General features: G+C 40.0%; 4 protein-coding genes and 1 long non-coding RNA gene across 8 annotated transcripts; 2 read left to right on the top strand and 3 right to left on the bottom strand.

The window, feature by feature from the left end:
- Positions 1-3940: 3940 nt before the first annotated feature.
- Positions 3941-48267, top strand: dok6 (docking protein 6). Its single transcript, XM_018673999.2, has 8 exons — positions 3941-4263; positions 26795-26902; positions 30041-30155; positions 33743-33862; positions 37313-37502; positions 37904-38042; positions 39155-39260; positions 45406-48267. The coding sequence occupies exons 1-8, from the start codon at positions 4198-4200 to the stop codon at positions 45558-45560; spliced, it is 999 nt and encodes a 332-aa protein (XP_018529515.1). The 5' UTR covers positions 3941-4197; the 3' UTR covers positions 45561-48267.
- LOC108881829 (uncharacterized) lies at positions 8560-36300 on the bottom strand. The gene is made up of 3 exons (XR_001960684.1): positions 35682-36300; positions 35463-35592; positions 8560-8956 (listed from the first exon to the last, which is right to left on the bottom strand). It is a non-coding gene; the product is annotated as an uncharacterized LOC108881829 (long non-coding RNA).
- Positions 48268-48723: 456 nt separating the features above from the next.
- Positions 48724-54161, bottom strand: cd226 (CD226 molecule). Of its 4 annotated transcripts, XR_001960687.2 has the most exons (7): positions 53861-54053; positions 52764-53087; positions 52115-52495; positions 51557-51659; positions 51405-51445; positions 50744-50798; positions 48978-49014 (listed from the first exon to the last, which is right to left on the bottom strand). XR_001960687.2 is itself a non-coding variant. In XM_018674000.2 (6 exons), the coding sequence occupies exons 1-6, from the start codon at positions 53922-53924 to the stop codon at positions 48988-48990; spliced, it is 954 nt and encodes a 317-aa protein (XP_018529516.1). In that variant the 5' UTR covers positions 53925-54033; the 3' UTR covers positions 48724-48987. The 4 variants fall into 4 exon arrangements, 3 of the variants coding, with proteins under 3 accessions (XP_018529516.1, XP_018529519.1, XP_018529518.1); XM_018674000.2 differs by lacking the exon at positions 51405-51445 and having other exon boundaries at positions 48724-49014; positions 53861-54033; XM_018674003.2 differs by lacking the exons at positions 48978-49014; positions 51405-51445 and adding an exon at positions 49021-50053 and having other exon boundaries at positions 53861-54161.
- An 860-nt stretch (positions 54162-55021) lies between these two features.
- rttn (rotatin) lies at positions 55022-85349 on the bottom strand. Its single transcript, XM_018674004.2, is given in 50 exon segments — positions 55022-55193; positions 55296-55365; positions 55683-55786; positions 57065-57335; positions 57692-57885; positions 59974-60100; positions 60615-60692; positions 60916-61013; positions 61490-61595; positions 61796-61992; positions 62789-62926; positions 63179-63329; positions 63674-63764; positions 64161-64362; positions 64704-64791; positions 64877-64974; positions 65117-65315; positions 66035-66112; positions 66527-66685; positions 67280-67390; positions 67495-67623; positions 68656-68875; positions 69501-69667; positions 70793-70949; positions 71777-72019; positions 72830-73021; positions 73148-73213; positions 73302-73398; positions 73980-74097; positions 74714-74799; positions 75292-75391; positions 75484-75655; positions 76251-76390; positions 76936-77052; positions 77342-77467; positions 77779-77905; positions 78020-78132; positions 78221-78433; positions 78520-78687; positions 79602-79717; positions 79932-80122; positions 80668-80839; positions 81213-81363; positions 83462-83576; positions 83815-83905; positions 83984-84082; positions 84254-84398; positions 84400-84444; positions 84652-84839; positions 85173-85349. Coding segments are annotated over 50 exon segments (6735 nt in total). The 5' UTR covers positions 85204-85349; the 3' UTR covers positions 55022-55113.
- A 5940-nt stretch (positions 85350-91289) lies between these two features.
- On the top strand, positions 91290-98698 carry LOC108881832 (suppressor of cytokine signaling 6). Its single transcript, XM_018674005.2, has 3 exons — positions 91290-91691; positions 92152-92221; positions 93427-98698. Exon 3 carries the CDS (start codon positions 93553-93555, stop codon positions 95161-95163), a length of 1611 nt encoding a protein of 536 aa, XP_018529521.1. The 5' UTR covers positions 91290-91691; positions 92152-92221; positions 93427-93552; the 3' UTR covers positions 95164-98698.
- The last annotated feature ends 26554 nt before the right edge of the window (positions 98699-125252 follow it).

Below are 125252 nucleotides of genomic sequence, written 5' to 3'. Positions count from 1 at the left end.
TCTCATCACTCCTCATCACACAGAGCAAGGCACCTATTTTGCTCCCCTATCCTCACATGTGTGATGAACACTGGATTCATCCCCCCACCCCACCCCAGGGTTGTTTTCTGTAAGAAATGCCACAGCAGCAGAACAGCTAAGTCTCCCGAGATCCAGCAATGGGTTCGGCCTCGCTGTGACACGAGATGGACCCCAATTTGGGACACAAAGACTGGGTCAAAACAGCAGGAGGTACAGCCTTTTCCCTGAGAGTGATCCATTCCTTTTTCTATTCATTGTGTCTGTGCCCTTGCCTCTGTCTCTCCTCTCCCTATTTTTTTTTTGTGTGTCTTCCCCTCTGCTTCACCCTCATCTGTCTGCATTTCTTTCCTGTTTTCCTCCCGTCTTCCCCCTCACTCACTTTCCTTACCATTCATCCTCTTCCATTAGCATAATGATCATTAGTGCACTTACATAGTTTACCTCTAAAGTTCATTTTCTGACTCATGCGCTCATTTACAATTATAAATCTTCTCCAAATGCAAATGTGCGTGTTATCTTAATTTCGATGGCTAGAATTTAAAATGGACAATCATGAAAGGTGTATCTGCTAGATTGCCTTGCAAATTAATTTGCACAAGCAGACACGCTGCTGAAAATCAAATCTTATCCACAGTTCTTCTGATACATTTTTTTGGTTAATTTGGTAATGCAAGGATCCCTTGTAATAGGCTTACACGCCCATCTGTGATTCAAGTAAGGGACCCTCTCAAATCGCCCACTCTCATGACTCACCTTCTACAGAAGGACAGAGAGGCCCTCCAACCACTTCTAACTGTTATGGAGTAAATCACAAACATGTCATGGCCTGATCCTCTGGGACTACACACAACCTTAGCTGTCCTGCCTCCTTATATGGCCAAGGACCCACTGAGCCCAAATCAGTATACATCTCTTATTCTGAGAAATGGGCTTTTTTTGTCTTTTTTCCCCCTCTCTGTCCGCGCTCGCTTTTTCTCTCCAGGCATTGACATTTAATCAAACTCAACTCCCATTGTGCCTATTAACATATCAGGCTGATACGGGTTGCTGTAAAAAGCTTGAGTACAGGAACCCGAAGCAGAGCATTACCATAACTCTGCCTGTGCGATCTCCATTTTCTCTCCTCTGCCCACATGTAAAAATGCTTACCTGGCAAACAACTAAGCACCCCCCCCTCCTTCATTCACCCCGCTTATCTTTTTAGAATGTGTTAATTATTTAGCTGTTTCTGCTTATGAATGTTTGCCAAATAGCACTGAGACAAGCTAAGCATCTAATGCAAAGGCAATTTTAATATTTCACCAGACCATCAAAACGATTTAAAGTTTGCTTTTGCCTTGACTAAATAAACAGTTCAGGGGAGTTTTTAGGAATACTTAGTTTTTTAATGGATTGCATGGTTACTCTGTGAGCAGCTCAGTCTTCCCATTATTAATCATCATAGACATGAAGGGACTTTAATATGTGATGAAAATGGTGATGATTATGAGGTCAATACCTGATAAATTGCCAGATTGGACACGAGTTGTTTTTTTACAGCTCAGCAGAAACTGGCTGCTTTGCTAGTGACCTTGACGATAGTCTCGCTGCTCTTGAGTGACTCTCAACACATCTGACCCTGCTGGCAGCCGTTCATGTATGTCAGGGCCATATGCTGGTTTGTGTGGCATCCTAGCATGCTGAGCATGCAGCCTCTCTACCTGAGACCAACCAAAGCCAGACCTGGTTGTTGGTCTTGTATCACAGCAGGCAATTACTTCACCCGAAACTAGGACAGTTCTTGGTAATGACAGTCACCAGAGCACAATATTTAGCGCAATGAAAAGACATTGTTGCTGTCAGCATTGTTTTCTTAGAGAGAGGATGACAAGACAGTGGGAATGGAATGAGGCCGTGTTGTACAAAGAGGATTATGAAGACAAAACAACTTTGACAAGTCTGAAATTTGAGGACACTTCCAGGGAGATATGAAGACTATCAAAGTCAAGCTGTTTGTTGGAGAGGTGGCAGCTTGCAGCTCTGTGCGCCCTTGTGAATGTGATGAACAAGACAGAAAATACAGACGCAGAGTTCTACCTCTGGACTCAAAAAGCTGACACTTGACTGAATAGCTCTCCTCAAAGTTGCAGCCATCTACCACACCTAACAAAGTCCCCCTCCTCAGCACAGGATATTTTCTTGCAGTGCAACACAACAAATAAATAAATTAGTATGAGCAATAAGATAATTGAGCAGAGCTACAAAAGACAGGCTGCGCTGGAACATTTGTGTCCTCATTTATAAAAGGAAATCTATTTTCTGATCCTGCAACATTAATCTACGGTGCTTTCATATTGTTATGCTAAAAATTGGAAAATAAAGGAATCTGCAAGGAGGTATTCTGGAGGTAAAAGACTCTGATCTTCATTTAATCATGATTGTTTATATAACTCTATTACATAAGCCATCTCTTTTCTCCACATTTTAATCAACAGAAGTAATGACAGCCCCTCATATCAATACACCTGAGCCATCTGTTGTCTAATACCAAGGATTTCACTCTGTGTGATTGCACAACCCAAGCTACGCCTCTCACTACATCCCAATCAGGATTACAGCTTTGGCAGGGATCAGAATTTTGTTTCTGTTCTTTTATTTCTAGTGCTTTTTATTTGCCAATCTGCAGCATTGTATCTACAATATACAAGCTGCAGGCGGTTGTTGTGAGCGTTGTACAATCTAGCTCACTTACAATTTATTTGATCCCTCAATGGGGCACTGGACTACCTGGTTTTATTATTCAACAAATCAAACAGCATCAATTCAGGGCCACCTAATAATGACAAAACATGGTGCTCACACACTGGCAATCTCAAATTGTATTTCCTTATTAGCGGGCTGTCTGGTGAAAAATATGGAAATTATATTCATACTCAGACAGGTAATAACCAAAAAGGCAAGGTACAAAGTGTGTTGCAAATTAGTCTAAACACCAGGCTCTGTTGTATATTTGCATATTTTCTTTGAACATATTGTTGGCGGGATAAAGGGGAGGACAGAATTTGAAGGGGTACTTCAGATTTCAAAAGTTACATCAAAATTCACTAAACAAGTAGTCTTATTAAACACGTGAAGTGTTATAAATGATTAATGCAAGCACCTTGATCTGGACCTTGAGCACTTGCTCATACATGATTTTATTAATCAAAAAGATAAATGATGTGCTCAAACTCAGTATATGTGACCTATCAACCCTGCACTACTGAGCTAGAGGTAGTGAGGTAGTACAGAGGATTCATAAAGTCAGCAAACCTAACTGGCTGTTGCTTTAAATAATCAATAAATAATAATCTAATAATTTCAATAATCAATAACTGATCACAAAAAAAAAAAGTGGTGTCCTAGAGCAGCATCCATCTAAAGTTGGCGAACTTTGGAAATACAAACATTAGCTAACATGATCCACTGCACGCTAGTGGTCATACCAGACCAAGTAAGGCTGTAAAAACAACGTGAGCTAGAATGCCTTTGCTTATGAAATGAACTTTACATTGCAACAGGAACAATGTGTTATTTCTTCCTTCAAAGTATATTTTTAGTAGGCTGTTATTTCATTCCAGAGATGTGACTATGATAGTATGGCTGAGCTCATTTTTCATATAAATAACTGACCAAGTGCAAATCAACTAATTCAGCAGGCAACCCTGATTAGCCAGTTTTTTAGTTGAACCTCTGGGGAAATGACTCATTGTCCTTATCACCCCAGCTACAGAGGTCTACTGAATTTTAGAATAATAACAACGGTGGAAAAAAAATCCAAGTAAGAGTATTTTAAGTGGTAGCCACCTCCCTTGATTTAAAGATAACCCCTCCCGCCCTCCTCGGCAGATATCCCCCCACCCCCCTCGCTGTTTCGGGGATGGTGTGGTCCAGGAAGCGCGCCTCTCCTCTACTCTCCTCTCCGGCTCAAGTGAATCAGCTGACGAATGGTATCTCCCTCCTCTCTCCCCGGATGGATCGCGCCGCCGGAGCCGGGCAGCCTGAGCGCTGACACAGGAGCAGGTTGCCCACCGCTCGCTCTCCTCCCGCTGGATGTCGGACCGACCGAGCCTCAAGTAAAAGATTTCACCGGCCAAAAATAGAGGTTACTTTACTCATTTTTCACCTCGGGCAGGAAGCTACCCGCTTCCCCTCACCATGGCTTCCAACTTCAACGACATAGTCAAACAGGGATACGTGAGGATACGGAGTAAGAAACTGGGGGTGAGTACTGTTGCACTTGCTGTCTTGCGCGGTGGAGGAGAAATAAGAGGAGGGGAATGAGGTGGTGGAGGATGAGGAAGAAGCGGAGTTCCAGTTGTTTTGCGGTCTTTCAGCATCAGGGGCGGTTGGATTAAGAAAGAGGCTTTAATTGCTCCATAGGCAGCCGTCCTGCTGGGAGCTCTTCAAGAGGAAAAACAGATTAGAGCAGCACGAGCAGCGGCCAAGTTTCACTCAGTGCTTTGTGCTAAAATACTTCTGCTCATACTGAGATGCTGGTAAAGTCTAGGTGATTGACAGCTCAGTTGTCATGTGCACGTCGCTATAAATCATATCCCCCGTTTGTTTCGAGTTTCTGGCTTTGTAACTTTATTTTCTTGGAAAAAGTTAGGCTGCAAAATTGACTTTTCCAACCAGAGCTGTGGTTATGTAAGAGTAAGAATAAGAATAAACTACTCATAAAGAGATAAAATACTACAGGGAAAAAGGCTGACACATTCTGTAAAAGTATTATGACAGACATTAACCACACCATAACATATTAAAGTCTAATAAGGTCTCTTACAAATGAGCGCCACGGGCAAGACATCCCTTTATTATAGCGTCAGGAGCAAATTAACACTATGTCATATGACTTCTTGGATAACATAATAGGAATACTGGGAATGCCGTTCATCACTACACAAATGATCATCAGCCTGTTATCAGTCATCACAGCCCTACTGTACTTTAACTCTCTTTCAGCCTCAATGAATTACTCCTAGTAATGAAAAGTCTCATTGAACTCCAGCTGATTTCGGTGTGATCGCAGCTCCTCAGTGCCATGATAATGGATTTCTATTGAGATGCAGCGAGAAGAGAGGAAAAAAGAGGCTCAACTGCTTATGTTGAAATGAATGATATATATTCAATTATGAGTGCCTTATTGTCTGACTCATAAAGCCATCTGCTTTTGTTCATACTTCCAGCTCATTACGCTTACAGAGGGTGCACACTCCCTCTCCTCTGATGAAGTGTGATGATGGAGGCTAATGATGTCTGCCTCCTCACATCATCACCTGGCTTCATCAACACTGTTCTACTACTGTTTGCTGCTATTGTGGCTATCTTTGATTACTCTTTGAGAGTAATCTTTGTTGAGTAAGAGAAACCTTTACTGCCCCTAAACGACTTGCACAACATAATCCTGATAACAAATGAAAGCACAAGACATTTGTTGTTGTTAACATGCAAATTAACTCGCTCCTATACAGTTGGCTCAGTTTATTTACTTTTCAAATATGCTATTAGCTAGATGCATTCAGACCAAGAGGCAGCGTGTGTGTTTGTGTGTGTGGAGAGCCTATGACTTTGCAAAGCTAGTGAGGATGCATGCTGTGTTGGCTGTGCTCGAGGTATGGATGCCATATCTCTGCCAGTCCCACATCTCATCCTGCTGTTTGTCGAGAAAAACAGTTTGTGTCCTGATCGCCCACTCCCTCAGCACTCCAACGCTCGCTGCTGTTTCATCATAGAAAAGCCATGCTGCGATGGCCTCAGAGGACCCCAGTGGGGGTAGACAGAAAATATTTATCTGTCCATGCTAGGGTTAGTTATTCCAGGCCAGTTCTCATTCTGAATCAGAGAGAAAAACAACAGACTGAAACAAGAGTAGGTATCTGTGTGCCTCAATCAACAGGCATGGATACATCTCTTTGATTATTCCTCGTTTGACTCATTTTTCTGTGGGGAAAAATAGCTCGTTGGTGCTAAATGGCATAATTTCAAGTATTTCTATGTTGTGTTTTTGAGAGAGATGAAAATCCAAATGTGTGACAGATAACATGCGTGGGCTGACAGGAAAGATACACATCTGGGTAGAGGGGAATTATAATCACAGTTGGCTAAAATCCAAAAAGTGTTGTTTTGCAGCCCATTTGCAACACGAACCCAAACATCCTATTTACTTTATTTTTGTCTATTTATTTATTTATTTTTTTTCCATTCGTTGATGACTCAACAGCTCAATAATGTTCATGGCTCTGAAGAGAGACACGAGGCATCATTATCCTGATATGCCGTACAGAGCGGAGGGATAACTGGATACATGCAGACACAGACGCAGATTTAGTAACATGGAAACAGAGATGCACTTCCCTCTTAGCTTCCTCATAAAAACACAGCCAAAAGTGCAACACAGACCTGCATCCAATGATCCATCCTGTCACTAGGGCCGGGTATCATTTGACATGTTTCGCTACGCTGCAATCTGATACTTCAGTTTTGTTACTAATACCAGATGAATACTTCTTTCGATACTATACTTTGAAGAATATAATGTAAATTCCAATTTTTAATTTGATGTAACAATTAAAATAGGGCTGCAACTAAGGATTATTATTTACTACTTATTTTCTTTGTTAATTGATTGTTTGGTATACAAAATATCAAAAACAGTTCAAATGCCCATCAGACATTCTCAGAGCCCAAAGTTACATCTTTAAATTGTTTTATTCCAACAAATAGTATTCAGTTTACCATGATAAAAAACAAAGAAATGGCAATTCTTCTCAATTTCGATGCTGAAACCAGCAAATTATCAGTATTTTTGCATTAAATTTGTTGCTGGTATATTTTATGTAAATTAGCTAAATATTAGTCAACTAATTGTTATGAGCTTTAAAACCAAAATCTAAAATGTATAACTTCTAAACACAAGTAGCTGTTGAAGATCGTTGCCTAAATAAACAATTTGAGACAAGGAGCTGCAAATAACAATTATTTCAATGACCAATTCAAGATTCAATTTAATAATCATTATGCAACACAAGATTGCATAACCAGTCCCTTTACGCTACTCCCAAAAAACCCAAAAGTTATATGAGTATGACTGAATAAATCATCAAGTCATAAAAATAAAGCTACTTTGTAGTGGAGTGTGGAGGAAGAATTCAGTAGTCTCACAGCCTGAGGAAAGAATTATTCTACTATCTGTTAGTAAGGCAGATTATTTTCACGATAAATCATCCTTGTTTAAATAAATGAAAAAAAAATCACTTTTTTTTTTTTTGCCCAAGTTGTTTGGTCTATCAAATCACCTGTTTATTCTCTTTACTATAAAGATAAAGAAAAGCAGCAAATCCTCGCAGTGGAGAAGCTGGAATCAGATAATGTTTGACATTTTTACTTGAAAATGATGAATCGATAAGCAAAGTAGTTGCAGTAATTTCCTTGACTAATTGTTTCATCTTTAGATGCCAGCTTTCAGTTTTTTTTTTGACAGCTTTTGATGATCAGAGCCACAGATGTGTACTGCCTGTCTGTACCAATAAAGTATTAAGGTTCAGCCCAGCCTGTCAGAGAAGCTGGATGTACCTCCTCAGATGGAGTTTTAGGCCAGAAAGGTCCTGGGATTTTTCCTCCTCATGTGATGGTTATTTCATACTTTTTAAAAAGTGTTTAAAGGTCTCTTAAATATCACATATCAAGACTTTGCATCACAGTTGACCTTCTAATGCTCCCGCCTCAGTCTCCATTGTAATGCTGTGTCATTTAAAATGTAATATACATTATTTTTTATTAGAAAGTAGTACAGTCGAATGGTTCTCTTTATGCGTTATGTATTAAATGTGGCCACACCAGCACCAGCAGCTTTGGCTGAACTCATCAGCATCCGTCAATACGATTGGCTCATTTCCAAACCCCATCATGTGTGAAGGTTGAGGCCATGAGGTCAGTTCTGTGTTCTGCAGAGTGATCAAAATTACCAACTGGGGCACTTTCTCTCCTTCCTCTTTCTCTTTTTTGATCTTTTTTTCTTTCTCCTGGGACATTTGTTTTCTTTTTCCACTGACATGAATAGCAACGATTTCCTACATTAGCCAACTTCTTTGTCTCTTTGCTGGCTGAGGAGACAACGGTGCAGTGTTCTTGAATGCACAAGTAGTCTCCCTCTCCTTTCCTTTCTCACATTCCCCTCCTCTTCCTCACCTTACCACCCATTCTCTCACCTCCTGTACCCCGGCGTCTCACCTGTACTCCCCACACTTCACAGCGTCTCTCTCTCTCATCTCCTCTCCCCTTACTTTATCTCTCTTCGTCTTTTCTTCCCCTTTATCTGGCTATCTCCCTCACCTCGTCCCCCCTTTCTCTCTCACCTTTCTCTCCTTCACTGGTTCGCAGACAGTTGAGAGACTGAGCACAAAAGCATCCTATTCATCACCCCACACTGCACCCTCCATAACCCCAACAGGCTATTCCCCCTGACACTGTGCAAAGGCCTGCACACATACACACACATACACACACATAAATTGGCTTGGTTCAGCATTGAAGAATTGGCACACACATGCAGCCGACAAACAAGTAAACAATCTGCTGCCAGAGAACAGTGTGTGGATTCTCAATTAATTTTAATCCTGTGGCTTTGTACCATACAGTATTTTTTTTACAACATGGGGACAAGCTAAATGCTCACAAGAGCCAAAAACAAGTGAAGTGTCTCGGTTAAGAGAAGAACATAAAATCTGGCAGGGTCTGAGAAACAGCAGCAGTGATATTGCCATCATCCACGTGGCTCTTTCTTTTTCCCCTTTCAGTGACAAAGGGCTGATGCTATCAGTGGGATGGACGCCTCTTGAAAAGCTGAATAACATGACCTTTGAGTAATTTGTGTGTCAGTCTCAGTCCAGGTGCATGTTTCCCAGGTTCAGGATCACTGTGGTAAATAGAAAAGGTCAGCTGTTTAATATTTTCCCCCCGTCCGTCCAACTTTTCCTCAAGCCTTAACAAAAATGGTCATTTTAAGTTTGCTGCAGGTGAGTCTGTCTGCCATTCAGTCCGTCCATTCACAAACATGTTTTGACACTTCAAAGGAGCTGCAGATCCGATGCTGGCTCAGAGGCAGATATGCGAATTTTTAAGAGAGAGCATTTAACATGTAGACGTCACACAGATAGGTTCTTGTTAAAATGTTATTTCACACTATGTTAACACCACATTTTAACCAAAATAACTAGTATATACATAAACCTCATCATTGACTTATTTTAAAAACAAACAAATGTACTGTAGAACCAGCAGATTACAGTTTCACTCAATTTCCAAATTTTAAAGTTGATGTAATTAATATTTGTACATTAACAATGGACCACATGACTACGTGTAATGTGAAGGATGTTGTCTATAATAAGGAACCCAGAGAAAATTATCGGTTCTCCTCAGCTCTACAGAGTTTCATAGCAACTTTCAGCTCATTGTTTGGGTTTTCTGGCTTGGTTCAGTCTGTTCACTGTTTCCAGACACAGGGGTTCAGTAATTGGGCAAAAAAGCAGACGGACAAAAATCTGATCACATATTTTTTCTTAACTTGTACTCACTGACATTGTTTTGGTGTCCAATAGTAAACCAAATCCCCAGATTCCTGTTGCAGCCCACCGTTATTATGAAAAGTATTCTCATTGTGATGGACTTTACAGTTGCCTGATCTCCTTTAAATTACAGCCAACAAACTAACCAACAAACAAAGATATGCATGTATATATATTTTACATAATGCGCTGCTAATGTAATTTACAATAGCAAGAATAAAATTGAAAGGCACAAAGTTGTACTCTACTGCCGTCTAAGTGTAGTTATGAGAGCGCCTTGGTCAAACCAGAACATTAAATGTCAAAGCTGAAAACACATTAAAAATGCATTACATCTGGCCCAGAATGAGGAGGACTGAAAATACAATCAGCCAAAAGTGTGGATGTAAACAAATAATACAGACTGAGAGTTTAAGTTATTCATCATTCTAACACAAGGATATAATTTGCAAAAAGATGGGTTACGGTCCTGTTTATCGATTCACTGGAGTGATTTGGGGTCTTAAAATTACTTTTTTATGAGTGAGCCATTTCACAATCTTGGGTGCACATACAGTTTGTTTTGGGGCAAATAACGGTCTGTAATTTAAGGACTGTGTCTGGCAAGTACTGCAGTGCAGGACTTATTAGAATCTTACCACATTCAGTCTTGTAGGAAGGTTTTAGAGAAGTTTAATGTGTGACTTTTGTTAGTGTCCCACACAACGATACAGCAGAAACTGATAGCAAGGAATACTGGTAGTTTTTGTTGTGACTGTTTGAACGTGTCAAATTACATGGTGTAATACTCCTAGCAGCTATACTGGCTCATGGTTAGAAACTAATTATGAATGTTTACTCATGAGATAAATGGAAAATCCATGTATCTACCCATCTTTGCTCTACTGGGAAAGAAATGAAGTATGTAAATACTACAGCCAAAGAATAATCCACTTAGAGCTTAAATGATTTGTTTTTAGTCGACTGACAGAAAATCTATGCTGATGTTTCAGGTCTTTTTTCAGCAGCAAACATGCCAAAAACATTACTGTTTCTCTCTGTTTTATATTACTGTAAAATGAATATGTTTGGGTTATGGACTGTTGGTCAGACAAAACAAGCAATTTGGAGACAGCACCTTGATCTTGTGATGAGCATTTTTTCACTATTTGACATTTCACAGACTAACCAATAAACTGATGAATTGAGAAAATAATTGGCAGATTAATCAATAAAGAAAACAAGAACTGCAGCTCTAATTTCATTGCAATTTCAGTTTTCTTCACTTTTTAAATTGTTGCATATACCACAACACAAAATATTTAAAATAAATTCTGTCATAATTTAAAGGCTTGTCCACTTGCAATCAGTTTGAAGCAACAGAATAAACTATTTTACCACCACTCCACCACTGATCAAAAGCCAATTCCCAATTCCCTTTTCAGTGAAGATGACTCAACTTGGACTCCTACATTTAAGAACCTTATAGGGAAAAACATACTGTATCATTAAGTGACAGGGTAAAAATAATGAGGTTTCTTACATGCTGTTTCCAAAAATGTCATTGAAAAGTTAAAAACATTTTGAAATGTTAAGTTTTGGAGATCTTTAAGACCTGATGCTAAGCTGGCAGGGGAAAAACTGCATCACAGCAGACACTGATAAAGACATGAACAGTGCAAATAAAGCAGTTTTTGTTCTTCTGGCCATTAGATATGAAGACAAAATAACTCTTAAATTACTTTTCTAGACCCACTGTTGCTTTCCTCACATTCCTATCTACAATATCTCCCTCCATTATCAGTTATTATTTCTCTTTTGTCTCTCAGCTCATTTTGATGTACAAGTGGGTATTTGTATCCAGTGACCAGTGGCCTTTATGTGGACAGCATGTATTGTATTAGTGTGTGGGTTATGTTCCCCCTTGTTGGCGACACAAGCACCCACCGAAGCAGGGGCGAAGAAGTGGAGAACAATGTGTCTATTGTCCAAGATGGCACAGCCATTTAAGATAGGATCTTGCCACTTTCATGCACTCACTATTAACAATGACAGGCCATCTAGAATGGTGGATGTCAGGAGATTTTTCACCCCAGGAACTGTACTTGTCAGTGGAGCGTAGAAAAGACACAGCTGTGTTAGACTTGTGGTAGTTATTGGGACTTTCCAAACAACATGGATAAATGTGACTCGGGTTGTGCAAAGAAACCAGATTACATCAATTAGCAAATCATTAGATTCTTACATCCAGTGGCCACAATTAGCTGTGTTCTCCACTCCATCTTTCTGATTGCCAAACAGAAATTGAAACTGTAGCAGATAGAGGATTTTTAATATGCTTCGTTTTGTTTATGATTTTATTTCTGCCTTGTGGGTGCAAGTAGCCCTCTCTCAGCTCTTCTCTCTTGTGATAGATGTTTTTGGACGTGGTGCATTAATTCACAGATATGCACAGCTATACAATGTGTGGTCATTTCCTTTGGTTTCCATCAGCTTCCTCCATCAGACAAAGACCTGAAGACAAATTACCAGCTCTTATTGGCCCTGATGAATTGCATTCTCTAGCAGGATATGGGAACAACAGCCCAATAGTCGTTATTCATTGTGAAAAATGTGCCTCTATTATATAGTCGCTTTCATAAATAAATCTCTGCCCGGACCTCACTTGAACATTTCACATCATTGATTCCCGTTGTTCCTAATTATCAAAAAAGCTTTTTGTCATGAACAGGGACAAATGTTGTTATTAGCAGTTAGTAATGTCTAAAACCTAATTGATTAAATAATGCACCATAAAAGAACTGGTGGCTAATAATACCCCATTGTATCAACACTCTCTTTTCTTGTCCTCACTCAACGTCATGCTCTCAAAAAAAGGGACATAAACTTAAGTTTCAGTCCCTGCCGCTTTTTCTCTTTTTCTCTCTTTGCTGTCTCAGTCTTGCTTTATGTCCCTCAGTTAGAAATCCATTCACAAACATGTTTTACAGCAAGCCGGCACTGTCCATAACAGCTTTGTGTTCCCAATGTTTTCTGATGAGCTGCTTTGTAAAGTGCAAAGTTCTCTAATCCCATTGGGGGGGAGAAGTCACAGCTCAGTAGAAGAGGTCTCTCTTCATGGCTATTTAATCTTTCCAATCCCAGCAGACCCTGCACCCTGACAACACACAAGACACTTGACTGAGCAGCATGCATTTAAGCAAACATAGAGAGAACAGCCATATTGTCTAAGCACATTTAGATATATCTTCCAGTTTTCGTTTTCCAGTCACTTTATGCTTTTTAGCCATGCTAACAGTGATGGATGGTAATGTTTCTGTTGTTGGTTAGTCCTCCAATTTGGTCCAGACTCTGGGCCTACAATTCTACACAGACATCCATGGACCAGGGGTTGGAACCTACAGACTTTGGTGATCCTCTGGCTTTTCCTCGAGTGCCACAATGATGTTAACATTTGTGGCTCTATCTCAATCATTTGATGGGTTGCCATGAAATTTGGTACAGAGATTCATATCCTCCTCAGGATGAACTGATCCCCCTGGCTTTTGATATAGGACCATTGTCAGATCAAATTTTACGACAAAAAAACTTTATGACAAAATACCCACAAAACTAAAGACATTCCCATTGGTCTCAATTATACTTGATGTTTAGTGCTAATTAGCAAGTGTTATCATGTTAACATGCTAAACTAAGACTGTAAACATGGTAAACATTGTACCAGCTCATCATCAGCAATGTTAACTCATCATGCTACTGTGAGCATGTTATGACCATGATAGCATGCTGCAGTTAGCATTTAGCTCAAAGCAGCCAAGTACTGATAAGCACAGCCTTACAGAGCTGCTTGCGTGACTGCATCCTCGTTATATATAACAAATCATTTAAACAAACAAATGCAATATTAAAAGGTGCAATCAAGCAAAAAGCACATCACTGCCAAACACTGAAAAGCCTCCCGTCTTGTTTTGTAGGTTCATGTCTGTATAATTAATCTGGTAGTTACTCAGTGAGCCGCATCAAGATTAAATATTAAACTCAGAGATTGTACCCACTTTTTTAATTCATAGATAAAGTGTCTATTATAGCTCAAATTGCTTTAAAAAAAAAAAAAAAAGACCTTACATTATCTCTCCCTTTCAGGTCAGCGACTATTTGGAAATTCAAAACTATTTCAGTACAATCTGTGATGAGGTGTCATTGAGACATTTTCCTTCACTTGCTTCCGACAATGAATTGAGGACAGGCTGTTGACTCAGAAGATTTACTCAAGCTGTTAAATACAAAGTTCAATTTTGGCAATGTGCTAACAGTCATTGGATGTTCTTGCTAAATCACTCAGAATGCTGTCACTTTTGTCAAGAAGTTGGTTAGCCATGGGAATCTTTGCTTTTTTTCTAGTTTATTCAAGACATTTTCAATAAAGTTAGTTGATAAATTATATTTTGGAGCTGACTCTATTATGTGGCTGAAAAATAGACCTATAATATTGAAATAATGTTCATTCACAGTTAATTCCCTTATAATGTTAGCTGTGTAATTTTTGAAAGGTGAATGCATTTTGCTCTCTACTTAAGTTTATCTGATCCACATATTTCACCTACCATGCAGGACTTAGGCTTCACAGTTCTCTGTGGTACTGTATTGCTACATTGTGCAGATAAACTGGAGACTCACCTATAAAACACCAGGCCTAGAGGAATCTATCATAGCTCCATTAACACTTCTGCTTCATCCTCCTCTCCTCGCCTTCCTCCCCTCATTAATCAACAGACCAGCCCTCGGGGCTCTACTCTGCAGCTAAGCTCTCTTTCAGTTTGTGTGTCTGCGTGTGTGTTTGTGCATACAGTATGTGGGCACTGTGTTTACGTGAATTTGCATATGTGTACATGTGTGGGTATTTTCATTGTGTAAGGGATTTTCTTTCTGTATCAATCCTAAAATGTAGAGAAAAAAGTAACATTACAGATTCCCTCAGATGTTGTCAGTATGTATAGTCTTATGGTAACAGTCAGTTGTCCCTCTCAAACTGCTTCGAAAGTAAATTTAGTCATCATGTGATGTAGAAAAATTGCATCAGATCAGGCTTTCAGAGATGAGTTGTCAGAGCTGACAAGCACAGTTTTACATATTGTATCAAAAGTGGACCAAATGAAGTTATTCTAAGAAAGGAAAAAAGTTCCACCTACCTTTTTATATTTGAATCACAATCTATAATGAGTTCTTCCCCTGCTGTTACCTTTCATCAGCCTGCTTGCCAAGCACATTCAGTACAGTGTGCAGCCAAAGATAGCCTCAGCTGTGTGTCTATGTGTGTTAAGGGGCTTGTCTTTGTGCCTGTGTTCTTAATTTACTCAGTGCGGTGCATAGGTAAACATTATTAGTCCTGCTAAAGAAAAAATAATTAAAACATTATACCTGATCTGCTTGAAATGCAAGCAAATAGCCTTGTTGAATAATGTAAATTTGCCCAAGCTGCCGACTAAACAAGACTTGTTTTATGTGCCACTAATTGTTAAGCGCTGTATTATTAATGTGCTGTTAAAAAAACCTTGACCTTGAGGTTTGTGTAAGTGGGAAAAAAAATGCAGGCGGTTCACGTCACCCGCCTGTGTGGGAGCGATGTTTGTTTCTGTTTGTTTGGAGATGAGTTTGTACTCTCCACTCTCCTTCCCTTCCTCCTCCTTTCTCAGGGGAGTTCTTTTAATAGTAAGGAGGTGACAGTTTACCTCTCGCCGAGCACCGGGGTGACAGTTTGGTACCTGCCCAGCCCGGCATGAAACACTACAGCTACTACAACTACAGACTTGCTCACGTTGCACGCAAAAGCTGCCTGCGTTTTAAATTTTCTCTCCATTCTAATGAGCTGAACTGACCTCGAGTGTAGGCCAAGGCAATTTGATTCCCTTTCTATTAAACAGCTTTTAATATTTCCCCAAGAATTATTGTTCAGGGAATGAATTTTGGATAAGGTCTGCCAAGGGAAATGGAGCACACAATAGTAGCCTTGGCAGTGGCACTTTGAGCGGATCATTTAAAGGTCATAATGGGGAAAATAATGGCCCTTAAGAGTCATAAAACAATTGAAAACATCAGGTTACTCAAAGTTTTGGAGTGAAATATATATTAGAAGAAAGAGGAGTTAATAAGGCAAACTTTTGACCCATCATGAATCATAGTTGGAGCCTAATACGCCAGCAGATTAGGATTTAACTAATTTAACAAAAGGAAGTTTGAAGTGAGAGCAGACATTGGGGTCAATATTAACTGGTGTTACCCAACTCCCTCCCTACTCTCACACACACACCTCCCTCCCTCTCATTCCCCTCTTATGTTCCCAGTTGTTCGCTCTCATTTCAGAGAAATGTCTGTTGGACGAAGTGATAATTGCATTCCTCAATGATTTCATGCTGAGACACACAGTGACACTGAATCACAGCCCACTTAATCCGAGGGAGTGTGTTCTTTGGGAGGAAATGAGACAAAAACAATATGACAAACTCCATCGGACCCTGTTCTTTGACATAAAAGCGCACTTCCACATTTCCCCTCTTCCTTGCACACATGCGTGTTCATTCCCCCAGTGTCCTCTTTGATTTGCAGACCAAATGTGGCTGAGTCAAGTTAGTTCCAGCGAGCACAAATCTCTTGCTTTCTGGTTGCGAGCGAAAAGTCGTTGCAGACACAGAGCCTACTGCTTTCCCAGCTAACTGTATCAGAGAAGCAGCCCGAACATCAGTGAGCGAGTACCTCTTTAGAATTAATCCTCTGGGTGGAGGGTGGGGGGGGCGAGCGGGGATGACTGCACCAGTGCATGAGGATTACTGCTTTTAGGGCTTCTGATGAAATTCAAATAACAAACACTTGCACAAAGTGTCCTGGAAAACATTCAGCGTTTCGTAATATCCTGCTAAACATGCAAATATTTGCTGGAACACCGCACACTGCTCTGTGCCTCATTCAATTTCACAGTCTTTATTGATATGATAATCAAGTGGTCAGCTAATGGTAATAAGGCTAGTCAATTGGTTGGAGTTGCATCATGGTTGTGGGCAAGAGCTCCTTTCATCCTCATACTTTATATTCTCTTCCCACACAGGCGAGTCGGTCACTTCTGAGGAACTGTATTTGGTTTCTATGTAACAGCCCCTCACCTGTTGGCCTAGATGCTAATTTTGCTCATCTGGAAGCCTCTGGCGACACACACACCAACATACTTAAGTGAAAAATAAGGCTTTTCCTACATTATAGCTAAATCTAAATAGAGTTTTGTGCTTTTGTGCATTCAGACCATATTCTTCTTCATTTGTGGATTTAGTTCAGTCTAACATTCAGCCTGGCTGGAGGATACACAGTGGTGGACAACTCATTCCAGTCTCATAAAGAAAATAACACTGCTCCGTATTGCTGTTCTCTGTCTATGGTAGTCTCAGTGCGCTTGTCGGCGAGGGTATTCTGCCATAGTCAAATCCTTCTTTGTCTGCGTGTTATTGTCTGTGAACGCTCCAGCCTTGTACATGGATTAAATGGAAATTGCTCTGTGTGTTAGTGTGTGTGCGTGTGTGCAGGATTGCTGACTAAAGCTGTAATACATAAAGAGGTTTGGATGAGGGATGGTTTAAATAGCGGGCAATTGTCATAATGATGACTTAAAGCAAAATTGTCCCACCATAAAAATGTTTTACACATGCATGCGAGTCTGCTGCAGTCTTGTATACTGTAGCCAACAGTGCCTGCCAACCTTACTGTCACTGGAATCAATACTGGCTAAAATATAAAGTGGAATAACTTCACCACACTGGAGTAAGCAACATTATAAAACTGTATTGGTAGATTATGGGATTATGATTGTGGTGTAATCCTTTGTCCTCTCCTTTCCTGTAAAAACTCAATGTATCCTCTCCTAGCCCTTGTCAGTTTGGCTCTGTTCATGCCCAATACTCCGAAAGAGTGGATGTATCTAAGCCGACATGAGCAATATGCCACCCTGTTTACACCATAACTTACTCCTCTGCGCTCCCTCACACCTGGGAGAGAAACTTCAATATTGACCTACATCTCCTTCAGAATAATTTTGGCTGCTATTTTTGTGCTGCGCTTTAAAAAATGCTCTCCTACAGTAGCCCGAGTAGTGATGGCCGGATCCGCACAGTGTGTGACATTTTAACTAATGTCTTCCGGCTCAAGGCTGCGCTGCCCAGCATGGGTCAAACATCTCCCTTGTCTCCCAGACAGTAATAAGAAACAACCACAGAAATACTTTCCCTGTGCTCGCTGATGTTATTTGCATGAGAATTGAAAGGAGTTTTGCGAGGTTGTGTGAGAAAGCTCAGTTTGCAGCTTTGCAAGGTTTGGAAAACAGTAGTTTACTTGGTGTGATTTCTGAAATTTGTGGTAAGAAGAAGAAGGATTTCTCTAAAATATACAGCAAAGGAAGTCATTGGAATCTGTTTTCAATGCTCTGACCACAAGTCCTATTTAAAAGCGTAATTTATCATGAATCCTAATGGAGGGCTGCAGCCAGACGCCTCCATGGCTCTGGCCTATTCAGACACTCCCTCATGATCTTACTCAAACTTTCTCTTAAGCGAACTTTCTTTTCTCCTGCTCTCTACTAGCTCTCTCAATCTCTCCATCACCCTCTCTTATTTCTGTCCCTTACATGGTCATTTTAATACCACCTGCCCTTGCAGTCTTTGCCATATTGGATAGATGGACCCTTTTGCTTTTGGTGAGGAATCAGCTGGAACCTGTTGTCCATATTTCATGCCACATTGTGACCAGGATCTAGTTTTCAGCGCTGAATACTCTGTGTGTAATGCCACCCAGCCACAGCCGAGGCCTTAACAAATGAAATAAGGGTTACTAATACTATGATATTACATTTCGGGACCAGTTTGGCTCATGAATGTTTGATGAGAATGTCCAATCATGCATAGACACAAGAAAGAGATGAGAAATGGGAGAAGAGAAATTTAGAAGAGAGAGGAAGGCAGGAGGAGAGACAGAGACAAATCAGGCTTGGGGAGAAACTGAGGAAGGGGAGTGTGTGTGCGTTTGGGATGGATGGGGGGACTGGGGTGATTACTTGCTGCTGAGGTAGCACTGCATTACACATGAGGATTTGGAATGGCCCAGATAAAGTAATCTATGATTAACTGGGGCGCGGCTGGCTCACCACCCTGCCAACAGCTGTAGTCAGGGGCGAATTACAAAATTATGGGATGTCCAAACATTTTAGATGCAGCAGGAAATATATTTCAGTATTGGGGGGGGGGGGGGGTTATGTATGAAGTCAAAGGTGACAGCCGGCGGCAAGGGAGGAGAGTGACAGAGGGAGCAGGGGGTGCAATTAAGACAAACTTTTGTAGCCATCACATTTGGCAGAGAATTGTCGAAATGGCGGAACAGTCCTGGGAGGATTTGGGGAGGGGAGGCGGAGGCTGGGGTCGTGGTTGGCGGAGTGATCGCTGCAATGATTGCTGTAACAACTGTCCGACGGGATAACAAATCAAATTATAAAGATGGACACCGCAGCACAGACCCTGCCACTGTCTGAAATTGATTGCCAGCACCAGGAGCTGATATTGCCGGGCCTGGTCTGTCATAGTCCATCAGGCGTCATTATCACCAGGGGAACACTAAACCTTATGCAGAGCTGAATGAGGAGGAAGACTTGATGAGCACCACTGCTAGGAGTACGTAGTCAGAAACATATCCAGATATACATGCTCTGTCTATTTTTTTCAATATTTCCAAGGTTAAAAAGAGTTTTGCATGTTAGCATGCTAACATTTGCTAATTAGCACTAAACAGAAAGCATTGATTTAAACTGATCTCTGTTTTAAAAACAGACTCAAGGTTAAATATTTATTAATTCAGTGTTATGAATATGTTGTTAGTATTCCAACCTGCTATAAGAAACAAAGTAACCGAAAAGACAGAAGATGAATATCATCATCATCATTTATGATGTTTATGTACCTTATAGATTTTTAAGAGATGCTCCACATAATCTTGATCAAAATGGGAAAATCTGAGTTTTTGGATTAATAAATAAAACAACAGCAGATTCACTTAAAATATATTTTCATAATGATATAAAATCACTTGTTGTCTTTTGACTATAATTTGGGGGCATTTCTGAGTCAGACGAGTGCTGTTTTTGTTTTGTAGAATCTGAATCAATTGTTCTCTTGTTTTGGTTCTGTTATGTTTTTCCTGCCTTTTGGTGAGAGGTTCAAAAGATGTGTTCAAAAATCAAGCAAAGCTTCCAGCTATACTTATATTATTCATTTCATTATTTTGTTAAGGTAGAGGTTTTATGTTTAAAGCCGATTCCTTGAATGTTAATAATTTAGAATGTTTCCCAAATACTAATTTACTTTGGAAGATTATAGCAAATATAAATAATTACACACACAAAAAAATTCAGTTCATTGACGCTGAAACTTGGTAAGAAGTATCTATTTGTTATTAATACATTTGTCCGTACTTTCCATTCTTGTATTACACAAAATATTATTGTTTTGTAAATGAGAATGAGGATTTAGTATTTATTTTTTCTGTTTTGGTGTTTGGCTTGGTAGTAAATATGTAGCATTTATGTCTGAGTTAATGTTTATGATTGATAGTTACTGAGGTATTCCAGTTGGACTTTGATCAAAATCCTATTAAAAAGGCTCAATATTCTACATGCTAAGCACCAGCTAAATCTGGTCTGTTACCATCATGCCTGAGTGTTGCGGGACTACCTTGATTGAAGTGCTCTCATGTCTTCTATTGCCAAGTAAGTGCAGCAGCAATCATCTTTAAACCAGAGTTTGTAGGACACATGACTCATTGAGAGGTTACAAACCCTTCCCACATTTGTCCCTTTTTAATGAAATATCTGTGGAATAATAAATGCATTTGCACCTCTGAAGTATTGCGATTGTGTTTCAGTATTCACTAGTGCTCCTGAGAATCTACCAGATGGCTATTTTTATTCTGCTGTGTGATTAGTCATTTACCTGAAGCAGGCTGTCATTGGAAATCATTTTCATGTCTTTAGACAGTTCCTCAGTTCATCCAAATGACGAAAGATTTTGCCTGTGGGGGGAATAGGGCCCATATTTTATTGAGAGGCAAGACAGTTCCTCAATAATGCCCTAAGTTTGATAATGCTCTGTGAAGTGAATGGACTTTGTGTTTGAGGCCACTTACAGAAAATGACTGAGACTTCAGACATGGCTCATTACTGGGGTCTATGAGGTGTCTGACTTCCTAAATTCTCTACCAGACCTCTCAGTCATGGTTTTGCGCATTCTTTTATATGATATATTCAAACAATACTACCTGTCCGGAACAGAAGTTGAACTTTAAGGCATTTCTTGTTAAGACTAAATGTCACCACACCATAAAGCAAGGTTATTGTATATGTAGACAGATGTGTTCTCAGCTTCTTTTTGAATATTTTATAAGAGCACCATCTAACAGAATGCTTCCAACTGTCTATCTGTGATCATACTTTGGCTCTAATCCCTCTTCTGGTCCCCTCGTACAATTGACTCAGTGTGGTTGTTGTAGTAGAGCTGGTGTTGATGAACTAGCTGCACCTTGCCAAGTGCCTCCTGAAGTGTTTTCCTCACCACAGACAGACCTCCCCTTAAAGTGAAGGGATTGCCCTTGAAATGTTCTCTCCAGTTCATTGGTTTTGCTAATGCCCATTTTTCACACTGCCTTGCTACATGTGGTGATGTTCTCATTGTTTTAGTTTTTTTTGGATAGCACAGAATCATAGAGATACACTTCAGAACTGAAATAAAAGTATCTCAATATCTCCCTATTACAATTTTTTCAAAATGTTGACTCCTCTCATATTGTTGTATTGTAGGTAGAATACAAAGTGGATTTCTTACATTTTTGGAAACAATTTACACAAAGAACAATATAATGACAAAATTAAAACAAAATTTTTCGGTATTTTTTTCCAATTCAGATTTACTTATTTTCTCAGGTCAGACAAATTGAATGAGTAAAATCAATTTTCAGTGGAATTCAAATTTTGCCTTGTCATGGACCACTCCATAGCCATTTCAGTTGAGCACTCACTCACTTGATCAAGTCCTCATCCTAAACAGTTTGTATAATTTGACACCATTCATTCTTTCCTGTATCCCTACAAGATTAAAGATTCAACTGATATCATCACTGTTTAGCATGGAAGAGAGCTTACATTGATTAGGAGCTTAGTCTTGCCTTTTATAGTTTTGCAGTATGAAGAGTTTGGGCTTTGTTTTATCTGACCTCAGAATATGTTGCTTTAGGAATCCTTCACACGCCTTTTTTTGCTAATTCTTGGCATGTTGTTATGTGCTTATCCTCAGAAATGGCTTTCTTCGGTCTGCTGATTGTTATCCTACCCCCATATCACCCACTGCAGCAAAAAAGATATGTTATTTAGAAAATTCAAAGAGGTCATTATTATCTGGTAGCTCAGTTTGGTGGGACAATAGCACTATGAAAAGCCTTAAGTTGTTCTATTTTTTAAAGTTCTTGTACTATTGTGAACTTGCAACAGTTCTATCTCAATGATATCTGATCAGTTGAATGAGTTTATACCTAATCATTGAGATCACACAAAGACAATATAAAACTTTTGAATATACCTTGACTCAGATCACTGCTAAGAGTGGTGACTGGTATGTATTTGACTACTTCCTGGGTAAATTCGAGGTTTTTACATGAGCTAATTTGTTAAATTTGTCAATGAAACAGTTAATGTGTAGCTGGCAATATACTAGCTGGCTGACATATAGCAAAAAATTGAAGTAAGGTGAACTTTAGATTGTGTTGCTGCATTAATCCACAGACACTTGCATACAGGCAATTTTTAACTAAAAAGAAAGGGCAAATGATTGTTATTTGTTTTCCTCACATTCATTTCTGTTTTTAGTCTGTTTACTAATTAATGAAGAGGACAGACACACTCGCACACACATGCACACAAACCATGCACAGTGGTGGGTAACTTGTGTTGAAAAAATAATTTTCTTTAATAAATCATTCTAAGATTGTGTTAATGAAGTGTTAAATTTTAATGACCCAATCTCATTTGGATTCCAGTGGCCCTGTGGGTTTGTCCCACCTCCCAGAATTTAAACGAATACACAATAAAATGGCTGCTTTAAATCTTCATGTAAGGTTGCTCATTTTTTATGATCCTTGCAACCTGCTGAATTTTTGCTCTTCACGGAAAGTACCATTTTGACTAGTGGATCACATGAATAATTTTGTCTTTAAGAGACTTAAATATTTGAAGCTATATTTAACCTATCGCTGTAGAGAAGTGCTGAGATGGTGGTGATTGTATGGGAGTGTTTTTACGCAGGTAACTGGCAAGTGAGGGGTATGAGTGTGCAGATGAGAAACCCCTCTCAAACAGACCTATAATGACATGCCTGTCCCTCATTAATCAGACGTTGAAACTGGACCTGCCAATCAGGCCTATGTGAAAGGTTCAATCTTTATTGGTCATATGTAGCCTTAAAGAGGGCTCCTGCTGAGAAACTGCTTCAATCAGGTAGAAAAGGCACGTGGTGATAAGGTCTCCTGATTACTTTATTACTTACTGCAATTGAATGGACCCATTCAGAATTTAGTGCATTTTCAGACTATTCTGAGCAAGGTACCAATAAACTCATTCCAGATTTGATTTTTTTAATGCCACCAGATGGAGGAACTTTGGGGGGGGGGTTTACAGGGTTGAAATGTAGACTTAATCCCTGGTGGAGTCATTAGAAGACATGGCATCTCTTTCCATATGCTGATGACCCACTGTTTTATGTGGCTGTGTCTCCTGATGACACAGGACCAATTGATGTATTTTAAGGATGTATTTTAGTCCCTGGATGTCACAAAACTTTTACAACTTAACCAGATTTAGAGGATAAAACTGAACAATTAGTTACAGGCTCCAGGGATTAAAGAGGAACTGGCCATGAAATTTAATTGTTTCAGATTTACCCCTTGCCAACAGACAAGAGACTTTAGTATTATCTTTGAAACTAAACTTCAAGACTCATGTGGGGAATGTCACCAACTCTGCTTTTTCATTATTTAAGAAATACTCTGACAGAGAGACCATTATCTCTTGAATATTGTAGCACTCTCTTGTCTGGTCTGCCCAACAAACTAAATGCAAATTAATAATTAGCTCATGCATGAAGACAATTTTTATTTTGTCAACCCCCTAGGTCTACACCTCTTCCGTTATTACCCCAATCATTTCATTGGTACCAATGAACATCTTAGCTGTAAAATATTAAAACCATCCTGGCTTCCCTGGCTTTACCACCGTACCACCATCACTATTTTTGTCTAGTCTGCAGTTCCCCAGAGGATTCTCCAAATGTCAGCTATTTGCAGGGTTATACCCCTAAAAGTCAATGTAAGTGTCTCAGTCAACGCCAAAGTCTTGTTTGCTTGCAGTGTCTTACCTCATTGAAACAAAGTTGGATTAATTGATTGTGAGTAATGGTTGGAGAGGACATGACTTCTGAAAACAAGAGACAAACAAGATTATAACTTGATGGAATTTAATCAAGGATTCATGGCTCAAAGGAACTAACATACAAAATGCAACCAATCACATGACATTGTTGATGAGTTGCAGGGGCAATCAGAAGTACAGGCACTGTGGAAAAGGGTTGACTGAGCAGCCTCTTTGCACTGCAGCAATCAAAGCCGAAGGCATTGTTGCTTTTTGGTCACAAGCCTGCCATTTTGCCTATGTAAACATGCCAAATTCAATTTTATTTGTAGTTTTCTTTATGTATGGGATATTATTTTTGTCAGTCTCTGTGTAATGACAGCTTTGCCATGCCTAGTTGGTATAATTGACCACATGGATACCACAGAGTAAGTGGAGGTGGAACTGCTTTTAAACAGGAGTAACCAGAAAAAAGCTCAAAGCAAAAACTAGGATAATTTTATTTTCACTGGAGCTGTCCTCTTTATTCATTCTTGGTTGTCAGAGCAGTGTATTCTACATTGGTCTGCCATTAAATGAGTCACACCAAACCAGCAGAGTCTCATTCATGTCTGTGTAATTACAATCAGTGTAAGAGTGTCTCTGAATAAGACCCACCAGCAGTCCAAGAATAGGATTGCCTTGACAAAACATTGACAACTATGGAACAGGCAAAATTAAGCCCTCTCCATTCATACCCCCTAGTTCTTATTATGCACAAGCTATCTCACTGAGCTTGCTTTTGTGCTGGTATAATTACTTAATCTGAGCACTCCTAGGGTGAATTACTTTGTGTGCAGCAAGCAGGCAGCATTGCTTTGACTCAAGCTCCCAAAGGGGAATTGAGGCTGGCTTTAATTTTACTGTTTTAAAGACACGAATGTGGTAATGGCCATTGTCAAAAGGGATTCATATCTATTCCTATGTTTCTGACAAAGCTGCAGTTTTGTTTCATTTTCAGACATTATTATGCAAATAAATACACTGTTCAATTTGGACTAAGACTTTATCGCCCCTTTGTCTCCTCACTTCTTTAAAGCAGTTTATGGACGATGTAGAGGATGATCCACAGTGCATTAGAGAGTGTGTAGTGCACTATTCTGTGTTGTTTGCTGTTTATAATGTGCCTGGGCAACACTTAACTAGAATGGAGGCCCATCAAGGCAGACCGATAAGGACCTAGGGATCCACTCTAGTCAATTACTGCAAAGTGCCAAGTTCAACTCAGTGGGCCTTTTATGAAGTACACCAGCTGAGTAAACAAATTAATCGTACATCCATGCTTCCCCAACACAACCATGCAGCCCAGGGCAATCATACATCAGACAGAGTGATAGCGGCTGTCTCCACCAGAAATAGAGGGGTCCTACTATTAAAGACAGGCAACCACATAGGACTCATAAGCTACTGGCCATCACACTTATTCTGCCTATCAACTGCACTGCTCTATCTGTATTGGGATTTTACACTTTGACAGCAGCTGTTTAAAGAGGGAGGATGAGTTTTGGAATTCTGGCTTTTCCAAAGGTCTCCCAGGTATTATAAATGATTGGTAAAATGGAGCAAATAGCTGACAGCTTGTCCAACTAAACATGTCACTAAGGCAAACATGGAATAAGGATTTTGAAATTAAAGGCTTGAGTTTTTTTCTTGTGCGTGGGTGTGTGTGTGTTCATTTAAGTGTGGGTTTGTGTTTGTCCATGTGTTCCTACATGTGTTCCTTTTCATGATCTGACCTTGAAGTAGTCCAATATACAACACCCTGCATTTGTGTCATCTTCAGTTTGTGGATGGGCCTGACTGTGGTCCAGTAATCAATACAATGTACAGTAATTTGCTGCGCCAGAGCAAGAGAAAGAGGGAGAGAGAAAGACACTGTGCACATCTGTGTCTCTGCACATTGTATGGCGAGAGAAACTGAAAGCATGTGTGCTCCAAAGCCTTTAATAAATAGAAGCACGTTCGTCCAGGTTGAAACTACGTTATAAAGTTGTTAAGCTTGCACAACAGAGTGCAGTTTGCTCTAAGCTCTAAGGAACACAAACCATTTGGTAAATTTGAACATGCTGTTTAATGCCTGCCATTTCAGGCCATATTTCCTTTATTGGTAACAAATAAATAAACTAGTCAATACACTAAGCAACTGGGAAATTAATAAATAAATCACAGAGTCAATAAGAATTTGGGGTTTTAATTAATAATTTAAATTAGAAATATATTTCAGTAAATCAAAAGATTTTTATTTTTACTAACCTACATTCCCTCCCAGCATGATATTTTCACAAATTAAATATCTATTTCCTGTATGTAGTTTTTATTTATTAGCTTGCCTTTTGCGTATGCTGTGAGGCGGTTTTGGTGGGCATGACTTTAAGATTTAGGACTTAAAATCACTTATATAGAGTCTAATTCCCAGCCAATAACAGGAAGAAAAGCAAAAGACTACATGTTTAAAATTTATGCAACTGTCAAACAGCTGATTTCACTGCCTTGGTGTAGCAGGAGCAGATTTTTCTGTCTTCATTAATTTGATTTCATCTTGAGCTATCCTGGTCTTGGTTATTTTGTGGTAGACCTCTCTGGACAGTGAGTTTGTGTTTCGCTGTAGTCTATATCTCCAGTTACCATAGTGTATTTTCTTGCTTCAGGGGAATTGTGTTTCTGTAACGGGGCTGCCATCTTTCTCTGTTGTCAGATCTTCCGGAGGTGTTGGCTTGTGTTCAAGAAAGCCTCCAGTAAAGGACCCCGTCGGTTAGAGAAATACCCAGACGAGAAGGCAGCCTACTTCAGGAGCTTCCACAAGGTAAGCACACATAACTTAAAACAGTTATTGACTATGAAATTTTCTGTTGTTATTGGTGAGGCCTAAGGATCAGTCAATATTTTGGTCATTTAAGATCATGCAATATGTAGTGACCAGATTGCTGTGAAATTAGAATCAATATTCATAATCTCTGCAGTGTGATTCCTAATGATTCAGTAATGCCCTGACCTTTTCTCTAAGACCATCAGACAGCCATGCATCTTGACAATACCAAAGTCCTTGATAATGTATCTTAAATGTATATATTAAATCTGTGTGTGTGTGTGAATTTATTTAAAATAAGTGAAAAAATGTTCTTGTAATTCTTTGATATGAATTGATCTTAAAGAAAGTGATTTGATTTCTATCAAAATGCAGAACTTATTATGAGTTACTAAATGGGGATGCTTCTTACATTGTATTCAAAGAAAGAACATTAAACCTATGGAATAAACACTATTGCTGAGAACGAAGCTGCATTACACACGCCCACCAAGAACCTTGTTTTCATCTTCATTTAAAAAAGTTATGTCCGATGGCCACAGATGATGGAGTTAAGGACCCATTAAGATACATTTTGAAACTTTATCTAGTCCTCTGGGGCCTTTTTCCTCCCTTTTTGAAAGTAATAATCCAGAGTAATATCTCTCTCCTTGCCTCTTAAAGCCTTTGACATACTCCAATTATGGCTCATTATCATGGTGAGGGAAGATGATGTTAAAGGAGTAGCACCATGAACAGTGTTTTATAGTAATGAGAGGAGATAATGGCAGATGATAGGGGACTTTGACACCAGGTTTTTTGTGTGGATGTAGTTTTGAGAGCTGATTTAGTACTCTGTAGCAGATTTTCTACTATCATTGGGGTTATGAATTTTGCAATTTTTTGTAGCTTCCTCAGTGAGCACAAGCTTATACCTGAGACGTGAGATAGGTAGATGTTTTGATCCACTTTGTTAGCATCCCTCGCTGCTACAGTATCAGCCATGTATTGTGAATGAAGAATCTCCCAACCTACTACATCATGCTGTCACACAGGGCATCCTGTGTGGCTGTAACCCCCCTCTCCCAGAGGCACCTAGCGCCAGAGTGAGCGATGAGTGCACACATGCACCACTGCATCTGGTAATGCATCGCCACAGAGATCAAGAAAGGTCCCGTCTGAGGGCTTCATTCAACGCTGCAGTGCTTTGGGAGGAAATAGGCTGCACTAGTGGCTGATTTACAGAATCAACACAAAGGGGATTGGCTTTTTCTTCCCACTTGTTCCTGTCTCTCTCTAACTCCCCCACCCCCCCGCTCTCTCCCACTTTTTCTTTCTTTCCCTGTGCAGCTTTCTCTGTCTGAGGAGCGCTGGTCCACACAGTGAAACAATCTCTGAATATTTTTAGCAATATTTTTAGCCCTCTGAAAAGTTGTTTTTCAGTGTGCCACATTTCTCAAGCTTTCCTGAGCCCCTGACAGAAACAGTTAAAGCAGAAAGATGGAGTTGTATTTAAGTGTCTAAATGCAGACATGCATATATAAGTGGAACTAACTGGTAAAGCAAATAGGAGTGATTGTTTTAGCCATACTAGTGCCATCAGTCTGTCTATAGTATTGGATTTATTGGCTTGGAATTTGTAGACATTCATAGTCCCCAGAAGATGAGCCTACTGACTTTGCAATCCCCTCACTTTTACTCTAGCACACCATAAGGTTGGCATTTTTGGCTTTTAGTGGCATGTCCCTGCAACTATTGGATGGATTTCCACTAAAGTAATTACGGTTTAACTATATGACGTGAACGTGGCATAAGTAGCTTCACAAAGCCGCTAGCCTGGCTGTCGACTGTTGGTCATCTCTTAGAGATTTAACTTAGACCCTTGAATAAAGAAGGCAAAAAAGATGGAGAGGAAAGAAGAGGAGAGGAGATTCACTCTGCTCAGACTATAGCGCCTTAGGCTGGGAATGCACCCAAATCTCTCCCTTAGCTTCATGCACACACACACACACACACACACACACACACAAAGGGAGGCTAAAACATGCACAGTTACACACTAAACACAAACAGTGAAAGAGATGAGAAGCTGGTGGAATTCACGGCTCAGAAATTCCCACTGTTGATGCTTACTTTGTGTCAGTTATTTGTATGAATAGCCTGCCTGAGGACAAATAAATACTGTATCTTCACGGGAGAAAAAAAAAATCACCTCATCTCATATAAAATATTTAAATACTATCTTTGAGGGGAATAAGAAATAACAAATGAAAAATATCTTTCAATATCCATGGCCTCCTCTCCCCCTTCTCGTCTTTTTCTATTTCTTTGCTTTTTTGTTGAAAATACGTCACTGAATTTCTGTGTATAACTTGAATGCTGAGCAGAGGATATCTGACTATAGAGGGGAAATTTACTATACATGATACTATAAAGCAAAGAAATCTGTAGTCCACATATGTTGTGTGTGTTATTAGGGCTGGTCTTTTAACCTTAAACAGTCAAGCTTTACTATACGGGCAGTGAGCCCAGCTAATTCATTCCCAACAGTCTGGCAAAGGGCCCACAGTTAGCACACAATGGACTACAATAATGTAATGGGCCTTATCTCCCAGGCAGAGCGAACACAGAGAAGACTGTTGAACAAAATGGCCTGTAAATGCGGGTGATATTCAATTAAATGTAATCTTCTCTTTTTTTCATTCACGATCAATCTCCTGGTAAAGTGATTTAGATGCTTTTGATCGCACTCCTCTCTATTGACTGCAAAGGCAGTTTCAAGGAGATGCACTTGAACAGTGGATGCACAGAGTATGTATAGTATGAGGTCACATTTATTGATAAAGTGCTTTAAAATAAATAACAATACATTACATACTACACACTACATTGCACCAGGCATCTAGCTGCAACAAGCTGACACTGTGTCTGATTTCTTACTTTCTGAAAAGAGCTCTTTGTAATCAGCAGAATAACTACTATAATTTATTTATCCCTGAAGATCTCCCACATTTGCTGTTCTTTATATGCTAAGCCTCCAACTACTATTGCACTTTCAGCAAAGCAGTGCAAGATGGCAATTCAGCCTTGTTGCTGCTGCTGCTGGCTGTGTTCATTCATGCAAAGTGCTGCTGCCACTCTCCCCTTCCTCCTTAGATCACTGAGCTCCATAACATCAAGAACATTACTCGGATGCCGCGGGAGACAAAAAAGCACGCTGTGGCGATTATCTTCTGTGATGACACATCCAAGACGTTTGCCTGTGAATCAGGTAAGTTACTCAAAAATTAAAATCAGTCTTTTTCAGCTAGGTAGGAAAGCATTCATAATTAGGGTTTTTTTTTCTTCTTTTTTGTTAAGACATGTGTGTATGCTGGAAGGTGTTGGATTAGGACTGCAGGGGTGGTTTGTGAAAAGTCTGGCAAGAAGTGGACAAAGCATCAGAAGTGAAAGGCAGAAAGAGAAAGAAAGAGGTGAAAGAAGCAGTGGTGAATTGGACTTTGGCCAAGTGATGCTCATTTGCCGCTATATTAAGAAGTGGGAGGATCTGTTCCGAAATATTGATTTTCATACTGCAGGTATGAAAAATGATATTGGGCAACATTTGCAGTGTGTTTCAACCCAATTATGGACTGTAACAATAGAGATTGCTTCTAATACGTGGACAGGAAGCCAGATGATCTGCACATGGTTGGTTGGGATGCAACAGCCCATTCTTAAGGTGCAAATGTTGGAAGTGAAGAGGCTAGATAAGGTGGATGCACCTTAATGTGTTACCACTAGACACATCAGAATGAACATCTCAGTTTGGGTGCTCGGGTCAGGTCGATGAGAGTTGAAACTTGGTTGTGATTGGACAGTGAGCTCTCATGTACACCCCGAATGACAGGCACACAGGGAGTCAGTTAAGAGACTGACAGGACACTGTGAAAACTAATGGGTTTTTTGATGGTTCGCCGGCCCACCAATGCGGCAGCCCACGAGGATTTGTCCTGCTATGCCTGATGGCCAGTCTGACTGTGCCTCAAACCACCATATGGACGTCTTTATCATCCTGTGTTCACTGACCTCCCATAGTCCTTCACTTCCTGCACCCCTCTTACATTTACATCCCCCACTCCCTAGTACATCTTGAGGGGATTCATACTCATATGACCAACTGTACATGAAAAAATACACAATACTCATGAATTTATATTTAAATGTTCTTGTTTGAATCAATCTTTCTGGGTGATTTAAGTTAATCTTTTAGGGAGCTCTGTGAGTGTAGTAAAAAAGTAAAAAGGTACGCCAGAGCTAATACTGCCAGGTCCAGCTGGGTCAGGTTACACAAGAGCTTACCTACATCGGATACTAATTTGGCATATAGCCTTCCCACTGCAGTGCAATGTCAATGGGAGTTTGGATCTGAAACTGAACCTGGCAATCAACTGCAGGCTTGTTTGAAGACCTTTACACAAATATCCCAGAAAAATCAGAAGTGATGACTGTTTTCTAAAAGAAAAAAAGGTTATTAGGCCTCTCCTGATATTTTTAAAAATAACTTTTTGATGCCTCTACCCAAGCAGTGCCATGTTGTTTAGTAAGCTGTCGATGAAACAAAGAACTCAACAAAGACGATAACGGATGCTACATTTTTTTGACAGTTGTGTGCTTTGGATGCACCTGTCACATATGAAGCTTAAAGAGATATGAGAGTGTGACCTCTCTGTAGATCTGATTGAGAAGAGATATGAATAGTACCAAATGCGTCAACTCCTTAAATTCCACAGCTGAATCAAGTCTGAGAAATTAGAAATGCATTTATTGTATTTTTTTGTAAAACCACAGCCTGCTGCAGAAAGCAGGCAACACAAAATATCCTGACTGTAACATAATTAATAAGATTATCACATATTCTCTCACTCCAACCTCATTGTTTTTTTTTCTCACACGCTCTTTGCTAACTCAAAATGCTTCTCCATCCTCTTCCATCACACACCCACGCCTCCACACAGAGAGACATCCTCCTATCATATTTCTTCATGCATGGCACATAGAGCAGCAAGGCTGCCTCGGTGCTGATGAAGTGTTTGTTTAGCCGATTTTCCACTCAGTGGCCTTAAAAGTGTGGGAGTTTAGAAGCCCTCAAAGGCCATAGTAACTGAATGAGAAGAGCTGAATCTGGGGAGTCATGAACATGGAGCTAAAGTGCAGAGCTGCTGTAGCTGCCTATGAGTGAGTGTGTGTGCTTCTGTATTTCTGCTTTCTGTTGTGTGTGAATGAAGTGCTTCAGGCAGCAGCAGACCTTTCCCTCACCCTGCAAAGTTGTGTAGATCTGTCCCATTGGACACTGGAGTTGATCTGACAAACAGCCCGTCTCACTATGCCAGTGATTACACAAGCTAGTTTGAAGTGAATGAAGTGACAATACCTCTCCATACACATATTACACAAACATATGATTTTTGATCAACAGACAAAGAAACACGGTGGCGTTTCCACACTTCCATGTGTCACTGTACACATCACTGGCTATAGATACATATCCCAGAATTCCTCAAGGGCTGGAGTTAAGGAGCTTCACAAAGATAAACAACTCTAGCATTTGCCTCATTTCATAGCTCAGTAACTCTCACCAAAACCTCACACAAGACAATTGGAAATCTTCTCCATTGTAAACACAATTTTTTTCCTGACTTAACAGGAAGGAAAATTGGTATTCACAAACAACAGACTGCAACGCAGACTTCCTGATTTGGTTCATTCTACATTCATATTTACCCTCCAATTAAAAAAAATCAGTCTTTCAGCAAATGCACTCCCTTCTTTAAAAGCCAGCTGTGTCATGTGGTAGATGTAACTTTCCACAAAAAGCTCAGTTATTGAACCCAGACTGTTTCTTTAAAAGAATCAGTAATCATAATTGTCACTGTTTAGTCCAAAATTTCACAAAATTACTGTTCCTATGAACACTAACAGAATAGCTTTTGAGAAATATGCTTTATTTGCTTTCTTAGCCAAGGGCTTGAGGGTTGATACCATTTTTATGTCTATATGCTAAATATTTAGCTACTGCCAACAGCCTTTTAGTTTAGCCAACCCCCTGTAAAACACCACAATGTGCTTTGGTTTTAGTATTTATTAAACATGTCAATTCGTGGGCTGGTGGTGGTAGACGTACAATATATGATGCCACTGGAAACAACCAGGCTTACCATTGCTAGTCTTTGTGCTAAGCTAAGCTAATTGGCTGGTGGTGGAATCTTCATGCAACTTGAGAGTGGTTACTATTTACTCAACGATTAACAATTTTAAAATAAGCAACAAGCATACAGTTTCCTTTAACCATCTAGTTCTGTTGACTTATTCTTTACTTTGTTTCATTTTCTTGCCTGTTAACAAGCTAAAGCTAAAACCTTCCTTCAATTTGGAAAATAGCCTATTGATAGAATAGATGATCACTAGGTTCAATTGTGACTGTGGCCATATTGTTCTAGCAGAGCTACTTACTAGTACAGCCGTATTGGCAAAGAAAGGAGGAGAAACCTTGCATTCATCTGTCACTGGTTGCTGCTGAACCCACTGCCTGTTTTAATCTGCAGCAAATCAATCAGATTGATTTTTTTCCCCTCCTGGTTACTGTTAGCTGTATGCACGTCCTATAGATTGTAGTATTTTATTTTGAAATTCCTCGAGTGATTTATGTGTATGTGTGCATGTGTATGCATATGTGCAAACACAGTACAGGCAGCACAGCTGTGATAGTACGTTCTGGACAGGATGTTTTATGATGTCTGCAGTGCTGGATATTGAGGAGGTGTGTGTGTTTGATGGTGGACATGCCTTAACGCTGTGCCGCTGTGTGGCTGTGTGCAGAGCTGGATGCGGAGGAATGGTGTAAGCTGCTGTGCATGGAGTGCCTGGGCAGCCGTCTCAACGACATCAGCCTGGGAGAGCCAGACCTGTTAGCAGCGGGGGTGCAGCGGGAGCAGAACGGTGAGTGCCCAATTAGTCCCTGCTAACACAGACAGCCATTCAGGGTCAATCTCTCTCACTCAGCCCGTCGCCAAGCAGTTAGTGGTCGCAGTCCGGGCCCGTACGTGTTAATGCAGCTGAGCCCTCAGAGAGTTAGGGGAGCAGAACAGTCACTGTCCAATTAGGCCTGGCTAATAGGGGCCATTTTTTGTCAATATCTGATCCGAAGTCCCATGTAACAGTCTTTGGTAACATTACCACATGTTTGTTCAACTTCAGAAGTACATTTGGATGTGCATGTGTTGAAGGAAACCTGTGTGTGTGCGAGTTAGAGCACAGGTCACAGGCTGTGGTTGGGGCTCTGTTCCAGGCCTAATGAGAAGTGCTGTGCATCACTGGCTTCCCTCATAATGAAGCTTGTCACAGAGATGGATGAGATTATGGCTCCTAAAGCCATGTGAAATAAATGTGCTTCCCCACATATTCCACTCACAGGAAATGGAAATGGAAAAGAGAGGAGACAACTGGGCGCAGCTATCACAGTGGAGCTCATTCTCTGTGTAATTTGTAAACTCACGGAGGAAATTGAAAAGGCAACAGGCAAAGAAGAGCAGTTTAAAGTTGTAAAAGGGCGAGTAATTGAAAAGAATCTGCCGTCATTTCAACCCATTTCATTTCACTGCGGCAGTAAAGTGAAATTCTACTCTTCAACATAACTTGGCCTCATTTATTTAAGATATCAATACATAAGTTTTTGACTGTGCTGCGGTGAACCAACTGAACTGTAACAACACAATTCCTCTGCCTCCTCTTGTGGCTGAAGCCCTGCTGTTTGGTGCTCATAGAAAAGTTTCAGCGGTGTGTCATGGAGACAAACTGAGCCAGCAGCTCTCTGCTGCCTGTATGGATGAATGAAACAAGAGGCCTAGGCCTGCAACCATGTTTCAATTAGTAGCCCTCCCCAAACAGCAGGGGCTGATAATTAGATCAGAGTTCATTTTCACTGTCCCTAAAAATACGCCACACTATGACACTGCCATTTTCTATCCACTGCAGACACATGGCTTATTTTGAATCATTAAGCATAATTAGTGGGAACTAATTTAGATTATGGAGAAGTCTCTCCCTCTCTCTCTCTGTCTGCCACAGAGAGTCAGTTTAAACTGAACAGGCAGATTTGGGTCCTTGATCCCAGTCCAGCTCACTGAGCATCTAGGTAGACTTAAGGTGAAGTACTATTTAAATATCCTTATTAAGAGTTGTTCTACTACTATTGTCACATCAGACTAAAAACACAAAGTAAATGCAGCCCACCCACCCAGTTACAAACTTGACTAAACTGTTATTGCAAGCTTTACCTCCCATACATCACACTCAACCAAATTATAGCCCTTATTTTTTGTACCATAAATGATCATTCTAACACATGAAATAAATGACTGTTTAACATGAATAAATGTTCAAACACTAAGATTCAGCACAATAATAGGAAAATACTAATTTAACAACCAATAATATTTATTATTTATTTATTTTTGTTATTCAGTTTATGGTACCATACACGTTGGTGCACTTTTGGAGCCAATTTAAAATCCTCAAGGGAAATATTGCTTGTACTCACTGTTCCTTGGAGACGGCAGAGAGCGGATGGTGAAGTGATGAAGAAAACCCGTCCTGAGGCTTGGTCCATGTGCAAAAAGCAGGTTTCTCCTGAGCACCTGTACAGCAGCAGCATGTGTGTCCGAAGCACCCTATGAATACAATTCACAAACTCTTGATAAACGTCCTGTTTTAACCATTAAACGTCCACATTACCACAGTTTCCAGGACCCATACTCACTCAGAAGCTTGGTGGAAAAAACGTGCTTCCCACAGTCTGTTTTCCACAGGTCAAGTGAGGGCGACAGCTAGTTAGCTAGGTGTTTGTGCTGATTTAGCAACATTACTGACTTAAAACCGCTATAAACAGAGCTCACTCTATCGTTTTAGCAAGGTATACACAAATATAGTAACTGGATAGAGTTTATTGGACTTACAAACAGCTAAGTGTCACTGTTTCTCGTTCTGAGATTAGTCCCGCCCTTCTAAGAATCTGATAGGGTAGAATGTTCGTCCCAACTTTGCACTAATTGGCTGCTAATGACAAATTGACACCTGGCTACTCAATACACAAACAGAAAATGGGCCTGAGAAGTTCAAGGTCGACTCAAAACGGAGGAAATTTCCATATCGTACAAAACTATACATTTCTAATGCCAGTTATTACTTCACACCAGCAATAACTGATCCAGCTCATATTTCAAGACATACAGTAGATGGACTTAACTATAATGAATATCTAAAGAAGAAAGCGTGTGAGTAATTAGTAGGGTACTACAAAAAGTAAGTCATGGGTAAATACATATACAAATAGTATATGTATTAGTCTGCTCTAGGATGGGCGATTACATGCAAAATACTTAACTCTATCTAAAATGGTGAGGCAAACCTCAGTGTTTTGTTTCTGCATGCACAATGCTGCATGCTGAATGATTGCTGAGATCCATATAGCAGAGAGTGAAGAGTAATCCATCACCTGATAAGAACTGATCCTCTATCTTAATCAGGCTCATGTGCAACCCCATTTAAGACTTAAACAAAGCCACATCCCAGACTGTTCAGTTTATGTGGCTTTTATTACAGTTTTCTTTCTTTTGCACAGAAGAGTGACTTGAATCTTTAAGGGTATGTTGAGAAACCTTAAGGAAAAATAATCTGTGTTTTCATTTGCTAACGATAGATATTTCCAAATTCTTACAAATTTGAGTATCTGAAATTCTGTCTATTTAAACTTAAAATACTAATTTAGCATTCAGGGAAACACATTTCACTTTCTTGCTGAGAGTTCAAAAGACTGGTAAACAGATATTTTAATCTGTTTACCAGTACCTCTAACAGTATACTCTACCAAATGTGATATACTGTGTTATATGAGCGTTTTTCTTTCACAATTGGACAGAGCCAGTCTGGATGTTTCCTCCATTTGTGCTAAGCTAAGTTACCAAGCTACTGGCTGTGGCTACATATTTAGCAAACAGATATGAGAGTGGTATTGATTGTCCCATCTAATTATAGCCAAAAAGAGAACATGCATATTTCCCCAAATATCAAACCATTCCTTTAAAGTAATTTTATGCAAATACAAGTGCAAATTCATGTATTGCTTGTGGTATTTTGCAATGCAAACTGTTTCTTTTCCCTGGCTCAGCCTTAATTTCACTTAAACTATTTGTACTGCGATAGAGAGATATTTGGAAACACTGGCAAATAAAAACTGTCTGCTTGGCCGGTTACCATTAGAAGTAAGTTTTTTTTATATTTATAATTTAAGAGAACCAACCCTTTAACACTGGATGTAAGTCTATGCAGTATTCTTCACTATTGAACCATTGTGATCCCACCTTTTAATAAGTGCAGTGTGAATCTTTCCAGAACGTTTCAATGTGTACCTGATGCCCACCCCTAACCTGGACATCTACGGGGAGTGCACCATGCAGATCACCCATGAAAACATCTACCTGTGGGACATTCACAACGCTCGCCTCAAACTCGTCATGTGGCCTCTCAGCTCCCTGCGCAGATACGGTCGAGACTCCACCTGGTTTACTTTTGAGTCCGGAAGGTGTGTGCGCATGCAGATATGTGCTTGTGTTACCTTGTGTCTATGTCTGTATGACTGAAATGTTGTCGGTGGGAGGGCAAAAAACTTTGTTTTGAAAATGTCATAAAAACTTTAACAAAGCAAGTTTGGATATCCAGAACATCCCAGGATATCAACATTTGCTGCAGAGGCCTTCAGGCGATGATGTGACAGGTGCCTCTGTGAATGTGTGTCTTTGTTTGTATACTGTATCTACTCACTCCTGCGTGTGTGCATGTGCGTTCAACTTCAGTGGGCTATTATATCAATGTGTCTCTGTAAGTGCACATTCAACCATGCATATTTGTAAATCAGCAATCCAAGAGTGAGCGCGATCAAAGTGTGTGTACTTCTCTGTCTCTGTGTGTGTGTTCCTGGCGCAGGATGTGTGACACAGGAGAGGGTTTGTTCACGTTCCAGACGCGGGAGGGGGAGATGATCTACCAGCGGGTCCACTCGGCCACGCTGGCCATTGCCCAGCAGCATGAGAGGATGATGGAGGAGATGGAGAAGAGCTCCCAGGTACATTTTTATATTTACGGTTGCTTATCAGATACCCACAATGCAGCTCACGATGACGCCAACAGTATTTTTTGTACTGCCATCATTACTTGCAGCTAACAATGAGTGCAAGTGTCAAAATGTCAGCGCTCTAGGAATAATTACTTAACACTATTGTGTGTCACTTTCATACAGTTGCTAAAATATCCTGTTGTACCTTATGCTAGAAGAAACACTGAGAAACAAAAACAGCATCTGTGCACTCGTACATATCATTTTAATTTGAAAAAATGCCGTGTTTCTTGTATTTCAATGACTTCTTCACTGTCTATTTGAGTTAAACAGATCAAACAAGCATCTCATTAAGGCTGCTCACCAAATTATTTTTAGGAACCAATGAACACAAAAGCAATAAATCATGATGTTCACACACACACATGAAAGAATACACAATCCTCTCTAGGTATTGCAGCCTGGTTTCTCCCCCAAAAGTGCCACCTTGGCCCAGGAAGCCCTCCGACACCCCGTGGTCTTGGCGTCCGCTCCCTCCTTCCATCACAACACCCGTCCGTCCCTTCCTTCCTCCTTCCTTCCTTCCTTCCTCCCCCCCCTGCTCCCTGCTATCATCTTTATTCTTTATTTATGTAGGCCTGCCTAGTGTTTGATGAGCCTTGACCATATGGCCTTGCTCTTGGACCCCACCATTTGGGAACATTTCCAAATGCAGCAGTTACCCTCAGCTCTATAAATCACACGGATAGCAACACAAAACTCACCACTTGGGGGTTGCAGAATGGGCAAAATAGCATGTTTACTATTCAGAAAATATTGGCATTTTTCATTTATTTTAAGTCATCTTCTGGCTCTAAGATGAAGCATTTCGATTCACACTGCAAATAAAAATCTAAAACATATCATCCAGTGGCAAAACATCATCATGATTCCAAATGAATCCTCATCTCACCTGCCAAGCAGCCACTGAGAGCGGAAACATGCCATTCAACCTGCAGTATACCGTACCATACAGGCTCTTTGTTTACTGACATACACTGAGCAATTTCCCCTGTTGCGAGTGAGTGACTGAGAGTGACAGAAAGTGAGAGACACTGCAAGCTTTTCTCTTTCTGTTTCAGATCCACTCCAGAGAGACGCTAACCAAGTCCATCTCCCTGCCACGCAGCGCCTACTGGCAGCACATCACGCGTCAGAACAGCGTGGGAGATCTCTACAGTTACCAAGGTACGGGCATGAAGTTACTAATTATCATACACGCAGTGTTGCTATTTCCTTACCTGCCTGTGTCAGTGGTACTGTGTGGAGCGCACTGGATGAGCTGGAGGAAAGACAGGTGGAGAAACAGGAAGACACACAGAGAGAAAATATCGTATGTTGCACTTGAGGAGTTTCACAAGCACACTGTCACTTTACATAAGTATGTCACCTCATTTCTTTACCTATACAGTGTCTTTGGTTGTAATGGGTGATAGGAAATATAACATTTACATACATTCATTTTCATCTAACTGTCACCAATTACTCAAGCAAGTAATAAAAAAAGAACTTGGAACGGGTTTTGTTTAGTCAATCACTTATTTTTCATATATTTTGGATCTTGGCATATGTTCGTTGTTTATTTTTATCAACTAATTATGTTGTTTCGATTGGTTGTTGCAGCCTGTAGGTCTAGTATTGTTGTGAATGTGGTGCTTGACAAAGATCCATAACTGTTGTGTTGCTAATTAAGTGTCAACAATGTGCTGGACTTTAACTTTTTTTTTTTTTTTAAATTTATGTTTGGCCTGAAAAAGGGTCAAAATTATTAAGTACTAGAACTGATAACATTCACAAGTCAGATTGGAACCTTTCCTCTATAAATCAACTCTTATCCATGTAAAAGTCATAGAAACGTCCCAGCAGTTTTTTTTTCTGTTTTAACATTTGTTCTTTAATAAACAATAAAAACAGAGAGGCACAAACAGAGAGACCCATAATCTAAATCAGATTATGAGAGACAAAAATGATCTGTGTGTTCTGGAAAGTAAATGTATGTGTAAGTGAAGGAGAGAGAGAGAGATAAATGCCACCCCAAGTACATTAATATTGTAGTAGGTTCTTTATAGGCTCAGCACTGTATGTCCTTTTGTGGACTTAATGTACACGTACACGTAAGAAAGAGTGCGTGTGTTTGTGTGTGTGTGCTAATGTGTAGATGTAGACCAGAGGCAGAAAGGTGATTAGAGAGCTGATGAGATTATGCTCTGTCCATGGTATTAGTTGATTAGTAGACTTATCTAAGGATTATAGGCCTTTTGGCTTTCACTGATAGAGCAAAACAGAAAGCCAGGCAAAGATGAAAGTCGCTCTGACGTCGTAATTTTCTTTTGAAAAGCGAAGGCTGGATTTTTTTCATTATCATTTAATTGTGGCCTGATAAGCTTAAAAGCAAAATGCGAGTCTTCCATTCCAAACATCAACATGTATTTAACTCATATACACTAAACAGAGAAGCTTCCACCTCAGGGTCATTATTTATAGGCCCAGTCTCTGTAAACTCTCCTTTTTAAACTCTTCCTCTCCAAACTCTGGTGAGCAGAGGGAGCTTCTCTCTCATCCATCACCCTGGCATCTTCACTGGTCCTCCCACACTTTTCTCTGTGTGCCTGTCCGATTCGGAACAACCCTCCACCTTCTCAGTGCTCATACACATTCAGAGCTACCATTATGTCCCCTCCTTTCCCATGAATAAATTGAATGCATCAGTGTGTTTGAGGACACAGCGAAAGGTCTCGTCAGACAAGAGGGACGACAAGGTGATTCTAGGGAGTGACAGGAGTTTAACGCCTGTTGTGACACGGGATGTTTGGACTGCGAAAGACATGTCAGGAAAACCTCACAGGCGTCAGGTGCTGGTGCTGCTTTTAAGCCACGCAAGCCATTCTTGGAGTCATATGCAATAATTGCATTGATTTTTCATTGGCTGAAGGTCTCCACCTCCCTGAAGCTCTTTTACATCTTACGTGCTGCACATAAGACAGGCTCTTAACACAATGGTTCCCAGACTTCATTCTTTCATGCGGCCCTGTCAGATGAATTTAAGTAGGCTACCCCTTAATTTTAACAATTGATTCAACTATTAATTTTTAAAAAGTGGATATGTGACAATATTGTTTTCATACAGCTGTCAGTTTGGTCAAGTTTACATCTGCACTGCCACCACTCAGAGTGGCAAAAGCCAGACATTTTAACCCGTGATTCCATACTTTTAGATATCTATTTCAAGTGACTTTTAGCAGTTTATTTTACCTGCTTATTACATTTAGTTAACTTTTTCAACTATTTATCCATTATCTAAATTAACTATGTATCAATTACACTTGACTATTTCTTTTATCCATTAATTTTAGCTAACTATCTATCATTCATCCCTTACTACTACTTATTTTTAGCTATTTCAACCATTTATCCATTACCTTTAAATAGATTTTCTGTTTAAATCCTATCCGTTTACTTAACTGAACCTTGTATTCACTACTTCAATTCCATTTGTCCATTAGCTAACTGTTCAGACTACTATGCATGATTGCTAACTGGGTTTTAAGCATATATATTGTAGTTTTCAGGTGAACAGCTGACTCAATGTAGATATATTTTGATATATCTTGATTTAATTCCTATTTTGTTGAAGTAGTTGAGGTAGCTACTCTGTAGTATTTCTCAGTTGTACCTGGAAACTGTAGAAATAACCTCTCGGATACAAGTACACAATTGGGAATCACTGTCTTAGTATAATAACACTAGAAAAAACAAAACAAAATACACCTTGTCTTTAGGTACATGTACATGTTACACACATGCACAGAGGTTATAGCTGTTTAGAAAATCATTTCTCAGTAGTAATGATACTATTAGTACATGGAAAAGTGATTTTGTGCAAATAGAGGTAAGAAATCAGGAATTTGGACCATGATGCCTGGCTGCGTTGCTTGGCTATATCACTGCGTGCATGATGAATATCCAATCAGCACAGTCAATTTGCTGAGTCATGCTCGGGTTGCTTTCAAATACCCTGCGGGTGCAAGGGAATAATTAAGGAACACAGTTTCCTGTCCCGTTGAGGTTTATTCACCTATTTGTTTATTTCTTTGCCTCAGTTAATGGGGGACCTGGCAAGTGAAGTAATGTAACTCCTTTATTTTTTATATATTTCACATCTGCTTTTTATTTAGCTGGAAACGTCTCAGAAGATCCCAGAAGCCTTGTTTGCCATAATTGAAACTAGTAATTGTCAAATGTGTTTTGTTTAAAAGAAACAGAGGGATGTGGTGTAGGGAAAAAAAAAAAAACACTCAGCCTTGATCATCTTGCTATACGAAAAAAAAAAATCAGCCCCCAAAGAATTCACCTTTTTAATAATAGATGTTTTAATCTCCAGAAACTATACACTTAGACAATACTTTCTACTACCTTCCACCTCTACTCTCCTAATGTTATTCACTCTTTTGCATTTCAGTGAAACTGCTGTGTTCTCTGAGTTTGCTGATGCATAGAAATAAGTGCACTTTAAAGTTTTCGCCTTGAAAAAGCAAGGCGCCACGCCTGTCAGAAATGGTTCAATTACCAGCTCTAATATTGGAATGGAAAAGGGACAAGAATGCTTGTATTTTTTCTTGGACCCATTTTTATGTAATTTTTTTTGCCATTTTACACACACACACTTTCTCTCTCTCTCTCTTTCTCTCTCTCTCTCTGCATTTCATTGTGCTCCACAGTTTAGTGCTGTAGCATTAGCAATTCTAATGGAATGGAGCGCTGTTCTTAGTTTGATCGGTTGGGAGTGATACGAGGAGATTTTACAGAGAGGGAGCAAGTATCAAAGGCACAGGGACAAGATGATAGGAGAACAGGATGATAACACTATTTTATCTGCAACAGGCGACATGGAATATAGTATTGATGCAAAAACTGAATCCCATGAAAAATTCATTACAGACAGGTAAAACTGAGTTCAACTGGTTTGGTCTCTGTCTTTTTGGATGCATGGAAAGTTTTTTTTTTAATCTCAGTCATCAGCATGCATTATTTGAATCCAAATTTAAATGGACTGACCCAATCTTCAGGATGCATCAGATTGATCTTGTATTCTTTCCAGTGCATTGTTGCTCCTGTGAGTGGCTTTCTACACACACACACATAAAACCCCCACAAAGCTACATGTCAGCAGTCTTGCATAATCCAGAGTTTGTGGTACAAGCACCCTCCCTTTCTCTGGTTACAGCTGTTACTAGGATGCCATCTGAGTTATCGCACTGTGAGGAAGGAGGGTGCAGACAGGTGTGTGTGTGTCAACATGCATGCATGAATAGCTGCATGTGTGTCCGGGTCCACCATTCTGTCAGTGTGTGTGTATGTGTGTGTGTGTGTGTGTGTGTGTGTGCCCAGCCCAGCAGCTGCCACCCCAGGCCAGATAGGATGACATGACCTTCCCCGGTAATGAAAAGGCACTGACAAATCACTGTCTGCTTCTCATAGGGATAGGAGAGGAGGAGGGATGCTGACACCATGTCTTCTCTCTCTGTGTTTTTATTATTATTATTTTGTGTGTGTGTGTGCGTGTGTGCAAGTATGTCTACATTTGTGTCTCCTGTCCAAAAGTGTGGCTCTCGTCAGGGGTCTGGCACCGCACAACAAACACCGCTGTTTATGACCAAGGAGATGATGAGATCTGCTTTCACCCTCTCTGTCTGCACTGGGCTCCCTGCCTCTTTTTTTTTCTCAGCCCAAATTGGCCTTGGTTGAGGAGAGGGATTGTCTTGGCAAAGATGTGAAAAGGATATGCCTGGTTGCGCACCAGTCGTTTCAGCAATCTATTAAGTACAGCGGGGAGGGGAGAGAAATGTCCCCCTTTTTTTAACCTGCAGTGTTTTTTTTCCTAGAACATGGACTGAACTGCATTTAAAACCTAAAGCTGGAGTCTTATCTCATTTTTCTTTATTTCAGGGAGTGGTGGAAAGGAAAGACTAGCAGACAGAGGGGTGTTCGTATGTGTGTGTGTATGTGTGTGTGTGTATGACTCACCTGTTATGGCTGGTACTGTTTTGGTCTCATCCTCACACCCACACTGGCCCCTCTGTGCTTCCTCCTGCAAGCTGTTCACACAGGAAAATGCTCTTTCTGTGTTTTCCTGCTCAGTGTCTCTCCTTACTTGTGCATCACTTCTCTTCACTCTTTTTTTTTTTTTTTTTTTAACAGACTCTCTGTGTGGCTCTGACACACACTCACACATAAGCCACTTGACATTGATTGCCAGGCTGACTGGGTCATGTTTTATATTCCACGTCGTGGTGAGTTGGCAGTGCGTCTCATGGTCTGAGCCTGATTCCCTTTGGTGGCATCATGACTGGCGCTGTGAGCTACACACACAAGAGAGGCAGCGTGTGTGTGTGTTCACTATATTATGAATGATTTGCACAACTTAAAATCATATTTGCTAATAAGCATTTCAGCACCAACAGCAGAAGAGAAAATGATCTCTTTGTCAATTTAGTCAGTATGGCCCTGGAAGAAAACAAAGTCAAATTTTAATTTGTTAATCGAATTTCAATTAACCTCTGTGCATGAATTGATTTGAAATGTATGAAATGCACTGATGTGTAGCAACCACTCCTAGTGAGCTGCATATAGTAGGTACTATATATGCCATAGGTTAGAGTTGATTACAGTGTTGTGTTAGGTTTTGCGCCTCCCTAAATATTGATCACTGGCCACTTCCTCCTTGTTGGGTGCATGATCAGCAGCCTGCCAGCCACTTTATCCTCAACCTACCTCAGCGTGCACATCTCCAAACAGCATTCTAATATATTATTAATGGTCTCATAGTTGCACAGAACAGCCCTCCACCCACAAGTATCCATTACTCCCTCTCAGCACAGTTAACCAGTATGCACTGCAGAACAAATTGGTCCAATTAATTTAAATTAAGGTGGAGAGGGAGAGAGAGCAGAGAATGAGAAGACAGCACACAGTCCAAGAGGATGAGACATGAAATGAAGCTGTGTATTTGAGGTGAAAGGTTGATTTTCCCTCACATCCGTTACCACTATACAACTTATAATTGTTATAATTGTATCATCTGAGAACCACCTGCATCAAAGGGCTTTAAAAGATAACTTACCTAAGTGAAGAATGGTAGGATGATCTCTAATCTTCATTTCTTTATAAAGATATCATTAATGACAGTAGCTAAGCAACAGTTATGAGTTTGCTGTGGAAGAAAACAGGACATTTTGTTTAGATGAAAGTCCATTTAGATGAAACAGATGAACTTATTTCATTCCTTTAAAAAAATATATCCTCCACTGACTCTTTCTCCACTTTTTTTCCACAGGAACTGGCCTGACAATGACTTTTATCCCCCGAGCACAGACATTTCCCAGCTTTCTGTCTGACGAGCCAGAACAAGAGGAGAGCCAGCACCAGGAAGAGGCACCATCGCCCTCTAGTGGCTGTGAATCCAGTTGCAGCCTGAGACCCCTTCAATGACAGAGAATTGCTCGACCAAAACTGGACACTTTACCCACTACTGTAGAGAGGATGTAGAAATATGTATAGTGACATGTGTAATATATCATTTCCTGGTGATACTTTAACAATAGTGTCAACTGTAGAGCGAGTGGTACATGAAGACTTGTCCTGAAAAGGATGATGTTGTTCTTTTTGTATGTTGTGTGACAGCAGCAGTAGCTTCAAAGATTGCACCAAAAATCCTTTAAGTGTAGCTTTAAAGTGTTTTATGTTGTCATTTTGTTGTTAAAGCCAGCATGATCCTCCTTTTTTTTAATCACTGCACTACACCTTACAGGAAGATAAAGACACACCAAGGTCTGCTGTAAAACACTGTTAAAAAAAAAAAAAGAGAGACTTTTGTTCTGAAATTGACAATATCACATCAGGCTCATTCCCACAATGTGCAGCCTCAGCGAGCATTCCAAGAAAAAAAAAAAATCCACAATTTTTGACACATAATCCTCCCACTCTTACTGTATTCCACTTTCTCTCAAGAATGTGAAATTGATCAATGCCTTACACAAAAACCGCTTGACTTTGATGGCAGTGATGAATCAGCTAAAGCCCTTAATCAGTTACAACCAGCGAAAGGAAAAAGTCATTCAGAAATGTGCTTCAAGGATATAGGAGTGGACTGCCATGTCAGAAATGATAGAATGCAACCTTCTCACAGCCGTCTCCACTTTAAACGGCCAACCTTACATTACTCTGGCAGTGCAATTTGATATTAATAGCTTCCCGGCTCTTCTCCAGCCTCATATATACAGTATCTGATAACTGGCTCATTAGCAAAAGGAGAGAAGTTGGTGACCTATGAGGCGAGTTGTGCAAGGTAATAAAACTTCATGGAAATTTTTGGCCTTCGGGTATGTCATGTTCACACATGATTAAAACCTAGAAAAAATAGTAACATGAATATATTTCACTGAGAAAATCTGTGCTCAATAAAATACACAAAAAGGCAAAACTCATTAAAGAATTATTTTGACATTTTGGAAAATGCAGCTTATTTACTTTCTTGCCGAGAGTTAGGTGAGAAGACTGATACAACTGTCATGTCAATATGCGAAGTATGAAGCTACAACCAGAATACTGTTAGCTTATCTTAGCATAAAGACTGCAAACAGCTAGCCTGGCTCTGTCCAAAGTACCTGTGAAAGTGCAACTGGTCGTTTTTACAGTTACATTTTTGAACAAATGAGATAATGTGTTCATTGGTGAGCTTTAGAGGTGCTGGTGGATTTTGTCACTGACAGAGCAAAACTAACTGTTTTCCACTGTTTCCACTTTAGTATACAGAATAGAGAGTGATATTAATCCTCTCATTGTTAAGAAAACAAAAAGTGTATTTTCCAAAATGTCAAATTATTCCCTTAATAACAAATAAAATGGCTCATCACAAGCTCATGATTAAAAACACCACAATTTCTGACTCTGAATCTGAAAACAACCTTGTTTTTCTCTTTTCCATCCATTAGCAACAGTATTAGCTAGAGCAAACTTATATTAGAGGTCATTGTCACTACAATAGCCAATATCAACAAGAAAACTATCAAATATTTTCATTAAGCCCATAGCATGTGAGTGAAATGTATCACTGACGGTATGTGACAGCTGTGATGATAATGTTCTCTTCAAGTAAGAAGTGCCTTCCGACACAGACCACAGTGTTAAACCTAACTAAAGTTGCGTCTTTGGGCTTTGAGCTTACCGCTGTGGACAGAATAGTTAGCTCTGTACCTTCAAAACAATTGTGTAGTGTTGTATCACACCTGAGACACAAAACCTAACCAGAGATCTTTTGTAAAGTTGAGAATAACACTTGTTGCCACTGTAAAGCTGACTGATTCATCTTCAAATATTTGTGGTAAAGCTGTCTGTGCTTTTATTTCTGGCAAGAGTGTGAATCTTTCAAATTACAGCAACAACGCTGAAATAAAAAAATGGTTTCCCATGACTCACTCTGAGGCACCAAAAGCGATCCCTCACCATCAAACTTAATCCCTTTTTTGTTGACTTTTTTGTGGATTTTGTTTTCTCTTGGGTTTGTATCTAGAAATACAGTAGATATTAGATTCCTGGAGAAGTGAATATAAATGTACATGCACTTATTTTGTGTTAAAGTTGAATTTTGTCACTTTATTTTGCATATTGTATTTAAGAGAACTTAACGATCATATTAATTTGAGCCTAAAACAAAGTGCCGGTCTTAAAAAAAAGTTGTCAGTCTGCATCACAGAGCCTGTGATGTGAGCACGTAGAGAGACAGTTGACATATCCTGCCACATTTCTGCTCTAGCTGTCTTGAGCCTTACAATAGCTCAAGTGTGGTCAATAAATGAATTTAGAAAAAACATCCGCTACATCTGGAGCATTAGAGCGGTGCTGGCTGAAGTGACTGGAGAAAGTTAGTCGACAGGATCGTTATCATTTGCGATTTTTGTTGTTTATTGTAGCTGCTCACTCGTTTGTAGGTATGATGTGTCATCATATTTTCTGTTCCTGTTACTATACTATACATGTGTTAATATACATGTGTCCACCACATGTTGTATTCTGTTACTGTCAGATTATATGTTAAAAGCACTTTGAATACATTGAGTGTAGGACTACAGTTTTCACTAAATGTACATATGTAATGTTTTTGATGATAAAAAGGTAATAAATTGAATGTTCTATCATGTATCAGCATTTTTCTTTATGTCTTCAGGCATATTGAATAAAAGGTAAGTGAAGAGGAATTTGACTAATGATGAGATTGATAGCACTCGCATGTTCATACAATTAATATGAAGCTACTACTAGGAGTCCATTGGCTTAATTTAGCATAGAAAGTCCCTCCATAAAACAACAAGTTGTTATTTTCACATCTCAGTTTTGTGTGAATTATACAAACAAAATCGAATGTGTTAACTAGAGAGCCTCAGAGGTGCTGGTAGACTGATTTCCTCTACATTCCAACTCATATCAATGAATGTAAATTGAAGAATTTACAGTAACTCTAGTTTCTCAGACAATGGCTTTCATCTTACAGTAAATGGTTTGGTTTCTTAGAAGTAGTTTTCAATCTGTAGTTTCTGTTTCTTTTGATTTAGTTTCCTTTTTTCACACTCCCACAGCACAGGAAAAAAGCGATATATTGGCTATGACACTATGTTTTATTTATACCACAGGGAGTCATTAACAGTCACATCAGTTTCTGTAAAGTTGGTCACATACACAGTATCACAAGCATCACAGTCAAATGTACACTTGCAGCTTCTACTGTTTTTGTCAGGAACAGCAAGATGAAAGAATGAAGGCAATGACTTGTGATTCCAAAACTATATTGTCCCTTTATGTTCCACATTTCTATCTTTGTCCACATTTGTCTTGTTTCCTAGCGGAAAAGCCCGCATATCCATTACTGCCTCTGCCACTGCCTCCATTTCTATGGAGATAAATGAATCGCATTACACATAAACAACACACAGTTTAATAGTACTACCATACAATACTGATTTACAAGAGCATATAGGCAGGCTTAAAATCATAAAAATAAAAATAATAAATACAGCTTGTAAACCTTGTGACAGATAATCATAAAAAATATTTGTTTTTTTTATTACATTTTATAAAACAGAGTAAAAAAACAGAATCCAAACATTCATCAATAAACAGAAGATAGACAAAGTATAAGGAGCTGTAAACTGAAGCACAGGATTAGCTAATTAGAGTTTAGCTTTCAGAGTAAGAGTGTGCTGTAACTAGAACGCAGCCATCCTAGACGAAGAGCCCTTTGGGGAAAGCAACAGTCTCAAGTGATGGTACAGTGCTGAGTGACTGCTTTTCTTTTTCCGTTAGATGATTAGACACCATTGTCAAGCTTTGAATGGAAACCAGGAGGGATGAAAGTAAAAGGAGAGCAATTACACAGGCTTTTGTCAATCGTTTTACTCAGGGGTTAGGGAAGTGAAAAGAATGATTATGCAGGCTTTTTGTCTGCTCTTTCTGTTGGATGGTTACTGTCAGATATTGTTTTGCCCAAAACAAATATTTTCTCATCAGTAATTATGCAGTACATACCACGTTTAATTAAAGGCTGGACCCGACCAAACTTGTCAGCTTCCTGAGACTTACATGAGCACCAGCTTGTTAATGCATTTCAAACTACAGTTTGAATATTACTCAGTGTCAGTGCGATCCCTGCATCTTATTAAAAAACTCAAATAAATTGTACACAGTGCTTGTTTTTGTTCATATTTATGATTTGTGTGTAAAAACCTTAGGGCACACTCATAAAATAATAAAATTTATGCATTCACATTTAGCGGTTCATCATATTTAGGCATATGCTCATAATCATGTGGCTAAAATCTGGTTTTGTGCGATCGCACAGTGTGTAGGTTGGCATACACTGGGCAAGTTTTTATCTGCCTGGACTTCTTTGTAATCTTCGGGCACATGGGGATGTTCTCGTAGAAGTTTGGCTGTGAATATGTGGTAAATCGTGTTAGTATTTGAGGTGTTAGACAAGGACATGTGGCAGGTGATAATGTAAAGACTGATGGTCCAGTCTGTAGTATGCTCTAATAGCATAAAATGACATTGTAACACAGCTGTTATTAAATCATTAAATATGTAGGGCATTTCATTCCATATTATTATACTAAATACAATTATACATTAAATAATTTAATACAGCTTTATTTTCATTAATAATTATAATCAATAAAGAAATAGGCTATAAGGAAATAAGAACAGAACTGAATTATTTGGATGTTTACATCATTCATATCATTGCTACATGTATGTATAATATTACTTTATCAGGTCAGAATGTTACAAATATTAGTTATGTCACACCTTATGTCACATTACCCAACAATTTATAAGAGGAAATTGTATATTCAACCAATTCTTGCTACACATTTTCTACATTTTTATGCTGTACTACATTATCCAAAAGCCATTGCATTGTCAGTTACTTTAAAGCAGCACTGGTTAAGTTTGCAAGTGTAAATTACAATGTATCAGGTTACATGATGATGGGATGTGCTGTATCAAGTAGGTGTAATGGTATTGTAATGTAGTGCATGTCTGATGAGAAGGTTGGGGAGAGTCTTAAAGGAGTCAAGTGTAAAGACGAGAGTGGATATAATGAATAACGTAACACTTACCTGTCGCTGGGATGGGTGCAGTTTGACTCTGTATTCCTCTCTCCTGTTCTTCTTCCTGTGGTGATTATTAGACAAAAGTAAACAATTAGAATGTGAGCTGCTACAAAATACCAAAAATGTGGAATTTTCCATCAGTGGACTATAAGCAAAAGCCTTAATGGAGCAATCTCAGGTGTAAATTCATATTGTGCTACTGATATTCTCTTGAAGACTTTTCTTCTGAAAGTGCTAATTATCAAATACTAGGGTCAAATTTTTAGCTACTATTGGATGGACTGCCATGAAATGTTTGACTAACATTCCTGGTCCTTAGAGGATGAATCCTTCTGATGTTAGTGATTTTCTATAATGCAAATGTCTGGATGTAATGTGGTAAAGACACTGGGCCTCATGTAAGAACATGTGATTCCAAACCTGTGTTTGAATTAAATTATCCAGTATGTTTGACCAAATACCTGTAAAACTAACCACATTCCCATAAACCTCAGCTGCACTTCATCGCTTGCTCTAATTAGCAAATATTAGCATGCTAACTCGCTAAGATGGTGAACATGGTCAGCATTGCACCTGCTTGAAATCAGCATTGCACATGTTAGCATGCTGACGTTAGCATTTCGACCAAAGCAGAGCTGCTGCAGTGGCTGTAGCCTCTTCTACTCACTCAGTTATATCCTATAATGCCACTCAGCCCTGTGTTTAAAGCTGCAAAGATCCAGGCACTTGATGTCAGTGAACAGACAGACCAGTATTTCACAGTCAAGATTAGTTTTGGAGTTTTGTTTGCAAAAGACAGATGACAGTGTGAGATCTTACCTGTGCCTTAATGCTAATATGAGGATGACTATGAATAGAACAAGCCCTGCACTTCCAGCCCCGATGTAAATATACATCATGTACATGGATAGGCTGAATCCACCTGGTTATAGAATGAGAAAAAATGATGAAAAGAGGAGCAAGATGGCTTGAAAACAGTGGTTTTCCTCCCTAAGATCTTTCTTGGGGGGCGGGGGGGGTTGCCTCTGTCAGCAACAGTAGAGATACAGACACACAATATCACCCTGAAGCATAAATGTAGCATACACACACACACACACACACACACACACACACACACACACACTTCTTCCAATCAACGATACTCAGAGACGGGCCAGAGGATGTTGTGGTTTCAGCAGGTGTGAATGCTTGCAAAGCCCATACTGCTGAATATGCGAGACGAGATTAACATCACACGCATTGTTTTATTGTGTTCATTATCTGTCATCAATCACTGTTCTCACAGTTTATCCATAAATCATTTAAGAATGAGAATCAATCATGTAGCTGTTATGTACGTGTATGTTAACTACAGCATGGTGTTTGTCTTTGTACCTGGAGTGGGCACTGTGAGCAGCACAGTGGTGGTCTGCATCCCCGCATCTGTACTGAAGGTACAGCGGTAGAACCCGCTGTCATCCAGCACGACGCCCGTCAGGTGCAGACTGACTTCCAGGCTGTCGGCGCAGCTAACCCTTCCCCTGTCACTGTAGTCCTCGCCCACAAGGCCCCCCTCCACCTTCTTGCACACACCTATGATGCCCCAAGGCTGGCCGTGCGGCATCTTCTCCAAAATGACCTGGTAGACTGTCCCGTTGTGCTCGTGGTTGCAGCTGATGGTCACATTGTTGTCCTGCTCTGCCACCAGCTCTATGTCTGACACGGTCACCTCAGGGGTTGGGTGCTCTGTGATGTTTTCATCTTCGGGGGGCTCGTCTGTAAACAGGGGAAAGTGGAAGACACTCAGGAAACAGTACATCACAGAAGAAAGAAAGAAATCTAAACACGTAATGGAAATGGAAAAATGGTAATCTATTAAGTTTCGTTTCTAACAGCAGAGGTTCAGTGATCTGAGAGAGCTCAAAATTTCTACTTCTTTTCTGAAAATAAAGCCTAATTCCAGATTAACACTTATTTACTTGATAAAGTCAAGCTTTTTTCTTACCAAAAAACAACCAGAGCAATAGTGTGTCAGCTGCCTTACCTAAATCCTCCACCTGAATGTTCCTGGTCCAGGGTCCTTGAGGGAAAGTCTGAACAGAGCAGTGGTAAAGCCCGATATCCTGATGGGTGACATTTCTCATGGAAATACTTCCATCCATAGGCGTGGTCCTCAGGAACTCTATCCTCTCCCTGTAATGGTGAGCGAAGGCCACTCCATACTCTGGATGGAAAACAGCCACTGGATACTTATCTGGCACTTTGGTCCAGGACACCATGCTGAGGTTGCCGTCCCAGGGGCACAAACATTCGAGAACCATTCCTTCCTCCAGTCGAACTGTAACAGCCTCTTTCTGCTGGACAGCAACTGGACAGAGAGTGGATCTGTTAACATGTTTGAATCTTGACCAAAATCTAGGAATCATCACTACAATAAAGTTATACTCATACTCAGATCAAATACAACAATCACCAATTGTTTGTTGGTTTACAATTATGTTTTAGCATTTTCATTTATTTGTTCAGAAACTCTCAACTTGTAAATAATTATGGTTACACCTGTGCAATGTGGCATAAAAATACGTTTTTCCCACAAAAATCCTTTTACTTGAAGATTACCACAGCCATTCATTCACAGCTTTGAGGCCATCCCTCGGGTAATGGTAATTAGGCTAATTCGAGCCAGTACACACAAACACGACTGACAATAGTCGGTGATCAAGCTTCCAAGTTTTCAAAGCCTATTTTCCGAGCTGAATGACGGCTGATTTCAAGTCCAGTGACACTCTTGGGAGCGTTCTGGCAGGTTTGGAATATTAATGTCTCAGAGTATTGCAAAACTTACAATAAGAAGCATTCCTACCATCTTCCCATCTAATTTAACTAAAAAGGAATTGTGGAATAAAGGGTATTTTTAATTACTGCTTATGAATTAAACATGATTTAAAAAAATGAAACATCATCATAGCTAAATTAGACTCACAGTTTCCAATCTATCTTGAAAGACAAGAGTGAACATCACTTTCAACAATGTCAATAAAGGTTTTGTCATTTTAAGGTTATATAATATTTTAAGAGAATAATTTACTAAAAACATGTAATCATAAATAATATATATATATATATATCTTAACTCCATACCTTTAAGAAAAGGGAGAAAGATGAGTACCACAAAGTACCAGTGATCCTTTTGTACAGCTTCCATCTTGCCCCACCAAGGGAGAATGAAAGCTGCATTGATGAGACGAGTGGAGAGGCACCCAAGCTGCACTTCCTGCTAGCTCTCTGGCTGCAGAGAAACACTTGAGCTACTGGGGCACACTTCATGGTAGCCCACTGTTAGCTCATTCCACACAGAGGGGCACTTTATCACTAGGGCTGGGAATGGGAGGCAAGCTTATGGCATAATGCTGCATGGTGGGTTCCATTCTGAAGTTTCTAAATTCTGCTAACGTTGCCCTCAGCTGCCTGAAATTCTGCAAACTATAAGTGCTTTTCATTTTGTGCACAGCTATTTTTAGAACTTTTAACTTTTTTTTAGAACTACATATTTTGGCATTTTAAAATAGAAATTCACAATTAAAGGATATAAATCTTGAATTTAGTTTGTGAGAGATACTGGTCCCCTGACTTATCCTCTAGTGTCACCATGAGGTTTTGACATTTGTGGTACAGGGAGAAATAGCTATTGGATTGATTAAATTAAATTGTGAAATATTCAAGTCACTTTATGACTTTGATGATCCCGACTTTTCCTTTTGTGCTATCATGACGTCAATACGAGTTGTTTTTACTGAAATCTCTCAATTATAGACTTCAATTTTAAATTTCATCTAGTGCCATCATCTGGTTATAATTTCTGTTTATCAATTATACGAAAAACTTTCAGTCTGACTTTCACATCATCCTCAGCTGTAACTTATGTTTGGTGCTAATTATTAGCAAACTTGCTCAAGTAAAATAAGTAAAATAAAACAGTGAACATGGTAAACAATAAACCTGTTAAACATCAACATTTGGACATTTTCATTGAACATGTTAGTATGTGGATGTTAGCAATTATGTTAAAGCGCTGCTGTACTTAAGCCCAGTCTGGCGTATTCACATTAGCATGAGAAAACAACTTTTTCATGTGCCTCCTCATTATTGCGTATGTACTGTGTTGCGATGCCTTTGTGCTGATATCCACCATGCACTGAGTGGGGCTGCCCCTAAAGTGCAAATTTGTTGACCTTTCACCCACAATGGCTGTGACCCACAATAACTGTGTTGAAAGCCACAACAACAACAAACAAGACTAACTAAAATTTACCACTTGGCACTTTAATATCAAAATTAATTACTATTTTATAAGTATAAAACATGATACAAAACCAAAATACACATAAATGCAATCAGTTATTTAGCAGCTGGGAAAGGTTTTCAAGGCACTTCAACAGATAGGTACTCGTAGGCTCCTGCTTGTTCTCTGCATCTGCAAAAAAACAAAAAAGTAAACAATGGGACATTAAAGTATAATGTTCAGATTCATGCCGGGACAGATGCTGAAATTCCCATAAAGTAAATTAATAGATACCCTTCTTAGAGATGGTATGCGCCTTCTCAATTCTCAGTCGAACAGAGGGACACTTCAAAGTGGTCTTTGCCTTTGAGGGAAAATTATGTTAGATTATATTAGAGGGAAAAATTTGATTTTAATTTTATAATCAAGAGATAAATAAGTTTAGCCATCTGTATGTACAAGTACAATGGAGATTTCAGGCAGATTTATTTATGCCTAATAGGCATAGAACCAGCTAGCATGAAGACACCCTGGGATTTCATTTGACATATATCACCAATAAACTCCAATACAAGCCAATAAATGCACAGTCACCAAAATAAACTTTTAGTGCTTGGGTGCATGAGTATGTGTGTGTGTGTGTGTGTGTGTGTGTGTGTGTGTGTGTGTGTGTGTGTGTACCCTTTGATTGTTATGGAGCAAGGCCCAAAGTGCAGAAGCTCCCATACAGCGAGTTTCCATCTCTTTACTTTCCAGACAGCTCAACAGCACCTTCATGGCTTTGTCTGGAGGAGAGATATGCAGATAATCAGAGGCACTCATCAATTGCGAGAGAGCCATCAACTGGCAGAAAAAAAGGGATGTGATATACTCTTTAATTCAGAATGATGAAAGCAGTACCCTTTGAAAGGGCTGCAGTTATGAAAACACAGATTATATTTTAGTATATAAAAAACTGTTAACCTGAGTAACACCACATGCTGAACACAAAAAGATTTTTTGTTTTAGCACATTGTCATTATCTGGGTCGCACTTTCAAACCTCACAGCCACACTGGTTTAACTTTTTTTCACACATTCACATAGAAATGTAACAGTTGCAATGTGGCATTCTCAAACATTTATTGTAAGATGATTGATTCAACATGTACAGGAAATATGATCTTTCCACAGGAAACAAAAATAATGTTGCTACAGAGTCCGCCCACCTGGGCCCACAACTCCCACCTGCAGCTTGCATTGCATGGGGGTACACAATCTGTCTTTTAGCTGTCTCTTCGACTTCCTCTCCTTTCTACATCCACACATCTTACAATCATTCATCTTCAGACACTGAACACCTGCTGCATTCTTCTGCTTACCTAAATTTAAATCTGACTTCTGAAACAGGGTTGATACTAAACTCACGACATGGTACTCTTTTTCTGTCATGATTATTTTTAATGGCTAGTTGCTGATGATTAATTGTTTGCTGTTCTAAATCCATTTTAGAGACATCTCCTGCACAAGAAATAAAAAAAAAAAAATGTGTTGTGAGTGATTTTTTAAACACTGGAGGGAACAAAGACACCAAAACAAACTGTCAGGAACACAGCTTTGATATACATACTGTGCTTCTGGGTAATCAATAAAAGTGCCTAAAATCAGTTTAGAGATTTAACTGTTAATCTGATGTTAGAGCAAGAGTTTGACGCTTTGGTAAATACACTTGTTTGCTTTCTTGCAGAGTTACAGTAGATGAGAAGATCGATGGCTCTTACATCTGTGCTTTAAAAAGAGAGCCGGAGACAGGACATGGTTAGCTTAGCATAAACAGTGAAAGCAGGGGAAAACAGGTAGCCTGCTTAGAGTACAAAGAGAGTGTTATTGATCTTCTCATCTAGCTTGTGGCAAGAAATCAAATGTGTTTCCCAAAACTATTTGTTTAATATCAAATATTACAATTTTGTTTTTCTGTGTTCAATCTGAGTGATTGCAAAACACCTCATATATGAAATGGTGTTTTTATCTAATGATGAAAAAACACTGTTATACATCAAAAATAGGTCTGCTTTCTTTTCATACCATTGGCAATGACGTGTGGTTTGTTGGCAGGGCAGAAGCAGAGGTTGTGAAGGGTGAGCAGCGCGGGGCGCCGGTGCGGTGCTAGATCTGCCAGCAGTTCCAAGGCTCCGCTCACCCTAAGTATACTCTGCTGGGTGTCTTCCGCGAACGAGAGACTGACCAGCAGCCTCAGCCACAGGCCCAGCAGGCTCACACCACCACCTGCAGATGTGGCTTTAACACCACCTGCTTTGGGCACCGGCACTGACAGGAAGCCTTGCAAGAAATTATTCTGAGAATGACAGAAAAGGAAGACAAAACTTTCAGTGTCACGCGAACATATTATTAAGAACTATTCCTCAGATTTGAAAATGATTCCCCAGCTTGCAAAGTATAATTGTGAACATAACTGTGAGGGCAACATTTTTGGCAGGCTAAGTATGAGGGAAGTTTACTTCATATGTAACAGGTCATTATATAGCTCACTTTAGCTAAATAAAGAATTAGCTCATCTGAACAAGTGTATATTAAGGGATAAAAACAAATACTAGGTACGAGGTAAAACAAAGTACTGTTTTACTAATTACATCTTTTTATTTGACTTAGAAATTAGACACTTGTCTTGCCCACTGTGTATGAAGCTTAAACCTTTTGCAGGAGGCCTCGGCAGTCACGGGACATGGCGAGGTTGACCAAGAGAGAGAAGGCTAGCTTCTGTATGGGGCTGTTGTCTGGAGCAATCCCTGAGGCCAGCTTCATGACAGCGTGCATCAGAGAGCTACTGGAGGTACCTTTTGATCCTGGTGGAATACCAGGGCCAGTGCCACAAAGAGAACTGCATGCTGAGGGAGAAGAAACAACACTACGTTTTTGATCATGAATGCATTTCAGAAATATTGTGGATATGTACATATAAATACTTAAATTCCTTCTGGTGTGCACTGTACTGTGGTCCTACCTACTCTAAGCAGCTATGCTAGCCACTTCTAGCATCAGGAAAAGTCAGAAACAAACACTGTGAAACACTTTCCTTCTTTTGTTGGAGCTGGTTCCTTCTTTCTGTTTATCTTAATGCTAGCTAGCTGTGCAGCCTGCACCAGTGGCCACAAAAATAAAGACCTGCATGGTTGTCTGCCCACTACATCAAAACACCTCTGCACGGCTGCATGCACAGCTTGTTTTGATGTAAAAGCTGTCTCACCAAATGACAAAAATGACGAAGAGGAGTGCAACTCTTAGTCTTCTCAAAACAGGTTTGAGGTTAGAGGCAACGGGTTTCACAGGTTGAATCAGATAACTTTAAAACACCTCTGAAAGTTTCTCATCTTTTAACTGGCTTTTAATCTTCATTCACCTTGAGAGCATTCAGACTGATGATGACAACTCTCTGATTCTAAGAGGGAGGGCAATTATTTAGCCCTAGGCTGTGGCTACAATTTATTCTACTACAAGGCCAATCAGAAATGTAAACACAAATAGAAAACACACAAATAAGTGATGCAAACAAAATACCTCTCGTTTGGCACCATATTTACACCAGTATAACTGACATGACTAATTGCCGCAGCAGCAGATTACATGCAAAATACAGAAAAAAGACACTGATTGATGTTGCTTATTGGAGAACATGACAGTTAGCTGGTTATGCAAATCCTAAAATGGTAACATACAGCAACAGGCGTATGCTGATGTTAGCCTGAGGTTATCTCAATACCTGTCAAGAAAGCTGGTGTATCATGAAATTGACAAGGGAGGTCTGCTTTATAATGGATCTACTTCACTGATGTGAGTCAAAGGCGTTCCCACTGCTGCCTCAAATCTGATTCATTTTTGCAACCATGCAACATATAGATCTAATCATTGCATTGAAAGTGTAGAAAAAAGACTTGTTTTTCTCTTCTTTTTTTTTTTTTTTGCTTTCTGTGTGTCTGTGGGAGCAGGTTTTGAGGCTGCTACAAAAATATCTATGAAAATGTGTGTGCCACAGATGAAAACAACAATCTGACTTGAACTAGCAGTGCAAACAAAGCCTTGGATGAAGGAGGTAGACTGGAGATGAAACATTCAGTAGAAATGTAGCAGTCTCAGGAGACGAAACGGTAGCCTGAGGGTGGATGGTGTAATACTAAGCCTGGCTGCATGCAGCCTGAACATAACCTGCTGTTCAGTTAACCTTTAGGGAAATACGGTGCCCGACTTCACTGATTTCTGTTGCTTCACAGCTTGAGCTTATGGGGGGGGTCTAAAGCAAGTGAGTTAAGATCAGAGCACATGCACCCACTGAGGAACCGGTGCCAATCAAACGGAAGTACACACATGCACACACACGCAGAAACATTCATAAGTGTTGCACATGAAAATTCCTTCCCTTCACTGATGAAACTGATTTCCATTGCACAACCACACCAGTTACACATGCATGCATGATCAAAAGGGACCACGAGTCGTTTATCAAAGTAAAATCTCCCTACTGTTTCCTCCCCATGAATCTCGCCTTTCACAAATCAAAAAGCTTTTTTTCTACAATTCTTTTGCTGTTCTGATTTCCACACGTACAGCTCTTACATTTGCATGATGGAATACCAATATCTCCGGCAACACAGAGATGCTCTGTCACTCCACACATCATCTCCCACTGCTCTGTGACCCGCTGCCATACATACAGTGAGAAGCCATGCATCTTGATTCCCAGATTCTGACACTGTGCCCATTGTAACTGGCAGGCAAGCAGGCGCTGGTCTTATACAGTGAGACACAATGTTGTTCAGTGGCCACTGGAGAGGACAATGGGGCTCTTAGTGCAAAGTGTGTGTGACTCAGTCAGATTGCTAACCGCAGACAGAGGCGATGGGCAGGCACGAGCCAGGCACAGTGCCTGCACAAACACGTAGACATACAGACAGCCCAAACAGACACACACACATACAGACCTGCTGTGCAGTTGGCCGTATAGACGCACAGAAGCTCCAGAACTGCCTCCATGGTGGGGTCGTCCAATAGGAGCCAAGGCCAAAGAGCATAGAGGGCCAGTGTTAGGCGAGCATCTGTGGCCACCACCTAGACACAAGTACAAATGGAAATACACGTTATACCCCCTCCAACACACACACAAAAAACATGCAAAGAAAAAGGCCTACATGCAGGCATGTACATGATTACAGATGCACAACTGGTTAAAGTAATAACATATATTAGCGAAACCCTGATTTACACAACAGCACAAACACAGATGGCAGTAATCAACATAAAAGGCCTCTGTATTTTTTTAAGTGTTTAAGTGAAAAACATGCGGGGAGTAGAAAAATGGCAGGGTGAGCACCGCAGCCGAGCCTCCCTGGCTATTTAGTCTAAGGTAATCACCAGTGACTGAAAGGCCACTTAGAAAATGAAAACCAGCTAATATGCTTTGTAAGTAATGCCATTACAGGGTTTAGAAGCTAAACTTGCTGAGATGTTAGCAGGGCTGTGCACATTTAGGTGAATCTCATTTACAGGCACAGCATTGGTACTCTGAGGTTCCATTAAAAAACAATTAGCAGTGGGGAATTAAAAGGCAAACTCAGAGGCTCACTTTGCATTCATCGTTGCGGTAAAGAGCACTCCGCAGGATCTCCACAGTCAGCTTGATTTCCTTTAAATAGCCCTCTTCCTGATGATATGGAAAGAAAAAACAAAATTCAATATTTTTAATTGTTCCAAGTTTAAAAAACACCCTTTACTGCTCAAGAATATTAACTCAGAGTTCATAATATTTATCCAAAAACTCATTCAAGTTGTATTCAGATTGTTTTTCTAACCAATGGAAAAAAAAAACTAAACACTGGCAGCACAGAAACGCTGAGACTGGAAATTTCCAGCCAGTCTCTGCTCACCTTTTTGCGGTGAGAAGCCTTGCTGGGTCGGACTGACTCCAGGTGGAGCTGCGAATGAGTCTGCTTCATCTGCTCCACACAGCTGTCAATTAAACCAGCTAGAAAACAACAAAGTCAGAGGTTCAGAATAGGATGAAATGATAGAAATTTAATTTAGTTAGCTGCAAATTATTTCAAGACTGACAGTAAATTATGCACCATAACTGTCAGAAAATAGCTGGTTGAGAGATGCAATTAAGATAATAGTAATTTTCTACAATAAATATTTAGTGTTTTTGGAAGCTTCTTTTTAATGATTTTTTTGACACTGACATGCAGCAAGGGGCCCGACCTGAACTCGAACCCAGGCCACCTCAGTATGGAGCTGTCAGCGGTTTGTGCTCTACCAGGGCACCCCCAAGATAAGGTTTGAATATTTTGGTTACGATTTAAAAAACCACTGTATGGGGTAGGGGGAACCACATAAGACAACAAGCTGGTGACCCATTTTCAATGTAAAGGAATAAATGAGACAGAGAGTAGTAAACAAGAAAAACAGGTGACAGTATTTCTTGCTCGAGGTTTGGGGAATTACCTTTAGCTGCATGGTTTTGAGCTGTGGGACTGCACGCCAGCAGTGTCATCAGAGCTCTACCTGTCAGCTTCTTTAAAGGGTCCTGAAGGGTTCTCTTTTCAAAACTCTGGCATCAACAGTCAAAAGAGGGGCACAGTGACTATTACACATAATCATGAACTCAATAAATACCACCAAAGCTGTGAAATAACTTTGCCATGAGCACATATATTTTTGTATAAAAACTAGTCAAGTTTAGTCAATTCTTACTCCCACTGTGGACCAAAGTCTAAACAGATTACCACCTCCACCACCACCTCCATGTACCTGCAGTAACAGTTCGCACAGCTGACTGGCTGAGGGACCATTCACAATGTCAGCCAAAGTAGTTGCACACTTAGAGGTTGTGGCCCCTACGCCCCGACTCTTTGTCTCCTCTGTGCAAACTGTGCAGAGAAACTGCAAAGCCACAGTGTGGAGGAGAGGGTCTGCAAACTTCTCAGTCACGCACACTGATAGTGTTCCTGCAGACACACAGGGAAAAAAAAAAAAAAAAGGGAGCTGGTAGGAGAATAGCTTCCTTTTAATGAATGACTCGGCAATGCGTTCTGAATCACAGCCAGACAAAATGGCAAATCCATTGTTTAAATCCCTTGACAGCTAGATATTTGTCCATGACTGAGGCAGTATGCACTGGTGGAGAACACACTAATCATTTAAATGTGTATGCAGACACCCAGATACCATAAACATGTACACACAAACATAATACTGCGCACACACAAAGGCTCAGCATTCATCTTTTACTGGACTCATCAGATTCCTCTGCTGCACCATTAATCACAGTGGAGGATGAGTAGGAGGAGTAGAGGTAGTATAAGGACAGGATGCAATCATCATATCCTAGCATCTGCTCGGGGAAGTTAATACACACAGTAATGATGCAATGAAACTGTTAATGTGACAGAATATCTTTCTTTTTTAACAAACCTAAACCTGATTATTTTGTGAGTTGCTGCAATAGCATAATTACTCTAATCATGATTATTAGTCTTTATGATTTGGGGGAAAAAACATTTTAAAGCCCAATTTCATCATGTGTCAAGATCTTGACTCTTAAAGTGCAGTGGGTAATTTAAATTAAACACCTACATGTTAGAAAAGCAGACAATAATCTATTATTGCAAACTGTGAGAAGTAATCTATAATATATGATTATACAACTAATTCTGCAACCTAAACTAGAATAATTCATTTTGTCACTTTTGCTCACATATGCACACACGCACACACAGACGCAAGAGCAGAGTATCTGTGTACCTGCAAATGCCCGCCAGCGTCTCCCCAGTGCAGCAGAGACAGATGGGTACGCTGCTGAGCTGTCCCTCCTCACCAGAGTAGCCAGGAGCATAAACACGTCTGCCCAGCACATACAAACCGTGTCCCGGGTACCTGCATCTGAAGAGGGGAAGGAGTGAGTCACAAATTTTATGACACGAGACAGCCACAAAAGCCACACACAGATCATACTGTGGAGCACAGCCTACACAGGACTTGCATTTGAAGCATTGTTGAGACTTGTGACATACAGGACGGTACATATATATATACATGAAATATGGAAAGCATTTTGAAATGTTTCTGCACTATCACAACAAACTTTATTTCTTAAATATGACTTTCAGCTGGAATTTAATATAAGAGTCTGACCTAATCCTTTGGTGTCCAGCATGAGCACTGAAACCAGAGCAGTCAACAGCTGTTTCGGGAAGTCCAGTTCAGGTATCAGCTCCTGGCTCACTGTGACACATGACTGCAGCAGTTTAGAGAAGCTGGACAGGAACTGAAGTAGGGTGATAACCTTGAAACACACGCACACAGGCCGAAATTGGTACATACTCGCCAAATATGCATGCAAATACACACACACAACTTTACTGAGCATGTAAGGTTAGAGAAAAGGTGGAAATGAACATATAGTTAAAAACTATAATTCTTATATAAAAGCTAATCTTCCTAGCTGCAATGGCATGCTTTGAGCTTGTTGAGTATTCCACCCACGCTAAACTCACAAACTGACAACCTCGCACTGATACTGGCACTGGAACGTACCGGCCCACGTTTTTAGTGGTAAGTCATAATAACAACAACAAAAAAAAAAAAGTTGAAAAACTCTTCAGTACTGTCTATCACACTGTTCCTTACCTGGCTCTTGATGTCTTCTCTCTCTCCTGGTAGGACGCTGGGTGTCTTCAGCTCAGTCAGACATTTCTCAATGGGCCCGATATCCACCAGACTGAGGAAGAAAAGAATCATGATGGAAAAAAAGAGTGTGTTTGTAAGAGACCAGCTACTGGGGATTAAGGCTACAATTAACATGTATTCTCTGCTGATTAAAATATGCACATAATTATTCATATAATCTTTCATTATTATAAAAAATGACAAAAATATGTTACCAGGGCTCAAGTCTTGATTTTATGATTTCTTATTTACACTGACTAAAACTGCCTGCAACCAGAAAAAGTTTGATATTTACACTGAAAAATAAAACCAACAAGCTATGGAGTGAATATAAACAAGTAATTGCTGGGACTGTTATAGTGTATGTGTATATAATATTTTCATTATTATTCTTGATTAACACATTAAAGGGGAGGGTGTGTTCATGTGCACTGAGCATGTGGCCTACCTGGCCAGGACTTGGAGGAGCTGGTTGTGTCGGATGGCAGTGAGGGTAAAATCTGGCAGGACAGCCAGCAGATTAGTCAGCAGGCCGCAGTGGGCTGTCAGGAGGTTGGGAGTTACCATGACAACGGGCTCAATGGCTGAGGGCTCGCCCTGTTGGGAGTCTTGGGAGGTAACGGAGTCACTGGTGTCCGTGTCACTCTGGCCTATGAGACACATCAAAGGACACCTAATAGAGAAGTCTCCCCAGCAGTACGCACACTGTGTGAGTCACAGTCTCTGTCTGTGACTGGAGATACTCTGACCACATAATCTCAAACATCAAACTGAAGTTAACAATGTCCTTCTTTTTAAATTGTATACAAAAGATGGAAACATAAACACACAAATGTGGGGAGCAGTTTTAGTTTATAATTATCACTGACCACAATGAGGCTCACTTCTCAAGGAAAATGTGAGGGTTTATATGGTATGAAGAACTAAACCATGCAGTATTACTATGCACGTGTGCACACACACGTACACACACTCTCTCTCTCCATAGTACCTTGAGCCATCAGCCTGCTGGCAGGAGTATCTTCTGAGATGCTCAATGGGGAGGGAGCCTTAGGGGTGTGTGGCCTTGAACCTCTTATCTGTAATGGACAACATGAAGATGTGAGGATCCATTTGACTCAATTCAGCTGTTTATTTATTTATTTACAGAGGAGCATTGCTAACCACAGTACTGGATGTAGAAAGGGAGCTGGAAGGTCTGCTAGAGTTGATAGTGGGTGCTGGTGGGTCACATCTCCAGAACCACAAAGAATCCTGAGAATCTAGACAAGCATATACACAAAAAGACTATAAAACACTTTTTTTAACAGGTTAGAAACTTTCAGATCGATATTATAAAAGCCAGAGGTGGTGTCTCTTTCTGTATAACATCATGACAACAGTAATTTAACATACACAGCTTACCCAGTGAATCATTCTCCTCAAGACCAGTGTCACTGCTAGTTCCAGCACGAGGCTGTAAGTGGAAAGTGTACCTGCCTCTGTAACAACTGGAGGCAGCAAGAGCCACGTGCTGGAAGTACTGACAGTGGTAGAGCAGAGCCTGGAGCGCTGGAAGACCCACCAAGGAGACACCAGACACCTCATCGTGGACACAAGGGTGCTGGGAGAGATGAGGGTGAATGTTGGAAGGATGCAGAGAGATTAATGCACATGAAATTGTTGTATCACTTGTACAGAGTTTTCACTAATAAGAACAGAGGAAAAGGAACAGAGGAGAGAAAAAGGACTAAACACAGAGGGGCTAAAGCTAAAATCTAGTTGGTCTTCACTTTGTCTGAACCTCTGTCACTAGACCTATATTTTCAACACATTTAACTGAAATTTACTTTAAGTTTAGTTGTGGCAGTGATGTAAGATAAGCATTTCACATCTACTGGATGACATTTTGTGTCCTACTTTAGTTGTTTTTTTTGTTATTGTTTCTAAAAGCCCCTGCATGGCAGTCACCATTTTTTTCCCCTTTCTCTATGTGGCATGATTTGTCTTGATAACATTTTTCTGGCAAATGCAACCAAAATCAGTAAACAGCAAAGCCTTGCTTTCAAAGATAAGATTTTTTTCAGCTCTGACATATAGCTCACTTCACGTGTAATGACATTCTAAATTAAGATGCTGTTAGTGTTTAAAGTTCTGGAGGCCTGCACCCAAGTAGAGCTTCAATTCTAGAAACACCCCTGGTTTGAACCCTGCGGGCTCAATGAGAGAGGAGAGGATGGTTAGGAATGGAGGGGAGGGAGAGAATAGGAACAGAAAGAGAGGCAGAGAGAAAACAGTTCATGGTCTATAAAAGATTTTTAACTGGCTGGCAGAGCTGCTGACCTGCCAGTTGGAGTCCTTGGCCTCCTCTGCGTTGGCAGGCATGGGCATCACCAGTAAGTTCTGCAGGATAAATGCAGCCTGGACACACAAACCAAAAAAAAGAAAAAAGAAAAAAAGAAAAAAAGAAAGAAAGAAAGAAAAGAAGCACACACACATTGGGTCAAGTTAAACTGCATCAGCAACAGTGCCATCTGCCTGTACTTGGCTGGTAATACATAAAAGGCCAACCACATTTTCTGACCACTGATTAAGTGAAAGTGAAGTATGCCTTGCTTTCACAGTTTGATAGATGTGTGAAGTGAAAAGTAATTTTGGGACAAACCATTAATGGCAATTTTTGACAACCTGCAACAGATGGGATGAGCTTTTTTCAATTACATCTGCAAATATGAAAAAAAGTTCTTGACTCAGGACTCCTCGGATTTCCCGTGTAGCAATAAAAATGGCTTGTTCAGACAATTACAGAGCACAGTTGTAGTTCTAACATCATACCTCTCTGCGGACCATGCTGCTCTCCTGCTGATCCAGGAGGATGTTGAGCAACGTGCCCCACAGACCTCCGCTGATGTTCTGACAACTAGCACACAGAGCATGGCACCCGCTGGGTACTGAGGACAGAGCTCCACCCAAACCCAAACTGGCAAACCTCACCTGACACGAGAGGGGAGACACAAATTTGTTGAGATATGATGATATGTTTGAGAATAGAGAAAGAAATAGGCAGAGAAGAATGTAGGGCAATAACATCCCAGATCAGATGCATTCACATCTGCAGATTAAAAAAAGTGATGGATATCAAACAAGGCTGAAGCTGCTAATATTATGAGACACCTATCTATAGCAATATCAAATGTGATTTGAACTGTGCTGGTTATTCATAATACTAGACTAGCATTTTAATTGATGATGGCAAAGACGGAGTCTACTTTGTCAAGGGAGCATCTTAGACTGACTTGTGTGGGAACTTATTTTTGGAGACAGACAGAGAATTTGGTATGACTAGCTGTCATGTGCTTCTTTTTGTCTGTGAGTTCTTGCACAACTCTTATGGGTTTCATTTTATCCCCAAAGCCAAGCATCTAGAAACGTCATTTTATGAGAGACAGAGTTTATGAAGTAAAACTATCAAATCTATAGAAAACCTCTGAAAACTTAGGACTATATTGTCCTAAACTGTAGGTATTTTAAGTGCAAGTATGAATGGGTTTAAATTCAAGAAAATTAGAAGATGGAGATTATCTTTACCTCTTGATCTCGGTCCACCCATAGTGGAATGAGCCAGGCCAAACCCAGCTGAGAGCCACTGGTCTCCTCGGCAGCTGCCTCATTCCCCAAAGACCACTGGGAAATGAAGTTCTGATGCAGAAAAAATTAAAAGACAAAACATGATTGAGCACATCATCCTATTTACAGCATGTATGGTTGTGGTAATCATACCACTAAGCATTGATGAAACTTGCCTTGTCCTTGTTTTCAGCCAACATCTCATGGGACAGGTGAAGTAAGCAGATGACAGCATTCTTTGTCACACCTTTCCCCATGAAAGACATGGAATTGCCTCCCCACTCAACATAAAATGAGGAGATCACCTGTGCAAAGGACACAGATTGTATTACGAATGTAGAAATAAAGAGCAGTGCAGTGCAATCATGAATTTCATTGTTTCCCATCCAGAATTTCTAATCCTGCAAATCATAGCTGGCAGAGGTGCACGTTATTTGGATTTGGTAAATGGTCGTTATCACATGTTGCTCCCAGTTTCTGTTTGTCATTCAAACACCAAAGGCAAAGTCAGTCGACTGAACAAAGAGCACTTGTTTCTGAGTTAGTGAGTACTGTATATTTGTCATGCAACTCACTGCATCCGAAGGAGAGCTAAATACAACAGAGACTAATTATTTCACTTTGATATGCCATCAGGATGTGGGACTGCACTGAAGAGCAGATGAAGAGAGAGGAGCCCAAGGCCTGCTGAGCTTTAGGGCCCTACAGTGCCAGGAGTACTGGGTGAGAGGTGGGTCAGAGGGCTGAGAAGCCTAAGGTGAAAGACTTAGGTATCTGATTGTTGTAAGAGACATGGAAGTAGCTCCCAGAGATGTTGACTGAGAGGGAAATTAACCTTCAGTCTTCATCTAATCTTGATTCCTGTCCATGAAATCAGCCCGTTGTGTAAACAGAGCTGTCTATTCCACAGGGGGCTCCATTCCCAAGCAAAAATAAAAGTTTGGACACCTCTGTGCTGAGGACTGCTGCGCAAGCTGGTCTACACTGTGTTATACCATTGTTTTATGGACTGTTGAACAACTGAACAGATGGAACAGGCAAGGTTGATTAATCTCATCAGCATCTTCACAGTGTGGCACATCTAATCAATGAGATTTTTACCTATTGTGATTCATGTCCCATAACCATATTTTGCTTAATTTTAATTAATTCCTCAGAAAGTACTATTCTTTTTGTTTTATTCATTTCTGTAGGCAGTCTCAACTCTGATGAGAGGGTAGGAGGTTTGCATATGCCCATGCAACACATGAACATATGCATGATACTGTGCAGACACAGAACTGAACACATGTGCCACATACAAACACACACACACACACACTCGCACGAACACAAACCTCTAATAGCCCACTGAGATACTTGGAGCAGAGGGAGATGGGCTCCAGGTCAGGGCAGTGGGAGCTCCAGCCAGGCTGGGCAGTCAGGCTGACCATGCCCTGCAGTGTCCTCTCCAGGCTGGGAAGGCCATAGAAACGCGGGGCGTCAGACACCCGCAGGCTCTGAAGCAAACAGACTGCCAGCTGGCTCTTGAAGGGACCTGCTAATGCCAGACACAGACTGGATAGGCACGGAAGGACAGAGTGAGAGAGAGCGAGTACGAGCAAAAACCAGACAGACGAGGAAAAAAAACAAGACAATGTTGACAATTTATATACCAATTCCTTATCATAAAAATGTGGTGTTTTATCTGTTTGGTTTTCATTCTCATGTTACAATGACTATGCTAGAACCTTGAACATCACAAATGAACTGAAATAAACACTTCCATTTCAGTGGAGGAACCCCTCCTGATATTCATTAATATTTTCCACAGAAAGGCTGAATAGCATTACATTAGAGTACATTCACTTTCCAATGAACAGAGTAATAATTACAGTTTCTTCATTCATTATTTATGAAGAAAAAATTGAAGTAGACATATTGCTAGTAGGAGAAGGGTGTTGGAATATCAGTTGTGCCTCTGTGGCCATGAGCAACAGTCAATGCTGAATTCAGTACTTTATATTTAATAAGCAAATAAAACCAAATTCATACCCATTGTAGTATGATAATGAAAATGTAATTTTCAACTTAACATCTAAAATTAGATTATAATAAAGCACAAGATGAAGGACCTTTTCACTTGCCCTCAAGTTTGGCTTTTTAATGAAGAGTCACAAGCTTTTGTGTGAAATCATCCTACCTGTCAGTGGTGCGTGTTAGGCGCAGGAGTAAGGTGTTAAAGAAGCTGGTGAGTTCTCTCTGCAGTCTCTGGCTGACATGGTTCTTTAGTTCCTCTGGTTCCACTGGGCTCTGAGCTGAGGTCTGGGTCTCCACAACAAGCAGCAATTTAAGGAGGGACACTGTGTCCTGGATGATTGATGGATGGACGGACACCAACAGTATCTTTTTTAAATGGCTTGCTCCTTGATTTTATGTAATTGTTTTGGATTTAGCCCACTTTAATGTGAGATTACATCTTAATAAGTTTTTATTTTCTTTTTATGCCTTCTTGTTTACTGCATTATGAATACACAGAGGATACACACTTTCAGTGGGGTCATTAACCTTAGTGGATTATACAGTATCAATAGTAAAATCAAAGTTCTGTGAATCTTCTGCTGACCTTTCAATTCAAACAAACTGACCCATGGAAAGAAGATGTGGAAGAGGCTGACAAGTGTATTTGTGCAAGCACCTCCTTCTCTCCTTACAAAACTCAGATGCAGAATTTCTTACTGAGCAGTGCACACTGAGTAGATAGTTAATGCAAGTGTAGGGAGCGACAGATGTTCCTGAAACAGCTCAGTAATTACAGAAAAGTTGGAGCAGAGCGGAGCTGCTCACCCCTACCAGGCATTCAATCTGAGTCTGCTTTAGCTGCCAGGGGAGGGCTTATTGTTTACACACACATTAATGAGAAAGCCAAGGTGAGACTGATTAAATCCTAAAAGCAGCTCTCCACACTAAAACAGTGTGGTGGTTCTTCTCCTCGGGCAACCAACTTTGTTTTAAGAGCTCAGAAATAATCTGTGCCGTAGGTCTGTGGTGGTACACTGTGATACAGCTTTTTGCTTGTTATGAGAGAGTAATATGTTTGGCTTGTCTGACGGCATGTGATTTATTAAAGCTTTGATTACAGGTATATAACCTTCTGTGTTGGAGAGGAGAGAGTCTAACCAGATTACTAGCTAACAGAGATGCACACACACATTGTACACATACACACACCAAAGAAAGCTAGAGCAGTACATATTACTAAGATTTGTAAGTACCTATTGATAAGGTGGCTGCTGGCTGTCAAGGAAATGTCAGACCACAAGATGCATAGACCAATATAATGCCAGTGCATCTTTACCACAACAACTGAGTAGTAACAATTTGCCACTTTGTGTCAAAAAACTTTCAAATATCCCTTTCATTGAAAAGAAATATTGTACTACTGAAGTGAGGTTTTACTTTTAGGTTTGTCCAGAAAGTGTAAATTATCTATACCTGGTTGAGAAGCAGCTCCAGTATCCAGCGCAGGTCCCTGTCCTCTGGGTCTGATGCAGACCCGCTGTGCATCTGTCTGAAGTAGGCATTCAAAAATGCAACAATGCCCACCAGCAACCTCTCATCTTCAACACAGGCTGGACGCACCTGGAGAAACCTGCAGGCAGACAGAGACCATGTCAACAAGAGGGAAGGAGGTGGCTGACAGGAAGATACTGAATAATGACATATTCTTAAGTACACTGAAAAAGTTTTATCCGTTATTCATTTTCCCATTTTCTTCCTTGTTTTAGTCTTGTTCTGTCATAAAACATCATTTCACAGTGAAAACACTGAATGGACATAGCAATAATAAGCATGCCATTAGAATGATGATGTACTTCCATGGAGGCTTATCCTTTTTTCTTCTTCATTATAACTGAAGCAATACCTTTCAATGATTTACATTTTTAAATCAAGCTTCAGTTTGAGCAGTTTGAGGAAGAAAAGATACCTTTACAGCTAGTAATTGTAATAAAGAATAAAGATATTTTAAATTAAAAAAAAAAAAAACATCAACAAGAAAAGAAAAAAATACCAGGCAGAAAAACTAAAGAAAAAAAGAAATGCGCTCAATCAAGGGTCCAAAATTAAATCTGCTCATTTCTTCTGTAAAATTCTACTTCCTTAGGGAAGCTTGAGTAGTTATATTAGGGCGCTATAAATGGAAAAGGCATTTGAAAATTTTAAGGCCATTAGTATGTGTCAATTTTTCAACAAAACAAGACAAGACAAAAGCCACACTATGTTCACTGAGCCATGGAAAAACACTTGGGTCACAGCAAGAACTGTGTTTAATTCCATAGCAGCAGTAATAATAATGGCAGCAGCTAAACCCTCCCATTATTTTCTTAATTCATAAACCATAACAAGACATATTTACTTGGTGATTAGCGTGTGAAACTACAATACATGAATCTTAAATTAAACTTGCACACAGTGTACCTGGCAATCGCTGCCTGCCAGTTGAGAGAGTGAAGGGTGTCTCTGCAGCTGTGGGTGGGGATGTGAGGAACAGCCAGTCTGTCAATCAGCAAGTAGAGGCTGAGCTTGGAGAGGGCAGAGGTCACAGAACTATGTCCCGCCGCTGTGATGATGGCCTGGATGCAGTCCTGCAGCGCCATGGGAAGGTGCACCACCTGCAGTGACAGAACCTGTGCCTCTGGCAGCTTTAAGTCAGGATGAAATCTGTGGAGAACGAAATGTAAATGGTTAAAAAATATATATATATTCAAAATCACATTACATGACTATTGATGTGCTGACAAGAATGTTGCATAAGCAGCATCCTCAGAAGCATACTAATGACTGCATTAACAAACATATTTGATCACCAATCTGGAGGGATGAGACATTTATGAGTCATCCTAGATAGATGTTTTTTGAGAATTACTTGCGACTGAAACAAGCTGAGGCAGAAATGATCACATCAGCTACGATCAAGGAGCAGTAGTCAAGAAAACTGTCAACTACATCATTAAACTCAGTTTAAACTTTTTAATAAGACAACAATATCATCAAAGGTTAAAGACAGAGCTACACTTTACACAAAATTGTAAGTCCAAGGAAGACACCTCTCAATTTTCAATGAGTAACCCATTGTAAACAAGCAGTCTGCTTCCAAGGAAATTTAGTTTCAGACAGACTGATCCATCTATTCTGTGTTTTAAACGTCTTTGCTGAAATCAAGCTGGATAAAACTGTGTGAGAGACATTCTCATCTGTTTGAATTAGATCACATTAGAAGTAAATGAAGACAGATGAAACACAAGATGCCAAGCCTCTGAAACTAATTCTTCCCTTCAATTCTCCACAAGAGAGAACAATGTGTAAGAGTGATTTGTAGCAGGCTCCTTTATTGGTTAAAAAAATCCTGCCATGGATGGAATTATTGTTCAGGTCAGTTTCTTTAAATTCAACATTTTGTGCATCAAAACAAACCTCCAATCTATTTGCCATTATAGTTTTTACACAACAACAAAACATTAATGTTCTTACTCAGCAACCCTGGTGGAGTTGCCACGCAGCTCCTCAAGGAGGTTGTCTATCCCAGAGTGCCATGCAGTGTTCCAGGCCACCTGCAGAGCTTGGCGGGCAGGGGCCAGGGTCAGGAGCTCAGACGATGGAGGCAGGATGCAGCAGTAGGGGCTGACAGCATGATGACTTGCCACCTGAAATGGGATGTTGTACCTGAGGGAGAAGTTTGGAGAGGAGTAAAATGTTGTGAATATTGTTTGTAACGTGCTGCTGACAAGGGTAAGGCAGTCCTGATATGACAGAAAAACTTGCCCTTCACAGCTTAATAGCTCACCTTACCTGCGTATTACTGTCAGTGGTAGGGAGAATGGTGCAAGAGTCACATCTGTGCTGGATTTGTCTGACCTAATATGACAGGAAAGAACCTAGTAAATGGATGTACACATTATTATTAAAAGCATGGTTTAGCTCAAAAAGAGGAGAAACAACTCACCATATTTCAATGCTGGCAATCTCATCAAACAGCAGTAAACTCATCAGGACAGCAATGTCATTTCCACTGCTTTTGTTCTCCTTCAATATCAAGGATGCTATAAAATGGAAACACAACATAAACAAACAATATACAAACCAACCACACCCTTAACTTTATCTCTGTTTCATGAATAAATTTATAAGAATTTTACATTTGAAATTTCATTAGGGAGATAAACACTTTTGGAAATCCTCAATGATACTGCCAGTCCACTACTGGCTTTGCAGCCTCTTCTGACATTAAATGACCCAAGTCTTAATACAACAAACAAGTGCTTTAAAATGAGCTGTGCAAATTACACAGGTAGTCAAAATCAAGATGTTAACATTTTGTATAATTAAGTGTGATTTAAAATGAGGAGCTGAAAATTTAGCTTTGAATTGTGCACCATTAATTTCCTGTATATCTCACAAGCTACAGCACTGCAACTAAATCTCTAAACAATGCGCTGAGATGTGCTCCTTAGCAACAAGTTGCATCATACTAATATGCCACTTACTGAAGTGTGACAACATGGTTGAAAGCTATGCATCAATGGATGCCTTGTCATATATTTTTTTTTTTGAGAATGTGCCCTCGAGCTAACACAAAACAATGTGTATAGCAGTTACTTAATGAGCTGTCTTGTGAACGTACCCCTGAGCAGAGTGAGGAGCAGGAGGTTGCGCTGTGCCAGGCTGTGCCTTAGAGATGGATCAGCATACACCAGCTTCCTCAGGATACATACACAAGGCTCCAGCAGGCAATCCATACTCTGGGGAGAACAGCAACATACACACTTGGTGTTTAATTGCAGGGAAAACACAAACAAACACACACATTCCCCTTCTGCTCTGTCTCACACATACAAATGCACAGGATTTCTTTACTGTCACTTCACATGAGCTAAACTCAAATTTTATGACTGCCAGGTTGCAGGCAATGGAGGGTTGGAACAAATACAACCTGCAGTCATCCCTCTTATACACACTTGTTAGCTAAGACAAGTCATTCTCTGTGGCCCTGTTCGTCCACCTCCATGTAGCCAGACCCGCTGGACGATTACCTCTGTTAGCAGCTTCTGATTCAAGGCCTGAGAATGATCAGCAGACTGCACTACCTCGAGGGCAAAAATCACTGCTGACCAGGGCCTGTCTGACACTATTAACACAGGCCATTTCATCCTTCTATCATACACGCCTCAGTGGGTTTCCTCCACATCTCCTGGCAGCACATGTACTCACATGAGCACACTTAAGAGAGGACATGTACACAAACGCAAGCAGTTGTGACTGCATTTACGAGACACAGGGTTTGTTTTATTTGGCTTCAACAGTAATTCTCTCAGTACACATCTATTTATCACATTGCCAAAGCAAGTTTGTTTTTACCTTGTTGCCGTTGACACTCTCCATAATGAAAGAAATGACTTTGTCTGTTATTCCAAGATTCTTCAGCACTGGGTGCATTGTTGTGTCTGCAGGGAAGTAAGAGAACAATTAAATATACTGACAATAAACATTTGCATAATCTTCAGCTATTTGCTTCTCCTGCTTCTCTAAAACATATGGTGGTGGGAAGGCACAAACTCTGCTGCAAATTGTTGTTGTCACAAAGGGAGATCTTTGACTTAAATATCACACACATTTTTTAAGTTGTTTATAATTTTATCAAGTATATACAATTAAATCTAGAACTCAGGCAGTTCAAAACTGTTTTAATGCAGCTGGAAATTCACACCATACTTCATCAACCTCAATACCATTCTCAAATCACCTGTTAGAGGGATGTGACTTGTTAACAACTGCATTCTGCTTGTACACTTTACGCTGATGCTACCCCATCTACAAATTTGCTGGTGCTTGTAGGCTACACTTATGAAAAACACAGACCACCTCTGTGAGACCAAAAATATTCCAGCTGGAAAGACCCAAAGCATAAGCTGCTTTACGTTTTACAGGTAACTCACCTTGTAGCACTACAGACAACTGTTCTGCAGCCGATCTTCTCAGGGAGATGTCAACAGTGTCTGAAGACAGGATACAAAACAGCTTCTCCACTGACTCCACCTAGCAACCATTAAACGCATTGAGTAAGCACTTATTTCTGTCTGTGTACAAGTACATGCAAGCATGTTCTTATTCTGTGTGTAGATTTCTACCTTGAGGACAGACTTGTTGCTTGTATCCAGTGAGATGTCTAAAGGATTTCTGAGACAGTAGAGATTGGGGAGTGTGGTGATCGCTACTTGATCCAGGTCTGGCCTGGCTGTTTTAGCTTCATCAGGACTGGTTAGGTGAGGAAGGATTTGTTGCACTGCTGCTATTCTCACACTGTTTGGAGTTGAAGATTTCAGTTAAAATCACAACATCATAACAACATTTTTACATGATAAACCAGTATTTTATCTACATTAGTGCACTGAGTACTTTCATTTTAGCATCCAAATGACAACTAGTTGTCAAAAAAGTTGCTGGTGGGGCAGACAAATCTATTATCTGTTGCCAAAATTTCAGAGAGCTTGTCTCCTGGCCAGTGTCTGGTGTTAATTTCCATCTTTATCAATATTCATAGACTGGGACTGAATAGCTATTTTACACAGGCCTCACAGAGCATTTAGATGATTTGATGAGCATATCACCTGACAGCAACAAGACAGTGGTAGTATGTCCATCATAAGTGTTGTAAAGCAAAATATTCAGTCTCTCGAGAATCTGAGTAACAAAAAACCTTGAGACCTGACATCAAATTCAAACAACTTCGCACAGAAGAAACATACCATCACCATATACACAAACACCACTGTAATGCAAGGCACATAACACCCAAACAAACATAGAGAGCAGGCACATAACACCCAAAGAAACACAGAGACATTACATACAAATACAAATATTGACAGAAGAAAGACCCAGAGCCTGGACTCACGTAGGCTGTTTGGTGAAAAGGAGTCGGAGCGCTGCTTTTAGCTTTGCTGTACGTGGCAACACGTTGTCTCTTGCTGTGTCCAACATGTCACTTATCAGCAGGACACAGTTTCCCAGTGACTCCTCAGTGGCGGCATAACCCTGCCACACACACACACAGACGTACACAATTCTCAGAATGCGTTGGCAGACAAAGGAGAAACAATGGGGAATTCCGGCTAAGCAGCACAACAGTAAATAAAATATGCATCACTTTGATTACGGGTGGTTTCATTTCGTCTCTTGTTGACATGGCAGGCCCATCTCTGAATGGCCTCCTTGAATTAAATCACACTTGACAGCCTAGTCAAAATCTCATGTATATTCATGAAGAATTTTCAGGCTTTCTGTTGCCTGAAACTGAACAATTAATAAAAGCTTGTTTTTTTCCACCCAAAAAAGAAACAATATAACACAGAATATGTAAATGAGGGAATAACTACATTTTTCTCGCTGGCAGCTCAATATGCAGTCTTTGTGGCCCAAGAGTGCTAAAATTGCACTTTTGATCATAGTTGTTTTGATTGTGGAGAACATACACCCCTTCCCCGTGCTCCACAAATATAATGTAATAAGTTCCAAACATGATGCTGCTTTATGAGATCTGTAGTACAAATACAACACAGCCTCCACTGAGAGCACAACACCTGTAATATGGGCATGACCGGGTAAAGTGCTTCATTGAATCTGTCCCAGGTTGATGCTGTCATCATCAATCGTCCCTTGAGCAGGAATAGCAGGATATCCTTGGCAGCAAGATTCACCTATAGATCACAGGTAAACTGCTGAATTCACAAAGGCACTGCTGACAAAACATTTACTAGCAGGTACTATACATGACTTTTAAACATCTAAATTACATGAAATTGGTGAGCCCTGACATTTAGCATGACCTTAAAGTAATGTACAGTAACTTTAAAAGTAAAAAACACACAGATATTATTCTCACCTGTATTTGCATTTATCCCTTTAAAATGCCGTGACATTAACCAAGGGGCCAGAATGACCTCACTCCAAAAGAACCAAACAAGTACAAGTAAGAATTAGACCTACCTTTTCTGCAGAGTCCTGAAGTCCAAAAGCACTTATTTCATAGAGCACCCTGTGGTGGATGAGGAAGTTGACTCCACCACAGGCTCCTGCTTCCTGTCGTGACAAATTCTGGATGCCAAGGCATTCCTAGGGGTGTATATAATCACACCAAAGCACATCATAAAGTGTCGCTCTCCTCTCCTTTGTGCATGCATATAAGACATCCAATTCACTTTAAATGTAGCCATGCGCTCTAGACAGTGCTTGGCAAAATGAAAAGGAAGACTGATTTCAAATGTCAAGTGGTTATTTTTTATAGCACACTGTCAAAGATGTGTGATTCATCCATCTTCGTCCTACTTATTTACATATGTGTGCCCCACCGAAACAGACCCACATTATTACTCTGGTACATTTCAGCTAGAACTTGTATGCTTATTTAAATGGCTTGCTCTGACCTTGAGCAGGTTTAGAGTGCATGTGTATGTTTCTATCTTGACAGGAGGCAAGGGATGAGACAGCAGCTTGAGGAGAAGTTTCTGACTCTCTGTTTGGAGGAGTGGACTGGGCTGATCAAACTTCCACCTAATGATGGACGATCAAAAAGAATATAGCCTTAAAATTACTCAATATTTAAATACAGAATAAGAAATGACTGACTTTATATTGCAAGAAACCATGATGTTTACAGTATCTTACAGGTAAGAGCAGATTTGAACACATTCCTTGATGATGGGTAAGTGTTGGTGAAACGGGAGGCCGTCAATAGCTTGGTCTGCCAGCTCCAGTAACTCCAACCAGTTCTTCTCTCCCTTAATGAAGAAATAAACCAAGGAATAAATATATAATGCACATATTAAATACAGGCTAAGATGTATGTCTATATAATAGAGTTCATACCTCAGCTTGTCCTTCCTTGAGAAAGTTGCAAGTGGACTCCATCCAGAGCGCAGCACGGTTGACCCTCCTGTAGAGGTCGTGGCCGTCAGAGTTCACCTGCTCCAAGTAGGCAACTGCTGTCTCTTGCATGCTGGGTAATAAACTTCCCAATGATGTGTCCAGGCTTAGGTGGAAAATAGCTGTAGCAGTGCTTTCTGGGAGATTGTTACTAGCCTGTGCAAGGAGGAGAGCCTTAATTTCTGAGGTTTATTAAGTCACTTAAAGTAGTAAAAGATTCGGTCAAAGAAGGACACACACACCTTCTCAGGAGGGAGGATGGTCTGTAGGAATTTAATGGTGAATATGGCCGTACCCATGTAGGCCATTCTGTGGTGAACCTGAGTGCTGTGGGGAATGTCTGCTGGATAGTTCTGATGGTAGCTCAGGATATCCCCCAACAGTTCCAAGAAGGTTTGCAGCTTCTCCTTCTAAAATACACACAGATGGGAATGTAGACAAAAGAGCACATGCCCAAACATCAGCACACACACATGTACTCACATCACGTGCATGTTCACATTCACAGACACACACTGACGCACAGCTACTTGGCTGGGAGCCAAGAGAAAAATTGTTCCTTCCAGGGGTTAGGAATTGAATGTAATCAGATTTCAGGGTTATTTTGGGACGAGATACAGATCCACCCTATCTCAGTATGAATAAATTGGGACAATCTATTCTCAGCCACTTTGTTCTTGGAGCAGAAATTGAACAATAGAGGATAAACACCAGCAGGGGGCAGTAGATGCCCTGTGCATTGCTGTGGCTGGCTTGAACAGTTCGGCCCATTCCCATAGGAAAAACCTAGAGGTCTGGCACAGAAAAGCTGCTCTCCACATAAAGATGACAAAACAGTTCTCAGGCTGCAAGGCTCTGGGCATGTATTAAACAGCAGAGGGCCAGAGGGCCCTGGGCTTGACAAGTGTATAAGTCCCCCTGCAGAGGAACATACTCTTAACAGTCAGGGAGAATAACAAATGATTCTGCTTGGTAAAAAAAGAAAACACACACCAGTTTAACACAATCCATTCTGTGGACTTTATACACATAATAAATGAAGACATTTACTAACCCAACAATTCTGTGCTTAGATAAACCCAGGGGTACAGACGAGAGGTGTGCATGTTGTTTGTGAGAGGCTGTTTGCAACCAGCAGAAAGCCTTTGTAACCTTATATAATTCATTCAGCTCAATCACATGCCTACAGTTCTCCTTGACAGTTGAGCACCGTATGCCTGTGTGTCTGTAGAAAATTGTCTAGTGGCCAACCCAGCTCCCCTTTTCAGTGAAGTGTATCCATTCATCTACATAAGAGGCTGTCATGAGCTGTGTTTTGACTTGCCAGCTCCATCCCCACCAGGCTGCGATCGTCCCAGACCAGCTCACAAACGCTGTCCCCAAGCAGGAGGACAGCATCGCACAGCAGCTCCAGAACACGATGGAACACATGTGAACCCTCTGAGAAATGAGAGAGAAAGAGAGCAGGAGCAGGGGAGACGAGATCAAATAATAGCTGATAGCACACCGTCAGTGTAGTGAAACAGGTGAGGGGATATTTGCATCTCAGGCAAAAAAAGGAGGAGAAACAGACAGTGATCGCCGATTTATTTATTTTAGAAAAATCTCTTTTCCCTCCTTCCTTTACAAAAAACAAAACTACAAAGACTCCTACCTGTCTTAAGAAGTGGTATGGCATGCTCCATGGTGGCAACAGTGAACTGGGCCAAAGTGAGCTGTTGTAACTGCAGCTCCAAGACATCTTCTACACCCAGGTCAGGAAGCTCCAAGTGGGCCACATCTGCAGGTGACTGGGGCATCTGCCCAGGGGCCTGGACTGCTGATCCACCTCTGTGTGAGCTGCCACTGGATGAATCACAGACAAGAGGAGGGAGACAACTGTAAATTCATGATCTGTGCTCGGACCGCTCAAATACCGGGAATGACGTATGAGCTGTATAGGGATGGATCATAAAAAAAACTGAATATGCCATCACAGGAGTCAGAAGTGATTTTTCAATACTGCAGACTGGCCGCTAGAGGGCTCCTGGAGTTATTTGAATTCATAAAGAAGAATAAAATCCTCCACAGACTTCCTCACATCGTTTTATCTTCTTATGCGGGTTGCTGGTGTCACTAGCAATTTTGTCATTATCAAAGCCACAAAACAATCCTACTGTGCACAAATTTCCAAAAGTATAAAACTCTCTTGTTACATGCAAGGTCTGATGAACAGAATTGACTGCAATGCTGTATCATATCAAAAAATCATTTCTACAAGCAAGGAAGACATACAGTTCTGACATATCACTTATGGCTCAGAGGTGAGACAGACAAACCGAGTAAATCTCTGCCCTCACTCAAAACGATTACTAAAGACATGCAGAGAAAGTTATTCAGTTTGCACACACCTGTTGGAAACTGCATCCCCGTCTTGGCCATCCCCCCTGGCTCTCTGGCTTGTGCGTCCCACTACAGAGGGCCGGGGAGAACACTCACCACCCCCCGGGGAAGAGGCCTGGGAACGCTGGGTCCCCCGCACCTCCTGGGTGTAGGAGAAGGAGGAGTTCTGGGAGACTGGATCTGTCAGCCACAAAAGGGACAAAAAGCACACAGTCGTATGATGAAGCAGAGAAAGGATTAAATATGGTGGTGTTAAAATATCCTGCTTGTGAGAAATTAGTCAGTAGGATTAGATAGCAATAGCTGTAAACTCTATTTTAATCCCTTACATCTATTTGAATTAGAAGAAGAATATGGCTGATGAATATATTAACTTTTTTATGTAACAAGTGGATTATAAATGAATGCCTTAGTGCAACCAGGTGATTGTTACTTTATAATATAAGAACATATAAATAAAAATTATTTATCACTACTGAAACTCCCTGATATCAGCATTAAAAAATACCTGTTAAAAGATCTGTACATCAGCCTAACTCATAAGGCATGCTACCTTGCTTTGTAGAGTAGAAGCTTGGATCTTGATGAAAGCGAAGTCTCCTCCTCAGCCCAGCACAAAGCTGCCGCAGGCAGGAAAGAGCCTGCAACTGGAGGTAGCTTGCCTCACCTTTACCCGAACCCACCCTCAGCAGGGACAGAAGATTCTGAAAACAGATCAGGGGATATGGAAAGCTTTTTTAAAGGTATAATTAACATCCAGTGATATCCAGTTAGAATACTATTGAAATTGGAAAAATATATTAGCTCCTTTACTAGCAGAAAGAACAGAGTCCAAGCTGAGACTATGTACAGCTTGGACTAAACTCAGACAGTGATAGAAAAGTCATGATAAAGTTCACTAAATAAAAAGGGCAAGTAGAATTGAATTATTGAAACAGCAATTTGTTCCAAGTTCAGATTTCCTGCCCTCTGTAGCTAATGATGTCATGTCTCTAAATCCAAGTCTTTTAATTTAGCTTAATAGCTCTAGTAACTCAAAGGAGGGGCAAGTAAAGCCAGAGAAAGAAACGTATTTTCCCATAATGATTTATTTTTGATGATGAGACTGCTGGATGACAGTATGCTAATACTGCCCTGAGACCGATTTAGTATAATGCACCACTTTATTAACAAAATAGTTATGTACGCAGTGGCTCATCGGGGTAAAATGATGCCTCCTCCAACACTCTGTCTATGCCAATGAAATGACAACTCTGATAACAGATGCACTTTGTTGCTGACATGATACTGGTAAATACATCAAAAAGTGAGCACCACTCTCTACAGAAATGGGGAGAGAGCATATCTGTATGAACCCATGTATCAGCTAGTCTCATATGAGTTCAGTTACAGTACAAGCTAACTTCACACAAGCACATTGATTTTCTCATTTTCAACACAGAACAGTTGAGATTCCTCAAAAGCCAACATGACCAGTATGGGGACAGCTCAAATGCCTCCATTTTTTCAGAATCTCTAATGTTCAAGAAGGCCTTAAGAAGAAAGAAGCAAAACGTTCCAAGGACTTCCACACCATGCAGGTACATCAGGACCATACTCTATCCTCACAGCAATCAGGTGCCTGCTCAAGCAAAGTAAACCTCCAGAGGCCTCCACAACCTCCTACAAGATCAGGGACACAGAATTATGAATTGGTGTTTTGTTCAAGGGCACGATTTGACAGGTTATTATGTTGACAATGGCTAGAGTGACCAACCCATAAATCCATTATGAGGTGGTCACACTAGCCCCTCAAAACAATACAATTCATCTAATTGATGTGAATAACAGCAGCTGGATTATTTGAGAACCAGAATAAAATAAGCAAGCTCTGTAATTTTTCAGTGACATCTTTAACTTTGTCTCTTTGGACGTCCATATTGAATCAACTGTTGAGAGATTTTGGGGTCTGCAACAAGCCAGCATTTTTAAGTCAAAACAGTGCAAATTTTCCATTAAATGAAGGGATTTATCTTGAAGACAGGCATTGCACCTGAGGGTCGCTGGAATTTAGACTGACAGCCTTTAAACTAAAAATGATGGCACTGACAGTTATTCTAACGCCCTGCTACAAGGCACTGAAACTATTAAAAACTCAACTCAACTTTTTACACCATACTAATAATAGCACCACAATTGTAAAAAGTGGTTATCTGAGTCACCATAGCCTCTCTGTCAGCTCCAACCAGTCTGACCATTCTCCTCTGACCTCTGTCATCAACAAGGCCTTTCTGTCTGCAGAACTGCCACTCACTGGATGTTCTTGGTTTTTGGACAATTCTGAGAAGCTCTGAAGACCGTTGCGTGTGAAAATCCCAGGAGACCAGCAGTTTCAGAATTACCCAAACCAGCCCATCTGGCACAACAATCACACTACAGTCAAAGTCACTAAGATCAAGATTTTTTTTTTTCCCCCCATATTCTAACATTTGATGTGAATATTAACTGACACTCCTGACCTGTGTCTGCAGGATTTTATGCTCTGCACTGCTGCCACATGATTGGCTGATTGGATAATTACAGCAGGTGTACAGGTGTTCCTAATTAAGTGCTTGTTGAGTGTAATTGGGATCAGTGTAATCTTAGAATTGATATCAAAACATTCAAACAAAACCCATTGTACCTGAAGATGATAAAACAATGTCTGCCTGGTTTGTCCTCTCCATTCCTATATTTTTAAAGTATACTAGTATAGAAAAAGATACGTGTTTGCATATTTACAATACTCTCTGTGTGCTTTTCACAAAGACCATGGCACTGTACCTTTATAATACTGGGCCTCTGTAGGAAGATCTCAGGTGGAAAGTCCTGCATAATGACATCACACAGAAGATCACATGTGGTCCGCACCAAGTTTGGATTATTGCTCCTTAGAGAACTGTTTCAAAAGAATTAAAGCAGATACATGAATTATTCAGTAATTTAACATCACTACACACTGCTGTGAAGTTGATTAAAACAAAAAGCTTAGTGAAAGAAAAGTCAGGTTGACCTGTCTTTGATAAATTGTTACTGAATGAAATCATTATGGTGTTAATTTAACACTACATTTTAATCAGGCATGTATTATTATTTATAGACATGTATTGTCTATGTATTGTATCATTGTCTCTCACCTTTCATTGGATGAAAGTATATGTCTGTCTGTGTTTGTTAAAGTGAGCCATGGAAACACAGAAAACCTCAGACATCTCACTGACTCATGCACTGTAAAACAAAATGAATATTTTACAAGATGGAACACACATTACAAAATTTGAGATTATGCTTTCAAAATGCTGGTACCTGCTATCTTGTGAGGTGGTACATCTGTATGGGCTGGTATACTCTTGTGGAAATAGCCCATTTTAGGAAAATCTTCTTCAGGTGGAAAAACTGTAGGGACTGATTCGTTAAAATAACATTTCACAAACAACATTTGATTAAAGATGTCTGTAAAGTTAGAATTTACATCATCCCCTCCGAACCATTCCCCGACATAAGATTATTAACAATTTCTAATTTACAGATGACAGACTCTAAACACAAATAAATAATTGGCTTAACTTGCAACACCTGTTGGAGTTGTATTACGCGGTCCATGTGAATAGACTGTCGTATGACTGGGGAGTAGATCGGGTAGCTGGAACAGCTGGTCCAGGGTTCCACTGATGACAGCTCGCAGTCTGGGCTCCACATTAGGAGACAGTTGGGTGAGGAAAGTCCACTGCCCCAACGTCTCTCAGCATCTGGGCTGCACTAGGATGCTTGGAAGACAAAATGCAAAAGTAAATAGGCATGAAAAAGAGAATACAGCTTTTTGAAAGATACAGACTGAAACCAAGGCGAATTAGATTTACAGTTTATCTATTTTCTTTTGTCGCACATTCGTAGGATCAGATGCTGACTATGTCGTTCCTCTCAGGCCACTGTAGTGTTAGAATTATATCCTCGTAAGACACTTAGCTATTTACCTTTGACAAAGTTGTGAGCAATTCAAGGACCTCCTCTTGCATTGGAACCTCGGGAAAATTAAACCACTCCAGAAGATACACAAAAAGCATTTTTTCTTGGACAATGTCAGAGACGGAAATCAGGGAATGGTCCAGCTTACATATGATGCTCTTCAGTGCCCGAACTCTTATCTCCACCAAAGAGTGGCCTACAGTTTGAAAAAAACAACGTGTTAAGTTGGGAAGAGACATTGCAGCAGAGTTTACGATGTTTTGTTTTTAACTAGCTAGTTAGCTAACGCTGAGTGGAAGTATAAAGAACTTAAAGTCCTTAGCTAACGGTAGCTACAACTATACATTGCACAGTAACGTCATACATAACAATAACAGCTAACTATGAGATACAATTAAAAGAGATACATTTAGAGAGAGCTGCTACTGTTAGCTAGCTTGCAAGCGGCTAATATCTTTTGTTAATAACTTCAGATAAACTCAGTATCGTGGTCCCAAGCTACATCTGCTTAGCTACTAAATTAGCCTACCTATTTTCTTTATAAGGGGAGATAACTCCATGTCCGGTGTATATTGCGTGCCCCTGTGCAGAAGCAACTTCTTCAACTATCAAAGGTTGTCAGTTTAATCGGTGGTTGCCTGCCAGTGTCATGTCAACAATGTCTGCCCGGGTTTGTTTTCAACGACCGCGCCAACGTCACTCCACTTCCTGTCATGGACCAGGGTGCGTTCAAGACCTACAACTGTGTAGGATCACCTGGACGGACCACAGTCTATGGAAACGACACGCGAGTTACTAATGCGCTTTTGAAAGCCATTCACAGAGTGTAGATTTAGATACAATTATAAAGTTACTTAGACGATGTCTCTTGAACATAGTTATATTTATACGTGCAGTGCATCGTTTTTCAGATCAGCACTTTAAAACCAACATGCAACAATAAATGGTCCTAAAAGACCACAAGTCATCTGTGCCCAATTTCAGCTCCACAAAGGTGCAGTTGAAAAACAAATAAAACTGCCTCACATATCCCAAATAGAAACTGTACTGACAAAGCTGAATAGCAAATACAAAATCACCCAAAGGGAATGTGATGGTTATAAGTGTCTGACAACTGACAAACACCAGTCCACCTTTGTAGCAGTGCAAGATATAAAACTTGTCTTTTTGTTTTTTTGACACCACCAAAAACCTACAAGCAGTCCTCAAACCTTTACAGGGCAAGGACCCCTACATATAGTATGTTCAGCAAATCACTGTTTATCAGATTCAGTCCCAAGAGCATATAGTTGTTCAACTGTTTGTCACATGACTCATATAATGTAATCTTTCGAAATGTTAAGTAAACACTTTTTTTTTTGCCAGGATCATCAGTGTTTCAAGGCGTGTTTCAAAATCATTGAAGGCTTTTGCATCGCTGACATATTGAGCGAAGTCTTGACTGCAGTCACATTATCCTGTCATTAAATTAATCTTCTCAAACACTGATGTTCTCAAAAATCAAAGTTGATGTGCATCGCCTCTTAACACACGTGCAGGCATAAATTCTTTTCATACTGTGCGTGTAACTTAATCTAATTGCACGAGATCTCACACTTGAGATGTGATGTGGATATGATCAGCCGACAGGGTGATAATTAAGTAACTTAGCAAATGATAATTTGATATGATAATAATATAATCACACAGTTTTTTGAGAATTCCAGAGGGATTTCAGCCCATAATTAATTTGGCTGTGTTCTGCTATAACCTAGATTCTTTAAGAGTTTGAGGGGGTAGAGGGAAAATTATCATTTGTGCTTTCATAAGCTATGACTGATTTACCTCAGCACGTATAGGTACATTTTACCAATATTCCTCTCCAGTTTCTCCTTATGTTACTTCATATTTAGAGACAATATTTTTCTCACAGTCTTTGATAGCATCACATATATCTATCCTTGTTCTAGAGCTCCATACATCATATTTAATGCATAGTGAGCCAAATTTCCAATCTGTTTTTATAAAGCTGCACCATTACACTAAATGGAAAATCATTTTACACACACATCCCTTCAGTTGTGTATGACATACAGTATGTGTATAGTATACAGCATGTTGTCTTTGAAAGCCTTTGCATCTTGGCCAGAATTTAAAATAAAATTTTGTGGGTTGGAACAGAGGTTGTCGGCACAACATGAGTCATATTGATGGACCTGCCAAAGGGTCCATTGACCTGTGGAGGTTAAAAGATTTATTCCAGTTCCGCCAGCCTCTCATACAGCATATAGGACTGAGTTTTTATGAATGTTTTTGACATTCCACAGATGTACAATGAGAATACAGAGTGAGAGCTCTGACATCCAAACAGCTGAGGAGGCTGTCTTTTACCTGGAGGAAAAAAATACATCGCCCTAAGTCAGACTAGGAGTGCTCAATAGCTGTTGAGTCTGCTCCAAACAGTACATCATATCATTTTTATTTGACAACCACTGTGCGCTTTGGATCGTTTGTTAGCGTCAACTCCAGACAAGAAGCAAAACTTCACTTTAGATTAATGAAAACATGGGGTGAAATGTATGTCATTTAACCCTGTACAATTCAGGCAAAAGGTAGGTTTTACCCACAGATGTCTTTTCAGATGTTTTTTTTTTTTTTTAATTAATGTTTCCTCATTTCCTAAAACTTTCTTATATATACTCTTTGTAAACATTTTTGAGACTTTGAGCTACATAAATACATATTTAGCTCAAAGGTATATTTTGTGTTTTGTACTTTCAACCTTTAATTACCTGTGTTTTTAAGTGCAGTTTAAGGATTTTTCACATTGTAAATCATACAATGCAAAATCTGTCAGTTATTTAGCATCGGGCTAAATTACTCATATGCCAGAAACCACCTCAGGCTGTTCATGAATGTAAGCCCTTCTCTGAGTGGAAATCATGCCAATTTAAATACTTTGAAGCCAGATTACTTCAAAGCATCTCAGTGTCTGGACTCTCACCATAGTTAAAGCTGATTCTGAGTCATCGTGCACTTGACCATATTGGAAAACCTGGACAGAAATCATGGAGCACATAACTATGGATTTCATTTTGGAGATAACTGAAGGAGGTTCTTTGCTAGAGCTAAAAAAGTATTATAAATATGTGGTTTTTCACAAATAGCTAAAATCATGGGGCAAAATCACTACACATCAGGGATCATATGAAAATTACTTTGGTGGAGAGGGCAGATGAATATATTTACTTTTTTCAGCATTAATAATATTTTCTTTGGACCTTTCCCTGACTAGTTCAAATACAGATGGTGCAACTTGTTTCACCATTAAAAACAGAACTGTATAAAGAAATTAAGGTGGGTGAATTTTAAAAATTGAGCACAGTTGAGGAATTTTTGTCTTTATGACCATGATTTCAGGTGGGTAAAAATTAATGACCTACCTGTGCTCTCCTAGAAAATCAGTCAAACTACCCTCACCTTTTCTAACCTCCTTTCTTCCCTTGATAATATTTGTACAATCCCTTTAAGCACTTTCACAAGACCTTAAAAGAGAATGTAACTAGAAATATGAGGAAGCTGTTGAATCAAAACAAGCAATGTGTTTCAAAAGAGCTGCTAGAAACCGCAACAACATCGGTTGTTACTCTTATGGCTCTTCATGCATGAAACAAGGTCAAATCAGCTAATTAATCATGTCATTATTGTAATCGTCCGAAATTCAGCTCCCCATATGGCAACAAAATGCAATGAGTTACTACCAGAATTAATAATGTGAAATCAAGGGTGACATTATAACAGACTCAAAGAATGGGAGCAAGCATAAACAAGTTATTCATTGTTTTAACTGAGTAGCCATTTGGCCTGAGTTCAAGTCTCTATAGCTGAGTCATAAGAATGTATGTTTACACAGCTGGTGTAACAGCAATTAATGCATCTTTGAAGACCTCTTACCTAGGGAGGGGAAAAAAATGATATGAAGGACTGATTTTGCAATTGGTCACTCCTTACCATAAATGCACAGGCTGTATTTTGAGGCTAACCTTTCCTATGTTATTCCACAGTCACTCCTGAAACAAAACCCAAGTGGTCCCACTGGCCCTGTCACTGTTTGACATGCCTGCTGTACCCGTCTTCCGCTCCGCTGCAAGTGTTGAGGATATGAGGGTGGGCACTGAGGGGGGCCCCCCCTCAACAATCTCCCATCGGCAAAAGGAGTCAAGTCAAAAGACTGAGTCAACTGAAGCAAAGCACAGACATATTGTGCAAATAATTTATGGCTGATGCAGCATTCATTTGAAATTAAGATGAAATGCGGGGAGCTTCCCTACATGTAGAGGTATCTCATTAAACAGTGTGGCCTGCTCCATGTGTACAATGTTCCATCCTGACTTGAGATTCAGTGTTTTGACTTGTGCTTATACATAAATTCAAATTCTTTGGGAATTATTGATCTTGAGACAGAGAGATGCTCTGCAGGCTCTCCTAGGTTAGGCTCCACGGTGTTTGACAAAATCATGCAGATGCTCAATTCCCATCAAACTATTAGCGCAAGATTTCATCCACGTAAAATCTAAACAGCCTGTTGTTATTAACAGTTTGATCTGTTTATCCTGTCATAGCAAAACAGACTGGGTTATGCCCACATTTGAATATTTACTTGTTTTTACTGTCTGGCAACAAATATCAACTAGACTAAAGTTTGTTTGTCAGGTCTAATTTAGCTTGTAGAAACATTGCATCCTTGCTTCCCAGTGTCCTTGGTGCTATATCTAAGAGCTGCCCCCCCCCCCCCCCACTCCCCACCAGTCCTTCCCTCCTGTGCCAACACATCAAGTGAAGGCAGCCTGATCAACCCTAATAGGGCCTGGTAATTAGAGTCTTTGCATAGAGCCTGTCTGCACGCAGCTGCCCTAAGCAGGTTGGGGAAGGACTGCCATACACTTGACAGTGTGGAAAAAACAATGTAATGTTCAGTATATGGGCCAAATTAGCCTGGCAGTGGTAAACACAATCTACTTTAAAACAATACTGACACTAATTAGGCGACCAATGTATCATTTCAGAGTTCAAGTTTTAGTTGCTGTATCAAGTACTTGAAAATACTTGGTGAGCCAACTTGATGTTTATGGAATACAAATTAGAGAGACCTTCCCACATAAAGGCGCACAGCCGGCATTAAGGGAAAAAAGTGTAATGGTTGATATTTCTACAGTTATTAGAGGTCTGGTGTGGAAAATGGAAGTCTGATCACTACTCTGGGGTAAGGTTATACTTTTATATAAACTGTATTATGCAAATCACAAGAAAAAAGACAGCCTTCATTTATTTTGTTATAATGTAAACATGCAAATGAAAAATGTCTCAATCTTCAAAAGCACCTGCTTTATATATACCCCATGTCATTGCAGTTAACCACTATGTACAGAACTTGGTTGAACAAAACAAACATAATATTTGAAATCTATGAGTCGAGCACAAGTCACACATGACACTGAAGCTTGGATTGGAAGCTTGGAAGGATGGAGGACTGGAATACATATTAGTGATTTAGGGCAATTAAGAAAAAAATCACTCTTTATTAGACATGCCAGCTGTGTCACACTAAATCTTCCCATGCTGCTGCCTTTTTATGAAAAGTCCAAACAACTTGGGTCATGCATTTTAAAACTGCTGTCTGAGGAAGTGTAGCAGGAAATGAAAAATAAATCTTCAGTCATTTGTAAGAAATAGCCAAAAATTTCACATGTCACAGAAAGCTGGTTTATATCTCTGCTATTATGAGTGAACTGAATAGGTAAATTCTTCAGCAACCACTCCCTATTGCAAGTTTGGCAGTTTTTCGTACTCAGTCATTTGTCTTTTCCAATCTTCTCTCTGTGGTGCAACATATTCATTTCCATTTCTGAGACAACACTTCTTTGAATGTTGATGAGAGTGGTGGCTTAATGTCCAATGTAATCTGTGCTAACGTTCCTTTAGAGCAACCTATGAAGTCCCCCCCTAAATGTGTGGATGTAGATTGACAAAATTATCAATACAGTAACTGCTGGCCATTGCTTTGGGCCATATGTCTTTATGTATTCACATTTTTTATTTCTCAACTCACTCTTTTTTTTTTCCGAGGGAGGTTCACAGTGTTTTTGCAACACCTTGCTCCATGTCTCGGAGCTGCCCAGCACAACCACATCCTCCTACTTTTGACAACTGCCCCATTAGAGCAGTTATAGTAAAATACTTTGCTCAAAAGCATTCTGTGGTGGTTGTTCAGACAGCTTTGTGTGATCTGACTGCAAATTCTCTCGTCTAACCTTAAAAGTAGAGAAGGTATTTCCAAACAGATGTCTCAGAATGATAACTTTAATTGACTTATAAACACATATAACAGATTGGGCCTTTTTAATGGGGTCTAATTTATTATTTTCTATACAAATGGAGTACCTATATTTTCTCATTTGCAGAATGCTTCTAATTTGAATATTTTACTGTATCCGTGAAATAATGCAGATTAGGTCAAATTATATCGAATGCTTTTTTAATTTTAGATTTAATTTTATTTTCTTTATTTTCTTCTTTTTTTTTTTTAGTCAAATTATGCACGTTTTCTAGGTGTCAGGGTTACGTCTGGCTCTAGGATGTAAAACTTGCTGTAGCTGCCCTGAGTCTGATTCGCTGCATCTGAATCTGCTCCCACAATTCAACAGGCAACAAAGGAAGAAAGGAAGAGGCCGTAAGCTACAAAGTGTTAGCCAACCCAGGCAGTAAGATGACACCTTATTGTGTCATTCTAGTCGGCTATGTAAACCCACACGTTTAGAGAAGTACCGAATCCGGCCGTACAAATGCTTTATGCTCTCATTTGGGCGTAGGAAATGACTAGAGGGAAGGTAACGGTAATGTTTTCGACATCACACGCTAACAAAGCTAGCTGATTGGCTTAGGTAGTCGTGAGCTAACATTAGCCAAGCTAACATTAGCCAACAATCGTCAAGGAGCGAACCTTTCATGAACGTGTTGCACCAGACAGATGCCAACACCCCTGGGTTATTTTATCTTGTAAGACAAGCAGGTAAGAGACAATATAATGTGCACATTTTAAAGAATGTGAATAGATCATATATGTATTCTGAAAGTAGATATGCTAACAAACTAACTGGTTGCTAGCTATTTCATGTTAGCATACAAGCAAGCCAACGTCTGTTAAATTGGCTAGCCAAATCACATAACCTCATTTTGTCTCTTATTCTTTAATAATTCATTTGTATCAATTATATCGTGATTGGAGCATTCGGTTTCACCATATTGTCATTAAAGGTTGACACTAACAAGCTTACCTAAGCTAAAGGCATGCTGTTGTGTCCGTAGGCCGTGCCAGGTCAGGACAAACCCTTGCTAACGTTGGTTTAATTTTGACACGCCGTTTGTTGTAAACGCTCACGTAGGCGTATACTATGTATTTTTTCCCTTTAAAACCATGTGTGAATCAGACGTGTAGAACTTTCGAAATAAGCTGTCTTTGTTTTTCATAGCATCAAATGAAAGGTGGTGGAAGTGGAACTTGACCCATCCAACTGAGTCACCATTTTCCTGCACATAATGGTGAGTAATCAGATTGCAGCTGTCTTGATTATCAAGCAGCTTTATTTAGGTGTTTCAAGTGGCACATGTCTCTAGATACTGTTCTAGTCTTGGTTTGCTAGCACTGTCATAGTTTTTAGACAAATGAAAAGGCAATGATTGTCATTTATTTCATATACTCATGACTAAGATAACTCAGTGAGTTTTTGGACTGATATTTTTTTGTTACTGTTTAGCCTTACAGCCTAGAAAATTACATTTAATTTGAAATAATGACTCTGAGATACAAGAACTTGCTTTCAACTGCAAGCCTGTTTGAAGGTGGTCATGTCTTTATTGGGGGAGCAGTGGAGAGACAGTAACCCTTTTCGTACATGGTCTATAGTGAACAGTGCAGCAGGGCAGTGATCTTGGACACACTGCCAAAACAAGCAAGGAATTTTAAGAGCAAAGCAGTGGCAGTAGCACGGACCTGGCAGAACATCACCAGGGAAAATACCAAGCAGCTGCTGATGTCTGTGGGTCAAAGAAAGAATCAAGTAGTCAGTGATTATGAAAGATTTGCTACAAAATATCAAATATAATGATTATATTTGCTTGTGTAAATTGCCTAGTTAACTCTGCCTCCCTAAAAATGGGCACTGTGTATTAAAGAGCCATGAGTCCTACATGTTTAAGTCAGTGTGAATGTAAAGACCGTCAAATTAAACCTAGAAGTCAGCACTTTTCATTTAAATCCTTTGTGCTGGGACACAAGAGCTGAAATCAAAAGTTGATCAACAGAAAAAAAATCAAGTTCTGTCTTCTCAATCGTGAGGATTTGCCCCTTTTCTCTCTTTTTGCTGAACTGATGACTTGATGATAAAGTGAATGTTTTGAAGGTTTTTGACTGCTTGTCAGAGAAAACGAGACATATGATAGCATTACATTGAACTGTAGGGGAAAATATTTTTTTCCTGACATTTTACAGACCAAATGATTAATTGCCTAATTGAGAAAATAAAACATTATTACTCCATAGTGAAAATAATCACTAGTGATCATTAGTGATTGTAGACGCAATTAGGATCGCAGATATTCACTGTCCAAATACATGGGAATTGCTTTAATGGTTAAATCTTTTCAGTGTGTTGTGTGTGTCCATATTATCAGCATTATGAGCATCTTTATGACTGAACCTATAATATCTATTATCTTTTATGTGTTATGTGTTTTTCTTTCTGCAGGGTTTGATGGCTCCACTGTATGCATGACTTGTTTCGTGTGGCCTGATGGGAGGACACTGTGGATAGTACTTTCATCGGGATACCAGAAGAGCCATCCCATGCCGCCACTTCGGAGGGCCTGTCAGAATGAAGAAGATAAGCCTTAAGACCATCCGCAAGTCCCTCAGCATAAAGGGCAAAGAGGAGGGTGACTTTGTCATGCTCCAGCAGCCCTCTGTGACTACAGAGTTTTCTAAGGAAGAGTCACTTTTTGGGGGCTGCTACACCAAAGAGCTCTCTGGCTGTGACCTTGGTGGAGAAGAGGACAAAGGGGGCCAGAATAAGGGCCGCTCAAAGACAGAGAGCCTGATGGGATCACTAAAGAGGAGGCTGTCTACCAAGCAGAAGGCAAAAGTGAAAGGTGGCTCCTCTGCCATAGGCTCAGTGGATGATGATGACACCTTCTCATCCTCCTCTGTGCCCATCAGCTTCAACGAGGTGAAAGCCCAGAGACCCCTTAGATCTGCATCCCTACGAAGTCACCATTATAGCCCCTCACCCTGGCCTCTGCGGTCAGTCAACTCCGACGATTCGTGTATTAAGATGGAGGTAAAGGTTAAAGCCATGGTTCACTCACCTAGTCCCAGTCCCAGCTTAAACGGTGTCCGCAAAGAATTTCATGATTTCCAGATGGAAGGGCTCTTTCAGGACCAAGCAGAATCCTTAAAGAATCTCCAGCAGCCACAAAATGGTGAGCTGCATCTAAATATTGATGAAAATGACGTGCCTGTGGTGCTGGGGTTGACGCCCCAGGACTACATCCAGTACACAATGCCTTTAGATGAGGGAATGTACCCAGAAGGGTCCCACTCTTGCTGCCTGGACAGCTCCTCTCCTATGGAGGTGGTGACTGAAGCAGACAATGGGTCCCTCCACACAGACCAGGGACAAGAGGAACATGAACTGGTTAGTGGGATGCCTTCGGATCTCTTCATGGAAACCTCAGTTAATAGTCTTCTCATCGGTTCTGCTGGTGTGATGCTCCAAAGCTCTAGAGTGGAGGTCCCGCCTCCCCTCTCTCCACTCCTGCCTCCGATGGCAAGTAATGGACATATCCCCAGGACTTTTTCGGGGTTCAGCTCTTCAGACAGCCAGGTAGCTGAGAGGGTAAGACACCACCTCAACTTTGACCCAAATTCAGCTCCTGGGGTCAGTCGGGTATATGATTCAGTCCAGAGCAGTGGACCAATGGTCGTGACCAGCCTGACGGAGGAGCTGAAGAAGCTGGCGAGGCAGGGCTGGTACTGGGGCCCCATCACACGCTGGGAGGCAGAGGAAAAGCTGGTCAACTTGGCTGATGGTTCATTCCTGGTGCGAGACAGCTCAGACGACAGGTACCTGCTCAGCCTGAGTTTCAGGTCACAGGGCAAAACCCTCCACACCCGCATCGAACACTCCAATGGACGCTTCAGCTTCTATGAGCAGCCCGATGTTGAAGGGCATACATCCATTGTTGACTTAATCGAACACTCTATCAAAGACTCAGAGAATGGAGCTTTTTGCTATTCCAGGTCTCGCTTACCAGGGTCTGCAACCTACCCTGTCAGACTAACCAACCCAGTATCTCGGTTTATGCAAGTGCGCTCCCTGCAGTACCTTTGTCGCTTTGTCATTAGACAATACACAAGAATAGACCTGATCCAGAAACTGCCCTTACCTAACAAGATGAAAGATTATCTGCAGGAGAAGCACTACTGAGGACACAGACAGGACAGTGGTAGCAATTTGCACTTTTGTGTTCAGTTAAGAGATTTAAACAAGGTTTACAGACAACCACAGTTTTGAGATGACTGGTTCTGGTGGCTCTTGATTTGTGTCCAGGTGACTGTCACTGTTTAGTCCTCCATTCCACTGTTCTGGGGTTTTTTCGCTGGTTTTTGGAGGCTCTACTTCCAGAAACACAGGCCAGCACATAATCTATTGCAAAAATATAGCAAAGGTTTACAGCCAAGTTATCTTAGTTGCATACATTAAGTGGAGACATTAGGCATGCATTGTGTTGTATTGTTAAGTGTAACATCCAGCTGTGCAAGTAGAGCAGATTTTAATAAATTTGCTGTCTGCATTATAGTTGGGCCAGTAAGAAAAATAGGATTCCACAGTTCATTGAATTTTTATCCACTAAATTGTACATTTCACAAATGAATTCAAGGATGGAATAGTTTTGAGTGAATTTTTAAAAATCAAATTTTAAGCTCTCTGCAGACTGACCAATGTTGATCATCTTTTGCATCTTATTAATTCTTAGACTGTGTGACATTACCATCTTTGTCAGCATGAACAGACTGCAAATTAGAACACTATTCTGCATTCATAATATGCAATTGCTCAAATTGCAAAGTTAGGCATCATTGTAATACAAGTGATAATGGCCAACCTGTTTCAGTTTTTTTCTAACATCTAAAGAAATTTTAAAACTTTGCTACTTTTCCAGTGGATGCAGCTTCCTTTTAAAGTATTATCAGATTATATCTACTCTGCTTCAATATGGTTAGACTGATGTGTGCTTTATTTTTTAGTTTGTCATGTTTGTTACTTTCAGCTGTTCTGGTGTACAAACATGAACATGAACATTAATAGACATGGATGCCTGTAGGTCAAACAAAAGTTCTAATGCTAACCACGGCACCATATCAGTATGTGTAAAATCCCCGTCATAGTCACACAGGCTTACTGGGTCCACAACATTAACATTCTGTTGCAAAAGATGTCCAAAGTTTGCCGGTCTGTCAGAGGCTTTTAACAGTTGGTGAGAGAAGTAGCTTTAAATTGTATGGCTGCATGTAGCCATTATATAATGTGCAAAGCCTAAAGGTACTGATGATGCTGGATTTTCATGTCATGCTGTTTGTAGAAACAGCATCAAGTTGATGTATAGACCTTCTCAAAATATATTAAAAGTTAAATCTTTCTGCATTAGGAATGTTACAAAAACTGCACCGCAGCTCAGGCCTAACAACTTTGTCACTGTCTGTAATGCTTGTATCTGCATGTAGTAAAGGCTTCAAGACTGTCAATTAAGGACACTGTAGAGTTAATCTAAATGAGTCAAGATGTCACAGTAAAAGGGTGTTAAGATTTTGGCTCTGTTGTTTAAGCGCAACTCTGAGTAAAAGGCTGTTTAATGCACAATTGCATTTTCCTTAGGCAGTTTATATGTAAAGAAAATTGGCCTCAATTACCCTACAACTGAAAACAGATAACTAGTCGACTGACCTAAATCTGTATGTAGGGATGGCTGTTTGTTAGTCTCTTAACTCCAGCAATGAGCTGGACCCAGATCAAAGGAATCCCAAAAATAGTGTGAGCTTAGGTAAATGGATTTGGGAAAGCCAGGGTTAAGTCCTCCTTGCCATCTTGGAGTGCTGCCAGGGTTTCAGCAAATGACAAAAGTTCCATCACAGCTGCATGGCATCATTAGTGTCATATGGTTTTCAAGGGCATAAAAAAAAAAGCATACACTTTTTGCCATTGCTTATTCACATTGTCCCCAGTCCCCACAGAGCTGCACTACCCCACAGATTGTCTCGCTACTGGGCTGTTTGTGCCAGAGTAAAGGGAAGAGCACACAGTATGCTACGCAAGTGCTTTATATGGATACTTTGACAGGGAATTGTTTTTTCACAATATGAATGAGCATCTTTTTGACATCAGTGTCCTTAAAAGTATTTGGAAAATGGTCTCTCGGACAACTTTGGTAGGTTGTTAGCGCATAGTTCTAGTTTTAGTTAGCTGGAAATGTTGGTGTCTGAGGAAGTTACCATGAATCTAGCACAGCAGAAATTAGATAGGAACTTTGAATGGTGTTGCATGTTTAAAGACTTAGCATTTTAAAGCTTTGAGTTGTATAGGAATGAAGGATCTAGGATGTGTGTTTGGCTGTGTAGAAGGATGTTTTTTCTGTCACAAACATTGGCTGGACATTCTGTGTACAAGAAATGTGTTTTTCTTTTTAGAATCCTTTAGTGAAATTTTTTTGTGACATTTGCCATCTGGGGGATGGGGCTGTACAAAAGGAATGTACGCTTGTTTGAGGTATCCATTTTATCTGCCTGCAAACCAGTTTCAGAAAGCATGAAAATCATCAAAACTACATTGACACATTTTTGCACTTGAATATTCTCCATTGACATGCTTGGATCCTCTCTTGCCTAGAGTTGTCCTTCAGATGGCTTTTTAAAAAAAAAAAAAAGAAAAAAAAAGAAGAAGAAACAAAGTCACACATCTGTCCTTATGTGTTCATGTAAATGTTTAGATTGAATCGAGATCGTTTTGTTTTTGTCATATCTGTGGGATATAAAGGGTAAGGCACCAGCATCATATCTAAGCCTCTGCTAATGCTCATGGGCTGTCAAGGAATGGGATCATGGCAAGAATGTGGATGTAAATTTAATTTTACTTCTTCTTTTGGGTGCGTGTGTATGTGTTTTCATTTGAAATGTGAAAGTAAACTGTTAGTCTTTTTTAATACAATGTTGTTCTATGTGTATTTCCATTTTAATTTGCAATTTGTCATCAAATTTTGACAAGCAGGAACCAGTTTCATATGGTGTTGCTGCTGTGAGTTTTCTAAATACTTATTTAGTTTATTATTAAGCATTATTGCCTTCAATGTTTGATTCCAGAGGTTGATGCTTGTTCAGACTGCTGAAGCATTTTGAATTCATAACAGCTGTTTAGCACTTAACAAGCTCCAACAATTTTTTTGTGTGTGAAGGTGATTGTTTACAACGTTATGTTTGGAAATGCCCCTCCCTTCCCCTTGGGTTTTTTTTTTTTTTTTTTTTAATCCCTCTCTCACATGAACATCCTGGTACAATTTGAAAACAGTTTTATTTCATTTTAATGTGTTAGACACATTTGTGCTGCTTATGGATATGATTGCCTTGTATTTAACAATGGGGAAATAGAATGTCACCAGTGTAGATGTATGTACACATAATGACTCCGGTTATCATCTTGGGAGAGCAAAGCAGATTTGCAATTTGTTAACAACTGTAGTCAGCTAAAAGAGCATTAGTAGCGATTAGAAAAACCCTCTGTAGAATTACCAGTTCACTCCAGTTTACATTGGTTGTCAACTGTCAACTTTCCAAAGTAGATGGTCTTTTTGTATTTTTCTTTTGGAAAAAAAAATCAACAGTGATTTATTGCACATTTTGGATACAGTTCAAGAGTTTTTTGTATCTGCCAATTATAAATTATAAATAAAAAAAACTATATTCTAAAAAAATGTTTTTATACGTACTTGTTCACTCCTATCACTCTCATTCGACTCATCGCTGCATTCAGAGTTGGAATTATACCATAGCTTGGAGCCAGGGATGCACTTAACAAGATCCTGATCATGCTTGCAGTCGTGTTAATAGATCAAATCATGGAGCTCTTAAGGAGATTCTTTCCACAGTGGGTACAAATTGGCAGGTAATCCCAGAGCTCTGGTTGTCTAATTTACAGAGACAATCTGGGAGGTCTTTAAATACAACAGTGAAGCAGAGACTCTGGGGAAAGATTAGCTAGCAGCAATGCTACCATCCTCGCTTTAACTTCACTTTAAGACGACTCTGGAGAAACACTGAGTGAGTTCTTGTGTTGTAGAAGAGGGGGGGGGTAATGGTGTCAGGTTTGGACTTGGATCTGCTGAAACATGGTCTGCATGGTGATGAGGAGGTAGGCTTTGTTAACTGCTGTGTCTGACAGGCCTCTCCAGGCATCTGAGGTGAAGATACACAACTGTTTACTCTCTCTGCCCGGTTCAGGATGATTTATTCATAGCACACACTGGTGGTCGCATGTCATATGGAGATGCCTCCATCATAAAAGGACTCATCTCTGCTTTCTGCTGTTATTTTTTTTAATTTTGCAGATTTTCAACCTGTTTATATTCCAGAATTTTACGGGAAAGGTGTTACTTTGCTGGGAAAGTGCAACTTGTCATGACGTGACACGGCATCTCAGCGGTTTTGGATTAGTCTGCAAACCTGATACTTCACCCTGCTGACTTTGCCACCTCGTATCCACGACGTTGCCTACTTAGAGTGCTTCACTGGAGTGGTTATTTTTGAAGGGGAGCTGTTGCTTGACAAAATGTCACATCTGCTGCTGTTTCAGCAAACATTAAAATGATACAAGTGAAACAAATCTTGACACATCAATGGAAACTTATAAAAAATATTTGAAACTTTATATTTTGTTTGATCCATAGAAAAATGGAGGTTGTGGGTTTTATGAAGGTATTATGCCCGGCCAAGAAACCACATTTACACTTCAGTTTTTGTGTGCATGTGTTAATTAGAGAGCTTTAGAGATGCTGGTTTACAGTCAGAGCAAGGCAAGCTGTTTCTTTATGCTAAACTAAGCTAACCAGCTGCTAGCCTATGGCTTCATATGCTTAACATACAGACATAAGAGCTCTCCTAATATACTGCAAGAAAACCTATAAGTGCATTTCCCAATATACCAAACTGTTCCTTTGAACCTCCAATGAGTGATTTTTTTTGGCATGTCATTAACACTGACATGTCCTCCCCTGTCAACTTAAAGGTGATGATATACCTATGTCCACAATAGCTCATGGGACAGCACATATGTAGAAGTGGGTAACCCCTTGTTATGTTCCCATTATGTGCCATATACATCTGGGCAGCAGAGCACTCTGGGATTGTAGATTTGACTCTGTTGATAGTGAACCTGTTTGCTAACAGTTGCTTATTTACACATCTAGCAGACACAGAGCAACATAAGAGACCTGTTTGTGGCCACCTGGCTAATGTAAGTCCAACTGTCCTCACCACAGCCAACAGGTTTTTAGAGCAGCGAGAGTGAACCAAAACTAAAAACAAAAGCTAAGCAATGAACTGAAAATCAACATAAAGTTCCACAATGGTCGCGCTTCACATGGTTGCATTGTCATTTGATAAAAATGTAGATTGTAGTTGCTTTAAGGCCTTGTTACAGGAGATTTGTTGCCTAGTATTAGTCCCCATATTAAAAATAGTCCATTTGGGAGTGATAGCAGATTCCACTTCTGACTTTTTAATTTTTTTGGTTATGGGCCTGAATTTCATTTCACTTTCCATCATGCACCGTGCAAAGTCTAAAACATCAACAGTCACAACGGCGAACGCACAATTCTTACAGTGCATGTCGACGCAGAAGCGCTCATTTGTGAGCAAATTTCTTCTCAGTATGGCTCTTAGTTTGAAACTGTTTACTCTGGAGAATCCATCCATCACATGTCTGCTGTCTCAGATTGATGATCCATTTCTGCCATCTGGTGCGCTGCGTGGTGCAACCATTTTTCACCTACAAACAGGGATGATGTTGACAGCTTGAATTAGCCAGCAAACATATATATCGCTTTAAATTGTCGTTGCCAGGAAACCATCGGTGGGTCTAGCTGGTAATGATAAAGCCGAGGTTACCTGCTGGCAACAGATGTCTTTCAGCCCAGAGTGAAAGGTTCAGCTCTATTAATGCTTGTGATCTCATGCCAGCAGTGCCATACACCACTGAGACCCTCTCCTTCTCTATCTATCATGCATTAGGTGCCTCTGAACCCCAATTAGCCCTGTTAGAGAAGGGACTGCCTTCATCATTACCAGGTCTCCACTGAAACAACAGCTCATCGTGGTATTCATTGTGATAATTCTTCACAGTTTCCTATGTATTCGTGGAGAGTGTGTTTGTTAAAGTTCGGCTTGATAGCTACCCCCACTTTGTGTGTCTCACACTGTTGTGGAGCATGCCTCTAGATCAAAACGCCTTTCATCATGGTCCTCTTCCAAAAGCAATATCTCTCCCACTCCAAGCAAAGATAGAATTTAGCAAACAAAGTGCATCTAACTGTGAAGACAGAGTTACCAGCTTCTCTTATTGAGAAGAGCGAGTGCTCTGAGATTCTTGAGAAGTGAGCATGGTTAATGACCAGAAAATACATGATCCAGATGGCCTCAGCTCCAGGGTGTCAGCAAAGAAGAAGCTGGCCAGTTTGATATTTGATTGATAATATGTCAAGAAAATTAATCTTTTTGTGAGGGTCATTGATGCTTCATATTTTATAGGATTTTCTTTCAGTTATAATGCTGTTCTTTGTGATATATTTGACAGCAGGAGGAAATGTAAATTAGTTACCTGAGCTTCATATAAACTGTCTTTCAGAGAGACGTCTTTATAATTACAAATGGCATAGGCACACAGGCTTTGCATAGTAATAATATGCAGAAGCTATGTGTGTTTATGTATGTGTGTGCTTGTGCAGTGTGCATAGCTTCCAGTACAGACTGAAGGCCAAGGGGAGTCGTAAGACCGTCATAATTATGTCATTAAAAAGAGTGACATCTGGAACTTGGGGGCCATCGAGTAACACGGAGTATCCACCTCCTTCCCTCCTTTGCCCCCTGTGACAGCGACAATCCACTCTCATCCCCCTCAGCAATCTGCCCATCCCTCACGCAGGAACCGGTGTGTATGCGCGGATGCGGCGTGACGGCGAGAGGAGGGGGAGGGTGAACAGGTGGCGGCCATCAGGAAATGGATGGGGAATGTTTTGAATGGGAAACTTGCCTCCATTCCTCACGGAGTACCTGGGTGTCTGCCCTTCACCAGTGGTCCAAGAGGCACAGCGAGGACGGGAGAGATGAAATGAGAACAGGTGGTAGTTTGTCGTTTAACGAGGAATGGAGTTCCCCTGTAGGTCTGCGAAAGCAGCAGCCAATAGAGCGGTATGGGCTACGCCTTCACAACAGGATCCCTACCCTACTGCTCACAGGTCTCAGTGTGTCTCACACTGTATCCAAAACAGGAGAGCTTTGCAGATAAAGCTAAACACAATCACACTTTACAATTCTGAATTAAATGGTCCTGGCAGTTGTAAATGGAAGATTTACCTAAGACAAAAAGTGCACCGCCACTACAAAATGAACAATGTGCAATTAATGACATACCTGACTCCAATCTGTTTTTGGTCAAGGGCCAAGCTGCCATAATTTTGTACTTTGATTGAATTGCAGTCACACTCTCTCTTTGAACTGCCACTGTCCCACAAGTGCTCCCTCAGCTGAGATGTTGCATGGCAATTAACACCACCCCCACTTCTGAGTGTGCATTACTCAGCATGGCCCCACCCTCCTCTGCAGCCACATCCCAGTCTTTTCTCTTACAACCCTTAATGTGTTGGCTACAGCAGCTTGGGGCTTTTTTCAACCTCTGGTGTGATGATGAGCTCAATCTCACCTCCGGTACAAGGCACCTGTCTGCCACACAGCAAGCGTGGTGACATGCTTTGGGAGCCTCTGCCCATTGTAGCAAGAAAGAAAGAAAGGCATCCTAATTCTCATATGGCATGTGCTGCCATCCGTTCTTTGTTTGATAACGTTTGCCAGACAATTAAGCAAGAGTTGTAATTTCTCTTCCTAGATATGATATTTTCTCCATTAAAATGGGTATCCATCATTTTTACTCTAGGTGACAGTGAGGCTCATAGATTTCATCTCCTTAGTCACAGCTCCAAGGCGGCAGCAGTCGAGCTAATCACTATGCTAATTGTGCTGCTTTACATCATTGGCTGATATTCATCAACATTTCAAAAGAAAAATAAATTCTTCTGAGCAACTTTTAGTGAAGAACTAAAATCAACAGTGTGTCTTTGGTGCCTATAACAATTTATTTTGGTTACTTATTTATTAGAGCATTCTTGGTTTATTTGATGCTGTCCTAAACAGTTGATCATCTCTGTATATTGTATATATAATATGTAAAAGTATAGAATTCTCTTCTATGGTTTGATATCTTCCTGTCTTTCTTCTCATTTACACGTACTCAAGACATGAAAACCTCATCTTACACCTTGCCAATACTACAGGTTTGAAATTTTGACAAGTCTGTTAACCTTAAACCTTGACTACATTATCTCTGTTGACATACACAGCAACATTGGAGTGCATTAAAAGCCTCACCTCTAGAAATAGCAAATGACTGAATTAGGTGAGAAACTGATTTGATGTGGCAGCCTGGGCTCCCCTCCTCAATCTGTTAAAGTAGAAAGATTTTTTGGAACAATTTTTAAAACGCCTGTGATACCTGTAATGGTAATCTGTGACTAAATAAAAGTCTCTATCCACACTTCTGAGTTTAAGACTTTATTGCATGCATGCATGGAGAACAGTACATTAATGCAAGCTTCAAAGAACAGAGGGGTGAACCAGAAACATTGATCATAACCTGGCACTTTCTCCTAATGCTGGTTAGACACTGTGATTGAATAAATTATTTAAATTACATTGATGTTTGATAAGCATAATGCACAGTCTAACAATTCTAATAATTTGTGTTGTTGATATATGAATTAAGGAGTCAGGTGGTTAGTAAAGTCTCCACTACAAATACAGTAAAATCAGGTGATTTGTTTTCCATACATGTATGCTTAGCTTGTATAAGGCATAAGAACAAAAAACTTATCTCTTTTTTAATTCTTGGATCCATCACTCTAAATTTTATTAAAAAATCTATGGTTTCCATTAGAACTATTTGGATGCAATAAAAAATGTCCACAGTGAGGTGTATTGATTAACTGAGACAAAGCGTCAATCATCACAAACAGATATTTCAACAAAAGCCTCTGGAAATAAAACCAAAACTATCTGCATGACTTAGACATCACGTCCCCGTTATTATTTAGGTTTAGGTTTAAAATACAGTGTTTATCCTCTGTATACACAGTTTCTCCTCTCTGATGGAGAAGATCAGAGGAGTGGGCTCTATCTCTAACATTGATGTAAATCTGAACCAGCACACATGGGTAGCTGCCTTGAAAGTGGGCCTGGAGGGAAGTCTTTTAAAATTAGATCCAAACTGAAGGAATTGTGTGGAATATTGGCCAGTGTGTACCACTTGTAGATATACAGCACGAGTGTAGATCCTCACCAGCTGATTTCTTGTTATATCCATCTCTTGTCAGCTTATTAATTAGGATTCAGATGCATCAGTTTGATTTTGCTGAGTTGTGTCAGAGGGTAGGGACAAAAGACCTACATGGTCATTTAGTTTGGAGGACTTGCTGATCATGGCTCAGGTCATTTGAGTTGGGTTAACTTGATGTCCTCACCGGTTATATTCAGCTAATCTTACTGACGTTGTCTCCAGCCAGCCATTTATTGAGTCCGTCTGTCTGTCAGCCCGTCTCTTCTTCTCTGAACTCCCCTGCAGCCATGTAGGCTCTGCTTGAAATCCTTCAATCCCATTAGGCTTTGTAAGTATTTTTTTGCTTCAATGTCTGCCCAGAACAAGTCAAACAGAGAATTCTTGTCCCGAATCTGTCCTCTTCTCTTCCACCAAAAACAAACAGTATAGCCTGAGAGAAGCCAAGAGTCCTTTAAATATACCTTCACCATATAAAGGTGCTTAATGGAACATGACACAGTAAATGAAATACTCATTCATAATTCAGGATTAGGTTTTTAATGGGTGACTCCCAGTCCTGTAGTACAGTGCTCCTTCAATTGTTTCCAGTTTGTAAATAATGTAATGCAGTCTTGATGAGTAAAAGTGGCCATGGGCCATGCAATAGTAATGAAGACTGGGAGTGGGGCTCAAGCAGAACTGAAATAATTCTGTTTGAGGAGGACGGTTAAATATCCGCAGCTGTCATTATACAGATCTACGGGGATGTGCTTTGATAGAAGAATGTGTTCCTTTATTTATTCATCTCACAAACTGTCAAGCGCTCCAAAGACTCGGTAGTTTGTTTAATGTCAGAGTGCAAATGAAGAGAAAATGCTTTGAGTGAGGTTTGATAGGAAACATCATTTGCTAATGGCAGGCTCACAGAGATCTTTATTTGAGTTTATGTACATAATTGTGCAGAAAGGGAGAAGTGAATGAGTGTTTTTTTTTTTGTTTTTTTTTGACAGTTATGACTCAGCACTTAAAAACCTCAGTAAAAAGAAATCTTCCATTCAGCTAGATTTTTTAAAAAGAGAGATAGTTTACTTTCATGACCCACCAGCAAATAGTTCAACTCAATTGTAGAACATTTGACATTGTTACCTGTAGAAGCCCTTCATCTGTCTTTGTTCAGGTCTCAAAGGTCAAAGCAGCCTCTTGAATCTAACTCAAAACCACTAAATGTTGTACTGATTGAGCATGATGAGGAAAATGAGTGTTGCTGAAAAGGGCGCCTCTGTGTTTCCTCTTTGAGTGAGAGCCTTAAGAGACATGAAGTGGTCTTTGTGGTGTGTGATGTAATTTGTAGGTAGAAAATTGAAAAAGATAAACACACACACACGCACACACACACACACAGTCATAACCGATTTCTGGACGTGCTCTGTGATACATCCCTGAATGAAGTGAACAATTATATTCATGGTGCATTTATGCAACTTAACTCCATGAAAGACATCAAAAACATTTTTCGGTTTAGTGTGTCAGTTTGACTAAGTAGCTTTAGCCCATGCATGTCCGCTCCTCCTACTGAAGTGTGCCATTCAATTTTAAGTATAAAAAATCCTTCCAAATCCCCTCGAGAAAAACAGCAGCTTAAGTAAGGTTAATGTTCAATATCCTTGCTTCCTCCACTCTGTGTAAGATTATACTGGGGCATGTGAATCATTGCTATCATACAAGCTGTGAGCCATAAGGACATGAGTGGAAGGGACAGCAGGATGTAACCTATATGCATATAATGGAAATTTCTTTTCATGGAGCTTTTATTCTGACAGGTACAGTTTGTTGTACATATAAAGAACCTGTATTTACTCTATTAAAGAATAGTCAGATCATCAGCGTGACAGATAAATAGTAATAAAAGCCAAATGTGCAAATACATTTTGTGTTTATTTTCTAAAACAAACTAACAATATAATTATATTGGTAAAACTGCACACAAAGGTAACATCTGTCTGTCATGGTTCTTGTATTATCCTACATGACCCATAGATGTCCTTGTTCAGCAAGTGATTTGTTCTGTTCCTGTTCCAAAAATAAGTTACCTGTGTGTCAGAGAATAAAATGAAACTATTACATGCATTTTCTTCAGTAAGAGACCATGACATGACAAGACTGACATTATATCAAATGTTTGTCTGGAATAAAGGTGGTTATCAGCATGTGACTGTCTATTCCTTTCCATTTATGCTTTTTTAGCCTTCTCCAAAACTAACTTTTTTCATAAATTTAGATGAATATGCTTCACGAACCTCTGGTCAGAGTCACAGATTCTCCTGTGTTACATGTATTTCTTGCAGCTCTGAATAAGGATGTGTTGCAGACAGAGGCCTTTTGGAAGTGTCAGCACAGACTCATCTCTTCTGTAGCCTCTACAGAGGTTTCTGTGGTTCAGCATCTGAGACACAAGTTGATCCAGGAAAACACAGGCAACGTCTCACTTTGATTCACACATAATAAAAAGAAAAAAGAAAAAAGAAAAAAGAAAAAAGTTTAATCATAATCCCTGGTTTCTGTGTTTTAGATGACTCAAACCAGACTGCCTGTAACCGATTTCACTTTCAGATTTGATTAGCGATCATGATTATTCATTATCTTCACTGCAGCTCAGCTGACTGCTGACAAGATCTTTTATAATAGAACTTTTCAACCTTTGTACAAGTATTATTGTGCGTGATCACACAATCTTAAAACACCAAATGTTCTTGCATTGTTTTACAAGCCTCTGACATTGTTTTAAACAGTACAAACTCATCAGACTTTTCCTCCCTTCTAATGTCTAAGCCATATGATTAAATACAGATTTAAACTGTTTTGAACTGATCACAACATCACCTGTGGCACCAAATTCTTGTCATTGCTGTTGTTTTTGTTTATTTCAGAAATCATAAAATCACTTCACATTCTCAAAATATAAACATTTTATATATATAAACCCTCTGTCAGGGCTGAAATGTCTATAAACCCACATTTAGAGGAGTAAATATGCAGTATGTAAGGCTTTTGGATCTATGAATCACAAAGGTAAAAGACTGTCAGCTCTGGTGCTGCAGTGCCTAGATCTTAACGAGTGAGGAGACAAGAGGAATGTGGAGCAGACGTGGGTGGTATTTAAAACTACATATAAATAAATAAAAGGTGAAAATAAAAAAATAAATCCTACCTACATCACTGAGCTGATAGCTATCTCCTGCGAGATGAATCCAAATAGAGCAAATGGAGGACAAGCTGCTTAATTTTCTTAGTTTAGCCTTGAGGCTTTATATGCTTCTACTCACTGATAGATTTCTACTCTACGCATGTTTACATGTTTTTAACCTGGTCAAATCAGCACTGCATTGAGTGTGAATGCACCTGTGACTCATGCAGGAGCATGTTTACGTACATGCAAAGAGGAGGGGTTTTAAATGGTATCTTTGCCTTCGTAGACATTTAAGTTTCCTTTCCTCCGATACTATGAATGCCAACCACAGAAGAGCACTTTTCATCTTATTATTCAAATTGAGCTTTCAAAAATATAAAAGGACCCCAAAAGTATGGATTTGCAAAGCTGCTATTGCCTGCCACTCCTCCAAGAACAAGAAAGAGCCATTTCATTGTTCATTTTGCAGCAGTTTCTCTCTCAAAGGTGGATAATGTACCCTAGTATTCACCTGTACACTTCAAGAGAATGTGCAGTCCTGAAAGGCAGTGGTTACCAGTCCTTGAAAGAATGGTGTCCTCTTGATGTAAAAGACCAGGTTTTAACACAGACAATGTTAAATACAATATGATAACAATAAGCAGCATTTAATAACTTGATACTTCTTCAACTACTTTCTCTGAGCAAGAAAATCCAACTGTTGTAGCTGACAGTGGCTGTGACTGTGCTGGTAAAATCTCAGTTTTGAATATAGATGAAGGGAATGCGTAGGATTGGTATAAAATGTCCAGTTAATGGCTAAAATGAGTATGATGTGGGTAAAATATAAACATAAAAATTAGATGCAGTGGAAGAAAAAGGTTACAGGTATACAGTAAGTTCAAAAGACTGTTTCTCTGTCTACCATCTATTTTTTTCTGTCTCACCCTCCCTCCTCTTTGGTCTTATACGACGCCATGATGGACAGCAAGGGCAGCGAAGGCCAGCTCCACAGACATTGCATCCATCCAAAGTCTTGTCCAGCCCCCGGTCCTTAGATCTCCTTTCATCCACCATCACTCTCCAGCTCTCCCTCCTGTTTCCCTACTGGACAAGGTGTGGACTTATAGAGAAGAAGGTATGGGGAAAAAACAGAGACGATTGTAAGATGCTCTGTAGCAATTCTATGCAGATTTTAACCCAAGTTATTCCTGTCTTTTAAAGCAGCTAAAATCAATATTCAAAATGTTGGATCACATGGCTACGTGAATGTGACAGGTGTTGTTTATAGAGATGAACCCACAGAAAAATATCTTTGGACTCTGCATGTCCCCTCAGCTCTATGTAGCATTTTAGCATCTTCCAGCTCATTGTTTTGGTTTTCTAGTCCGCAGCACCACTCTCATAGTGATTGTTTCAGCCACACCAAGCAGCTGTTTTCAGCAAAAAACAAAAAGCTCTAAAAACTCCTGGTATGCTACCTGTCCAGCACTAAATGGCAGAGAGACAAATTTAGCAACTAGCTGACCATTTAGCATTTAGCTAAAAAGACAGATATTTCCGTCAGGAGTAAAAACAAAAAACAAAAACAAAAAACAAAACAAAACAAACAAACAAAAAAAAAACCCCAACACATAATTGTGTGTGAGTTTTGCTTTTAGAAAACAAAGTAGAAGCCGCAGCACTAAGAAAATTTGTTAAATTAAGATCTGCACCCTGATTTTAATGAAATAATGTATACTGTTTGCATAGCAGAGACAGAGAGTGAAACTAAGGCCACATGTAATCAGCACAATAATTTATTGATGTAAATGAATCACTTAATCTTCATCAGTTGATGCAAATTAGACTTAGAAATTTTATTTACTTGCTAAAAACTTCCACTTTTTTGTCTTTGTGTGGTACACAGAGACGTGTAACTCTGTCTCTGAGCTCGAGAAGAAAAAGCATGTAAAATATTGATCACACCACCATCGTTCATTCCTGCCTGGTCAAACTGACAGTGTTCAGACAATCTTCAGTCTCCACTGTATCTCCCATAGGGAACTTGTCTTTTTGGTTGCCCACTTCCTCACAGCTGGGCAGAATGCAGGGTCAGCAACACAGCAGTGCCCATGGAGCTGGCAGAGATTCAAAGTCTTGCTCAGGGACACTTCAGCAGGACTTGGGCCACACCAGAGCATGAAGCTCTCCACCCTAAGGACAGTCTCTCTGTTTGGAACGTCAACTGCTACAGTAGTGGAGGCATGAAAGGTGTTAGAAGTGGTTTACTCTGCTATAGAAAGCTATACTATAGCTATACTATAATTTGAAAAGCTTTAACTCCAAAATCATTTTATAACCTGGTTTTATTAGGCTACAACTGTGAGGCCAATCAGTGTTTGGAATGAACACAGGAGGACGGGTCATTTCAATTTATGCCTCTTTACAAAGTCGCCCTACTTCTGTGTGGCTGAGGCTAAAGGAGCTAAATGGGGATACCCAGTTGGATGTATTGAAACCTTATGATGCCATGTAATCAGAAACATTGTGTGTAACAGTGTGACAAAGGCCAACCAGATCAAAAGTACTTTTAAAAAATGTGTTTAAAGTTTGAGAAAAGTGGATTTTTGCTGTTAGCTACCATGCTGGGCAGCTAGCTTGCTAATGTTAATTCCAGAGCTTATACTAACATTTATTAGTAAGAATTGTTGCTGTTAGTTGTCAGAAGTTTAATGTAGCAATTTTAGATTAACTGTTTTTAGCTATTAGTTGCTTAACATTTTAGTCATCTGATGCAAACTATTATGCTATTGTTTACTATAGCAAACATACAGTGCGATGATGATACTGACCTGATGGTTAATACCTGAGTAAACCTGGGAGCAGAGAGGAGTCCAGAGGAAAAGAGTAAGGAAGAACACAGTTCAACACAACAAATGGAAGAGAAAGCATCAGCAGTAATTTGTGTAAATGTATTTTGAATAACTTTAATTGTATTAATTGTAGAACATAATGAATTGCGTGTCATTTGAAATCTGTCATTGAATATCTGTAATCTGATTAAAAGTCTTAGGTTAAATAATGCTGCTTGTTTGTGCTCAAGTATCTCATAATACTAACTTTTCTATCAGTTTTGAATATTAAAGGAAAGTAAGACTAAGCCATCTAATTTTTTTTCAAGAAAATCAATTGAATCAAATATCTCAAAACCAATCAGATTGCAGAAATAATATGGAAACAATGGAAACATATGAAAGATGACTGAATCTTAATAAATCAGTATTTTTGTTACCTCAGAATTCCAATTTAGAGCAGTCCAGGTGACACGGTATGAATTTACAATTTCAATGGATTTTTCATTGTACATTCAATTTTTATCAGGGGCTTAAGGAGAATCCTGGCCAACTGACTGTGTCTTTGTGCCAGTATAAGTTTCCCGGCAGGAGTGATATACACAGAGCTGTGCTCTTATTTGTTCAGGTGTGGTGATAGACATCTAGTGAGAGCAGAGCAGCAGAGGGAAATAATAAGCTGGATTCATCCAACTGACACTGGGCTGCTTGGGGACAGGACATAGTAACCTAATTATAGGAGAAGATGTAGCATGTCACGCTGTTGTTATATGTAAGCTTATTGAATCATGATTCAGCCATGAGTATGCTCATATTTATTTGGTTATAGAAAGGCATAAATGGGACAGAGCTCTTCCAAGTAAAACATATAGGTTTTGACATTTTTATAACAGATATTTACTGTTACTATTTATTTATTTTCAATTTTGTTGTAAAATAGGCTTAAATATACACTCTCTAACCATTCAATCATGCTTTCCATCTCAAGAAAAGAAAGCAGTGGATATAAGTTAGTAAGCCTGATATTTAGTAAGATATTGCAGTTGTTTCCAAAAAGCCATGACGTAAGAAAGCAGCTGAAAGCATCTCAAACAAAAGCAACCCCTTTTTACCTTTTTCTTCCTTCCTGTTACTCATCTTTGTCGCTAACAAACCTACTAATCCTTTGACCTGTTCAGAGCTACGTCAGTCGCTGTGCCGCAGGAATCCAAGGTATTCTCCACGGTACCAGCTGGTGCACCACTTGTGCCTGTTTGATCCTTTGGCAGACTCCCCATCCTGTTTAAAGTATATTTTTAGGATATTAGGAAAATGTAGAAGCGATGTTGCCCACAGTAATGTTGGGTAGATGTGTCATCTTGCTTCCTCTAGTTGCCATGTCACTTCTCATTAGTTTCTCTCCAAATGTTTGCAGAGTCAGACACGTGCTTTAGGGTCAAGGAAAGGATTTGTCTGGGCAAGCTGTGTTGTTTATTTGTGTGTGGCCTTTCCTGGTTGCACCTTAGAGGGTGGCCAATATTAAGAAGCTACAAGCTGTGGTAGTTTGTTGCCTAAATATGCAAGAATTTACTTTCACTTGACTTGGTACCATGTTATTATGCCAAGATTCACATAACAGGTTTTATGCATATGTGTTCACAATATTCTTAAAGGAGTGGTTCAACATTTTGGGAAATGCACATTACCTCTTTGAAATATGTCTGTTGAAAGTAGCAGCCTTAAAAACTACAGACAGGAAAACTGTTAGCTTAACTTTGTAACAAAAGGTACACTTTAGATTTTGTAAATATTCAACAAACAAGATGTAAAATGTAAATTAGTGAGTTTTAGAGGTCCTGGTAGGATTTTTGTTACCTTTGGACAGAGCCAGGTTAGCTGTTTCCCCTTGTTTTCAGCCTCTATGCTAAGCTAAGATAATAACTGGGGGCTAATTTAAGCTAAGAGATCAAGACAGAGCAGTAGTGATCTTCTCATTCAATACTAGGCATGAAAGCATGGAAGTGCATTTCCCAAACTTCCAAACTATTCTATTGAGATGAGAGATGTTTTTCATATTTGCAACAGATTTGGTTAAAAATAACATTTTATTGAACCAGTTTGATGACTTTGATGACTACCCAGGAGCATGTGAATATAAATTAAATCCTCACAGGCTCAACAGTCATGATAGAGGATCCTGACTGCCTGACAACACCAGCTTCTCTCTCTGAAATGAAGGGGTGTGTCAGTTGAAATGCTGAGAACCTGCCTGGGTGGAAGGATTGGAACTATTGTTGAGCGAGGTGACTCAGTCAAGACCGAATGCAGCTTCTGTGATTCAAATGGTGCTGAAAATGAGTTGAATAGGGTTGAAATTATCAAAATGTATAGAACTTGGCTTTAGAAATCCATTAACATTGAGTTGAGTGAACTGCCTTGAAATCTGACCCGATAGCCAAGTCTTTGCACTTAAAATGAAATTTTTGAGTTATTCAGCAGCAGCAACCATCATTCAGTACAAATGGTCTTGTCTGCATTAAAAAAATGTCTTATGTTGTTCTATCTCCTAATTTCATACTGTATTAAATACATGACCGCCCTAGCACTATTTTTGGATTCTGTTAGGAAGGATTTGGCAATAAAGATTGATAGGGAGGTATGTCTCTCTCTCTCTCTCTCTCTCTCTCTGTCTTCCTCTTCTTCTTTCCCTCTTTTTCTCTGTACCTTTTTTCTCTTCGTCTTCCTCTCCTCTCTGTGCCTTGCTTTCTGTCTTTCACACTTGCTGCTTTGGAATTCTTCCTGTGTTCCTGCTGTGGTATTGTGGCACCTCATTCATGTTACCTGGTGTCACAGTCTTGACTTCCCCTTCCCTTTGTTAATCGGCAGTAAACAACATGGCTGTCTGGGGACTCTGCATGGTGTAGGGACATATTTTTACCCCTAGTAAAAAAAGGAAAAGAAAAGAAAAGAAAGAAAAAAACAACAACAACACATGATTAAAGATGATGGCTCTCACACTCCACACTGTGCTCAATGATAAAAGGTGCTCAGATATCCCAGTGACAGGTCAAAGCAATGCACACAGCTAATTGATGCTGCCTCAGAATCTCACTGCAGTATCAGAAACATTTGGCAGTTTCACATCGTTAGCATGCATATTTATTCTCCTGGGTGTCACATAGAATTCATTTCTCTTATAATACTTTTAGTCGAGCAATCACTTCCATTTAGTACCTGCCTTAAAACAATGAAAAACAGGTCAGGTATTATGTGTTAATTTCCAGCTGATATTGTCATGTCTGATTCATACCTTTCAGTTCCGCAAATATTTTGTTTTTCTCAAGGCAGTATGCACTGTCCAATTCTGCCCGATTTTTTTTTATCCCTAATGTCAACCCTATTTGCAAAACGTGGCCTCTGATTTCATGAGATTTTTGACATTTGTTCTCTTGATCATGAGTCAATTCAAGGGCAACATCATTTATAAACCCACAGGAGTCCAGAACGTTGCAGACACAGATGAATAACTTGAGGGGAGGAGGGGAAGGTATTGGTAGTTGAGAGTCTAATGGTCTCTCTAATGATTCATGAAAATAGCAGGTCATTCAATACTAACTGCTGAGGTAACACTGCTAATGGAGAATAGATCTGTGATATGAAAATGAACCTGGTACAGAATAAAACAGAAATATGAACAATCACTACCAAGCCAAACTGTGGTACGTGTTGCATAATAATATGCTATCAATGAAATAATGAAAAGGTGCTCAGACAAAGATCAACAAAACCACAAAATCTCATAAATCAAATGATAATAAAACCTAATCACTACGTAAAGATTTCTCTTGTAAGCAAAACCTACAGCACATCTTCCACACGCAGCTGATTTAAGCAGCGTAATGTGTGCGCGTCTGTACTATGTCTGTATGTTGTGAGAGCCCTTTCAGCTGATTAAATATGTGAATATTTAAAAATGACAATTCTCAGCACAGCTGCAGATAGTCGGCAGGTCTGTTCCTGAGGGAGCCCGCCAAGCTGTTCCTCCTGCATTCAGCACCACGCACCACGTAGCACAAGGAGGCTCCAGCGCCATTGGAGGGGACTCCATGTCATTTGTAGAATCTGACTTTTCCCCATAAATACAGAGCACTCAGCACGTTCCATGTACAAAAAAGACGATCCCAGAAGGCTGTGGCGTGTTTGGCTTTCAATTAGCCTCTCCCTCGCTTCTTGGGCTTCAATGTTTGCCACTGTTTGATTGTGGCCATTGTGGCGAAGCGGCCTTGGCTATAGCTCCGATGTGCTCATCTGTGGAGGAGGGCGAAGTCAAGTTATGTATTTCTTACCAGATCTATTCAAGTTTGAGATGCAAGGGATAGCAGTTGGTGGAGCAAAGGAGGAAGGTGCACTGTATCAACAGAAGAGGTCAGGGACATCCTCATTCCTCCCATACGTTACTCACAACATTTAATTGGCAATATATAGATCAGTCACTGCTTTTGGAGACAATTTATGTTTTATGCGCAAACACCTTTATGTTTACATGTCTTGACTTTTCCATTTAAATGCTCCTCTCTTCCCTTCTTTATGCCATTTATTTGCTTGAGCCGTTGCAGATATGAGGCATCGTGCCAGCCTCACCTTTGCTGTCTCTTACTATCTACTAGTAGAAAAGATGAGTACCTGGCCCTGAGCACTTTAGTTGTATCTCCAAAGGAAGGAAACAGACAGATGTCATTGACATCACAGCAAATTCGCTCTGGATATTTTCCTGGTTGAGGATGGCACGGAAAAAAGACTAACCATGTCAGAGCATTAGTTTTCCACCTCTCCACACTGATGGTACCCCACATGGTCTGCAACCAAACAAACATGGATGCACAGTGAGAACAAGAGACCAGTTGAATGATTAATAATCCAGATTATTCAACACTAAGATCACCATTAATTAACTACTCTGGCTAAATTTGTTAAAACGATGATAACTTACTGGTGTGCTTGTTTGCTCACACTGTAACTATGACTATATACCTCCTTACACAGAAAAAAGAATTAAGAAGAGCAGCGTAGTAGTAGTGTGTAGTACACACACATGCAAATATGAACATATACACAATAATTGGTTGTCCTAAAATTCAAAATCATATTTGTATTTGTGCTTTAGTGTATCAGTGTGTGTTTCCAGTTCCAGTGGATGCTAATGATGAACCCCCATTCTATACTCATTTTGCATGGTGCTCAGACGTATGTGTGTATGTGTGTGTGTGTGTGTGTATGTATGACAGGTCTGCTAAGCTACAAAATCAATGTGCAAAGTATTTGGAGCTCTTAACATCTGTCGTGCTGTACAAAATAAGATGTTAATAAATTATGTTAAGTGTGGAAATCTAAAACATATTTTAACAGAATATTGTGAAATTGAGAAAATGTGTCAATTTACTTTCTTGCTAAGGAAACATGATTGACGCCACCCTGGAGCCAGGTGATGGTTAGCTTTTCTTACTGCAAGATTGGAGAGAGGGGGAAACGGCTGGCCTAGCATTGAAGGTGACAAAAATCCATCTCTAATGCTCACTAATTAACTCAATATGTCTAATTTGTTTGATGTGTACACAAACTGAAGTGTAATGATGACAAGTTGCAGTTTATGGAGGGCAGGATAGTTTTTTGGGCAGTCATAAGGTTGTTGTTTTTCCACTTGACTGAGGCAGACTAGCTGTTTCTGTGTTTCCTGTCTTTTAGCTAAGTTAACTAGCTGATATAAGAGCAGTTTTTGTTCTTATGTAACTCCCAGCAACAAAGCCAGTAAGCTCAATTCCCAAAATATTTAACTGTTCCCTAAAAAAGTTGACAAAGACACGCACCTACACTTTCGCACTATGGTGGCCCAGTACCACATATCACCTGCTCAATAAAGCTTATATGCACGCTGAGCGCTGATATTTCAGCCAGTGAGTGGGCCCCCTACGTTTGAGGCACACTGGAGTCGTGCTTCAGAGTCCTCAGCTCTCCCACCGCTCACACACACTCCCCTGCTGAGCCCATCTGCAAGCTGAGCCCCCACCCCGCCGCACACTCATCGGCTCCTCCACTTGCGTCAGGCGTGCCCCTGAATCGCCCCACTCACTCTCTCCTTGAGTGTATCTCAGAGCTCTGCCAGCCCCCTACATCACACTTCAAACACACACATCCTCGCTGCTGTACTCACACACACGCACACACACACACACACACACAGAGGAGACAAGAGACAGGAAAGAGGTCAGTGGGTCTCCTCAAACACAAAGAACCTCTTGAGGAGAACTGACTAGTTTACACTGCACTCAATTACCTGTATTAGATTATTGGCTTCTTGGGCAATTGGCTTGTAGTGTTGTTGGTGAAGAGCAGTGTGTTAAGACACTGTACATTCAAACTCTTTTTTCTTTCAACTCACCCATTCACCTTCTACTTCTTTTTTTTCTTGGCCACCATCCATATTATTCCATATCAGTCTGGATTTGTCATCTTTTCCTGTTTTTCATCTTTTAGGTCTCCATTATTACCTAGCAGCTACCATCCATTTTTTTCCCCCTCTGACTAGCTTCACTTCTTTTCATCTGCTTCTTACTGCCTCTTTCTATTTTTCTCCCTCCCATGCCACCTCTAATATCTGGCACATTATCTGGCACACACTCAAGGAGCCAGTTCTATGTAGAAATATGAAAAGAAAATGCATCATAAATGAGACGCAAGCGGCCACTGAAATATTCCTTGCACTTACCCATATTTTTTTCTTCCTCCACATACAATAAAGTGATGCACTGTAGTTATTAATAACATACATAGTATTGTATAGAATAAGTAAGCTCATCTTAAACTGCCCAGCTGAAAGCACTGAAGAACCTTTTAGTATTACGCTTTTCATCACTAAGAAACATAACAGCAGGCTGAGCAGTGTGTAGTTTGCAGCTAAGTTGCTATTCTCAAGAGTTTACCCAGGATTTCCATGGTTGACAGATTTGTAGCTGTCAGCCCCTGAATAAATGGTGAAAGGGGAATAAAACACTGGGTTCAAAATTTGCAGTGTGAAGACCACTATGGCGCTCTATCTTTTATGAAAGCTCTTAATGCTTTAACAGCTGCCAGTGCCTAACATAGCCTACTGTAAATCCTGGCTTGATTTTGTGGCTTAAATAAACTTAAAATCTGCACAAACGTGACTGTGAATGACTTGCACTTTCTTCCTTTAACTGATTGAGTAGTGGTTGGTGTGGCAGAAACAAAGCCTTCGTATCATATCCAGGGTGATAAAGAAGTACAACATTTAGAAGTGAGAGACCACAGAATCCATAATAAAATGAAAAGAAAAATCAGAAAAAATCTAAATGGGCACTTCATTGATTTTTATATAGCTCCAAAAAACAAAAAAGTCCCAGGAGGACGTCTCATCTTCCAAACTACTTTTTAATGTACTGAGCATAGACTCATAGGATGCCGTCTCTACCATACTTCCCCAGTCTGGAGTTTTAGCTTTTTTTTCCAACGCTGAGAATTATTCTGTAGGCTGTAATCATACCCACCAGAATAACAGAAAAAGCACATTTTGATGTATTTGGTATTTGAGATCTGTCCCTTAACAAACATAACATGGCAGTCAAGGGGGTTTCTGAAGCAAACCAACCACCCAGGACTTCTCAACTCAGATTCAGAATGGTCTCACTACTGTACAGTACATTCCCGTATACAATGTAAGGAAGTTCCCATTTCTGACATACTGTATTTACCACATTCTGTCACTATGTTAAATCATTTTCCACATTCAATTGTCTCAGATCCCTCTGCCATAACAATTTCACATTTGATGAGTCATTGCCTTTGAAATTGTTTGTTAATTTATGAAATTGTGAAGCTGTGTGGCTTTCCTGCGGCAAATCCAAATAGTCCACAAATTGTCTGTGACACTTTTGAACCCTGATGTTACACTATTTTATTTTATTTTTTGGCGAAAATTTCTGAAAATGATCTTTACTCCGCAGACAGAATAGTTGAATTATATCTCCACATGACATAAATACACTGTTTTAATCCAGATCTCCAATAGTTTGAATGGCATAAGAAAGCCACTGCTTCCAGTATAGAGCTGTTTTTCTAATGCAAATTGCATGATTGTGCCAAATTAAGAATATCTCTCTCATACTGTGCAACAATTTGTACATTTGGTGGGTGTTTAGAAAAACAGTGATTCCAAGGTGACATTGCAAAGAGAGACATCTCTATTGCAAATCAAGGTTGCTGAACTTCAAAGTTACCATTCCACTTTTTCCAGAGAGCTACATTTTCTAAATAACACCATACAAGTTTTAATTACTGAAATAGAATCTATTTAAAACAACACAATGTTTTCATGCCGCAAACACAATAAATGACTGGCAACCCCAGTCAGACATAAATATAATTGAAAATGAAACCCAGAGGCTCAGTCACAAGAATCCTGCAAATTTCATTCTTCTTAATATGCTATTCTATGATAAGTAAGGGGTAGGCAAAATGTGGCACATCTTTTTGCTCATGAATTATAATCTATTTGACAGCTAAGAAATAACAAATGAAACTTTATTGCTAAAGAATTAGATGGCAGTTAGATCACCATGCTTGACTAAAATCCTGCAAAATGGTGGTAAAAAAAAGTCATGCATCTTGCAGGGGAAGAAGTAAAAATATATTTCACACACAGCAAATGCTACTTTCTTTGCTATCTATTATTCATCAACAAACAGAGGTATGTTTATTTAAATCATTTCTACTGTTTTATTTTCCTGTCTGTGCATCTGCTCTGGTGCTGTATGTCTTTACCTGTGCACATCACCATGCGCTCACGTCGTTTTTTCTCACCTCAGTAAGGAGTAAAGTTCACCTAATTAGCTTTAAACCCAGCTGAGCTCCCCTATGACAGGGGTGTGGTACTGTCTCAGACACAATATCACCCTCACTATATTCTGTGGTGTAAAAAAAAAAGAGCCACTATCACACATCACATGCCTGACAGACCAGGCACCCATAAGCTTCCACCCCTACCCCCGTTTTTTCTTGTCTTTCCACCCTCTGTATGTCTCCGTGTCAGTCATTCTGTCGCTCTCCTTTCTCCCCTCCGAACCCCCTTCTTCCTTCCTTCTCCTCCCGCTCTTTTTGTCACCTGCCTTCACCACCTACACAGCAGTCAGCTGTACATAGCAGCACAGAGATAACACCGGGGCCCGGACAGTCAGACACCTCATTTATCAGCTCATGCTCATAGTTATTCTCTGTACAGCCATAGCATTCCTGCAACAGGCTTTCAACAAGGCTGCTTGATCAGCTTACACGAATTAGGATATGAAACCTGGAGTATAAAGTCATTACAACTCATTATAAAGAACAGCTTTTAAATAAATGGAGAGATATAAATATATTTCCCCTTTCGTCATGTAAGTGTGACTGAGCTGCAAGATAAATATTTTGAGATATGCTGTTGGAGTCCTCTCCTCATGTACATATATCAGTATTCACAATGATTCACATCAGTAAAGAAATGTTAATGTATCACTTCACTTTTGATATTGTGATTTGAAAGCTAGGGGAAAACATGGATGGAAAACAAAGGATGTTGGGAAATCAAACAATGTCATTTCTGTTTCCTCCCTCCCAATATTCTCTTGATATTCAAATAAAGCCACTTATTAGGGAGATTTTTTACCATCTAGTCCTCACTAGAGGTGTCTGCACTGTGTTCTATCAGTATGCAAATCTTTCAGTTCAGAGGACCCATAGTGTCATTACTGTAACCTATTATGTAAAGAGTGTTACCTGTGTGAAGAACAGCCAGTTGTTTCTGATATTCCTCCCTCTATGGAATAATGAAGTAGGGTGGCTGTGCAATTACCAGCAATAATATGTGCAGGAATAATGTGTGCTGTGTAAATCAACCCCTCTAATTTGTGGCTAAATTGGACGCAGATACAAATTCACACAACACAGGCTTCTACTGAATTTTTTTGCTTCAAATGCTGTCTTCAAAATGCCTTTATTTTTCTAGAGGAATGGATGCCAGGCTACATTTGTCTCTTTTGATAAGCTGAGTATGTATCTCATTATTTTTCATAAGAAAAATCTTATTAAGAGTTTACTTGAATAGTCAGACTTGATAAATCAACCATAGCTGTATTTACTTTACCTTTTTTTGTATCTCACTGGATCACAAAACATCTCTTTTAACATTACTGTGTCTTGATTTAAACTTCTGTTAGAGCATTCAAGATGTCGTTGGATTACACAGAATTTTGTTTTCTCTCTAGCATACATTAATTGGTCACTGCAAAGAAACATTTTCTCACTTGCCCCTAGTGGTTGCCCCTCATGCTGATACTCTTGGTTTTATGTGCCACACTTGTGAGATATTCACCTCTCACCATCTGCTGCCATCTAATTACATTGGGATGAATGGAATTTTGGTTTTATAGGGACTATTTCTTTGGCAGAAAGCAGTTTTACAGTGAGGTCAGTGGATTATAGATAGCAATGAGAACATTGTTTTTGGAAAGACAAGTTCCTGTTGACTCATGAAATGTAATTTTTCTTTGAGCAGCACAAATGTCATTCCATTAACCCCAATTGTATTGAAGTGGTTTCTGAGGGAGATATTTCAAAACTTTGGGACAAAGAACTTACAGCCAGATAGAGTATATCTGTATTAGAACATACTATGTTGACCAATAAATAACAAGGAATGGCAATGCAGTAATTTGACACCTCACTCCTTACATAACTTTACCTTACATAACTCCTTTTTTTCTTTTTTTTTACATTGTTTGAATTTTGAAACTCCCTAATGTCATTACTCGCAAACATAAAAACCTCTACATAAAACATCTGCATGGCTAAGTGGCCTTTTTGACATTTGAGTGAACTGACCCTTTAAAGTGAGATTCCTTTCCCATAAAACTGTCCTGCACATCACCTACTCCTCTAGTATGTATGATGACTATGAATATGTGTTTTATGTTGTTTTGCATCTTTGAGTATCCTGACAATCCATAGTCCGGTGCATCCAAAATGTCCACTGTCAATGGAGTAAGACAAACATCTGGGTTTTAAGCTTAGTGAGAAAACATTTTAAGATAATTCAGTGCAGGAATGGCAGACTCTGCTGCTAATAAAGAAAATTACAATGTAAAGGATTAATCACTGAATTTAAATACATGAAATGACTCTTACAGGAAAAAAAGCCAACCATAAATATTAAATTAGACTTGATTTCATGACAATCTTGAAGACTAAAGCTTTATGATGAATGAAAATAACAGAACATTTAATCCAAAAACTTAAAAATGGCCAATTCTGGTGATACATGGCTTCCACAAGACAACTGCTTCTTGAAGTAAGAGCTTATACTATAACGTGAGTAAATGACTCTGTCATTGTTTTATTTATTATTTTATTTAAGTGAGATTGAATATATAGTTGAGGAGTTGATTGCATTTAAACGCAGTTATTTTTCACTGATGGTTGCCAAAAATAAGCCAGGACACACTCAGTCTTTTATGTTTGGTGACAGATTGGTCAAACAGGAGGAACCTGCACCTACCACAGACTCTACTTGGCTGGTTCTGCAGCGCCACCCCAACACCCTCGGTCATCTGAGTCAACTCCGCGCATTCTCAGTCCCACCCTCTGCTACATGGCCTTGTCCATCCATCCATCTGATTGACAGGTTATGAACCAATCCCTGCATAAATGACTCTGACACACTAGGAATCCAGACCAGCTGGGCTCAATCAATCTCACTTAAACTATTCTCCATCGCAACCACGCTCTCTAATACTGAGACAGCAGACAGGGCAGTTCCACAGTAATGTTATCAAATCTCTTCTGGAGCGATGAGGTGATCACTCTCCCGCAGAATAAAGAGGTAAAGGAAGGGAAAGAGGAATTTTATGTAAGGGAAATGAGGAACGGAAAAAGGTAATTTTTGTTTTTGTGTTTGGACAAGTTGTGGAAAAAAAGGGAAGGGCAATACAGTAGGTAACAGTGTCGGGCATCAGTTAGATATGGGGAAAAACTCATAACAGCAGCTATATTCTGTTAATAGGGGTGATAAAACTGAATGGACATAGCAATCTGAGGGCAAAGCAACGTGGCATTGTGAACCCCCCCGAGGCTTATGTCATAACAAACACTGTGAGGACATATACTTGTAAAGAATCACTCAGATTGTATTGACATTGCTTCTTCTGCTGAGGGTTCGCTCCCTTTGTTCCAGGTCTGGTGTCATGGGGGAAGTAAATTTACCCACAAACCCTCAGTGGTGAACAAGTGAACTTTCATTATTGCCGATTCTGTCGACCCACAAATAACTTCACACAAGAGACAGAATGATTGATACTCTTCATCATCTCTGCCTCCCTCCCCAACCCCCCTAATTCAATTCCAAATAACTGCGAAGCTGTGTCACCCATACCAAGGAACTCACCAATGGAGCAATGCTATTGATCCACAAACACCACAGAACCTTATGCATTTTTCCAGACCGAATGAAAGAAGGAGAGAGAGAGAGAGAGAAAAAAAAAACAACAGACCTCCATCCTTGCAATCTTTTCTCAAAGCTCAAAAAAAGAGAGAGACAGGGAGAGAGAGATCGGGGGAGCAGGGAAATTCAATATTGAATGAGTACAGTGTTACACCTGAGAAGGGAATGGGCACACGTGTAACCTGCATTTCATGTTTCACGGAGGAAACATCATCCCAGATAAATGTTCTTAATTTTAGCCTCTCATTATAATGAATCTGATCGCCCCTTCACAGCACACACACACTCTCTCTCACACACACACGCACCTTCTCAGCCTTCATTTCACTGTCCTTTTCCTGAGGTTACTACCAGTCAGCATCCTTCTCTACTCCTGAATAGTCATCATTTTTCTAGCCACAGCGGTATAATCGGCCCCAATCAGGAAGCCCCTGGACTCTGAACGAAGCACTTTCATGCAGAAAAGCCCAACAGCTACAGTCTCATCTTTCTGTTTTCAGGAGTGGGGTGGGTGGGTGGAGGGGTGCGAGCTCCGCCTGCATAGCACAACAGCGTTGATGGTTGCTCGCAGACCCTCAAGTCTGTGTACATTTCAGTAGGGCTTCAAATTTATCACATCAAAGACACAGCAAATTGCTACATAATTCAGTTTAGAGAAAATTCTGCCAAGGCTGCACAAAAAAAGGTGAAGGGGGGTGGGGGGGTAGTGTCTTAATTTCGCAAGAAAATGATGCGTTTATTGCACAAGATTATTCAAGGCGTTTTCATTCTCAAGAACAAAAGTTTGTAGCATTTATGGCAAATTCCGGTGCAGTTTTGCTTCCCCCTTCTGTGCGATGACCACCTGATTTCATCTGCTGCTCGTCGGAGATGACAGTTCCCACGGTGCTTTGCTCAAACAGCTTAGCTCAGCAAACAGGAAAAAACGGCACACAGACTCCAAAGACACACCCAGGAATACAACATCTGGCTTAGTCTCAGTTTCCTTATCTGTCCCATCGTATTCATCCGCACAGACATTCACCCCGCATTTTAGACTTTGTTTTTGAATTCCACCTCCCCTGACATTAGGGTACAAACTTAGTTTATGATGGAGCTGTATGTGATTTAATATTACCGGATGACATAATGCATTTAACAATGCACCCGGGTAAATATTATCAGTGAGGAATGGCTCATAAAGTGTCATCAGTCTGCGGTAGGGACGCATAAGTGTGAGATTAGGTGACGTCAGAGATGAGTAACTGACCTGATTAGACCACTTTGATAAACACTGAGAGGATTGTCTCTCATACTCACCTCCTCTCTCTACCTCACATTGCCTCGCTCGTTAGTCGCCTGAATGGCGCTGCATGAGAGCATTCGCTTACATCTGAAATCATCCCCACCTTCACACAGGTTGAGTTCGTTCCAGGAGAAGAAAATAGCCTGTTAGAAACAACAGACGCGCTACATTTTCATACAGTCCTTCTGGAATTATCTCATTTCTAACCTCTGTGTTTGTGCATCCCACCATCTCTTAATGCCCCTAACATACAGTAGGATGAGGGTGAATGTAAATGAAAAATGCATAATTCATATTCCCACAAAGCCATCTAAGAGTGTGATGCTTCACCCGTGCACAGAAAGGCAAAGAAAGACAAAGCACACCTACGCAATTTATTATCAGTTTTATTGATTTTCTCTTTTCTGAGGTGGGGTGGGGATGTCTGCAACTATATTATATATACCCAGAATCTATTTTTTCCACTTCCAAAATAAGTTATGTGTAGCAAGTCAAGAGCCTGAGTTAGTCAGCCAATGTTTTTCCACCTTTTCTTTTAAAAGGATGCACTTGAATAACAATGAGAAAGAAATGACGACAGCGAGGAGTCAAATTTAAAAATGTAGTGCAAAGAAACAAAAGAAAAAAAAACATTACCTCCTCCTTCCATCCTAATATGATTTATGACTCAGCTGGAGAATTACATGTAATGATTCAGCATGTTGATCAAGGGTTCGTACAAGGGTGCGTGATCCAGAAATATTGCAGTGAAACCGAGAATAGACAGCAATGCAGATCAATTACTCCAGAGCTCCACATTGTGCATTCTGGCATCCGACCTGCGGCTACGGCCTGTACCCTCACTACATCACAGCAAAATCATCCTGCCACCGTCTACAACATGCAACAAAAAAATATGCATTCTACTCAGATACACCATACTCGCTGTTATTGTCTTAAAAAATGAAAAAGAAAATCAATTCTGTGCATTTTCAAAGACATCTCAGAGGGGGAGGAGAGGGGAGTTTTCAACCTCTCTGTCATATTTCAATATCACCGCGCAATTCATAGGAAAGGCCCACTAGGAAGACATGTAAATAA

This window comes from Lates calcarifer, linkage group LG24 (genome assembly GCF_001640805.2).
Source record: "Lates calcarifer isolate ASB-BC8 linkage group LG24, TLL_Latcal_v3, whole genome shotgun sequence".
NCBI classification, from domain to species: domain Eukaryota; kingdom Metazoa; phylum Chordata; class Actinopteri; family Centropomidae; genus Lates; species Lates calcarifer.
This window is presented reverse-complemented; position numbering and strand designations above follow the sequence as displayed.

Coding starts and splice junctions, on each gene's coding strand:
- dok6 (XM_018673999.2), top strand. CDS start 4,198: ATGGCTTCCAACTTCAACGACATAGTCAAACAGGGATACGTGAGGATA. Junction 30,156..33,742: donor GACGTTTGCCTGTGAATCAG/GTAAGTTACTCA, acceptor GGCTGTGTGCAG/AGCTGGATGCGGAGGAATGG. Junction 38,043..39,154: donor AGATGGAGAAGAGCTCCCAG/GTACATTTTTAT, acceptor TTTCTGTTTCAG/ATCCACTCCAGAGAGACGCT.
- cd226 (XM_018674003.2), bottom strand. CDS start 53,924: ATGGAAGCTGTACAAAAGGATCACTGGTACTTTGTGGTACTCATCTTT. Junction 53,088..53,860: donor CTTTCTCCCTTTTCTTAAAG/GTATGGAGTTAA, acceptor CTCTCTGTCCAG/TTGCTGTCCAGCAGAAAGAG. Junction 50,054..50,743: donor TGCACCCATCCCAGCGACAG/GTAAGTGTTACG, acceptor ACATATTCACAG/CCAAACTTCTACGAGAACAT.
- LOC108881832 (XM_018674005.2), top strand. CDS start 93,553: ATGAAGAAGATAAGCCTTAAGACCATCCGCAAGTCCCTCAGCATAAAG.